This window comes from Trachypithecus francoisi, unplaced genomic scaffold (assembly GCF_009764315.1).
Source record: "Trachypithecus francoisi isolate TF-2019V2 unplaced genomic scaffold, Tfra_2.0 Lachesis_group10, whole genome shotgun sequence".
Taxonomy (NCBI): Eukaryota; Metazoa; Chordata; class Mammalia; order Primates; family Cercopithecidae; genus Trachypithecus; species Trachypithecus francoisi.
The window spans coordinates 88,756,804-88,900,982 of NW_022681455.1; the positions used below are offsets into that span (position 1 = coordinate 88,756,804).

General features: G+C 45.0%; 1 protein-coding gene, 1 long non-coding RNA gene and 2 pseudogenes across 2 annotated transcripts; 3 read left to right on the top strand and 1 right to left on the bottom strand.

Annotated features, from left to right (window-relative positions):
• Positions 1–163: 163 nt before the first annotated feature.
• LOC117088747 lies at positions 164–2,622 on the top strand (annotated as a pseudogene).
• A 12,361-nt stretch (positions 2,623–14,983) lies between these two features.
• LOC117087758 lies at positions 14,984–92,842 on the top strand. Its single transcript, XR_004438903.1, has 3 exons — positions 14,984–15,135; positions 29,099–29,211; positions 92,793–92,842. It is a non-coding gene; the product is annotated as an uncharacterized LOC117087758 (long non-coding RNA).
• N4BP1 (NEDD4 binding protein 1) lies at positions 40,884–116,463 on the bottom strand. The gene is made up of 7 exons (XM_033218338.1): positions 116,017–116,463; positions 62,723–64,410; positions 55,572–55,702; positions 53,413–53,509; positions 50,219–50,326; positions 48,317–48,424; positions 40,884–45,408 (listed from the first exon to the last, which is right to left on the bottom strand). Exons 1-7 carry the CDS (start codon positions 116,212–116,214, stop codon positions 45,051–45,053), a joined length of 2,688 nt encoding a protein of 895 aa, XP_033074229.1. The 5' UTR covers positions 116,215–116,463; the 3' UTR covers positions 40,884–45,050.
• Positions 106,487–106,960, top strand: LOC117087757 (annotated as a pseudogene).
• Positions 116,464–144,179: the final 27,716 nt, after the last annotated feature.

Below are 144,179 nucleotides of genomic sequence, written 5' to 3' on the forward strand. Positions count from 1 at the left end.
GCAGGCAGAGCATTTGAGGTCAGGAGTTCGAGACCAGACTGGCCAACATGGTGAACCACCACCTCTACTCAAAATCCAAAACATTAGCCGGGCGTGGTGGTGTATGCCTGTTATCCCAGCTACTCAGGAGGCTGAGGTAGGAGAATCGCTTTTGCTTGGCCAGTGTGCTCCCGAAGCCGGCTGCGGGCCGCAGCTCTGCCGGGATTAGGCTTCACGGTGGCGCGGCCACTGTCCCGGATACTGAGGTGGCTCCTGAGGTCCAACGCCCGGAGCTGCAGCTCAGGGGTTCCGGTGATGCCGCCCCGCCCCGGCGAGTCCGCCCAAGCTGCCTGAGAGGAGCTGTCCAGGCGGAGGCAGTTCCTGCGGGAGCACAAGGCCCCCTTTTCCGCCTTCCTCACAGACAGCTTCGGCTGGCAGCACAGCTACCTGCAGATCTCCCTCACGGAGAAGAGCAGCCTCATATGTCACTACCACATGCTCGAGGAGGGTTCCCTCTGACCCCCAAGGTCAACCTGCTGACCACAGAGGAGATCCTGACCCTTGCCTGGCTCTTTGTGAAGGAAGGCGTGGAAAAAGTTCCGGCTCATGGGCGGAGAGCCGCTCATCTAGCTGGACGTGATGGACACTGTGGCCCAGCTCCAGCGGCTGGAAGGGCTGAGGACCATCGGTGTCACCACCAATGGCATCAACCTGGCCCGGCTGCTGCCCCAGCTTCACAAGGCTGGTCTCAGCGCCATCAACATCAGCCTGGACACATTGGGGCCTGCCAAGTTTGAGTTCATCGTCTGCAGGAAAGGCTTCCACAAGGTCATGGAGGGCATCCACAAGGCCACCGGCTAATACAACCCTGTGAAGGTGAACTGCATGGTGATGCGAGGCCTTAAGGAGGATGAACTCCTGGACTTTGTGGCCTTGCCCGAGGGCCTCCCCCTGGACGTGCGCTTCATAGAGTACATGCCCTTTGATGGTAACAAGTGGAACTTCAAGAAGATGGTCAGCTATAAGAAGATGCTAGAAACTGTCCGGCAGCAATGGCCAGAGCTGGAGAAGCTGCCAGAGGACGAATCCAGGACAGCCAAGGTCTTTAAAAATCCCTGGATTCCAAGGCCAGATCAGCTTCATCATGTCCATGTCTGAGCATTTCTGTGGGACCTGCAACCGCCTGTGAATCACAGCTGACGGGAACCTCAAGGTCTGCCTCTTTTGGAAACTCTGAGGTATCTCTACCGGATCACTGCAAGCTGGGGCCTCAAAGCAGGAGCTGCTGAGAATCATCTGGGCTGCCGTGGGCAGGAAGAAGCGGCAGCATGCAGGCATGTTCAGTATTTCCCAGATGAATAACCGGCCCATGATCCTCATTGGTGGGTGACCCATCAAGTCATTTTTGATGTTTCATGAATCCCCACCAGCTAATCCAAGCATTTCCTCCTGGGACCCCCTCCATGTTCAGGGTCTAAGATCCAGAATGAGTTTCTCTAGCCAGATGGCCACTTTATGGAAAGGATACAGGGTTCCCCAGACCCCTCTTCTATCCCAGCAGCAGCTAGGGTCTGGCTCCTTTCAGAGACACTACACTTCCCATGCAGACTCAGATGCCAACTCAAAGTGCCTTAGCCCAGGTTCCTGGGCTCCTGCTGCCCCCTCAGGACCCCAGTTAACCTCAGAACAACTAACTCATGTGGACTTGGAAGGACAGGAAGCTATGGTAGATGTGAGCAGGAAGAGCGGGTGGCTGTGGCCTCAGCCATGGTCCTCCTGGGGCCTGTAGCCTTCAAGCTTGTCCAGCAGAACCAGCTCAAGAAAGGAGATGCCCTGGTGGTGGCCCAGCTGGCTGGAGTCCAGGCAGCCAAGCTGACCAGCCAGCTGATCCCTCTGTGCCACCATGTGGTCCTGAGCCACGTTCCAGGTGCAGCTGGAGCTGGACAGCACGTACCATGCCGTGGAGATCTGGGCATCTTGCCGGACTTGGGACCCCTACCAGGGTGGAAATGGAGGCCCTGACCTCTGGTGCAGTGGCCGCCCTCACTCTGTATGACATGTGCAAGGCTATCAGCAGGGACATCATGTTGGAGGAGATCAAGCTCATTAGCAAGACTGGCGGTCAGCGGGGGGACTTCCATGGGGCTTAGTTCCTGCCCTTCTCACCCATGGCCCAGCCAGGTCTGGAGATGGGATGCAATTTAAGCTGAGGGAAAGACATCAATTTCCTTTACTCACAGTCACTGTTTACCTTGAGCACTAAACCTGAAGTCAGCCTGCTCTACTACTAGGCCTGCTGCTAGATGATCTTTAATGACTGATGGGGCTTCCTTTCTATAGGGAGGATACCAGCAGGCCCTTAAGCCTTCCAGGACACTAAGGTCATGGGAGCTGGACTGCAACAAGCAATGCTAGATAACTGAGAAATCATGTTCTTTCTGGACTATTTCAGACAACCAGTCTCAGACAGTCCAGCCCAGAAATTTTCCTTCTCATTTTGGGTTTTCTCTTTTACTTTCCTGGGGAAAGATTAAGGGCTCATTAAGCAGAGGAACCCACTTTGAGGACAGCAAAGCACAAGCTTGCCTGAAGAATGCATCTCCCCAGCAGCTCTGCCTCCCTAAGTCTGTAAAGCCACAGCCCTGCCCTGTCCTGACTTCATCTCTCCCTCTGCCCAAGTTTATGTCCCATCAAACTTGCAGCCTTTCAGCTTAACAGTTGCCTGGTCCTGTTGGCTCCCTTTCCTCAGGCCCCCTCCTCTGAAACAGGATGTGCACACGTGGGCCACAGCCCTAAGGACTCCTGACGGACCACATAGCCCACACCTGGCCCTGCTCATGGCTGTTCCACCCACCCCTCCTTATTCTGGAGCATATCAGGGAAAGAAGAGTTGATGACAGATTGCCTTCACCCTCGGCGCACAAATAAAGCTACGATGCCAACTTTGCAGATGCAATAAATAAATAAATAAAGTAAGTAGATGAGTAGTTGCCTAGGGTTGGGGGAGGGGCAATGGGGGATGATTGCCTAATAGATATGGGGTTTCCTTTTGGCATGATGAAAACATCCTAAAATCAGATAGTGGTGATAGTTGCACAACTTTATGAATATACAAAACCCCACTGAATTGCACTCTTTAAAATGATGAATTTAATGGTATGTGAATTATACCTCATTAAATAAAAATAAAAGTAAAAAACACCTACAGAAACAGCTTTATAAGCTGAGTATTAGAGGTATGGAAGGATCCACCAAAAGGCAAAGTTGAAAGACACTCCTTCTTAGGAACAGGAAGTGGGCTTGGGAGGGCAATTGCTTTTCATTATTAGTCCTTCTGGATCCTTTGATATATATATAATTTTAAATGTGTCTGTATTACTTTGGTAAAAATTTTAAAGAAAATTTAAAGGAAAAAAGTGACATAAGAATCTTTCTTTCTTTGTAGCCTTGGATAAGCTAGCAAGTGGTGTAAGCAATAAATTTTCTCTCTTATTTCCAGGCAAGCTGCCAAATTAAATCCCTTTCTTTTCCTGCTGATGTCTGCCAACGTGGTGTCAGAGACTGAAAACTAGCTTCTAAGTAAATAGGAAAAAAGAAAAATAAAAAGCACAGTCTTAACTAAAATCACACATTTATAATTCTTCAAGCTCATGACTAACACAATGTTTTTCATAACCCTGAAAAAGTGAGGAGCATGTCATAACTCACAAATAACCTCTAAAACCATTTAAGAGCTTTTCAGCAAGAGAAAGGAGAGTGTTAAACAGCAATAACCTGTCACATCAATCCAGATCTAAATTCCAAACCAGTAGGACAAATGTACACAGCCACGTGTACATGAACTCTGCAGATATCAAAATAGAAGTTTATGCTTTCAACTGAGCAATGCATTTTCCTGGAGAGAACACTTTCTTCCTTCAAATGAGTATGAAAGGCCTCAAATCCTAGATTTCTGAGCAACTGCTCCTGAAGAATCCAGTTTCAACTCCTACAAAATGCAACTGCAACTTAGAAACAAAATGCAGACATATTTTCTTTTCCCTCTTTTTTTTTTTTTTTTTTTTTGAGACGGAGTCTCGCTCTGTCGCCCAGGCTGCTGGAGTGCAGTGGTGTGATCTTGGCTCACTGCAACCTCCACCTCCCAGGTTCAAGTGATTCTCCTGCCTCAGCCTCCCAAGTAGCTGGGGTTACAGCCACCGGCCACCACACCCAGATAATTTCTGTATTTTTGGTAGAGATGGGGTTTCACCATATTGGTCAGGCTGGTCTCAAACTCCTGACCTCATGATCCACCTGCCTTAGCCTCCCAAAGTGCTGGGATTACAAGCATGATTACCCCACCGCGCCTGGCCGTTTCTCTATTTTCTTTTCTTTCTCTATTTTCTTTTCTTTCTCTCTTTCTTTCTTTCTCTCCTCTCTGTCTTCTTCTTCCTCTTTTTTTTTTTTTTTGACAGGGTCTCACTCTGTCACCCAGGCTGGAGTGTAGTGGTGCGACCTCGGCTCACTTTAACCTCTGCCTCCCAGGCTCCAGCAATCCTTCCAGGTAGCTGGGACTACAGGTGTGTGCCACAACACCCGGCTAATTTATTTATTTATATATGTGTATTTTTTGTAGAGGCGGGGATTTTCTCATGTTGCTCAGGATAGCCTCGAACTCCTGAGTTCAAGCAATCCACCCACCCCGACCTCCCCAGGTGTTGGGGTTACAGGTGTGAGCCACTGCACCCGGTCTCGCACACATTTTCATTAGGTGCCCTCTGATGTCAGCAGCTGGTTGAAGGTTTAATGGTTTAGAGTGCGCGCAGAGTGGGGTGGGAACTTGTGTGTCTCACCCCTGCCCCACCCCACTTGGGTTTCCCTGCAGTTTCCACCAGAGTCATGAGCAGAACCTAAAACAAATGGGTTTAGAAGTAACTTTAGCCTCTTTGGCTACTTCTGGTGCTCACCGAATCCAGAAAAATGTTCTTTTTTAATGTCCTGTTATTTTGCACAAACGATTTCCTGCTTAGAGTGAGGAGCAAAACCTCTCTCTGGCTTTAACTCTGCCAAAGACCTACTTGAAGTCAATCTGCACTTTTTTAATTTTTTAGGCGCAGCAAGGTCTTATCTCATTCTATCTGCATTTTATAACAATCCCACATTTTGTCTCTACTTTCCTCAAGCATTCTAACCCTTCCGTGCCCTCGCTGCCAGCCACCCACTCAAGGGAACTTCACACACTCAAGAGCGACAGGGGCTGGACAGAAGAACCTGGCAGCTGTCCAAAGCCTTCAGTGCCTAATTTCCCACCACGAGCAAGAAGGACAAGGCTTCTTCCCTGCGGCCTCCTCTTGCCAGTCCTCACCGGATTCTTAGTTCCTGCCTCAGTGTTATTTTCTCCAAGCAACACAGCAAGTGAGGCCCGATGGGTCTGGAAGGCTTACACGGCCCAAAGGGGCAATGACGGTGGGCTTCACAGCTGTGGTTGAGAGTCCAGAGGATTTCAGCCTGGATTTCACATACCATCCTCATCATGAGGAAGGAAGCAGCTCCCATATGGGAGCTGGGAAGTGGGTTGGCTGCCGAAAGCACCAGGTTCACCTCCTGAGGGTTCACATTCGTGAAAAAGTTTCTCCTTCCCACTAACTGGATCCTATTTGACCTGGTTTGAGTCATGTGTTCATCCCTGGGCCAATCACTATTGCCTGATAGAAGGATTCTGATAGGCCACATCCAAGTCACATGATCATGTTGAGTCATGTGCTCATCTCTGGACCAATCACTGTGACCTGGTGGGCAGATTCTAATAAGCCAGGCCCAAGTCACATGATCACCTGCCTGATTGTGGGGGCAGGAAGTCAGGATTGTAGTTACAAAAAGAAGGGGAATGAGTCTCCCAGAAATAAGAATCGGGCTTTCTCTACGTATATCTACTCAAAAACAGCAACAGCAAACAAAAAATTAGAAGGAAGGTTGAAGACAAACACTAGGAGCATAAAAGTCTCTCCTACTGTGTAGACAGACGCGTCCTTAGGATCGACCTCTACATACCATTTTGCAACTTGCTATTTTTACTTATTTGTTGAGGACTTAGTATATACAATGCTCTAATAAAGTTCAGCACAGAGGATGCACAGAAAGACTGGGAAAAAAGGTAAGTGCAGCCAGGTGCAGTAGTTCACACCTATAATCCCAGCACTTTGGGAGGGTGAGACAGGAGGGTCGCTTGAGGCCATGAGTTCAAGGCCGGCCTGGGCAACATAAAAAGATGCCTGTCTCTAAAACACTAAAATAAAATAAATTAGCCAGTGTGGTGGCACACGACTATAGTTCCAGTTACTCAGGAAGGTGAAGCGGGAGGATCACTTGAGCCCAGGAGTTCCGTGCTGCAGTGAGCTATGATCATGACAGAGCACGACTGTGAGTCTTTAAAAAAAAAAAAGTAAACACCTTTTTTAAGCTTTTAATATAAATGACCAAACTGTACCCAGAGGGATTTCATCTTTGTATACCCATTCACGGTGCCTAGACTTCCCTACCCACCGGCCTCAGTTAGCACAGCCATGGAACCATCCTCCCACAGAAGACAACGCTCAGAGATCTCTTTCCAGGAAGGCCTTTTCAGGAGGCCTCAACCTCCAATTCGAGTCTCTGAGGCTTAAAAATGGAAAAGACTGGAAAATGTCCATCTTAGACCCTTTCACCCCCTTATTGGAGGCCCTGTGCCCCCTCTGATGTCCTTCTCTCCTGTTCCCCTTCAGGTGTTGGCCAGAGATAGCTTAAAGCAAGAACTGTTCAGGACCATTTACGGTTTTTAATATCAGAGCTTGGGAAGACTTACTGGTGGAATTTCAGGCATCAGGACCCACAGTGGAGGAAATCCTATAATTTGATGTCAGGCTGACTTGGGTTTCATTCCCAGCCTTACCACTTATTAAGTATGTAGCTTTGGGCAAAATACTGAATGGATCCTCCAGTTATTTTGAGGATAAACTTGAAAGTACTACTACATTTTAAATACCCATCAAGCGATCTGGTTTAAAGTCAGCACCCGGTAAATGTATTGTTGCACTGTGACTTGCTTTGCTGTTTGACCTTTGCCAAATCCCCGTGTCTCTGGACAGTGAGGGTTGAATGAGATGTTCCGCCTGTTCTGAGAGCCTGGGATTTCTGAGTGCAGGATGTGTTGGAAGTCCAGTGCAGAGAGGCATGGTGTGTGTGCATGCATGCACCTGTATGCCTGTGTTTTGTGTGGGAACATGAATATATATGTGTCCCTTGGCACTAGGTGAAGATGTTACCCTTGGAACCCCAAACCCCATGGAGGCAGAGAGCTTTCCAGCTTCCTGCCACCATGTCAGGGTGGCAATCACTTGAAAGTTTTGGAAAACCTGAGAGGCTGGCAGGGAGATGGATCTGTAGGAGACCAAAGTTGGGTTGCCAGGGAGTCACCTCCACTCCTTCCCCAGGATGCTTGAAAGAAATAAGGGGGCTAAGTGGGTTTGGCCTGGCTCCTCCGCAACTCTGTATCTGTGCACTGCGGGCTCAGCTCCTCCTGCAGTGTGCTGGCTGGTGGCCAGGCCTCATTTTCAATGTTCACAGCTAAATTGGATCCAGATGTTGCTGAGGAATCTGATGTTAAACAAATGCATTCCCTGGGCAGCCGTCATTTCTACTGCAGAAGGGCAGGAAGCCTCAGACCCCTGAGCCTGGGCAAAGGTGTTGGAGGGGTCCGAGGCTGATGGGATCTCCAGCTGTTTCTTCTGTGGGGCAGTAGGGTGTTCCCTAGCTGGCCTAACTTATGGCCAGATTATCATGTTCATGAAATATCTGGTCAAATGATGGGCTGGGCCTCTTTCAAAGGTACATGAATCCCACCTCTCCATCTTGGGAGCTGCTTCCAGACCAGCTTGATTTCTTGTATGCTTTCCTTAACTTGAGCTTGTCCTTTCATCAGGCTTGGAAGGGTCCGGCTGCATGGAGCCAGTGGTGAGACATGTCGAGGGAGTCCAGGAGCTGAGCATGGATGCTCTATCGCCCTCCTATGTTTTGAAATCTACTGAATGTCACAGACAGTCTTCTCTCTCTTCCTTCCAGGGGTACTGTGTGCCAGACATTCAAAGACAGCACTTGCGAGATCTTCATAGCAGCCCTCAAAGTAGGTTTTAGCCTCTGCTCAGAGCAACTGTTAAGTAACTCCATGGAGGTTACAACAGCAGAGGCTGGTGGAGCCACAATTGAAGTTGAGGTCTGACTGACATTGAGAGAGTGTTTTCTCCCTCTTCCATGGTGTATTCATCAAGCACTGGACCTGACACCAGGGGACACAGATGAACCAGAAACCCTGCCCTGGGGAAGCTGGTGGGGCAGGGAGGAGTCAATAACAACTGAGACAGAGTCGAGCGAAAGGTGGGCTGAAGCAGGGCTGGAAATGACTTCAGTGGAGTGCAGGGGAGGGAGAGACACAGCTGCAGAGAGGTGCTGACTGAGTCAGGGAGAGGCTGTTACGGAGGAGGACAAACCTCAGGGATGGTGGCTCTCTAAAGGAGCAGGACATGGCGACTAAATGCAATGTGGGATCCCAGGCTGACTCTTGGATTAAAAATAATAATAATTTTTTAAAAAGCTACAGGTTGGGTGCAGTGGCTCACGTCTGTAATCCGAGCACTTTGGGAGGCTGAGACTGGTAGATTGCTTGAGCTCAGGGGTGAGACCAGACTGGGCAACATGGTGAAACCCTGGCTCTACCCACAGTAGAAAAACTTAGCCGGGTGTGGTGGCGCACATCTGTGGTCCCAGCTACTTGGGAGGCTGAGGGGAAGGATCGCTTGAGCTCAGTGGGTGGAGGTTGCAGTGAGCTGAGATCGCACCACAGCACTCCAGTCTGGGCGACAAGAGTGAGACTGTCTCAAAAAAAGAAAAAAAATTACGAAAGGCCTTACTAAGGTGATTGATATAATTTAAATATGTAGTCTATTTTAGATAATAATAGAGTGTCAATATAAAATCTCCTTAATTATATTTAAATTGTGGTTAAAATTACAAAATTAAAATACAAAAATACTAAAAATACAAAAAGTAGCCAAGCACGGTAGTACATGTCTGTAGTCCCAGCTACCTGGGAGGCTGAGGCATGAGAATGCTTGAACCCAGGAGGCGGGGGTTGCAGTGAGCCAAGATTGTACCACTGCACTGCAGCCTGGGGAACAGAGTGAGACTCTGTCTCAAAACAACAACAAAAAGAGCCTATGCATTGACATACAGCCAAGTGGTAACATATCAACAACTGATGAACTTAGATGAAAGATATAAAGGTATCTTATACAGATACAGAAAAGAAAAGAAGAAATAGCAGAAAAAGAAATCAGTAAAGGAGAAGTGGGAGAGGGCAGAAGGGCAGGGTCCTGGCAGCCCAGACAGGGTGGGTGAGTCCAGGAACTCAGCACAGGCTGTGGAAGGCAGGGGTGGAGAGATAGGGTGCAGAACAGTGGGAAGGCCGCTGCCAGCCTTGGAGTGCAGGCAAGCACAGGGAAGGTAGGAGGAGGAGGGAGTCATTGTTTAAAGATTTCTCCAGTAATGTGATGGAGGCTAGGGGGCACAGTAGGGGTGAGCAAAGGCCTCCTTAGGATGGGAGCATCCTGAGCCCTTTTCTAGGAAGAACAGAAAGGGCTGACAGAGAGAGAGAGTTGATAAAGAATTAAGGACACTGGGTGCGGTGGCTCACGCCTGTAATCCCAGCACTTTGGGAGGCCGAGGCGGGTGGATCATGAGGTCAGGAGTTCAAAACCAGCCTGACCAACACGGTGAAACCCTGTCTCTACTAAAAATACAAAAATTAGTCAAGTGTGGTGGCACATGCCTGTAACCCCAGCTACTTGGGAGGCTGAAGCAGGAAAATCGCTTGAACCCGGGAGGTGGAAGTTGCAGTGAGCTGAGATTGCACCACTGCACTCCAGCCTGCAGATGGAGAGCAAGACTCCATCTCAAAAAAAAAAAAAAAAAAAAAATTAAGAGAGCCTGTGTTTTATTTCCCTATTTTCTTAGCTCTTGACCCAGTGTGGCATCATCTGCCTGGCTTTCTCCTTCATGGCAATGTGGGCTCTGTGAAGGCAGTAATTCTTCACTCCTTTTCTTTATCTTCATGGCTTTGTCCCCAGCATATGGCACGGCTCTGTAAGTATTTTTGAATTAATGAGTGACAAGGTGTGTCTTAGTTTTCTGGGGTGGCTGTAGTAGAGGACCATGGACTGGGCGGCTTCAAAACAGGAATGTGTTGTCTACAACTTTGGAGCCTGAGAGGCTGGAGTCAAAGTGTAGGTGCTGGCTCCTTCTGAGGGCTGTGAGGGAAGGATCTGTTCCAGGCCCTCTCTTTGGCTGATAGACAGCCCCCTTCTCCCTGTGCCTTTTTGTTTTTGAGACAGGGTCCCGTTCTGTCCCCAGGATGGAGTGCAGTGTCACAATCATAGATCACTGCAGCCTGGACTTCCTGGACTCAAGTGATCCTCCCACCTCAGCCTCCCAAGTAGCTGGGACTACAGGTGTGCCCCACCTTGCCTAGCTCATTTTTAATTTGTTTTTATTTTTATTTTTTGAGATGGATTCTCATTCTTGTCATCCAGGCTGGAGTGCAGTGGTACAATCTCAGCTCACTGCAACCCCCACCTCCTGGGTTCAAGTGATTCTCTTGCCTCAGCCTCCCAAGTAGCTGGGACTACAGGTGCATACCACCACGCCTGGTTAATTTTTTTGTATTTCTAATAGAGATGGGGTTTCACCATGTTGGCCAAGCTGGTCTCGAACTCCTGACCTCAGGTGATCTGTCCACCTCGGCCTCCCAAAGTGCTGAGACTACAGGCATGAGCCACTGAGCCCGGCCTTAAAATTTTTCCTGAGACAGGGGTTGTGCTGTATTGTCCAGGCTGGTCTTAAACTCTTAAACTCCTGGCCTTAAGCAATTCTCCCATCTCAGCCTCCCAAAGTGCTAGGATTACAGGCGTGAGCCACTGTGCCTGCCTATTCTCCCTGTGTCTTTACATATCTTCCTCTGTGAATGTCTGTCTCTGTGTCCACATTTCTCAGTTTTCTAAGGACACCAGTCATATTGGATTAGCACCCATCCTACTGCACTCGTCTTAATTAATTATATCTGCAATGACACTATTTCCAAATAAGGTCACATTTTTGAAGTGCTCAGGGTTAGGACTTCAACACATGAATTTTTGAGGGACACAATTTAACTGATAATGGGGGAGGCAGGGATAGGGGTGCATCTAGGTTTGGAGGGGAGGGGCGAAGGCTAGAATCGGTCTAGGCTGGATGCCAGGGGCAGGCTGACCATGACCCTAAGACTGGAGACTGGGATGGGGTTGAGGGCACTCAGCTGAGTGTTAAAAAAGAAGTAAAAAAGGTCCTCCTGCTCTGTGTGGCCCTGGAGAGCTGGACTAAAGCCAAAGGGAGGATGTTTTGGTTCCACTGAAGGGAAGCCTGTATGTTAAGAGGAACGCCAATCTAAGCGCAGAAAGAAGGAAGATGCTCTGAGGGTGGGAGGTGAGTGTCCCTGCGGGCTTGGGGCTGAGGACACAGCTGGGGCCTGAAGCTCGCAGGTCGTCCAGTGAACCGTGAGGTGAGATCTGGTGTCTGTCCTCCTGCTGACGCCTGGCTGGGAGCATGGCCACACATGGGCAGTCCAGGAGGAAGCTGAGGGCTGGAGAAGGCTCTGCCCCCACACTCCTCCCTGTGGAATGCCCCCTGGCCAGGCCAGTTACAAAGTGTCCCTCAGGGTCCCCAAAGTTGTTCCCCAGGTTGACTCTGGGCTGATCAGGATACCCGGACTTTGTGGGTCAAGTTCTGTCAGTAATGTTGGGCCACTCTGTTCCTGGTTTTCCAAAGTGGTTGTAACAGTTTACCCTCCTGCCATCAGTGGATGGCAGAGAGTTCCAGGGAGTTCCAGTTGCTCCACATCCTCTTCAACATTTTATATTTTCTGTCTCATTTATTTTAGCCTTTTTGTTGGGGATAGCTGTGGTTTTAAACAGCTAAACCACACTTTTGTTGGTGCTACCATAGGAACCTGCCATGCCCTGACAAGGTTGAGTTCCTATACTGTCTGCCATTACAGCACGTGTGGCATTTACGATTGTTCACTTCTGCATGTGCTCTTCTGACCATCTCTTGTTTCCACTACACTGGAAGCTTTGGAGGGAAAGGACTGCATCTGCTTTTTTTCTCCATTTCATTCCCAGTGTAGAGTCCAGAGCCTGCCACATAAACAGCCCTCCAGGCAACTAGGATTTGGGGTAACGGTGAGTGATCTCTTAAAGTGGTGACAAATATGTATATAGGAACATGTGTTCTCAGTACCTCTTGAGACTGTGCCTCAGGAAAAGACATTTTTAAAAAAAATATGCATTTATTTTGATCTAAGTTAAATAAGTCCAGAAGTAAGGAGTCCAATCGCTGAACTCGTGCTTATGGTGTGGTGACCTGTGATTGTTGGGAATTCAGGCTTGCTCTCTTTGGTGGCTCTGCTGTTCACCACTCTCGGCTTCCACATCGTGGTCTGTGATGACTGCTGAAGCCATCAGTTCCAAATTCCAACGAGCACAGCGGGAGGAGATGAGGATGATGCTTCCATTTTTAAGAATGTTTTATGAAGTTGTATATACACTACTTCTTCTTATATCCGCAAGTCACATCACATCACCACATATGCAAGGGTTCCTAAATAGAAGTTAGGACTCAATTTCCAAGAAGGAGAGAGTCACCAGCAGTGCCTGCCACAGCCTTCAGTAAATATGTATTGACTGGAGGAATGATCTTAGTCTGCACAACAACCTTCTGAGATAGGTGTTGTTATTCCCATTTTATAGGTGAATACACTGAGGATCAGAGAGGTTAAAACAGCCTGCCAAAGATAGTAAATGGGTGGCCCTGCAGCCCTGGGACATCTCACCTCAGGTTTGCCCAGCTGTTGGCTTCCTGCAGCAACCTGAACATTGTCCTCCCCACTCCAGACCCATTTTTTTGCCTGTCCTTTAAGCCTGAGGGTCTTTCCAGCTCTGACCTTCTGGATTTCCATGACAAGCCTGTAGTCCCTCTGCTCAGAAGAGCCAGAACCTTCTACTTCCCCACATGGGGCTATATTGGGGGATGGTGGAAGTCTAAGACTAGCTCTGTGAGGGCTGGCCTCCATTCCTCCCACTGAGGGCTCTGACCACCCAGGGAGGACCTACTCCTGACCCCAGCTGACCAGCAGGCCCCCGTCCTCACTGACTCTCAGGCCCCACGCGCCTCCACCATCCTGCTTTGTTTCCCGCACCCCACCAACCCAGATCCCACCTCCCAGCCAATGCAGGGCCCCTGGCGCTGGGCCGGAGGAGCCATCTCAGGCTGCAACTGCTGGTGGTGGGCACAGGTGGGGCTGCCCTCTGCCCACATGCTGCACACGAGTCAGGAGCTGCTGGGAATGCTCTCTGGTTTCTGGATGTCTGGTCCCAACAAGCTCTCGTCCCATCCCAGACCTGCCCACTGTCTCCTGCCTGCCTTTGACAGGAGCTGCAGACTAGAGTGAAATTGCTTTCCTTTCCTGCCAACCTGATGCTTCCACCAATGAAATCCCAACCTTTGCATAATCCACAAGGAATTTGGCCTCTGGCTGCAAGACTGTCTTGCTGACTGTCTCCTGGACGCCTGTGAGGCTCACCCTCCACAGCCTTCCCATCACATGATGTAGGCTCCCTAATACATTTAATCCCTTCTGCCAGGTTGGGGGACTCACCTCCTCTCCCATCTCTTCATCTGCTCGCTACATATTTATTGAGCCCCTACTCTACCCCACATTGTGCCAAGCATAGGAAATACAGTGCTGAAAAAGTAAGTCCCCATGGCTTAAAGAGAGAGATGGGCATTATATACAATCTCTCCATGAACATTTGATGACAGCATGAGCCATGTGTGCTAAAGGAAGGGAACACATTTCTATGTGCTCATTTATGCCACAAAGATTTAGTGAAGGCCTTCTGTGTCGCAGGCTCTGTTCCATGACAGTGTATCAGAAAATTCCAGCCTACGCTGGAGCTGAGGCTACCTGAGTTATTCTGAAGGATGAGTCAGAGCTACCTGGAAAAGGCGAGAAGGGAGCCTGGGGTGGAGGGGTGGGTACGGAAGTGCTCTTGACCGAGGGAGAGCATGTGTGGACCTGGCTTAGTCTGTCCCCCCAGGAGGAAGGCAGTGTGGCTGAAGGATGGAGAGCAGGGAGTTGGGGAGGGGATGACACTGGGTCCCTGTGTCTCCTTCTAGTCCATCTCACTGGTCAAATCTCACCTCCTCAGTATATATTGATCACTTCCTGCCTTTAGATCCCCAGTATCACCTGCATGGGCCTGTCCCTGCATAGGGAGGGGTCTCTGGAGGGCAGGCATTTGAAGGCAGAGGAAGAGGCCAGGCGCAGTGGCTCTTGCCTGTAATCCCAGCACTTTGGAAGGCTGAGGTGGGCGGATCACTTGAGGTCAGGAGTTCAAAACCAGGCTGGTCAACATGCTGAAACCATCTCTACTAAAAATACAAAAATTAGCCGAGAGTGATAGTGCATGCCTGTAGTCCCAGGTACTCAGGAGGCTGAGGCATGAGAATCTCTTGAACCCGGGAGGCAGAGGCTGCAGTGAGCCAAGATCAAGCCACTGCACTGTAGCCTCGGCAACAGAGCAAGACTCCATCTCAAAAAAAAAAAAAAAAAAAAGGCAGAGGAAGAGACATCTAGGTTCCAGCCTGGCAAGTAAGGAGCTTAGGAGCAGCCATGCTGTCCACACAACAAGTAATCAACAGAGGAAACAGAACAATCAACAACCCTTCCTAGAATCATCCACGAGGTGAGGTCACCGGGCACACCACTGCCCCCTCCATTGGAGAGACAGACAGGCGAACACAGAGAACCACACCTTACTGAAGCAGAAACCTGCCTATGAGCTGAAACCTCAGGAGGAATCAGTGCAGGGCTGTGGAAACCGGAATTGTAATTGACACATTGCTGGAGGCTCAGTGTGGACAAGCCTGAGTAACAAAGCTCCAGTGCCACCCAGTCATGAGGAGCTTCCATGCTGTTGTGAATTTTACCCCTGGGAGCTCTACCAGGACCACGTGGTGATTATAGGAGAAAAATCCCCTTATGCTTCCAGCAAGGTAAGAGAAACATTTTTGAAATTTTGAAAAATGTCAGAGCATTCTGTTCCTCTCAACAAGATCTGCCTTCAGGAGAAACTATTTTACCAGCTCCTAAACTTCTCAAGTTTTATCAGAGCTTTATTAACCCGGGGAAAGGAAAACGCCCAACTCCAGCCCCCTTTGTAGCAATTCTGTCCGATGTATGGGGAAAACACTGAAAAGCACAGGTGTTCAGTCCAGGGATGGACTCACCAAAAGACTGAGAACTGCTGGGTGTGGTGGGTCACACCTGTAATCTCAGCACTTTGGGAGGTTGAGTGGGGGGGGATCATTTGAGGCCAAGAATTCAAGACTAGCCTGGGCAACAGAGTGAGACTTCATCTCTATGAAAAATTTTAAAAATTGGCCAGTTATGGTGGCTCATCCCTGTAATCCTAGCACTTTGGGAAGCCGAGGCGGGCGGATCACTTGAGGTCAGGAGAGATGACCAGAGATCACCAGAGATCAGCCTGGTCATCAACATGGCGAAACCCCGTCTCTACTAAAAATCCAAAAATTAGCTGGGCGTGGTTGCCCACGCCTGTAATCCCAGCTACTTGGGAGGCTGAGGCAGGAGAATTGCTTGAACCTGGGAGGTGGAGGTTGCAGTGAGCCAAGATTGCACCACTGCACTCCAGCCTGGGCAACAGAGTGAATCTGTTTCTTAAATAAATAAATAAATAAAGCCAGATGTTGTGGCATGTGCCTGCAGTCCCAGCTACTCAAGAAACTGAGATGGAAGGATCACTTGAACCCAGGAGCTCAAGGCTGCAGTGAGCTATGATTGTGCCATGGCACTCCGGCCTGGATGACAGAGTGAGACCCTGTCTCAAGAAAAGAAAAAGACTGAGACCTAATCACAGGGCTATAGAAAGCTTCCCTTCCCCCAACTACCACGCCACTAAAGGCCTATTTCCTGCAGTTCCTTTTACCCAGGACATTATGTCCACCTTTCAACAAAATTATAAGATGCCTTAGAAAGAAAAAAATACAATTTGAAGAGGCTGAACAGGCATCAGAACAAGACTCAGTGGAGGCTACAGTGAGCCAAGATCGCGCCACTGCACTCCAGCGTGGGCGACAGAGCAAGACTCCGTCTCAAAAAAATAAAAGAAAAGAAAATAAAGAAATGGAAGGATTAAGATATACAGTGTCCGAAAAAAAAATTTAATGAAAGAAATAGAAGGATCAAAAGTAAAAAATCCTGAAAGAAGCCACAACAAAAACCATCTTAGCTAAAGAGAAACAAAGATAAAAACTGCATCCAATTTATTCTTAGAAACCACTTAGGCAAAACGAGAGTAAACATTTAAAGTCTTAAGAAAAAATCCACCAACCTAGAATTCTGTATCCTACACATTTATCCTCCAGAAATGAAGAAGAAATAAAGACTTTCTCAAACAAACAAAAATTGAGACCAGCCTGGCCAACATGGTGAAACCCTAGCTCTACTAATAATACAGTGGTGGCACGTGTCTGTAATCCCAGCTACTTGGGTTGGGGATTGCTGAGGTCAGAGAATTGCTTTAACCCAGGAGGCGGAGGTTGCAGTGAGCTGAGATCGTGCCACTGCAGTCCAGCCTGAGTAATAGAGTGAGACACCCTGTCTCAAATAAATAAATAAATAGAGGGAATTTGTTGCCAAAAGATTTGGTTTGCAAAAAATGTTTAAATAAGTTCTTCGGAGAGAATGAAAATAGTATAGGTCAGAAACTCAAATCTACATAAAGAAAAAAAGAGCATCAGAGAATGAATAAGTAGAGGCACAATAAAAGCTTTCATTTTTCTTAATCCAGCTATCACATAACAGTTTGCTCAAAATAGGAACAATGTATTCAATTATGTATGCTGGCAGGGTGTGGTGGCTCACACCTGTAATCTCAGCACTTTGGAATGCTGAGGCTGGCAGATCACCTGAGGTGAGGAGGTCAAGACCATCCTGGCCAACATGGTGAAACCCCGTATCTACTAAAAATACAAAAATTAGATAGGTGTGGTGGCGGGCGCCTGTAATGCCAGCTACTTGGGAGGCTGCTTGAATCGATTGAACCAGGAGGTGGAGGTTGCAATGAGCCAAGATGGCACCACTGCACTCCAGCCTGGGTGACAGAGCGAGACTCCATATCAAAAAAAATAATAATTATTATTATTATATATGCTTAAATACACATGCTTATGTATAAGTGAAATGAATGACAACAATGAAACAAGGAACAGGAGAGAGAAATTAGAAATTTTTTTAAATTATAAAGCACTTGCATTACCCTTGAAAAGGTGTAGTGTTATTTGAAATCAGGCTTGATTTAGTTTCAGTTGTATATTGATTTGTGTGTGTTTATAAAGAAAAAATTTTTTAAAGGTATATTGCAAGCTTTAAGGCAACCACTAAAATAATTTTTTAAAGTATAAGTGATATACTAAGAAAGGAGAGAAAATGGAATCCTACAAAATGCCTAATTAAACCCACAAAAGGCAGAGACAGAGTAAAAGACAAAAATAGGAACAAAGAATAAGGGCAGCATATTTTAAAATATGGTAGATAATAATCCAATTATATCAACAATTACATTGAAAGCCAATGGTCTAAATGTACCAATTAAGGACAGAGGTTGTCACAGTATATCAAAAAATAAGATTCAACTGTTAAGTTGTCTACAAAAAATCCATTTTAAATATAAAAACACATATACATTAAAAATAAAGAGATAAAGATATTCCATGCCAATGCACATCATAAGAAAGCAGAAGTAGTTATATTAATTTCAGACAGAGCAGACTTCAGCAAGGAAAGTGATCAGGAATAAAGAAGGCATTACAGAATGAGGGAGGGCTCAGTTCTCCAAGGCAACAATACTTAATATGTGCGCACTTAACAACAGAACATGGGTGTCTGAGAGGCAAAAACTGACAGACCTACAAGAAGAAATAATGAACCCACTTTTAAAGTTGGAGATTTTGGCTGGGTGCGGTGGCTCACACCTTGTAAACCCAGCACTTTGGGAGGCTGAGGAGGGCAGTTCACCTGAGGTCAGGAGTTTGAGATCAGCCTGGCCAGCACGGTGAAACCCTGTCTCTACTAAAAGTACAAAAATTAGCTGGGCGTGGTGGTGTGCGCCTGTAATCCCAGCTACTCAGGAGGCTGAGGCTGGAGAATCACTTGAACCCGGGAGGCAGAGGTTGCAGTGAGCCAAGATCACAGCACTGCACTCCAGCCTGGGTGATAGAGCAAGACTCCATCTAAATTAAATAAATAAATAAATAAGTTGGAGATTTTAACACCCCTTTAACAGAAATGGACAGATCCAGCAGGCGGAACTCAATAGTACCATTAACAGCCGGATATATTGATCTATAAATGGCCTCACCCAACAGCAGCAGATTACACATTCTTCTGAAGCTCACATGGAATATTCACCAAGACAGACCACATTCAGGGCCATTAAAAACACCGTAAGACCGGGTGTGGTGGCTCACACCTGTAATCCCTCACTTTGGGAGGCTGAGGCAGACGGATCACAAGGTCAGGAGTTTGAGACCAGCTTGGCCAACATAATGAAACCCTGTCTCTCCTAAAAATGCAAAAATTAGCCAGGCATGGTAGCACGCATCTATGGTCCCAGCTACTTGGGAGGCTGAGGCAGGAGAATCACTTGAACCCAGGAGGCTGAGGTTGTGGTGAGCCAAGATTGCGCCACTGCACTCCAGCCTGGGCGACAGAGCAAGACTCTGTCTCAAAAAAAAAAAAACCTGAATACATGTAAAAGAATAGAAACCATCCAATGTCTGGCCTCAGACCACAGTGGAATTCAACTAGAAATCAGTAAGAGAAAGATAGCTGGAAAATCCCCAAATACTTGGGGATTAAACAACACACTTCCACATAACATATAGGTCAAAAAGGAACTCTAAAGAAAAATTTAAAAATATTCTGAACTAAGTGAAAATGAGAACACAACTTATCAAAATTGTGTGATGTAGTGAAAGTAGTGTTTAGAGAGAAATTGATAATATTGAATGTATGTATCAAAAAAATAAAGATCTAAAATCAACAATTTAAACTTCCCCTTTAGGAAACTAGAAACAAAAGAACAAATTAAATTTACACAAAGCAGAATAAAAGAAATAATAAAAACCAAAGTAAAACTCAATGAAATTGAAAACAGGAAATCAACAGAGAAAATCAGTGAAACTAAAGGATGGGTCTTTGCAAGACGATGAAATTGATAAGCCTCTAGCCAGACTAGGAAAAAAGAGAGCAGAGACAAATGACTAATACCAGAACTGTAATTCACTACAGATGAATTAAAAGAATAAATTCATGAGTTGAAAGAATAAAAAATAATATTATGAACAATTCTATGCCCACCAATTTTATGATCTAGATAAAATACACCCATTCCTTGAAAGATATAATCTGCCAATCCACAATGGAGCAAAGATAGTCTTTTCAACAAATGGTACTGGAATAACAGAACATCCACATGTCAAATAATGAATCTAGGCTGGGTGCAGTGACTCATACCTGTAATCCCAGCACTTTGGGATGCTGAGGCAAGAGGATCCCTTGAGCCCAGGAGTTCAAGACAAGCTTGGGCAATATAGTGAGATCGTGTCTGTACAAAAAAAAATAGAAAACTTAACGAGTTGTGGTGGTGCACACCTGTGGTCCCAGCTACTCGGGAGGCTGAGGCAGGAGGATCGGTTGAGCCCAGGGGGTCAAGGCTGCAGTGTGCTGTGATTGTGCCACTCTACTACTCCCATCCTGTCTCAAAAAAGAATCTAACACAGAACTTATACTCTTCATAAAAATTAACTCAAAATGGATCATAGACCTAAATGTAGAAATGCAAAACTATAAAACTTCTAGAAGATGACATAGGAGAGAACCTTGATGGCCTTGAGTATGGCAATGAATTTTTAGATGCAACATCAAAGACCTGATCCATGAAATAAATAATTGAAAAGCTGGACTTGATTTAAATTTAAAAACTTCTGCTCCATGAAAGACAATGTCAAGACAATGACAAGACAAGCCAGAGACTGGGAGAAAATACTGGCAAAAGACATATCTGATGAAGGACTATTATCCAAATATGCAAAGAACTCTTGAAACCCAACAATAAGACAATGAATAATGCTATTTAAGAATGGGCCAATGGCCTTATCAGACACTTCACAAAAGGAGACATACAGATGGCAACTAGCATATGAAAAGATGCTGCACATCATATATCATCAGGGAAATGCAAATTAAAACAATGAGATACCACTATGAACCTATTAGAATGGCCAAAATCCAGAGCACAGACAATACTAAATGCTGATGAGGATGTGGAACAACAGAGACTCTCATTCACTCCTGGTGGGAATGTAAAATGGTACAGCCATTTTGGAAGACATTTTGGCAGGTTTTTACAACACTAAACATCATCTAACCATTTGATCTAGCAATTGCACTCCTGGGTATTTACCCAAAGGAGCTGAAAACTTATGCCCACATGAAATGCTGCAATAGGCCAGATTCAGTGGGTCAGGCCTGTAATCCCAGCACTTTGGGAGGCCAAGGTGGGAGGATTGCTTGAGCCCAGGAGTTCGAGACCAGCCTGGGTAAAACAGCTCAACCCCATCTCTACAAAAAAGTTAAAAAATTAGCTGGGTGTGGTGGTGTGGACCTGTGGTTCCAAGTACTCAGGAGGCTGAGGTGGGAAGATTGCCTGAGCGTGAGAGGTCAAGACTGCAGTGAGCCATGATTGATTGCACCACTGCACTCCAGCCTGGGTGACAGAGTGAGACCCTGTCTCAAAAAAGCAAAAAAAAAAAAAAAAAAGCTGCACACAGATGTTTGTCGCAGCTTTAGTTTTAACTGTCAAAATTAGGAACCAACCAAGATGTCCTTCAGTAGTGAATGGATAAATAAACTTTGGAACATTCAAACAGTGGAGTATTACTTAGCATTAAAAAGAAATTAGCTATGAACCCACAAAGAGACATGGAAGAAATTTAAATGAACACTAGTAGGTGAAAGAAGCCACTCTGAAAAGGCTACATACTGTATGATTCCAACTATATGACATTCTGAAAAAGGCAAACCTATGGGAGCAATAAAAAGATCAGTGGTTGCAGCTGGATGTGGTGACTTATGCCTGTAATCCTAGCACTTTGGGAGACTGAGGCTGGCAGATTGCCTGAGCTCAGGAGTTCGAGACCAGCCTGGGCAACATGGTGAAACCCCACCTCTACTAAAATACAAAAATTAGCCAGGTGTAGTGGCATGTGCCTGTAATCCCAGCTACTCGGGAGGCTGAGGCAGGAGAATCGATTGAACCCAGGAGGCGGAGTTAGCAGTGAGCTGAGATCACACCACTGCATTCCAGCCTGTACGACAGATCGACAGATCGACAGATCGAGACTCCGTCTCAAAAAAAAAAAAAAAAAAAAAGATAAAAAAAGATCAGTGGTTGCCAGAAGTTAAGGGGAGGGAAGGATGAACAGGGGGAGCACAGAGGATGTTTGGGGCAGGGCAACTCCTCTAATGTATGGCACTACAGTGGTGGACACATGGCATTATACGTTTGTCAAAATTCGTGGAATGCAGAATACCCAGAATGAATTCTCATGCAAACTATGAACTTTGGGTGATGGTGTGTGGAGGCAGGTTCATCACTTTTAACGAATGTACCACTCTGGTGGGGGATGTTGATGGTGAGGGACACTGCTGGGCATGTGTGGGAACAGGGTGTATATGGGAACTCTCTGTACTTTCCAGTCGATTTTTCTGTGAACCCAAAACTGTTCTAACATTTATTAATTTAAAAAACTTTAAATGCTGGGCATAGTAGTGCATGCCAGTAGTCCCAACTACTGGGGGGCTGAGGAAGGAGGATTGCTTGATCCCAGGACTTTCGGTTCAGCCTGGGCAGCATAGTGAGACCCCTGTCTCTAAAGACAAAACAAAGTTAAAAAAAAAAAAAGGCAGAGGAAGGCCAGGCAGTTTTCCTTCTTGCCTCCCAGCACTCATCAGTCACCCATCCTGGCTCCCTAGACTACCTAGGGTCATGTTGTTCATCCCACCAATGCAGAGGGAGACCTGCTAAGCACAGACCTTGGGAACATCGATAAATAGGCTCAGTCGCTCTTAGGGCACTCACAGTCTAGTGCAGCTGTTCTCAGCCTGGCTATACGTTACAGTCACAGGAGGAGATTTAAAACTGTCCCTGCCCAGGCCATACTCCAGACAGCTGAATCAGAATCTCTGGGGGTGGTGGCTGGGCACAGTGGCTCACGTCTGTAATCCCAGCACTTTGGGAGGCCGAGGCAGCCAGATCACTTGAGCTCAGGAGTTCGAGACCAGCCTGGTCAACATGGTGAAACCCCGTCTCTATTAAAAATACAAAAATTAGCTGGGTGTGGTGGTGTGCACTGGTAGTCCCAGCTCCTCGAGAGGCTGAGGTGGGAGGATTGCTTGAGCCCAGTGGGCAGAGGTTTCAGTGAGCCAAGATTGCACCACTGCACTCCAACCTGAGCGACAGCATGAGACTCCATTTCAAAATAATAATAATAATAATAATCTGATTTAAAGTTCCTCCAGTGAGAAAGACTGACTGCAGGAGCAACAGAGCTATGAACAAGCAGATACAACCCACGGAAAAGTTCCTCAGGTGACATTGCTGAGGGCTGGTACCGTGGCCTGGGAGCTACGGAGAAGCTGTTCTAGATAAAGTGATTTAAAGGAGGAGTTGGCACATGTCAGGCAAAGCAGGTGGAGTGGAGAGATGTCCCTGCAGAGGGGACCACAGGTACCTAGGCCAGGAGGAACAGGAATTTGGACTCTACCCCAGGTAAATGGGGAGCCATTGAAGGGCTTTTATTTATTTATTTATTTTCCTTCGAGATGGAGTTTCACTCTTGTTGCCCAGGCTGTAGCATAATGGCACAATCTGTGCCCGCTGCAACCTCTGCCTCCCGGGTTCAAGCAATTCTCTGCCTCAGCCTTCTGAGTAGCTGGGATTACAGGCATGCACCACCACCACGCCCGGCTAATTTTGTATTTCAAGTAGAGATGGGGTTTCACCATGTTGGTCAGGCTAGTCTCAAACTCCTGACCTCGGGTGATCCACCTGCCTTGGCCCCCCAAAGTGCTGGGATTACAGGCATAAGCCACCGTGCCCGGCCCATTGAGGGGCTTTAAGTAGAGGAGGAATGTGGTCCACTAGGGAGTGTGTTGGAGACTGGCTTGCAGAGGCCAGGCTGGGAGCCTGGAACCTTAGGCTTGGAACCAGCTCCTCAAACTTGGAGCTTGGAACTAGCTCATTCCTCCATTGATTGCTTGTTTCCAAACCTAACTGAAATGTTGCAGGCAGGACCATCGGTGTCCCTTGGCAAAAAGTAAGTGCTCAGTAACCATTTCATCGTTGATGTTATTTGTCAACCAAGTCAATGCAATGCATACAAATGTCCCAGTGGAAACAGGGAAGGGAGTACTAGAGAGGATGGGACTCAGTGCCTGATTCTTCCTGTCTTCACATACCAGTCAGGCCCTGTGGAGCCACCGTGGGTGACTCTGAGACCATCTTCCCGAGATTGGGAGACGGAATTCGGAGAGGACAGAGCGGTGAGGCACGGGGGTCCTACGTGGAAATCTGTACTCCTAGGAGCCAACTCCACCTACTGTGGGGTTGGCTCATTCCCAGGAATGGACAGTTTTCTGGGGGCTCGGGTGGGAGACTCACCTAGAGGGGGCCCCAATTTCCAGACCTGCAGAAGGGAAGTCAGGAGCAGAGGGTTGCTGGGAATTTCTCCATCCACAGCGGGTGAAGTGGGGCCCAGTTTCCCCACCACTGCTTTACCCAGGGGCAGATGGGTGGGGTGCAGCGTTCAGAGGGAACCCGGCTGCTCTATGGAAAAGCCACCTGGAAAGCCCCAGGCCTTGGGGTTGGGGGCCATCTGGCTGAGACAGCTGTTGAGGGAGACCTGTCCTGACCCACAGGGTGTGCTGTTTTCCCGGAAGAAGGTGCCTGGCAACCCAAATAGACCAAGGGGCGGGCTGGGGAGTGAAGCAGTGCAGGCTGGGGTGGGGCATGGTGGGCCAGGAAAAGATGTGTGGAGAGAAGGTGCATGGGCCTGTGTTGAATCCTGGGCCTGGACTGACTCCTTGGTGAGATGGGGACTCAGCAGGACTTACGTGGATGTCACCTTGTTCATCAATAGGCACATGGCAGGTGGTGGAGCCATTGATGAGTGGGGAGCTATTATTTGGCCCCAAGACAGAGTCTGAGTTTGTTGGCATTGCCCTGGAAACCCAGAGCATGCCCAGGATCTCGGTGAGAAGATGCCCTGACTCCAGGCACAGCACTGAGGGGAGATGATGACTTTCGGCTGAGGGTAGAGTGGCAGACAGACAGGAAAAAGTAATCCACTAGAAAGCGGGGAAGGGGACAGTGGAAAGGTCAGGAGGAGAGAGGAGTCTGGGGCTCCGAATGTAGAGGGCACTCAGGGATAGGCCAGAACCTTTCCCACTGGTGAGGCTTGGCTGGAAGTCTAGAGCTGAATTCTAGCTCAGGGCCCAGAGTGCTAAAGACAGGTTCACCAGGAACTGGGCTGCCCGGGCTCCCAGCTCTAGGCTGAGCCTCCCCTATCTTGGGCAAGGGAAGAGCGAGGTGGCCCTGCCACGAAGCTTCACCCAAGATGGAACCACCAAAGGTCTTAAAATCCACTCCCTGGCTGGGTGTGGTGAGCCAGCCTGGTCCAGAAAGTAAGACTCCTATCTCTAGAAAAATTTAAAAAGAAAAAAAAATTATCTAGGCAGAGTGGCCCACGCCTGTAGTCCCTGCTACTCAGGAGGCTGACATGGGAGAATTGCTCACCCTCCTGAGCCCAGGATTTTGAGGCACCAGTGAGCCATGACCTTGCCACTGTACTCTAGCCTGGGCGACAGCATGAGACCCTGTCTCTGAAAAAAAAAAATTATTATTATTATTTTATGTAATAATATTTTTAAAATATTAAAATAATCTGCCCCCTGCCTCCATTCTCCAGAGCAGGCCTTGGCTCCTAGATTCAGGTCTGCCAGGATCCCTAAGGGCTCCCGGGAAGTTGTCCTCATCTGGCATCCAGACAGGCAACTTGCAGGGGCAACCAGGCGGCTGGAAAGAGCGTGTTGGGTTTTGTTTTGGAAACATGTATGGGAAGACAAGAAAAGGCCGCCTTTGTTTGGGAGGCTGGCCCTGGCTGGTGAGGCGCACTCTCACTGGGCGGTGGCTGTCTGCCTTTTTGGGAGCAGCTGATGGACTGTCTGCAGGCCCTGCCCACCAGGCCTGGGGCGAGCTCTGCCCTCCCTGCTAGTGCTGCCCAGGACTCCATTCACTCAGCATTTCAGCACAGTTAGGCCAGCCCTTCTCTCCACTGTTGGGGAAACTGAGGTACCACCACACTGTCACCAAGGGGATGCAGTGGGAAGAGTTGCTTAGACGTGTGACTAGGGCCTGCTTTTCACTACTACCAACACTGTACAGAGGTCAGTGCGTCCCTACGGGATGCGGAGGTCAGGCCTGTGACCTTCCTTAGGAGCATGGGATAAAATGAAGGGCTTCATGTTTTCCAGGCAGAACTCTTCGGAGAGGCTTTGGCTTATGAGGTGGGGAGAGGATGGGCCCCACCCAAGGAGCTGAACTCCAGGAAGGTGGCAATTCTCCCCTTGGCGGAGACCCAGGACCCCCTCACACCCAGCATCCGAGAGTGGCTGGGCCAGGGTGGCAGTGGTGTGACATCCCATGTCAACCTCAACAACACCCCTGTGGCAGTCCTAAGCACAGAGATATTTGTCTTCAAATGAACCCATTAGTCTAACCAGGAATCCCCAGAGGGGGACAGTCCAGAGGGGCCTGGCCCTGGAGAGCCTGCATGGAAAAGTCCTGGAGCCCTTGCAAGGCTCAGCATGGGGAAGGGGGCAAAATGTGACTAGCATTGGTGTCTCTGCAACCTTGGCAAATGGGGGTTCCAAACAGATTTAATTTGATTTAGAAGAGCAAGAAATGTGATTTAGAAATGCCAAGAAAGCACGTTTTCACCTGGGGTGCCTCGGGTGGACTTGTGCCTGCTGTAGGTATTTGATAAGATTTCTTTTCTATGTCAGGTGGTTTCTCTTGGCCAGGCCTTGGCTCACATTGGCTCATGCCTCCCGAATGCCTCTCGCACTGCTCCCAGCCCCACCCTGCCAGTCCCACCTAGCTTCCTCTGGGAGCCTTCCTTGCACCCTAAGATGGGATGGGTCCTCTCTCGTCTCTTCCCAGGCATGCAGGTTCTCAGATGCAGGCAGAACTGATGCATCTGTCTTCATTCCTCTAAAGTACCCTTCACACCTCAGGGCTATCCCACAGGCAATTCCCTCTGCCCTTGTGGAACTTATGAGACATCACTCAAATGCACATGTAAACAGCATGATGTCAATGTGATCACTGCAAAGAGGAAGCCTCCACTCTTGCCCCATCCAAAGTACCCTCCACACCTCAGAGCTGTCCCACTGGCAATTCCTTCTGCCTGGAATGCGCCTTCCCAGAACTGGTTGACGCCAGCTCTGATGGCCCCAGCCAGGCCCCTAGGGAGTGAATGATCTGTCGGGTCATCCCAGCAGCCAGCCTTCAAGTCTCTAGCTGAGTCCTCAGACATCATGAAATAGAGACAGGCCAGACTCAGTGTCCTTTTTACATTTCCGACCCACAGTCACGTGGAAGATAATAAGTAACTATTGTTGAAGCCACTGCTCTTGGACATAATTTGTTACACAGCAGTAGATGTGAGGACCGACTCCCCATTCCTGCCCCTCCCTCTGTGTAGGGTGCTGTGAGGGTGCTGAGTAGGGTGCATTCCTGCCCCTCACAGCACCCTACTGGTTTCTTCTTTACACTGACCACATTGTCACCATCACTGTTTGCATGCGTATTTGAGTGACGTCTCATTAGCTCCATGAGGGCAGAAACCTTGGCTGCTGTGCCCACTGTTTTGTCCCTAGCAGTGAGCACAGCATGGTGCCTGGCTCTGTGTTCAAAACATGAACCTTGAATGAATGAATGATGAATGAATGAAGGTGGTAAGAGGCAGGAGCCTGTCTCAGTGACCTGGAGGTGGAATTTGAATCCTTCCTGGAAGGATTCCTGTCTCCTCCTTCTGGGAACCGGCAGGTGACAGTGAGTGAGGTGGTATGGGGGCTGGAGGAGGAGAGAGTAGGTGGCAGCCAAGGGTAGATCCCCGGCCACCAGCACAGGGAGGATTTCAGACTCTGATCCACTGGCAGCGCTTCCTCCTCTTTGTCTCCTTTGGCCTCTTCTTATTGTTTTGGACACACCAGCTGCTTCCTGTGGCACACCTGGAGGATGGGCAGTGCTGTTCCTCGGCACCCTCCCACAGGCCGTGCTCTTGCATCGTTCATGCCCACTCCCACAGAGCCCACATGTTTCTCCTCCAAGGAGACTCCCAGGTTACCCTGAGGCTCAGGCACCTGTTGGTTCCTGTTACTGCCCCAGGGTCCCTCATCAGCACTAGGGAAGCGGGCAGTGTGACGTCTTCAGGTCACTTGAAGTGAACACAAGTTGACTAAGACTCAAAACAACAAAATACGCAAACAACCCCAACCCCAAACTCCTTCCCTCTACCCATATCATAGCACCATCATCTGACAAGTGACAGAGACACCTTAGGTGACCCAGGAGGAGCCTTTGCTGCCATCTCTCCTTGGAGGCGGCACCCTCCCAGGAGGCTCCCACCCAATCCCCTTGTCTTCTTGTCTCTGAGGCTTTTTCTGAGGTCGGGGGAGGGGGCATCCTCCCCTCTACCCAGCATAACTTGGTTGGATGCTGTGGCATGGATCTTGCTTGGGGTAAGGGAGTGCCCTGTGCCCTCCAGCCGTCCCTAGTTCCAGGTTTCCTTTATTCTAATTTTCTAGCTTGATGAAAATGTTGGCATGTTTATAGGACCACGAACAAAATGCAGTGAGATTTACCTTTTGCATTCCCTGAAACAGTCAGCCTGTTTCCTGAAACAAGCTTCCTTGACCTTTGGACAGTCCAGGAATCACAGTTCCCACCCCGCGCTGCCCCCACCCACTAGCTGATCCTTCCACTGTGCTGGGCTAAGGCTATGCTTACATTGACATCACTGAAACCCTACATGCCAAGCTGTGCAGAGAAAGGCAAAGTGTTCTAGGAAGCAAGGGAGTACAAGTGGTCCCTGGCAGCTCTGTCTGCAGGTGAAAAAATGCAGGTGAAAAATTGCAGGTGGGGGTTGTTTTTGAGGGCCGTGTAGGGACTGATCTGGGAATCAGCCAAGGGAGCATAAAACCTGGCACCACCTCCCACAATCTGGGTGCCTAGCACCCTCCATTTAACTCTGGCTTGGTGGAACCCCCTTGCACTTCCCTCCACAAGTGCCACTTGGGTCACAAGCCACCATTCTGTTCATTCACCTGACAGTGCGCCCTTCTCCTTGTCCCTGCACCTCTGGCACACACAGATGATGGTGACTTGACTCCACCTGGCGGCTCCTTGGCCCAGGTTGTCAGTGATGACTCAAGGCTGAGCTGCCTATTTCCTGGGAGGCGCTTCTTAGAAAGGGATAGGCCCTGCCACTTCCCAGGTAGCTTTCAGCAACCCCCACCACCTCTCCTGCCTGCCTTTGACAGAGTTGCTTGCCAGCCTTCTCAGCTGGGGCTTCCTGGCAATTGCACCTTGCCAGGGCTTGCAGCCCAGCAGCATGGCAGGGGCTGATGGCCACAGGGGTGTCGTGGGAGGCACCAGAGGGCCACAGGATCCCCAGCCTGGGTCTGTCTCTAGGTAACCTCAGAATGCGCGCATGGAAGAGGATCAACCCCTTGTTGGGCAACAGAGGAGACTGAGGCAAAGAGAAGAAACCTTTCTGATGTGCTCCTCCTCACTGGACCTTTCTTGTCCAGCTTCCCTTCCACAGCCCACACCCAGAGGCGGCAACTGGCTGGCTGTGCACAAGGATGAAAATGGATTAGAACCAGGGTATGCACTGACCCAGGGACCATGCGTCCAAATGCTGGTAAGCCACCTATGAAGGATGCCCATGGGGTGGCATCAACTAAGCCAACCAGACTGGGACCAAACTAAAGAATATATAGGGATTGGGGGCTAGAAGTGAGAGGGGACAAGAGGGGACCAGAGAGCCCGGAGCCAAGGCTGTTGCTGCCCCCAAACCACCTCAGGTACTGTGGACCCCAAGTCCTGATGGGCCCCCAAACCACCTCAGGCACTGTGGACCCCAAGTCCTGATGGGCCTCAACGAGGCTCTCCCTGCATCACTCTCACCCTCATCAGGCTCCTGTGTTGGCTACCACCTGTCCAAATATATCCACCCGCATTTGGTGTTTTCATTTTTTTCTGTAAGCTTTATAGTTTTACATTTAGACATGATCCACTTTTTTTGTTTGTTTGAGACAGAGTCTTGCTCTGTCACCTAGGCTGGAGTGGATCTTTGCTCACTGCAACCTCCACCTCCTGGGTTCAAGTGATTCTTGTGCCTCAGCCTCCTGAGTAGCTGGGATTACAGACAGCTGGGTGGCTGTACCACCATGCCCAGCTAATTTTTGTATTTTTAGTAGAGATGGGGTTTTGCCATGTCGTCCAGACTAGTCTTAAACTCCTGGCCTCAGGTAATCCGCCACCTTGGCCTCCCAAAGTGTTGGGATTACAGGCATGAGCCACTGTGCCTGGCCATAATCCATTTCTATTTAATTTTTGTATATGATATGAATATGGCTGGAGGTTCATTTTTGGTTTATTGATTATATTAGTTTTCTGTGCTGCATAAAGACCACAAACTTAGCAGCTTAAAGCAATACACATTTATTTTATCACAGCTTCTGTGGGGCCAGCAGTCTCTGCACAGTTTGGCTGCATCCTCTTCTTAGAATCTCCCCAGGCTGCAATCACGGTGTCAGTGGGCTGTGTTCTCATCTGGAGGCTTGACTGGGGAGAATCTGTTCTAAGTTCATTCAGATTGTTGGTGGAATTTATTTCCTTGTAGCTGGAGTACTGAGGGCTCCAGCTCCCTGCTGGTCACTCACAGCTCCTAGAGGTCTCCTACAAGTCCCTGTCACATGGACTTCCCAAACATGACTGCTTACTTAATCAAGACAGCAAGGAGAGTCTAGAGCAGTCAGCTAGCAAAATGGAATCTTATATAATGTAACATAATCATGATAATGACCTCCTGTAGCTTGTCATGCTCTATTGATTAGAAGCAAATCACAGGTCCCACCCATACTCAAGGGGAGGGGTTCCACTAAGGTGTGAACACCAAAAGGCAAGGGATCCTGGGAGCCATCTAAAAGTGAGTCTGCCCACCATGTGGACACATTATTTGCGAAAAAAATATCCATTCTCCATTGAATTGTCATCACAGTGGGGTTTCTTTGATTTTGTTTTTTGAGACAGAGTCTTGCTCTGTCTCGCCCAGGTTGGAGTGCAGTGGCACTACCTCAGGTCACTGCAACCTCCACCTCCCAGGCTCAAGCAATTCTTGTGCCTCAACCTCCCGAGTAGCTGGGATTACAGGTGTAAGCCACCATGCCCAGCTAATTATTTTATATTTTTTAGCAGAGACAGGGTTTCACCATATTGGCCGGGCTGGTCTGCAACTCTGGCCTGAAGTGATCTGCCTGCCTCAGCCTTCCAAAGTGCTGGGATTACAGGCGGGAGCCACTGTGCCTGGCCCACAGTGTTTTAAAAGAACCAATCAATCATATTTGTATGAGCCTATTTCTGGACACTGCCATCTATTCCATTGATCTTTGTGTCCATCCTTTTGCCAATAGCATAATGTCCTAGGTGGGGTGCAGTGGCTCTCGCCTATAATCCCAGCACTTTGGGAGGCCAAAGCTAGAGGACTGCTTGAGGCCAGGAGCTCAAGACCAGCCTGGGCAACATAATGAGACTCCATCTCTACAAAAACAAACAAGCCCATAACATACTGTAGCTTTATAGTGAATCTAGAAATCAGGTAGTGTGAGTTCTCCAACTTGGTTGTTCTTTTTCAAAATTATTTTTGGATATTTTAGGTCCTTTGCCCTTCTGTATACACTTTACAATCAGTTTGCAAATTTTCACCCAAAGAAGCCTGCTGGAATTTTTATTGGGATTCCTTTGAATCTATAGAAGTAATCAAAAAATTTGAGTCAAGATTTAAAAATTGATATGAGTGGACATGTTAACAACTTCAGATTTCTCAGTTTTCTTGGAAAATGGGAAGAGGGGGCACCACCAGGCCTGCAATCCTACAGGGCGACAAACAACTTCCCTCCTTCCTAGATGGCCACACGCTCAGTGTACCTGCGTTTCCCCTTCCCCCCACCACGGGGACTCACACTCTTCTCTTCACACTTTGTTGCTGGCCTGGCCCTCTTAGACACTGGAGTTGGTGGCTCCTGTGTTAGCGTCTCTTGGCTCTGACTTTTGGGGGGCAGAATGCTCTCCCTCTCACTCTTGGCCTTGCTAACGTGTTCTCATCCTTCAGAACGCAGGGCTCCAGGAGATCTTCCCATACCCAAGTGAGGTGAGGACTCCAGGCTTGTGATCTCGGAGCTCCCTGTGCTTATCCTCAGTCCTTGCCCCAGGAGTGAGGTGCTTGTTGGGGTGATCAGTTACTCAATGTCTGTCTCTCCCAGAGAGCTCCCTGAGGCCAGGAACCATGTCTTTCGGTCACTGCTGTATCTCCAGTGCCCACCATAATGTCTGGCTCATAGTACATGCTCAATAAATGTTCACAGAATAAATGAGCCCTTCTCCCAGGCTGCAGCTGATACCCTAGAAGAGCTCCTTCTGTCCTCCTACCTCCCCACCTCATTCCCTTAGTCCTCTTGTTTGGTAATGGTCCTGTGAAAAATGAGCAAGTAGGACTCTCATGTTCCTGGCCTGGAAACTGCTAACTTCTACCAAGATAGATAAGCTCTTCAGAGCCTAGAGCAGGCCCTGGCTGGACACGCAGGACACAGTCCCGTGCATTGCTCTGAGGGCTCTGGCTTATTTTCTGGTCGCAATCATTTTAAGAAATTAAAGCATTATTTGCATACATTAAAATGCACAGACCCTAATTGTTCGATGTTTTGATAGTTGTATACACCCATATAACCACCATGCAAAACAAGATAAAGGACACTTCCACCATCCCAGAAAGTCCCTTTATGTGCTTCCCCTCCCCACCACTCTCTGGCTGCTGTTCCCATGTAGTTTTGCCTGTTCTTGAAATTTATATAAATGGAGTGTGTGTACTCTGTGCCTGGCTTCTTAAACTCAACATAACGCCTGGGAGATTCATTCACCTTGCTGCATCTGCTCATGCAGTCTGCATATACTGTATGTACTAGTCTGCATATCTGTTGCATAGTATTCCATCATAAGGGTGTTCCACAGTTACATGATGCATTCACTTACCTATTGCACACTTGGGTTGTTTCCAGCTTTGGCTTTTAGGAACAAGAAGGCTGCTATTCACATTCTTGGGCAAGTCGTGTGTGTGTGTGTGTGTGTGTGGACATATGGTTCATGCTCTTAGGTAAATACCTAGGAATGGCACTCCTGGGTCATAGGGTAGATACGTATGCCATTTTGTTTTCGAAGGCAGCTTTGGCTTGTTCTTCCTGTTGTTGACCTCCTCTGCTCTGGATGGGAAGAGGAGATTCCAAGAATCAGGGCAGGCTGGAGCTGTAAGAGCCTTCAGAGGTCAGCCCCCAGCTCTCATCCTGATATGGGGATCTAAGCTTATGAGGGCATGGCTCATCCACGATGCACAGAGCCAGACCTGACAGGGCCAGAATGGCAACTGGGCCTAGACTCTGGCCCAGCAGAGATGGAGATGGGGCTGGATAGCAGTGATGGCAGTGGTGCCAGGCCTGGCTTCTGCTGATGTTGTCGGTGTTCCTGATACATTTGCTTCTGGCGTCAGCCAGGTTGGGAGGGTGTCTGTTCTTGCAGTGGAAACATGTAGAAGTGCAAGGTGCAGAACCTGCTCACTGCCCTGAACCCCAGCCTAGTGGGAGTAATGGGAGATGCCGGCCAGCTGAGTGATTGAGGCCACAGCTGCACAAGGGCAGAAGCCATGCTGAGTCGCTAACAGCCATGTGCTTCCTGTGCCTGACTGAACACAGAAGCTGCCCCAAAAATGACAGCTGCATGGAGGGACAGTACAAGCTGCCAGAGGCTGATGTACTCAGGTGGGGCTCCACGGGAGACTTCCTGGAAGAGGGGGCCTGGAGCTGATGCTGAAGCACCACCTCTCCCAAATCTCACAGTGCTCTCCTAGTCCTCCATGGGTTCACAGCCGCCCCACCCAGCAGCCGGGTGGGGACTCTCACATATGTTCACGTGCTTGGACACTGATACCCGGAGAAGGGAAGAGGCAAGCCCAAGGGAGTCCACAGAAGAGCTGGAACCAGAACTGGGCTGTGTTTGACTGAGAGGAGATGGCTGTGGGTGACACGGGGAGGGACTTCCGCCCTCGCTGCCCTACAACGACCCTTCAGAGAGCAGCCGTGCCTGGGCCTGGAAGTGTGCGTTTCCACTCTGAACAGATGGTTGCAATTACCAAGTGCAGGACGGGCAGGCGAGGAGCACACTCCCATAGAGGGAGGGAGCAGAGTGCTGCAGAGACATCCCAAGCACAGGCCAGCTGGACCGTGATTCCTCCAGCACTCCAACTTCAAACATGAAACTGCCTTCTTTTTGCTACTTCTCTCCACCACCTGGACATATGATTCTGACAATTTCATACCATTTTTAAAGACAAGAAAAAAGTTCTCTTTTTCTTGGAAAGCTGTGCCCAGTTGGTTTTCTATAGATTTGCTCTGTGGAAGTTCCCCTTGGCAGGAAGTCAAAGCCTTAGGGGAGGCGGGGGACCCCCAGCTCTCGGGCTTGGCCAATTCTGAACACGACAAAGGCTGTGGGCGATGATTTCTCCTCGGCCATGGAAATCAGGTGTTCCAATGCACAGGAGCCCTGGCCCTGCCTTTCCACACTCTCTCTCCACTCCATGCCCCCCACCCCTGTCTCTGTCTCTATCTCTCTCCCCACTCTTTAAAAAGGGTCCTTGACTGGCCCAGTTGCTCATGCCTGTAATCCCAGTGCTTTAGGAAGCTGAAGCAGGAGGATCGCTTGAGGCCAGGAGTTGGAGACCAGTGTAGGTAGCTCAATCCCGTTTCTAAAGATAAATAAATAACTAAAAATAACAAAATACAATGAAAAGGGTCCTGTTCTGTCCTGTACAGGAGGAAGATGAGTGATGCTGTGTTTTTTTCGCTTTGAGATGGAGTCTCACTCTGTTGCCCAGGCTGGAGTGCAGTGGCGCGATCGCAGCTCACTTCAACCTCTGCCTCCCAGGTTCAAGTAATTCTCCTGCCTCAGCTCCTGAGTAGCTGGGATTACAGGCATGCGCCACCATGCCTAGCTAATTTTTTTCTATTTCTAGTAGAGATGGGTTTTCACCACGTTGGTCATGCTAGTCTCGAACTCCTGACCTCAGATGATCCGCCCGCCTCGGCCTCCTAAGTGCTGAGATTACAGGCATGAGCCACCATGCCTGGCCAGCCTGTTTTTTTTCCCCCCAAATTTAACTTTTAAGTTCAGGGGTACCTGTACAGGTTTGTTATATAAGTGAACTTGTGTCATGGGGGTTTGTTGTGTATTATTTTTCCTAATCTCCTTTCTTCCATCCTTCACCCTCCAGTAGGCTCCAGTGTCTGTTGTTCCCTTCTTTGTGTCCATCAGTTCTCATCATTTATTAATAGCTCCCACCTGTAAATGAGAACATGTGGTATTTGGTATTCTATTCCTGTGTTAGTTTGCTAAGGATAATGGCCTCCAGCTACATCTATGTTTCTACAAAATACATGATCTCATTCTTTTTTGTGGCTGCATAGTATTCCAGAGTGAAGCCTTTTAAAAATTTATACAAAGTTGAGGTTGTGGCTGGGTGTGGTGGCTCACAGGTGGGTGGGTCACCTGAGGTTGGGAGTTCAAGACCAGCCTGGCCAACATGGCGAAACCCTGTCTCTACTATAAAGTACAAAAATTAGCCAGGTGTGGTGGCAGTCACCTGTAATCTCAGCTACTTGGGAAGCTGACGTGGGAGAATTGCTTGAACCCAGGAGGCGGAGGTTGCAGTGAGCTGAGATTGTGCCATTGCACTCCAGCCTGGATGACACAGCAAAACTCCACCTCAAAAAAAAGGATGACTAAAGGAAAAAGAACTAGCCCAACCCTGGTTATGTAGGGCTTGCTGGATGTAAATGGACAATGGTATTCGTTTGCAAACCAGGGTGACCAAGTGTACAGACAGGGGACACTGAGACTCCAGGCAGTTAAGGGATCCTCCTGAGTAGAAGTTACACACATTAAGTCATGATTAGGAATGACTGTGCTCCATTAAATGCCCCCCCCCCCAAAAAAAACTTGATTTTTTTTTCCCCAAAGAGGAACCAGATGCATTTTCCTGCTCCCAGAGAAGGCTGTGAACTATGTAGTCTTAGGTAGCAGGGCTAACTTTCTCCTGGGTCCTGGCCCTTCAAGGAGGGTGCACATGGAGGCCAGAGGTGCAGACAGACGGTGGGTTCTGCAGAGGAGCTGGCTCATCTCGGCCGTCTTGGGAAGACTGAGCCCCATCATCTGGTACCAGGACCTTTGGGCCACCTCATGCTACTGACAGGCTGAGCCCCCCAGAACAGACATTGGGAGCAGCTGAACAGTGAGTCGTCCATGCATCGAAAGCCCCCATCTCGACCCTACCACGCCCTTAATATGCCCCAGGAATAGAGCTAGGTTAACTGGAAACTCAGGTTGCCATCTTGTTCCAAGAGTCAGTGAGGGTTGGAGGCAGAGTCATCTCCAAGGTCCAGAAACATAGGCTTGGGAAGGGTTTTCCAGAGGAGAGTGTGCACCCAGGTGGCCTTCCACACTGGGGAGAGGAGGCAGAACACATCCCTTAGGATATAGCCAGACCCTCTTCCCTGACTTCTCCAGCCCCAAGATACCTATGAGTTCTTCTAAAGCTCCCCCATGGAAACTTCCTTTCCATTTGCTGTTTCCTTGTGCGAGCGCTCTCCTATCCACAGCACCCCTCCCCAGCCCAGTTAGCTCCCTTCCACCCCATCTGCACTTCCAGGCTCTGATTTCCCTGCCCTATGAGGCCTCCACAGTGGCCCATCCCAGCAGACATTTAGTATGCAGAAGCTATAAACAGAGGGTGGTAGACGTCAAGGCATGAATGAATGGCCACCTAGCTGTGGATTCCTGAGCCATTCTGTGGAGGGACAGAGTGCTGCTTTCAGAGCGTGGAGACCTGGGTTCAAGTCTTGTCTCTGCTAATCACAGATCGGCTGTGCCTCAGTTTCTTCGTCTGGGAGGTGGGATAACCATGTTTGCCTACCCTGCTGGGCTGCTGTAGAGATAGATTCAACTGAGAAGATGCTGAGCAGCTCTGGCTGGGCCGGGGGGTCCCTGCGAGAGATGCCTGAGAACAAAGCGGTGTGGCCTGAGTCTTCAGTCTGGCAAGGGCTGTGGAGAAGGATGGGGTCCAGGCCCGTATGTGTCATTTCACATTAGGGTGGGTTCTCAGGTCCCAGACCCAGCCCCTGACACAGATTTTCCTGGTCGTCCCTGTGATACCGGGATTCCAAGCCCCAAAGGGGTGGTTTGGGCTGGGGATAGTAATTCTGATAAGCTGGAGTGCTCAAAGGTCTGGGATGGACGCCACCTCCGCAGAGGCCAAATGGTGGACGAGGGCCTCTTCCGGCCATGCCTTGTGCCTTCTTAGAGCCAGAGTTCTCGGAGGGAGGGACCGGGTGACCGGCAGTCCCGCTTCACTGTCCCCACCTCCACAGATGTGAGATGCTCTGGGTGGTCCTCAAAGCCAGAGTTCCTAGACTGGGGAGGTGGCGGGGGTAAAGCTGGGAGTGTCAGACAACTGGAAAAGGCTTACAGGGAAAAGAAACTCTTATCTTCAGGGGAGGCAGTGGAAAGAACAAATGTGGGAATAAGACCAGGACTCAGTCCTGCCTTACCGAACAGCTGACGGCCATGGGCAACCGAAGCCAGCCGGGCCTCTGTCCACACTGCAACTGAAACGAGGGCTCTCCACTGGGTGGCCTCCTCCTTCCCTTCTCAGCAGTGTGGCTGGCCCTGCTGGGCTCTCAGGCCCCTGGTGCCTGTGGGATGGTGACCAGGGTTTGCAGGGAGTGTGCGGTGGGGAGGATGAAGGTGCTGCTTTGTGGAAAGAAGCTTGCAAGCTCAGTGGGTACTAGCTGCTCTCCTCCCTTTCGTGCAGAAATTGTCCCCACATGTAATTAAGCCAGCTTCTGTCAGGAGGTGAGGACACACAGCGGGGCCAGGTCGGGAGAAACACCCGATGCCAAGGCCAGCCCCACTGGCACTCAGGAATGAGGAGGGAGCCGGAGGGGTCCCGGCCTCCCCTGCTCTGTGCCCCACTCTGCATCCTGCCTCTGCAGGGCCTTGGATTTGAAAACCATCAAAGGTCAGATGAGGCCCTGAGGGATCCTGGCTAGAGCCACGTGTATTCTAGGGAACACTCACCGGCCTGGATGCCTTCCTCACCATGGGACTCAGGATGGAAGGACTCTCCCAGGAGCCAGGCCCATTTCTTAGGATTCAGTACTGGTTGCAACCATTGCAACTACTCTTTAGTAGGGAGGTGGTTCTCAATCGTGAGGGCACGCCGGGTCACCTGGGATTACCAGAAAACATGGATGTCAGATTCTGATCTCCCAGGTCTGGGGTGTGGCCTGGGCAGCGCTGCCCCTGGGGATCCCAATGCTCAGACCGGGTCACAGACCACCAGCTCTGAGGGCAGCAGCTCTAGCCCATGACAGATGAGGGCCTGAGGCCTTGAGAGGCTGCCTAACTTTCTCAAGGTCACAGACAGTAAGTGCAGGAGCAGGTGATGCCCTCACCCCACAGGCTGACTGGGCATGAGGACTTCAGAAAAAGGGCCATTCTGGTTGTTCTCTCCCTTCCCGGGCACTGTCCCCTGCATGCAGTGGCTGCTCAAGATCAGGGATGGAGGAAACCCGGAGGGGCTGGGAAGGTGCAGCATCCTGAGGGGATGAGGGGTTTGGGCCCCACCCCTCACCAGCTGGGCCTCATGTCCCTTTGCCACACAGCAGGAAGAAGTAAGGGTTCCCAGCCCTTCTCAGAGTGGAGGTGTGACATGCCAGGGATCCTGAGGGGCTGGCAAGGGGAGAAGGTCCTACTGGCATCGAGAGACACCCTGGTTTGGGGGAAGTCCCCTGAGCAAGTCTGTGTGCGCAGCTGCTGGGGACAGGCTGCGGGAGGCCCTCTCCTTCCTGCTGCCTGTTTTGGTGGCTGAAACTTTAGACGGATCCAGGAGCCAGACAGGCGGGCAGACAAGCGCATTCTTTTTTGGGGAGGCCGCCTCCTCCTCTTCTCACTAGAAGCAGGGAGGAGGGGAGGACAGGGCCTGCCCAGGCCTGACCCCAGACTGGGTTTCGGGCTGTGGGGCCAAGCAGGGCTCCCTGGGGACTCGGGGCTGGGGAAGGAAAGCCCCAAAGGCTGGAGTCTGCGGTTTGGAGTCCTGGGACTCTGGGACCTGAAGCCACTAGGCAGGAAGGGGTGGAAGGGGGCTGGTTCAAGAAGCCCTAAGCCTCTGGGCTTTTGGCTCCAGCACTGGCTGTGGGTACTTCTGCTCTGTTTCTGGGCAAATCCCTGCCTGCCCAGCCCATTTCCCCAGTAATGTCCCCAGCCTTGGCACCCTCGGTGTGGAGGGGATTGGAACCTGAGCTGGGAAAAGGGCCACAGTTTCCAATCAACATCAACTCATCTGTGTTTCCCGAAATGAAGCACAAGGCGGCTCTGATGGATGCATGCATGGCCTCACTCCTGACAGAGCTTCTGCAGAACTGGTCAACTTCTTTAAAAAAATATACTCTTGGCATCCTCCCGCAGGAACAGGGCTGGATACAGGCCCACGACGCAGGAAGTGGACAGGCAGCTTCCTTCCGTAGCCTCCCTGTGCCCTGAAGACTGACAGCCTTGACCCAGGTCTGTCGTGGGCCCTCAATTCTTTTCCTTGAAGGGTGGAGGGATCTTAGGCGCCATACCGGCTGCCGAGTCACCTCTGGGGCAGCTTTGCCTTTCAGGGAGGTGGGATGGCCCATTGGAATTCAAATCCTAAATCCTGGACATCTTAGCTGAAGAAATGGAAGTTCCTAAGCATCTCTGTATCTCAGTTTCCTCCTCTGCAAAATGGAGATAATAGCAGCACTTCAGGAGTGAGGTGAGGATTAAAGGAGACAGAAGCTTGCTGGACACATGGGTGGTGAGGACACAGCACTGGTTGCCGGCCTCAGCTTTCTCAGCACCCTGCGGGCAGGCAGTGGCTGTGCCCACTTCCTCCGGGTACTCTCTCTGGTGATGGCACCCGAGGGACTCTCCTGAGTGCCTGCCTTGTTCAAGGAACAATGTCCTCTCTAGACCACAGCTGGACTTCCCACGGCCCTGCTGAGACACTGAAAGAAACGCAGGCCCTAACCTAAGCACCCTCACTGTTGGCCCACAGGGATAAAGGAGTGTGTTCAGAACCTGGAGGATGATGGCTCAGCACTTGGAGATAAGACCTGGCTGGTGGGGGTGTGGGATGACCTGGAAGGGTGGGGAATAGTTAGGTAGGTGTCCGCAGGGCTGCTGATCAGAGCCCCAGTAGCAGCCACCAAGCAGGGCTCTGGGTTGGGCACAGTTCTAAGAACCATGTTTATTCCTCAAGTCACCCTTGAAGTAGAAAGCATGATTACTGAGTTTCCTCATCTGTAAAATAGGCATAATAAAATAATGCTTACACTTCTGAAGTGTACAGAAAGTTCAAACTCCAAATGAACAGTGCTGGCATCTGCCCAACTAGGGAACTGGGGACAAGAACTGCCGTCAGGGGACTGAAGAGGCAGTGGGATGGGCACAGAGCCACGGCAGCAGGGAACAGCTCAAGGCCAGGCCGAGTTCTCTGCTGAGGGGCCTCAGGCCTGAGTTTCAAGTTACCCAACTCCAAAATGGTCGGCCTCTTCTAGCATTTTCTGACTGGGGTGGGCACTCCTGAAGCCCTGTTTGTGCACGTCTTTGGACCTTTCTAAACAATCTGCAAATCCTTGCTAAAGACAGTAACACATGTTACTCAAGACTCGATTTCAAGGGATGTAAATCCAACTGGAATGACCAGCTTAAGCAAAAAGGGAAGTGTGTGAGAATACTGGGGTGTGGCGACATCTGAGGAAGCGCTTTCCTGACAATGGGAACCCGAGGCTCATGCTGCCCCGAACCTCTCTCACATTGTCGCTTCTTTCCTGCCACAGGTCGGCTTCCCCCAGGGTGGAAAATGGCTTCTGACAGATCTGGGCCTGGCATCCCACGATTCCCACTACCACAGAACTCTCCAGCCAGGAGTGACTCGGACTGGCGTAGCTTGGGCCAGGTGTCGACCCTGGCCAGGAAGCCTGAGTGCATCTGGTACGCAGCCTGCGCCAGGTACCCCTCACCGGATCCATGTGCCCAGGATGCTGTGTGCTGGAGCCTGGCAGGGGAGGGAGAAGGGAGTGGAGTGACCCCAGTCCCACCCCAATGTCCCACCAGAGGGCGGTGGATTCCCGGCCTCTTACTGGTCCTGCTGCCAGATGCCGCAGTCAAGAAGGCACTGTTCTCCAGTTCAGTTTAGCAGACATTTATTGAGCACCTATCAAGTGCAAGGCACTGTGCTAGGCGCTGTGGGAAATACAGAGAAAACAGGCGGTCCCTGCCCGCGAGGAGCTCACAGTCTAGAAAGGGCAGCAAGACACAGTACACAATCAGCAGCGGCAGCACCAGCCAGAGCGGCAAGTGCCCAAAGCAAGACACAAAGTGCTGTGCAGTCACAGAACATCATGGGGCTGCTTCTGGCAGAAGCACTGGAAAGGGGACGAGACTCAGGCTGGTCCTTCCAGGAGGGGAGCCATTTGAGAGAAGGGCATCTCTAGCAGAGAGAGGTCCACCTGCGGAGCCCACAGGTCATGGGAAACGTGTGGCCACAGGGAGCATTTGGGGACAGTCAAGTATGGCTGGGAGGTGGACAGCCACAGACACCAAGCTCAGGAGGTGTGAACTTGGTGCTCTGGTCAAACAGCCATTGCAGATCACTTCGCAGGAGGAGGGGTGACTAGAAGTATGTTACTGGAAGGTAAATCTGGCTGCGCTGCGGTGTCTTGATGGCAGAGGACAGCGCTGGGAGGGGCTGGCCAGTTAGGGCCCACCACCCCTGGGTGTCTTGAGAGTAGGAGTAGCGGGCAGGGGCCAGTGAAGCCTGAGGGCAGAGCAGGGGATCATATGGAGGGTGGTGTGGAAGGAGGGAGGGACCCAGAGCAGGCTGCGGGTCTTCGGAGCCTGAGGATGCCATAGGGCTTCCTGGTAGAGTGGGAAGTGCACTCCTGAAGGGCAGGGCCGGAGGTCACTACAGAGAGGGGACAGTGGGGACAGGGACAGTGTGGCCCTAAGGCTGACTGCAGTTTCTCAACATGTGGTCCGTGGATCACCTGCATGGGAACTGCCTGGGGAATGTGCTCATTTGCAGATTCCGGGCCTTCTCTAGAACTACTGGGCAAGCATCTGCTGGGTCATGCCCGGTAACCTGCATTCTTAATACCAGCTGCACTTTCCAGCTAGTCTGCAAACCACTTGCTGAGGAAGAATAGGGTGTTAAGGGCTGGCTTTAGGCAAAAAGAAGAGACAAAAAGAATGAGGGAGGTCTGGGAGTGAGGGAAGTGGTGGGAAGCAGGGAAAGTCCAGTCAAGCCATGTGTGCCACCAAGACAGCCCCAGCGCGGCCTTGCAGCCAGGCACCGGGCTGTCCCCAAGGGCTGCTCTCAGTCCACTTTCACTTGGTGGGTGAAAGCCACATTTGCAAACTGGGAAGTGGAGAGTGGGAGGTGAGGGGAAGCACTAGCAATGAATGAAGAGGATTCTTCTGGGAATCAGGCTGTTTCAATCTGAAACATCTGAGATAAATGGCAACACTGGGGAGGAAGGTGATGAACAGATGGAGGTGAGCCAGAGCCACTGCCTGGGCAAGTCGGCCAGGAGGCGGGGGGTGTGGGTCAGAGACACTGCAGGAACTGGGTGAAGACGAGGAGGTGCGAGGAAAGGGGTTGAGGGACGGTCCCACGGGCAGCCACAACTGAGATGTGGGAGGCAGGTGGGAGCTGGGGGAGGGCAGGGAAAAGAGGCATTTCTGTGTGTAGATCTGAGTCCTCCCTCATATCCCAGCCGTGCCACAAGCCTGCATGGGCAGGAGGCCGGCTCTCCCTTCACTGGTCTCAAAAGCCACCCAGGCCTGAGTCCCAGCCACATAGCCGAGCCTGCCTAGCAATGCTGACCGGCCATCCAGGATGGCCCAGACACCTTCTGTCTCCTGAATGCAGCCTACAGGGGTTCAAACAGACTGCTTGCATTAAGGTCAGACAAGGCTCTTTTACTCCCGAAGACAGTGGCCTGCAGCCTCGGGAAGAATGTAGGCCAGGGAATCACCCAGCCCCTCAGGACAACCTCTCTGAGCAACAGACATCCCGCCTGTTGAATGAGGGTGACCTCTCTCTCCTGCCAGCTCCTTTACATGGATGCCACGCAGTGGGAGAGCCTGAGCAGTAGACAGGGAAGCGGCGGGCGGCCCCGCTGCAGGAGGTAGACAGGCTACAGATACGCAGCAGCCACACTGAGGCTAGTACTGGAGGAGGCTGAGAACCAGTAATGAGTTTTTAATGGTTTGATAATTTGGGTTTTTAAATATTAAATTTAACTAAACCTGAGGGGTTTCGGAAGGAATGATGAATTCCGTCTCATGCTGTCACTGATGAAGGGAACCAATGAGCACTTTGCTCTTCCTTCCTTCCCACAGCCAAGAAAGGGAAAGGGGCCAGGCCTATCTCTCCGAAGCAATAGTCAGAACAGAAAGACTTACAGAATTCAAATGTCAAGGGTCAAATAGCTTCTGGAGCCGGGAGAAGTGGTGACCCCTTCAGCCTAGCCAGCACCAGCCAGCATGGGTGAAAACTGAGTCTGGCGGTCAGGGCGTCTCCTGGGTTTCCTCTCTGAAGCAGAGGAGAAATAGTGGGTCAGCCAGACTGCTGGACCGAACCGTGAGCCAGAAGGCCAGAGTCACTGCAAGACAGCCCCAGTCCACATACCTCAGTTGTGCTTTTGAAAACAGGTGCAAAGCTGAGGCATGGGAGCTGTGACTGAAGTCGCCCTCCTGGCTGGCCTTGTCTTCTACCTCTGCTTCCACAGCTGGGTGACTTGGCCACCGGTCCAAACAATGAACAACCAGTTCCACATCAGGAGGCATCACGGACGCATCTGAGAGGAAACATGATTGAAGGACAAGCCTGGCCTCATGGAGAGCTCTGGATTCATCCCTTGAAGGATGCAGCAATCAAACAAAACCAATAAGCAGGCCTGGAGGTAGCACTCTGGGATGCCCCCCAGTCCCCTCACCATGAACAAACCAGCACTGACTCCTCAGCCTCCACTCCTTAGGCCCAGGAGAGACATGATCTACGGACAGGCAGGAAGCCGACTATGAGCAGCCTGGGGGCGCAGGTGTAAAATACAAAGCCCTTTGAAGGTCCAGACAGTAAGAGTCAAGATGTGAAGATTGCCAAGGAAAAGAACTTCACTGACACTGAATTTGGGCAACACCTAGAACAGACAATATTAAGATATCAATTCTGAAAAAGACTCACAGGAAAGGCTGTTTAGGAGGACACCAGAGAGACGAACACAGGGAAAATAAATACAGGGGCTCTGGCCCCCCACTCCCTCCCCACAACAGAAGCTACTAATGCTATTTATTGGCTTGGGTCATTTTTGAGAGTAGAAAACCATTTTTTGGCAAAGCAGTACAAATTCCACATCAGGGCGTCTTCTGCAGTTGCGGACACAAGATGGCCAGTGACCAGGCTCTTTATTAAACTTCCTCACAACCCGCTATGGTGTTCAGAAGCTAAGAAGTGACTTCCAGAGCCAGGCCAGGTGTGTGGAGGCCTTAGCCTGTAAGCGTGTCAAGCCCTGGCTGGGGAGCCTGCTGCCTGCCTGGCCACTCCTCAACTGTGGCTGTGGTTATGGGTATGGCCAGACGGCGTGCACACTGGGCTGTCCCCTTTTGCGCAGGATGGAAGGGGAAGAAGGGTGGGACTCCATGGCCTCCACAGTATCTTCTAGCCCCGGTATCCTGTGAGTCTAACTTCGCCCTGGTCATTCACCACGGCTAGGCACCAAGTGCCATCTAGTGGCACCGCGGGTCCACTTTCACAATGCTCCAACCAAAGACTGCAGAACAAACCAACTCTTATCCACTCTTAACTCCGGGGGTGAGGGCAGAGGAGGCTGGAAGGGTGAGCACACTTCATGGTAGTGACGGGACATATTCATCTCAAGAAAATATACTTTAAGAGGTCTTGCTTAAGTTGCTTAAGAAAGCAACTCTTTTTTTTATTTATTTATTTATAAAGGCTAACCATATCCATTTGGCAATATTTTCGGCTTTAAGGAAAATAGTTTAAAAAACATAAAAAGGTAAATACACTCAAGAGTAACTGCTATTAAACAGTTCTGAACAGGCAGAAAATGTAGACTTTCCTTTAACAGAAAATGTTAAATCTGTAATAGCAGCATAATTTATATATAGAAAAAGGCTGGTTTTGAAAACCCAGATTTATACACAAAACATTTTTTTTTCTATACAACTGCGTTTACACCGGGAAATAAGTTTCTTCACATTCCCATCAGGTACAGGTGTGAGCTTGAGTTTGATCAGCCAGCCCTGAGCGCAAGCTTTTCAGCACAATCTTCAATCCAACACCATGGCAGACAGCGCGTTTAGATCTTTCATGTATGGGTGGGCCACCAAGATCTGGTCTATTTTCAGTCTTTGCTCTGAGTCAGGAAAGATCTTCAGAAGGGCTTCCCTCAGCTCGTTGGTTTCTGCAGAAGATCGCTGAGCTGGCATGGGCAGGTTCTGCTGGAGATTGGGGAGGGTTGGCAGCAGTGGGAAGTGGGGCTGCTGAGGGAGCCAGTGACTTGAAGGGGCTCCCTGAATCCGGGTCGGAGGCTGGTGGCTGGTGCTGGCTGCCTGGGTGCCAGGGACTCTGAAGCTGGGGTCAAACATGCCCACATTTGGCAGGGCACTGAGTAGGGGCTGCATATCTCTGTGAATGGAAGCAAGTCCTGGTGAGTTGGGTTATAAGTAAATAAAAAATCATGGAGATATTTTAGAAGGTAGCTGTGGCAGGCCTTGAGGCTCAGGATGCCACTCCCTGGCTTCCAAAGGCAGGATGCAAGACTGAGGTGGAGGTGGTGACATCAGCTGCCCACAGAGGAGCCTGCGGGGATTCCACTGATGCCATCTCAAGGTGTGACAGGGAATGAGTGTGCTCTGTGAGGGAGCACCGCCCTCCCAGGTCTTCTGCTGTGAGGACTGACCCCATCCAGCTGTTTGGCTCTAACCAGGGTGCCCTTGGGAACTTTCAAAAGGTTTAACAGGGTCTTACTCTTCTCAAGATTTTGATTTTGTGCAGGACCCTGGTTAACAGAAATCAGAAGAGACTCCTTTTGGGGAGAGTGGCAGTCCCCACCAACTCAGTCTAGATGAGGTGTGGGTGGGTGCCCACACTTGTATGTACATGGGTGTGTACGAGTATGTGTGTACAGGGAGGGCATCTGTATCACTCAAAAGCCTCCCACTGGACTCGACCTGCAGGCGAGAAATGAGGCTAACTGAAGTTTCCCCAACTTCAAAAGCTCAACTTCAACAGCCCCTCTGTGATGGAAGTGATTCCCAACTTCTTAACCAATTTGTGAGCAGCTCTACAAAAAGCCACCAGGTGAGAGTGAAAAGGCAGGCAGGGCAGACCCCGTGCCAGGTTGCTCAAGGAGTGGGAGGAAGCAGAGGACTCTCCTTCTGCTAACTGTGACCCACAGACGTGACTGATACTCACACACAGGCCTTGGGCCTGAAGCCCAGCAGGGGATTTCCAAGTTCAGATGTGGGGAAGGAAAACGAGATGGACTGATGAGTGTACCAGGTGTGGAAAATGGCTGCCATTCTCTTCATGTGGGTAGAGAAGCATGGCGTTTGGGATTTAAGTCCTCATCTGTGTCATGAAACCCAAAGGCTCAAAAGAGAAATGATTCACAAGACCAGGGAGCTGAAATTGTAGTGGTCTCCTAGGTAGAACAGACCACCATGTAAAAAAAAAAAAACCCATCACCACCGACCACTGAATCCAAACCTACAACTCCCAATGGTTCCCGCTACAAATGGAAAAGATCGGCTGGAAAGTGTTACTGCCTAAAAATGCTGAGAGAGCTGTGTGTCTTCCTCTCAGCTTAGACCCCCACATCACACCCCCATGCAAATACCAGTTGGGAATGCACAGAAGTGCAGTCTGGTTTAGTTTTTAAAGAGTAAACATCAGTCATGGGGTCATATGATCTGCCTGTTAGGTTCACAGGCATCGTTGGTTAATGTCTGTTACCTAAGAATTCTGAAAACAGAAACAACCACTAACAAGGTGTCCTAAAAACAAAACAAATCCAAACTACAACAAAGAAAACCTAAACTACCAAATCATTTTCAGATAAATATGGAATACTGGCTTTTCCATTCAGTGAAGGTAGAAAGTAATGGTCAGTTCCCCCAGGCAGTGATTCCTGAGCAGTAAGTAATTAATATAAGCATAACATGTTCAAAGCAAATGACTTTAGAAAATGAATGTAAAAAGACACTCACACATACAAAATGAGCCCATTAGGCACTCATGGTTCAGAGGGAGAGCTCTCACACATACATGATGAACCTAAGTAGTATTCGCCAGTAAGTGACCACCAGCTTGGAAAAACAGCTTTGTTTTTTTGTTTGTTTGTTTGCTTGTTTTTGAGATAGAGTCTTGCTCTGTAATCCAGGCTGTAGTATAGTGGCGTGATCTTGGCTCACTGCAACCTCTGCCTCCTGGGTTCAAGTGATTCTTCTGCCTCAGCCTCCCGAGTAGCTGGGATTATAAGCATGCACCACCACACCCAGCTAATTTTTGCATTTTTAGTAGAGCCATGGTGTCACCATATTGGCCAGGATGGTCTTGAACTCCTGACCTGAAGTGATCTACCTGCCTTGGCCTCACAAAGTGATGGGATTATAGGCATGAGCCACAACACCTGACCCTGGCTTTGTCTTTTTAAACCCACAAAAAGGTTGGATGACGTGGCTCACGCCTGTAATCCCATCACTTTAGGAGGCTGAGGTGGGTGGATCACCTGAGGTCAGGAGTTTGAGACCAGCCTGGCTAACATGGCAAAACCCCGTTTCTGCTAAAAATACAAAAAATTAGCCAGGCGTGGTGGCGTGCACCTGTAATCCCAGCTACTCGGGAGGCTGAGGCAGGAGAATTACTTGAACCTGGGAGGCAGAGGTTGCAGTGAGCCAAGATCGCGCCATTGCACTCCAACCTGGGCCACAAGAGTGAAATTCCATCTCAAAAAAAAAAAAAAATCAATAAAAATAAACCCACAAAAAAAGTTTGGCTTCTGTCTTTTCCTAGGATGAAAACTGAAAGGACTACAGTTGAAAATCTGGGATGCTTGCTACATTAGCTTCCAAATATATGAAACCAGCACTAAATTTAAGGCTTAAAAAAATTTTTTTGGCCAGGTATGGTGGCTCATGCCTACAATCCCAACACTTTGGGAGGCTGAGGAAGGCGGATTCCTTGAGCTCAGGAGTTTCAGATCAGCCTGGGCAACATGGTAAGACCCTGTCTCTACCAAAAATACAAAAAAAGAGCTGGGCGTGGTGATATGTGCCTGTGGTCCCAGCTACTCGTGAGGCTAAGGTGGGAGGATCGCTGAAGCCCGGCGGGGCAAAGGTTGCAGTGAGCTGAAATTATGCCACTGTGTTCCAGCCTGGGTGAGAGAGCAAGGCCTTGTGTCAAAATAATAATAATAATAATAATAATAATAATTTTTAAATGCCATTTCTAGTCGATAAAGACAGCACTTGCACTAAAGCACAAAGAGTTGAAACAGACGTTTTAATATAAGACAATCTGAAAAAGGAAATACCTAAGACAGACTTCCTTCTGAAGAAACTCCTCTAATCGAGGTCCACTTCTTCCCAGAGGATCATCAGGAACCATAAATATGTCCCCTACGAACGTGTACTGCAGCAGCCTACAACACAGAACACCATGAGGCTGAGAAACAGGGTCCTCACTGCCCAGGGCCTAAAGGATCCCAAAGCAGCCACCCAATGCCAAAGCAACGGTCAGGTCAGCCTACAAACCCTAAGACTGCTCAACTGCCTAAAAGTGGGGAAAACAACCAAGTGAAACCCTTTTAATGTCTGTTTTGGACATAAATACAATAGAGTCAGAACATTTTATCAGCCAGCCAGCCATTTTATCAGCCAGCCCTCAAATTTCTCATCAAGACTTGCAGATTTGTACTGGGCTTAGGAAGCCGCTTCTTCTTCTAATATAACTGTCAATATAACTTTGAAAAATAAGATTTAAAGACTGTCAGCTTAGGACACAAATGCTGAATGAAGGTTTAATTTTTTGAATAAAACTGGTAATAAATGTGTCTATAAGCAAACCCACTGAAAATAATATTTTTAAAAAGGAAAACGATACATGAATAAAGGAAATCTGAGGTCTTTAGACCACTATTTATCATATCAGGGAAAACAGAAAATGAAATAATTTTAAAAGTCCAAGTGCTTGTGCTTGTTGTCTGGGTCTCCTTTCTGCCTTGTTTTTGTGAATGCTGAAAGCAACAGCTTGGCTGGAGAACACCAGTCTTGACTGCATTTAAACCCTCCATGCATACACGGATGAGTGTCAGTAAATACTGACAATGAGCCCAGGCAGAGGTCCAACAGAAACATGCCCTACAAGATTAGTGGCTCATTAACTGTGCCCAGAAGGTCAAAGACCAATTCTCATTCTCGGTTCAGCTATCAACAACAGCTTTTTAACAGCACAGGTGTCAAAACGCATACAGTAATTAACTCTCACCTGGGCTTTCGTAACAGAATCTTTTTCTAAAATCTTCTAATAATTTAGGAAAATACAAATACCAGGCAAAGTACAACTGTGAAACCCCAACAGGGATAAATATCTAGTTATCCTAGCTATACTGCGAGTTTTACTATATATTAGTTATACTTAGCATGAGGTATGTTCACTTTATGTTTTAAGATGTCTGGCCTATGTGCCTTATCCCTGGCACTATCACAGCCTCTTGCTTTCTATTTTAAATAACTGGTCAGGTGATAGTTGTTAACAAAAAGTCCTAGCAGCCAGTGCCCACTCATCTTAGGGCATTTTTCAGCAGTGGACACCTTCATAGTTTTATTACAAATGAAAAACAGCAGTGAATGCTAAACTCTTGATGTAACTGTTTTATTTTGGATATTTAAAGATGTTTTCAATATAGATGATTAAACTATGACTGTAAAAACCTCCAGAAAAGTATCAGATATTAAAAAGTGGAAATATTCTCTCCAGACCATGAAGAAGTGAAAGCCCAGTCAGCACACATTGCTTTTGGTCCTTTCCTCTTGCTGGAATCACAGCACTTCAGAGCTGGAATCCCAGCTGCCATGAAGTTCACCCTTTTACTTCACAGCTGAGTAAACTAGGAAGCCATTTGTGCTCCATCACACTTAACTGTGCCTCCTGCTTCATGCAGGAAAACTCTGATGCCCTAGAAGGCTGTAGTGAGAGCAGAGCATGTCCACACTCATTACAACCAGCTCTGCTGCTCTGCGCCGGGCCCCTGATTACCTGGAGGGGGCCAGTCACCTATGAAAGGGAGTACAGCACAGTCTTATGATACTTTGGTTCCTTATATTGCCTTCTGTGGGGCCAAGGAATATAGAAAACAAAACAAAATGCACACAGAAACAAACAATTAAAAACAAAACAAAACTTTTCTGACCAAAGACAAAGAAGAAAATATTACCTTTTTGTAATAATTTCTCTCCAAGAGACTGACTCATTCACAAATTCTCTGAAATTATCATTTGTCACAATTATACCACCAGTTTTGTCCGCTAAGTGTAGTAGAAACCTATGGTAATATAAGAGAGTTTAAAATGAGCAACAGGCATCCTTGGCTCAGAGAAGCCATGTTATAAGAAAATAAGAGAAAAGTTCCTCTTCATAGGAAAACCATCAAAGAATTTAACCAAGGCTAGGCCACAGAAAAGTTTAGCCCCTATCAACTGAAGATCAATCAGAATGGTGAATATCTCTAAAATTATTAGTGTGATTATAAAATAGATTGTCTTTCATACAATTTAAGTGATCTAAACTATAATTTATTCAAAAGTTGTATTATCAGTAAACAGTGTTAATAAGAATACATGAAGACCAGAGCAGAGAATGAGAGCTGACAAGCCTGTGCAATCATTATTCAGATTTAAGTTACTGAGCAACAGTATTCTGGTTCTAAGATTAGCTGCTTAGTACAATCAGCCTTACAATTCTCTTTTCTTTTTAAAAATTTATAGGTTCAAGCCGAGTGTGGTGGCGCACGCCTATAATCCCAACACTTTGGGAGGTTGAGGTGGGCGGATCATTCAAGCCCAGGAGTTTGAGACCAGTCTGGGCAACATGGTGAAACCCCATCTCTACAAAAAAATACAAAAAATTAGCCAGTAAAAAGAGGTATCTAGAAATGCCATTTTGTTTAGACTAAGTTATAGATTCACTCAAATGGAAGGTATGACAGGATACCTGGTGATAAAAAAGGGAAAGGATGAAGCAGTAAAGAAGACTTCCATTTCACTGCTGATTATTCATGCTCAGACCCTCTTAATAAGAGATCTGTGAGGATAATGTGAATTTTATCTCATAAGTTAGGGTGACCACATTTGTCTAAGGATATGTAGACCAAGATAATAAAAAATAAATTAAGCGACTCACTGGAACTAAAGGTACAGACAACTGCTTTTACTAGCAGTGATGAGTACTTAACGGGGATTTAAAAAACCTCATTAGTTTCAGAGATCTTAGAAAACCTTGGAAATTAAATATGATTTAGTTCTTTGGCTTTATTAAATAATATTTTACAAATGACTTCTAACTGGCATGAGTTGTAAGTGGTAATGTTTGCCACTAACAAAAATAGGCAGTAAGGCTTCTGAGTTCATGTACTATGAATGAGAACATATATGCATGTCCTCTAAAAACCCAAAGAGCCGTATCAGCCAAACAAGAGCTTAGTCTGCATACTTGTGTGTGTGTTCCAACCCTGCTGGTGTGAGAATGAAGCTGCTGTGTTAGAGGACCTGAACCCTGCAGGGCCCCTGTCTGTGTCACAGGGCTGGGCAGGAAGTGTCCTTCCATTCCGCCTTCTAGTACTTCTCACCTATCCCCCAGGCACCCACATATGGTATCCTCTTTTGGCTCTTCCATGCCACCTGATTCTCACCCATCAGATCTGGTCTTGCATACTAGCCTGGTGCAGGGCAAGGGACTGTCAATGAGAAGGCCCTTCTGGTGAATGAATATATGTCTGCTGTGGTCCCAAGCCCCCCATCTCTCTCCCCAGGCCCTCTTTTCATCTCTTACCCATTTGACTATCATTCACTAGCTTGGGTCACAAGCTAAACACTATCTTCAATGGAGTGGTGTTTTGGTGGAACACAGGCAAAAACAGCAGGGGTGCTGTCAGTGCTATAAGCCAGATGAAAATAAACAGGGCAAATGCAGGAGAGAAAAGAATAAACAGCTACCACTAGGTTCCCAAATGTTAGTAGACCTGCTACTAATTTCATACCATGAGAAGGATTTTAAAAACGAGTCCTATTTCCATTGGTTAAGTTTGGAACCTTCTCTTACTCAACCACAGCAAAACTCCCTTCTATTACTTATGTACGTTTTCTCAAAATTCTTGAGGGCAGGAGGTGCATCTGAATCATGCGTGTCCCCAGAACCTACCTCGGTGTATCAGATTTGGTTAGTGCTCAATAAAGTTTTTAGAAAAAATTTAAAAAGGGCCAGGCGCAGTGGTTCATGCCTGTAATCCCAGCACTTTGGGAGGCCGAGATGGGTGGATCACCTGAGGTCAGGAGTTTGAGACCAGCCTTACCAACATAGTGAAACCTTATCTCTACTAAAAATACAAAAATTAGCCAGGCGTGGTGGTGCATGCCTGTAATCCCAGCTACTTGGGAAGCTAAGGCAGGAGAATGGCCTGAACCTGGGAGGTGGAGGTTGCAATGAGCTGAGATTGTGCCATTGCACACTAGCCTGGGTGACACAGTGAAACTCCATCTCAAAAACAAAACAAAATATTTAAAAGGCACAGACGAAATCTTGGTGACTCAGATGCACTAGTACCTGCTTCCTGAGTTATATGCCAAGCTAAGAAATGGAGGCTTATAGGCTGGGTGTGGTGGCTCACAACTGTAATCCCAGCACTTTGGGAGGCCAAGGTGGGCAGATCACCTAAGGTTCAGGAGTTCAAGACCACCCTGGCCAACATGGAAAAACCCCGTTTCACTGCAACCTGCTAAACCAAAAATACAAAAATTAGCTGGGCATGGTGGTGCGTGCCTGTAATCCCAGCTACTTGGGAGGTTGAGGCAAGAGAATCGCTTGAACCCAGGAGGCAGAGGTTGCAGTGAGCTGAGATTGTGCCATTGCACTCCAGCCTGCGCGACAGAGTGAGACTCCATCTCAAGAAAAAAAAAAAAAAGAAAAGAAATGCAGCTTACTCCTATCACAGTAGGGTCACTTGAGACATGTCTATGACGTAGAAGAAACCCTGAGGACCCAGGCATTATGATAATAGGCTAAGTCACTGATCAAAAGTAGAGTGAGAGGAGTTAATATTTGAAACCATTTTCAAGCCTGCCACACTAAGACAAGACAAACATTACTTTAAGCACCTACCAACCAGAGACTACAATATCTGCTTTTACTTACAGATTTTCAGTCATGTTTTACTAAAACACAAAAACAGTTTCTTTTGTGATGTTTCTAAAAACTATGTAGCAAATATCACTGAGCATATCACCTTAATGACCACAAATATTAAACCTCCCGCATCAAGCAGGTCCTCTAAAAGTGTGGACCTGTTCAGCAGAGCAGGTGGCTGGCTCCTCACCACCCCACTCCAACCTTAGGAAGGAGAATGGCCTTTCATACCTGTCATCATGAGAAGCAATTCTTTCTCCAAAGACCATCCGGGCAGGAGTTAAAGATAGTATTCCGAGCTCCTGGAGCTGGGTTAAGAAGTGCTGTTCTGTTCGTGGAATAAGTTGAATATACATTCAGAAAAGGGCTATCTTCCCAAATGTATCAAGAAATGTAAGTACACTCAAATGTTTCACTTGGAGAGCTGTAGAAAACCTTTTTTCTATTGACTCAGTTTTACTAACTCACTAGGAGGAAAAAACAAAAAACAAAAAACAAGCAAGACCTATACTAAGGCAAAAACAACATATGAACTAACTTCAGTTATTTTTTAAACATAAAAAGATTAAACTCATTTGCTTCTTAAGAATAGTAGGCCAGGCACGGTGGCTCACGCCTGTAATTCCAGCACTTTGGGAGGCTGAGGCAGGTGGATTACTTGAGCTCAGGAGTTCGAGACCAGACTGGCCAACACGATGAAACCCCATCTCTACTAAAAATATAAAATTAGCCAGGCATGGTGGCTCGTGCCTGTAATCCCAGTTACTCAGGAGGCTGAGGCAGGAGAATCGCTTGAATCCGGGAGGCAGATGTTGCAGTGAGCTGAGATTGCACTGCTGCACTCCAGCCTGGGTATTTAATGAAGCCTATCATCAAAAACTCTTTCAGAGCTATACTACAAAAAATAGAGGACAAAGAGAGGGATGATAGGACAGCCTGAGAGAGGGTAGGGGTGGGACTAGGACAGATCTAGGGATAGGAGGGACAAATGGTTCTACCCCAATCCCAAGAAAGATCCTTATGCCAAGAGTCTGTTGAAGCCTCCTCCTACTGGCCTCCTGTCCAACTTCTCAAAGGTGTCCATACAAATATTTGCCGGTTTTCATGGGGGGTGGGTGGTGACAGTGGAGAACGGAGGGTCAAAGCTACACTTCAGAAAACCAGGAATGGGCAAAAGCAGCTAAAAACTCAGGGTCTGAGTTTCCCACACCTGCATTCCCTACAATGGTACTCACCACTGACTTAAGCAATGCAGAGCATGTAAGCATTAAGAGACTCCTTTGGCAGGGTGTGGTGGCTCATGCCTGTAATCCCAGCACTTTGGGAGGCCAAGGTGGGTGGATCACAAGGTCATGAGCTCAAGACCAGCCTGGCCAATATGATGAAACCCCATCTCTACTAAAAATACAAAAATTAGCCGGGCGTGGTGGTGCGTGTAGGTAGTCCCAGCTACTTGGGAGACTGAAGCAGAAGAATCGCCTGAACCCAAGAGGTGAAGGTTGCAGTGAGCCGAGATCGTGCCATTGCACTCCAGCCTGGGTGACAGAGCGAGACTCCATCTCAGGGAAAAAAAAAAAAAAGAGAGACTCCTTCAGGGATCCAATTGCAAAAATAACAAAATGAGTGGATCTGCTTCATTCCTTATGTACCCTCTGTTAAGATGAATATGCTCTTCAAAATGGGGGAAGTTGGGAATACTTGGGAACTATGTGGTTTGACCATTTCTGCCCCACTAAGTGACTAAATTTCACTTCCTGTTTAATGTGCTGGGCAAGTCCTGTACTCACTCACCCTCCCTCCCCACAATCTAGTTTATTTTTCCAGGTACTCTGATGAGTTAAGTTGCCTGACACACCCCTTTCACCTATCCTCCTATCATGACCTATGACACAAACAACCTGAAGTTTCTCTGGAACATTTCATGATTCACAGTAAGTTCAAATCTTTCATGTGTGGCCTGCAGGTCAGCCAGAGTACTTCATGTTTAACAGAAATGATTTATATTAAGCCATTAAATAGACTATTAAAAAGACATAACTTGAAGGGGCCAAATTTATGAAGTGACTTCAAAAATACTATCTAAACAGTCAGAAACCCAGCTTAATAAAGACATTTTTTAGAAAGTAAAAAGAAAACATGTGATATATAATGAACTCTTAACATAATTTCCTGTATAAATAACTATGTTAACTTTCCATCCTACCCCCTAGTATTTCTGATGCCGTGGCACTCTCTTCAATTGATGTTTTGCTAGGTGTGATAGATTTACAATTTTATTTTTAAAGCTGCTGCCCATGGCACACAGCTCTATTCTAAACAGCATGTGTTGTAATTATAAGCTGACTCATTAAACATTTCACTAGCAATCTGAAAAAATCAGTTTGCCTCACCTGTGACATTAGGATCACGCCTTGTTCTCCACTGAGGGACAAATACAGTGATGTTTCTGTTGCCAAGCTTCCAAAAATATTCAACCGCAATTGCAATTCCACGACAAGAAAAGAACTTTTTCAGACCGTGGCTAGAAATAACAGAGTAAAGAAAATACATAAAATTTATTTCTGTTTAAAGCACAGTTTCACCATGAAAAGTTAACATACACATACAACAAACAATAACAAAGTTTCCTTTAATACTCTTACATTTTTGGCATTTAGTTCATAAAGTTAGGATGGAACCCACTGTAGGGGACAGAACTCTTAATAGTGTCTTAGGATTTTTCTCGCATTTTGTTAATCTAACTGGGTGTGCTGTTGTGACAGAAGGCAGTGAGCTCCATGGTAATACTTGTTCCCTGTGACAGAAGAAAGGGACAAAGATGTGACACGGTCATAACCCCTGCAACCTCCAAAGATGCTGCTGTGTCCTGTCCCAGGAGGGCCCCACTCTTTCCAGGGAATGGCTATATTTACTCAGTTTACAGCTTACGAGAAACATGTTGAGGGCAAGACTCAAATGAAACTTATGGAGGGGCTGTGAAAGGCTATTTTAAGAAAGCAGAAAGCAGGGAAAAAAGGTAAAAAGAAAGAAAGAAAGAAAGAAAAAAAACAACAACAATGAACAGTAGAGAACACAGGTCAGAACACTTTTTCTGTTAAGAGTCACACAGTCTCTGTCATACTACCCAACTCTGCGTGTGAAAACAGTCACAGACAGCTGTAAGTGAATGTGTGTGGCTGTGTTCCACATTTACAAAAACAGGTGGCGGGCCTGATTTGGCCCATAGTTTACAATCCTTAGTATAGAGGATTAAAAAATGCCAACCCCTCCATCCATAACACATTTCAATGGAAAGGAAGAAAGTACTTAAAATTTACGCTCCAGCAGTTAATTAAAAGTGGAGATAAAAAAGTTAAAAGTTTAAAATTCTGCAGGTGGTAATTTGTCTACTCATGGGTATTACAAAGAAAAAAAGACTAAAATCTTAAACAGTGATGCTGTAATTGATGAAATTAGCATAATCTATGTTCACTGCTTCAATGGTCACTTAGATTGCAGCGACAATACTCCTTGCATCTTCAGTCCTGTCTTCTCTCCACGTCTAATGCTGCATGCCAAAATTGCTTTGTAGAAATACTTCACTTGCAAGTCCTGCCATGATGGGCATATGTGTCCTGAGTTAAACCCCGGCTCTCCTAATTCCAGCCTACCCTGAAAATTCCAGTGAAAACTAACTTTTAAATGCAGCCCGAGGCCTTTGATTCTGCTCAGGGCCTTCAAAGGCACTGTCCTACACTAATGCTGCCTGGCTTCCAGGACCCCTCCTCGTCTGACTCGTCAGAAAGGATCTGGCTAAGTGACCCTCCCACTACCATGCAACAACCCTCTTGGTTTTGACCAGGTCTTGCCATCTCACCCCTCCTGGTCTCTGAGCCTTTCCTTGTGTTGCTTTCTATATGTGCGATGCTCTTGCACCTTTCCTTGCTCCTTCTTCAAATGCCCTCAGGACTGAATGCGCTGAATTCTGGCCCCTCTTCTTCTATGAAGCTATTTCTAGACACAGGGCCTCTCTCAGCCTCCTTCCTCTTCTGAATTCCAACCCTGTATGGTGCACCAGAATCACAGAGATAGAATGGCATTTAGATGCCTGTTAGAAAAAGGAGTCACTAGGGAAGGAGCAGCCTGCCTGGGTTGCACAGCCAGGGGAATGAGCTGGATTAGACTCCGACTTCCTCACAGCTGCCTTTTCCACGACCCCACCTGCATGTGCGTTCCTTGAGAGCAGGAAGAGGCTGGACACTTCACGAACATCTAATGCTCTGTGAGATTCAGAAGAGCTACTCACAGACTCCTCTTTTTAAAGGCTATTTCTTTTTCAGCGAACCATAAATATTTCAGAGGCTCTCACCCCAGAAAATATATGTAAATAAACAAACCCAATCTTGATAATTCAGGAGTGCTTTGTTTATCTAAAGGCATTCAAATATGACAAGAAGGTAGCATAGTGACATTTTTAACTAGAAAAAAGACTGGGGGTGGTTCTTTAGGGGGGTCTTTTTTAATCTTTCAAAAATTATAAATCATCCATCACTCTAATTGCTTAACAGCAGGGACATGCCTAGAGTTAACGTCAACCACAGCCCTAATTTGAAAATCCACAACAGAACAACCTGCTGGTTCTTAGAAAAACCAAGAAATATGTATATTTAGTCTGCAAAAGGATAATCCTTGAGAGAACTGCACTGAAAAGGTTTTTAAGGTGGCTTCCTGATTATTTGACAGATACAAATGTGTGCTACCTACTCTCCCTCTTTTCCTTAATAGCTTCTGGTGATGGCAAGAGGAGGAACTGGATAGAGGAGGAGTACCCAGTTCAATTCCACTGGGTCACTACGTAACAAGGGTGGAAATGCAGACCGATGAATTCTGCTGCCCTGGACTCCTTACAAGTCTAGAGGGGGAACAAATGGAGTTTCTAGAAACATCAGCTCTCAACTAAATTCCAAAATGTTATTCTCAGTGATAAGATCATATCACTTTTGATACTCTAAAAAAATCTCAGGAATGGAATTAAAACAGGTTCAAAATTCTGGTGGAGAACATACAGATTTACCCAAAAAATAAAACTACAACAACAAAAAATTAAGTGGAGCCAAATTATTGTCCTCAAAATAATACAGAGGGTCCATTAAGGACCGCTCATCCTACTTCAAGTCCTATACCCTGAGCAGGCATGTGCTTACTCATCACTGTCTCCTGGCCTCTCTGCAATCAAACCAGAGTAGCAAGTTGACAGGTAAACCCAGACCAAAGGTCTATTTTGACCCAGAGGCAAAGTATATATATATAATAACACCTTGCTGCTTACGGGAAGGCCAAAGCTCTGGGGCTCCCAGCTCCAAATATAGAACGAACAGTTATTAAGTCTGGGAGGCCAGGTGTGCAGGCCATCAAGAGATTCAAACGTCTGTTTCCATATAATTGGTTAAAGATTATATCATCTGGTTGCTTGCTTTATTATAGAATGCTGGCGACTAAAAGAAAGTGTCCAAAGCAGAGGAGATGGGTGACACACAGCTGATAAAAACTCATGGCAGCCATAGCACCGGACACGGCAGTGTGGAGACAGCGGAAAGTCCTTTCTGAGTTACCCAGGAAAAATTTCTTTTTATGGAACCCTAATATGGCAAAGACTAGTATGAAAACAAAAAGGTTAAAATACATAATTCTGGCAAGGGAAGGGGCAAACCTCATCTACATGGAAAACTATCACCCCATACGTCAGGGGTTCTCATGCTGAAGTTTCAGGCGGACAGAGCCCAAATGTTTCTTGGCCACTACCGTGCTGTCTAGTCATACATCACAAAACAATTTCCACTTACTCATCATTTGACTCATTCATGGTGACGAGGGGGCAAGAACAAGATATACAAAATTGGCAGCATTAAACAGGGTACTGTGGAGGTTTTCACAGGTGGTATGGGCTGCAGACCTCATTCTGGATAGGAAAATGAACAAAGGCTTTACAAAAATACATTGAAGGGTGGGCCTAGGCTGCTTTAGGGTGGGGCCCACACCAACAGATCCTATTGCTTAAGGAATCAAATAAGTACTTCCCCAACTACTTGGGTCAAATCAGTAAGCTTCAGTTAGGAGTGCTGTGAAACCCAAGACTTAAGTATCCAATGATGCCTTGGCCTGAAAATTCCAACCTTAACTTCTGCTGGAGGAGAGAGGGTATACAGCAGCTCTGGGGAAAGACATTATGGGTCCAAATCTCTATCTACATAACCCTGGAAAACATTTTTAAGCCACTTCATGTTGTATAAATTACAACTTTTGCCTCACAATTGGTGTGAAGGCTGCATTTTTAAAAATACAGTGCCTGACACATAATAATGGGTGTTTCGACTTTAAAATCCCAAATATTTGTTGCATTAAATATATGGTCTCAGTGAAAAATCTAAACTGGCCACTGGAATAGTAACCATGAAGTTACAAATGGGTAGTAGAAAGCCACTAAAAAAAATCCTAAACTGGGCATGGTAAGGCATGCCTATAGCTTCAGCTACTAGGAAAGATTGGCCGAATCCAGGAGTTCGAGTCCAGCCTGGGCAAAATAGTGAGACTTCACCTCTTAAAAAAAGAAAAATTCTAATTTGCCTTTAATTCATCAACAAGCTTTTAATGAGTTCCTACTGTGTGTCAGGGACTATGGGTATCAGAGGTAATTCATTGAACAGAAGAAACACAAATCAGTTTCTTCATGGAATCTAGTCAAAGTTAATTCACACTTAACATTGAAGCAACTGATTTAAAATACAGGCTGATTTTTTTCCAACTTACAAAAAAAATTGAGGTAAAATTCACATGACTAAAATTCAATGGCATTTACTACATTCACAATGCCGTGCAACCACCACTTACACCTAGTTCCAAAATGTTTGTCACTCCAAAATAAAACTCTATACCCATTATGCAGTTTCTTCCTAGAATATGGGTAAATCTTAATTACTGACATTTTCAGAACAATACATCAAATTAAGTACAAGTCTGTCTCCTTAAAATAACACATTCACTTGTTAAAGTATTGCCTTTAAACACAGACATCTGTGAATCCAAAGAAAATGTAAATCCTCCCAAAACAATCAGTTTTCCAAAAAAAAAAAAAAAAAAAAAAAAAAAAAGAAAGCTTGCAGCTTTCTCTTAGTGTAATAATTGGTAGTTTTCAAAAGAGATGACACTGTACTCAGGGCATTAGGAAACATGTGGGAGGGTGTTTGGGGTGTCACAATGACTGGGGAAGGATATTATAAGCAAAGTGGGAGGGACTAGATTTGCAAAACATCCTGTCACAGATAGGTAACACCACTCTAAATTCCAAAAGTGACCCTGCTGAGAAATATGCCTGTTAACTACCCCAAAAGGTTTTTAAAAAGCATCAGGATCACTGCTCATTCTATGTTAACTTGCATTTCCTATTTGGAAAATCCTTCCACATACAAAAAAGTGAAAGAGGATGAGAATTGCTCACAATTGTGACCTAAATTTTGTGTCACCAGTTGGCTCAAGAAATCATAACAATGAAGAACTTGTTCCGGGCTTGGGGTGTGGGTGACTGAAGTTGACATTTCTGCTTAGATATCGCTATGCAGCTGCGGGTCATTTGCTGGGTTTCCCCTAATAGGGCTGCCAAAAAAAACCAAAGTGAAATGACAATAACCATGATTTGGAAATGAAGGTAAACATACTGCATATTTTTGCTGCCTGTCTTCAAATTTTAACATCTGAAATGATGGCATTTTCTTTTTGACAGCAAAACACAGCATCGATAATTCATTCAAATAATAAAAAGCAGAATAATCCTTATATTTTAAAAAATACATATTAAAATATTTATGAACATATAGCTGAGATTTCCTTCAAAATAATAGGGGTGGAAGGAAGAGGTAAGGGCTAGGATGAAACAAGACTGATCATGAGCTGGTAATTATTGAAGGTGGGTGAGGAACCCATGGGAATTCATTATCTTGTGTATCTGAAAATCCTAATAAAAAAATTTACAAACCAAACAATTACAAATATACTATAAACATGTATTTCAAAAATAACATTTATTTTTCAATCCTAATAGGTATTCTTAAAAACTCAGGGCATTAACTGATCTCTCAGAACTCCCAAAAAAGAAGTTACACAATCATTCGGTAATTCAGAAAAGTATTTTTAAGATTTGGCAACTTCTTCCTCATTCCATGTCCAGGTGCCCTGTTTATTGAATTGTAGCTACTTAAAATGCCAGACCTTGAATATTTCTTCAAAAATCAATGGTGTTAAATTAAATTTGGCCTAAGGTTGCCTCCATACATAGTGACCTGCAACCTTAGTATGTGAACAAATTGCAACCTAAGAGTATTCTTGTAAAAAAAAAAAAAAAAAAAAAAAGGCTGAGTCTCAGCCAATCACAGGAGCTAAACTTCACAGGAGCTAAGCTTCAGCCAATCACAGGCTGGCAACTGACATAAGGCAAATGCCTCATCACAGGATGCCTGGATAAGGCAAATGCCAGCCTGTAGGCAATCAAGTTGTTTCTGCAGGGCACTTCCCTCTTCTGCTGATAAACACCACGGGCCCTCATTGCTGAGTGAAGCTCTATGAACCTCTCCTGGTTTAGGGTGCTGCCAGATTCATTAATCATTGTTTGTGCAGATCAATTCTGCTAAATTTAATTTGCCCGAAGTTTTTCTTTTAACAATGGGGTGACTGGTTTTGGAGGGCAGACTTTATTTTGAAATGATATGGTAAAGATGTCCTTAAGGACAGGTCAGAAAGCAACAGACTGCAGCAACTGAAACTCTGAACAGTTAAGTGACCTGCGCAAATCAAACAGCTGGTCCACAGTGTGGGGAGGCTCTTGACTCTCACACTCTTCTTAGCCATGATCTTAAACTGCCCCTTAGAAAAGAAACTCAAGCGTACAGGTTTCAAATCAGAGGATTTTCAACTAAGAGGAGTTCCAAGACAGGCTAACTAGAAACAACGGGTTCATTAAATGATGTCTTTTACTAAAAACAAATATTATAAACTTTTAGTAAGAGCAGAGGCCCACAATGAAGCTCAAACTAACTTCCTTTGAAAGGAAATTGCCATTGCTCTATCCAGGGAAGTACATCACACCTATTACCACTGTACACTCTACGCTAGAGATCAGGCATACTCTAACATAAGATTAAAAAATCCTTGTGCTTTAAGCTTTGTTTTCTTATTTAGATTAGAACATAATGGTACTTACAGTATTAAGAATGTAATGACTTAAAAGTTACTATACTACCTATCACTGAGCAATGCAATGTGAAAAGATAATCTTCTATCCTCTCTTGCCCTTAGAAATTAAGTTCAGCAGGGTGAAGTAAAGTTCATGAATTCAGAAGATAGACTGACAAAACCTTTCCAACCAGTTGGTTCCCATTCCCCTCCACATCCAACCCTAACGCTACAGATCAACTATATACAACATGTATGTATAGTTCCTATATACATGTGATTCTCAGACACCATTTAGAGCCCTATTTAAAATAAAACAATCTGCAGAGAATGGACTTACGTAATTGCAACATTGCTCCCATCTATAACAATGTGCTTCAAATCCGTTCTCCCTGGTTCATTTTTTAATTCCAGCTTGTAGGGTACTTTTAGAGTATCTCGAAACCTTTGAACCCCAGTAACTGAGGAATCAATATGATCAGAAGGTCCTGCCGACCTTGCATCAGTAACTGAAGGTAACAGCTGGGGCAGTGGCATTGGTGGAGAAAGGGTTGAACAATTTGGCTTAGAATGAGGAGAACTACAACATCCTAAACGTTTTTCACAGGCAGATTTCATATTATTTGGAAGCAAGGGTTCTGGCTGCTGGTGTAGACCATTTTCAGGAAAAACTGGAACTCTGGGCTGGTGACTTGAAGCTCCCCTTGAAACAAAATTGACTTCTTTGGGACTTGAAGAGGCAACAGAAGGTGAAAGGCCATCAGTTTCAGGGTCTATGTTACAAATGTAGTTCTGGTTTGAACCCCAGAATTCATGTTTCTGTTCTATTGGCACTGTTCTGAAAGTATTAATTCTGCAATTTGAGGTACATGGTTTAGCTTCCACTTTGAATGGTAACTGAGAAAATTTTTCTGCCATATTTTGCTGTGCGTGAGTCTGTGTTTTCTTTGGAGTGGAATCAGTTGTAAGCTCATTTGTGCTGCTATAAACACCTTTATTTTTGGTTTTGTTGGTCTCCGGATACATTGTACCAGCTGCAAATTCTCTGTCTTCTTGGAATCTTTTATTTTCTTTTTCAATTTCCTCTAAGAGCAATAATGGTTCAGTAGATGGTCCATACACCTTAATGACTTTTTCAACAATTTCTTGGGAATAGCCCATGGTTTTAAAAAAGTTTACGAGGATGTTGTATTCCATTTCCTCAGTAGTTTCTTTTATATCTGGACTTAAATTTTCAGAATCAGTAGAAGAATCAGATAGGTCAACTATTACATTTCCAGCCAATGTCTTAGCATCATGTAAAATCTCCCCCTCCTGAACATTTTCCAAAGAAAACTGCTTCTTGGTATGCCTTTCTTCAGAATCAGAAAATCTCCTTTTCTGACAAATTCTCTCATTGGAAAGTGCCTCTTCATCTGGGGTTAGACCATTTATTGGATCAAAAAGCACATCTGCTGAGCTAGAAAGGACTGTGTCCATTTGTTTTGTAAGCTCAGAAACAGGAGTCCCAGCTTTATTTCTTGCCTCTTCCTGCAAAACACTTTCATCTCTGGAAATATTCAGCCCTGTGGCAGCATTCTGTGTAAACTCTGTTTGTTGAGAATCTCTAATTTCAGTAATATCATCATCTGTTTCAAAGAGATTCTCCTCACCTTGTGTGAGTGTCAAAAGTTCTTTTTTCAAGGAAGTGGGCAAAATCAGCAAATCCATTGTGTAATTGTCTGCATGGGCTTCAACAAATTGTTTGAATTCCCTTTTTACCTCTGATTCTTTCTGACTACTGGGTAGGTTCTCTTTATTTTCAAAGAGCTTTACAAACTGCTGAATGTGACTCCTAGCCATGACCACGGCCTCAGCACTTCCTCTGATGCCAAGAAGGCCAATGTCCAGAATGCAGAGGTCAGCACAAGTATCCTGAATCAAGCTTTTCAGAAACAGGCTCTCTGCCCCAACAAAAATGCAGTGCATGTCTTTGGGGTAACATTCTCTTTCTTCTAGTTCAGGTTCACAGATTCCTTTAATATATTCCTGTAAAGAGAAAATAAGAAATTAGGTCAATTTACAAAAGTTCCTTATAGCACACAATAAATTACACATGTAACTACAAATGTCAGGCCAATTTTATAAAAATCACAAGCATGTTTGTAATTTTGAACAAAACGTCCTGTTTTAAATAAAACATTGAAAGTAACAGATATAACTTGCTTAAATCATCTTTAGAGGAACTGAAAAATTTTCATCCAAATCTAAAAGGTGGGTATTTTGTAACATTTTATGCAATGTGATCTTAGGGATTTGCTGAGCTACACAGTGAATAATCCCAAGGATGGATTTATTTATATCTCTAATGAAAAGACATCTTTGCTTGTTACCAGTAATGTATTACTACCATGACATAATAATCAAGAGATAAATAATCAAATCAAGTGATTGACTAGAGAACAAATCTTGACTTTTGCTACTATATACCCTTGGTTTCCAGATTTCTTGAAGGTATAAAGAATAACACTATTTTTTTTTGTTTTGTTTTCAGAGCAAAAGCAAGCTTATTAAGAAGCAAGAATAACATTAACAAAAATTTTTTTTCCAGTTGGTTGAAACAATCTATATACTGTATGATTTTTTGTCTGTTTTCTAAAGAAAATCAGACTGTTAAATTAAATGCAGATCTAATAGAACAAGTGAATGCTGGACAGTATTGCTGTTCTCAGATGCTGGTATTAACCCGGGAGGCGGAGCTTGCAGTGAGCTGAGATCCGGCCACTGCACTCCAGCCTGGGTGGCAGAGCAAGACTCCGTCTCAAAAAAAAAAAAAAAAAAAAAGAGGTTGACATGAGGCAAGAAAGGAAACTGAATTCTCTTAACAATTAGTTGGCCGGGCGCGGTGGCTCAAGCCTGTAATCCCAGCACTTTGGGAGGCCGAGGCGGGCGGATCACGAGGTCAGGAGATCGAGACCATCCTGGCTAACATGGTGAAACCCCGTCTCTACTAAAAAATATAAAAAATTAGCCGGGCGAGGTGGCGGGCGCCTGTAGTCCCAGCTACTCGGGAGGCTGAGGCAGGAGAATGGCGTGAACCCGGGAGGCGGAGCTTGCAGTGAGCTGAGATCCGGCCACAGCACTCTAGCCTGGGCGACAGAGCGAGACTCCGTCTCAAAAAAAAAAAAAAAAAAACAATTAGTTGCTACTGGAGTCAGAAGTATGAATCAAGCAGACAAGCAAACACACACACAGGAACATACCTGTTAATAACTTTGGCTCTGGGGTCAGTGTCTTGGTCTAAAATTCCAGCCATATGACAGGTACTATCTTGCTCAAGTTACCTAATCCCTCTAAGCCCAGTTTCCTCAACTATAAAAGGAGTGTAACTGCAGGGGTTTTGAGGGAATTCAAAAAGATAATGGAAGTTAAAGTCTCGACAACAGCGCCTCGCACATAGTAAGTGCTTACTAAATAGTAACAACGCTGTTACTTAAATGATCAGTCAAAATTCTGGACAGACATTTGTAGGAAACGAGTCTGGAGATATCTGATCTATACTTTAAAATAAAATTAGAATGGTGTTACCAAAAAGTTAAACCTGTGCAGCACCAGTCAAGAAGAGGCATGGTAGGCCTGTACTTACTATATACTTGCTGTGATAGTTACACAACTTCAGTGAGAATTAATATTCAAACATGTGTGTAAATATTCCTTGTGCATCTGAAATTTAGAAATACAACATCTTTATAAGTAGATGAAACAGCAGATATATGAGCTCTCTTACCTCCTTCTAAAAGCATCTGAAGTATTTGTGGTCTTGGTGGTAAAGCATGGAGGTAACTGGTGCTGGATAGAGGAGCTCTGTTATTTTTTTAGAGACAGGGTCTGCTGCCCAGGCTCGAGTGCAGTGGTGTGATCTCGGCTCACTGCAACCTCTACCTCCCAGGCTCAAGCGATCCTCCCATCTCAGCCTCCTGAGTAGCTGGGACTACGGGCATGCACCGCCACACCTGGCTAATTTTTGTATATTTTGTAGAAACGAGGTTTCATCATGTGGCCCAGGCTGATCTCAAATCCCCTGATGAGCTCAAACAATCTGCCTGCCTTGGTCTCTGAAATGCTGGGGTTACAGGTGTGAACCACTGCATCTGGCTAAGCTCTGTCTTTTTAATGGGGCAGCTTGCTATTTCTGTGAACATGTCAACTGAGTTAAACATAAAGTAATATAACTTATCCACTTTTCCTGAATGTGCAGCAGTGTTAAAGACTAAAGTCAGCATCCCTGAAGATCTCCAAAGAGGCAACATTTAGCTATCACTTGTTTGAAATTATGCTGTATTTAGGTTGTGGCTTTAACGTTTTAAAATTTATTTTGAAATAATTATAGGTTCTCAAGAAGTTCCAAAGGTACTACATAAAGTCCTGTGTACTCTTCAGTTTCCCCTAATCACTGCATCTTATGTAATTACAGTACAATTTCACAGTCAGGAGATTTACACTGACACATTTCTGTCTATATAGTTCTATTATATGTATAGTCATTTTATCATATGTGCAGCTTCCTGAAACCACCACCTCAGTCAAGATATGGAACTATTCCATCACCACAAAGATTTCCCTCATTACCCCTTTCCAGTCATGTCCACCTACTCCTACCTTCCATCCCTAACCCTGGGAATTTTTCATGTCTATAATTTTGTGACTTCAAGAATGCTATATAAATAGAATTATATACGACTTTTGGGGTTCGCTTTTTTTTTTTTTTTTTTGAGACGGAGTCTCGCTCTGTCACCCAGGCTGGAGTGCAGTGGCCAGATCTCAGATCACTGCAAGCTCCGCCTCCCGGTTCACGCCATTCTCCTGCCTCAGCCTCCCGAGTAGCTGGGACTACAGGCGCCGCCACCTCGCCCGGCTAGTTTTTTGTAGTTTTTAGTAGAGACGGGGTTTCACCGTGTTAGCCAGGATGGTCTCGATCTCCTGACCTTGTGATCCACCCGTCTCGGCCTCCCAAAGTGCTGGGATTACAGGCTTGAGCCACCGCGCCCGGCCCGGGGTTCGCTTTTTTCACTCAACATACTGCTGTTGAAATCCATTCAAGCTGCTGCATATATCGAGTTCATTCCTTGTTACTGCTCAGTTGTATTCCATGGGATGGATGAACCAGTTTTTTTAATCCATCTCCCTACATTTTAGTTGTTCCTATTTGGAACTACTACAAATAAAGCTGCTATGAACACTCATGTGCTAGTTTTTATGTGAACTCAAGTTTCATTTCTCTGGGCTATGCTCAGGAGGGCAACTGCTGTTGGGTCGTATGGTATGTGTGTGTTTAGTTTTACAAGGGACCGCCAAACTACTTTCCAGAATGGTTATACTATTTTACATTTCCCCACCCATGTTTGAGAGATCCAGTTTCTCCATAACTTTGCCAGAATTTGCCAGTCACTATTTTTTATTTTACTTCTTCTAATAGGAGTGTGGTATTTGGTCTTAGTTTACATCTCCCTAATACAGTGGTGTTAAGTATCTTTCCATGTGCTAATAACCAGCTACATATTCTCTTTGGTAAAATACTTAATCCTTTTGTCCACTTTCTTCCTTGAAAAAGTTTTCTTTTAGGCCAGGTGCGATGGTTCATGCCTGTAATCCCAGCACTTTGGGAGACCCAGGCAGGCAATCACGAGGTCAAGAGATTGAGACCATCATGGCAAACATAGTGAAACCCCGTCTCTACTAAAAATACAAAAATTAGCTGGGCATGGTGGCGCACGCCTACAGTCCCAGCTACTCGGGAGGCTGAGGTAAGAGCACTTGAACCTGGGATATGGAGGTTGCAGTGATCCAAGATCATACCACCGCACTCCAGCCTGGCAACAGAGCGAGACTCCACCTCAAAACAAAAAATTAAAAAAAAAAAAGTTTTCTTTCAATTTAGCCTGGGCAACATGGTGAAACCCCGTTTCTACAAAAAATAAGCCAGGAATGTTGGTGTGTACCTGTAGTTCCAGCTACTTGGGAGGCTGAGATGGGAGGATTGCTTCAGTCCAGGAGACTGAGGCTGCAGTAAGCTGAGATCATGTCACTGCATTCCAGCCTGGGCAAAAGAGCGAGACCCTATCTCTAGAAATTTTTTTTTTTAATTTTTAATTGACAAATGATTGTATATCTATATATAATTTTTTTTTTTTTTTTTGAGATGGAGTTTTGTTCTAGTCACCCAGGCTGGAGTGGAATGGCACAATCTCCCAGGTTCAAGCGATTCTCCTGCCTCAGCCTCCCAAGTGGTTGGGATTACAGGCACGTGCCACCACACCTGGCTAATTTTGTATTTTTAGTAGAGATGGGGTTTCACCATATTGGCCAAACTGGTCTTGAACTCCTGACCTCAGGTGATTCCCCTGCCTCAGCCTCCCAAATTCTGGTATTACAATTAGTTGCTACTGATTGAAGCAGTTTATATCCCATGATTTTTGTCTGTTTTCTAAAGAAAACCAGACTGTTAAATTAAATGCAGATCTAACAGAACAAGGGGATGCTGGCCTGAGCCACTGTGCCCAGCTGATTGTATATATTCATGGGTCACACAGGGAAGTCTTAATACATACAATGTATAGTGAGCAGAACAGGTTAATCAGCATATCCATCTCAAACATTTAGCATTTCTCTGTGTTGTGAGCACTCTATATCCTCCTTCTAGCTATTTGAAACTATGTATTATTGTTAACTATAGTCATTCTACAGTGATATGAACACTAGAATTTATTCTCCCCAGGGAGCTGTAATTTTGTATCTATTAACAAATCTCTCCCTTTCCTTTCTAGTCTCTAGTATCCTTCTGTCCATTTTCTAACTGGGTTGTTTTATTACTGTTGGGTTTTGAGAGCTCTTTATATATTCTAAGAGTCTTTTGTCAAATATGTGGCTTGTAGATATTTTCTCCTGGTCTGTAGTTTGTCTTCCCATCCTCTTAACAGGGTGTTTTGTGACAGCAAGTTTTTAATTTTAAGGAAGTTCAATTTATCGATTTTATTCTTCACCAAGCCTGAGGTACTGAAGACCTCTCCAATGTTATCTTTTAAGTTTTACATTTAAAAACTATGATCCATTTTTAGTACATTTTAAAATAAGGTGTGAGGGTTACCTTGATCTTCACGTTTTTGCCTATAGGTACAATATTGCTGTAGCATCATTTCTTGAAAACGCTATTCTTTCACCACTGAATTGCACTTTTGTCAAAAAATCACGTGGCCATACTTGTGTGGAGCTACTTGTGAATTCCCTATTCTGTTCCAATCTATGTGCCTATCCCTTCATCAAGACCACACCGTTTTGATTACTGTAACTGTATAATTTCTTTAAATTGGGTAATGATTTGCTCCCTCTTTATAATTTTTAATTGCTTTAATTATTCCAGTTCCTTTGTCTTCCCATACATACTTTTAGAATAATTTTGTCTGTGTCTACAAAATATCTTGCTGGAATTTTATCAGCAATTGTGCTGACAATTACAAGAGACATGAATCTGAGCATAACTGACATCTGCTGAGTCTCCTGATCCATGAACCTGGTATTGCTATCCATTTATTTGGATCTCATTTGCTTTCTTTCATTAGCCTTTTGAGTTTGAGAATACAAATCCTGTACGTTTTCCAAGATTTCATGTTTTAAGAATTTTATTTTTCTGAGTGATTGTGCATGGTGTTGTATTTAAAATTTTGGTTTCTATGTGTCCATTGTTAGTATATAAAAATGTAATTGATTTCTGTATGTTAATCATGTATCTTGAAACCTTCCTGAACTCACTTATTCCTATTAAAAGTTCAAGGACCTGTGTGTATGTGTAGTTTCCTGGGGAATTCCTACACAGACAATTATGTCATCTACAAATATTTCTTCTTTTCTGACTTATATGCCATTTATTTTCTTGCCTTACTGCAGTGGCTAGAAAGTACAGCACTATGTTGGGGAGCAGTGGTGTGAGCAAATATGCTTGCCTTGTTAATGATCTACAGAGAAAAGCACTCAGTCTTTCCCACCATTAAGAATGATGAAACCTGGAAAGTTTTTACCGACGTTCTTTATCACATTGAGGAAGTTACCTATTCTCTAGGATCATGAATATGGATGGGTGTTGAAATCTGTCAAATGCTTTACTGCATCAACTGATAAAATCCTGTGATTATTTTTCTTCCTCAGCCTGTTAATATGGTTGGTTACATTGACTTCTGAATACTGAACCAGCCTTATATCCCTGGAATAACCCCCACATGATTATGGTATATAATTCTTTTACATATTGCTGAATTATATTTGTAAATATTTTGTTAAGAATCTATAAGGACTTTTTCCTTTTTGGTACTGTTTTTGTCTGGGTTTACCATCAGGGTAATACAGGCTATACATGAGTTAGAAAGTGTTCTCTCCTCTTGCAGTTCTTGGAAGAGATTCTATAGAACTGATGTTCATTCTTTTTTAGACATTTTGTAGAATTCTCCAGTGAAACAAACTGGGCCTGGAGATTTCTTTTATAGGAGTTCAAAAATTATCAATTCAATTTCCTTAATAGATAATTTTGAATAGCCTTGTAGCTATTTCATATGAAGTGAGTCATGGTAGTTCGTGCCTTTTGAGGAACTGGTCCATTTCAACTAAGTCACCAAATTTATGTATGTAGAGTTGTTTGTAGTTTTCTTATCTTTCTGATGTCTGCAAAGACACCCTGGTTTCATTCCTGATATTAGTAGTTTGCAGCTTCTCTCATCTTTGTTAGTGTTGCTAAGAGACTTGTCGATTTTACTAATCTTTTCAAAGAACAAGCTTTCATTTCACTGATTTTCTCTATTGTGTTTTCAGCTTCATTAATTTCTGCTCTTTATTATATTTTCCTTCTGCTTGCTTTGGGTTTATTTTGCTCTTCTTTTTCTAGTTCCTTGAACCTTAAATTATCAAGACTTTTCTTTTTTTTCATTATTATTATACAGGCGAGGTCTTGCTATGTTGTCAAGGTTAGTCTCAAACTCTTGGGCTCCAGCAATCCTCCCACCTTGGCCTTCCAGAGTGTTGGGATTTCAGGCGTGAGTCACTGGGCCCGGCCTGTTCTTTTCTACTGTAAGCGTTTAAGTGGCAGAAATTTCCCTTTCAGCATGGCTTTAGTGGCATCCTGAAACTGATATGCTGCATTTTCATTTAGTGCATATATTTTTCAAAATTTCCCTTTGACTCATAAATTTAGAAGTGTTATTTAGTTTTCAAGTTTTTGAGGATTTCCTGCTATCCTTCTGTTGGTGATTTTTAGTTGGATCTCTTTGTGGTCACAACACTGTATGATTTCAATTATTTTAAATTTATTGAGAATTGTTTTGTAGCCCAGGATAAGGTCTATCTTGACACTTCTATGGGTGCTCATAAAGAATGTATATTCTGCTGTTGCTGACTGGGATGTTTTATAGATGTGTATTAGAACCTGGCTGGTTGATGGTGGTGCTGAGTTCTTCTAGATCCTCATTTATTTTCTGTTTAATGATTCCATCAACTGTTGAGAGAAGGGTGTTGAGGCCTCCAACTATAACTGTGGATTTTCAAGTTCTCCTTTCAGTTCTGCCAGTTTTTGGTTCACATATTTTGCAACTCTATTGTTAGGAATATAAACATTTAGCACTGTTGCATAATGTCTTCTTGAATTACCCCTCTTACTATTATGTAGTGTCTCTCTTAATCTCTGGTAACTTTCTTTGCTCTGAAGGCTACTGATAGTAATATTGACACTCCAGCTTTCTTTTAAATAATGTTTGCACGGCACATGTCTTTCCTTCTTTCACTTTTTACTTACCTGTAATACTTGAATTCAGCTTCTTGAAGACACCAGATAATTTCATTATATGTTCTTAATCCACTATGACAGTGCCTGTCTTTTAATTGGAGTGTTGATTTACATTTAATGTAATTATTGCCAAATCTGCCTACCATTTCACTTGTTTTCTGCTTGCTTCCTATATTTGATTCCTGTTCTATCTTGCCTTCTTTTGCATTATACAAACACTTAGTATAATAATTTACCTATCACACTTTTTTTCCTTCGTGAGACACAGTCTTGCTCTGTTGCCCAGGCTTCAGTTGCAGTGGCATGGATCTCGGCTCACTGCAACCTCCATCTCTCAGGTTCAAGTGATTCTTGTACCTCAGCTTCCCAAGTAGCTGGGATTACAGGTGCACACCACCATGCCTGGCTAATTTTTTGTATTTTTAGTAGAGACGGGATTTTGCTATGTTTGCTAGGCTGGTCTTGAACTTCTGGGCTCAACTGATCCACCTACCTCGGCCTCCCAAAGTGCTGGGATTACAGGTGAGAGCCACCACGCCTGGCCCCTACTGCATTTTTATCTGTATCTCTTCATATAGTTTTTAAGTGGTGATGCTGATTACAACATTCTTTTCACAGCCTACTTATCATCACTATTCTATCATTTCATAAAACTGTATCACTTATATACATGTTTCTTATTTTCTATATCATATGATGTTCTGACATCTTGGGGAACCTTTCAGACCATGAGAGGGGCTGGCTGCCCCTTTCAGAACCAGCTAATTCCTAGGGGTGGTCCCCAGCTTGTCTGGGGAATGCCTTTTAGGTGCAGACTGCCTGACCCAATGCTATGCTCCCTCCCATCTCTTTAAGTCTCACATACGAAGCCAATATTTCCCCTGCACTAAATCAACCTAAGGCCAGGTACCAGACAACCAGAGACAGTCCCTATAAAGCCTGTGAGAATTATTCAAACTATCTAATCCGAAACTGTTTACCTCGCCCCGCCTTCCCTTTCTCACAGAAGCCCCAGTAAAGTTTCTGGCTTAGGCTTTCCTCTGGCCTGCTTCTGCCTCCTGACCAAACCCTGATGCTTCCCCGTGGTCCTGCATGGCATGGCATGTCCCCTTCTCTCAGCAAATGTAAATAGTAAATTTTTTCACTGGCACTGACCTGTGTTGTCACCTCCATAAATTCAAATCCCATTGGTAAAAATTTTAGGACACCAGCATACCAGTTTCTTTATTCCTGGTTCCTTTCCTCTCTCCCAATGTTAGGTTACAGTGATCTCACACATTGCATTTACATGCATTTGAAACCCCGTCAGACAATATTTTAATTTTTGCTTTCAATGTATGAAATTCATTTTAAAGAAATCAAGAGGAGAAAGTAACCTATTACATTTATCCAGATATTTACCATTTATATTTGAAGAACTTTCCTTAGGAGAATTCCTAAGGAATAGACTCTTTGGTGTAGACTGTGGGCAATAATTTCTCTTTAGTTTTTCTTCAACTGAGAATGCTTTATTTCACTTTCATTCTTGAAGGATTTCACTGGATAGAGAATTCTGGGTTAACATTTTTTTTTTCTCCCCGGCAAACAGAATACAAGAAAATAGGTTAACATTTCTTGTCTTTCATCACTTAATATTGTGCCACTTTCTTCTGTCCTTTGCAGTTACTGATAAGTCACAGTCATTTGAATTGTTGTTCCCCCACATGTGGTATGATTTTCCCTGGATGCTTTCATGATTTTTACGTTCTCAATTTTCAGCAGTGTGTTTTCGATGTGTCTGGGTATGGAAATCTTTGGGTTTATTCTGGTTGTGTTCCGTGAGCTTCTTGAATCATCATGTTTATATCTTTTGCCAAACTTGAAATGTCTTCAGCAATTATTTCTTCAAATACTTTTTCAGCATCACATACTTTTGCCATTTGGTTCCTCTATCTTCTATTTCTTTGCTGAAACTTACTTTTTCTAATGGTTTTAAGAGTATTTAAGATTGCCTGTGGAGTGTTTTCAGTTGCTGGTTGAATATTTTAGTCTTTCATCAAATAACTGCAACATCTGTGTCATCTCAGCACTGCTGTCTTTTCCTGTATGAGTTGAGATTTTCCTACCCCTTTATATGCCAATTTTGAATTATATCCATTTTGAACAATGCAAAATTATGTTATAAAGCCTTCAATCTTGTTTAAATCTTATAAATACTGAAACTTTTGTTTTAGCAGATAGTTGATATAATTAGATTCAGGCTGCAAGCTGCAACCTGTCTTCTGAGCTGTGGTTCCAATATCAGTTCAGTTTTCAAAGCCCTGCAATGCTATGTTTTAATTTTTATTTTTGAGACAGGGTCTTGCTCTGTCACCTAGGCTGGAGTGCAGTGGTGCCATCATAGCTCACTGCAGCCTCAATCTCCTGGGTTCAAGTGATCCACCCACCTCAGCCTCCCAAGTAGCTGAGAACACAGGTGCACGCCACCATGCCTGGCTAATTTTTCTATTTTTTGTAGAGACAGGGTTTCTCCATATAGCCCAGGCTGGCCTTGAACTCACTCCTGGGCTCAAGCGATCCACCTGCCTTGGCCTCCCAAAGTGCTGGGAATATAGGCATGAGCCACCATGCCTGGCCTGCAACGCTATGTATCTATCCCACATGTGTGCCACTGTGTAGCCATTCTGGGACTTGGATGGTGGTCTTTTTGTTAATTCAGTTCTCAAAAGCCTTTCTTATGCTGATTAGGAACAGATCCATGCACGTGTACCTTGGGGATCAGCCAAGGGGATCATGAACAACTTCATGGCTCACTTTTCTGAACTCTTCCCTCTCTGCCATCTACCTGGTGCTTTCTGGTTTCCTGGGGCTCTTTCCCCTTGGTCCTCCACCCAGAAAGATGGGGCTTTTGATTAACCCACTGCCTTGTACCTCTGCAACTGTGCTTGGATTCAGCCAGGACACACAGAGAGAAAAATCAATGGAGCCCACAACTACAATTAGAGAGAAAGGTTCTCCTATGTTGGAATTTTGGCTTCTACAAGCTTTGATTGCCACTACATGATTATTTGGGGCTGGGTTGCATGAGAATAAAGAAGAAAAAAAAGGGGGGGCTCACTCTAAGTTTTGGATGTTTCCTTTTCTGTCACTTGGGCTGAAACCAGAAGGCTTTTCCTGGTGCGTCCTGGTGCCCATTTCCACTTCCAGGTGGAACTATGTTATGTTCATGCTGGAGGATTAACGAGGGGAACAAATGGTAAACTCACTGCTGGTTTGATGATACTTTTTCTTTTCTTTTTTGAGATGGAGTCTCACTCTGCAGCCCAAGCTGGAGTGCAGTGGCATGATCTTGGCTCACTGCAAACTCTGCCTCCGGGACTCAAGTCAATTCTCATGCCACAGCCTCCCGAGTAGTTGGGACTACAGGCACGTGCCACCATGCCCAGCTAATTTTTTATATTTTAGTAGAGATGGGGTTTAGTAGAGATGTTGCCCAGGGTGGTCTGGAACCCCTGAGCTCAGGTGATGAACCCATTTTGGCCTCCCAAAGTGCTGGCATTACAGGCATAAGCCACTGTGCCCAGCTAGTGGTACTTTAAATTCTGGTCTTTGTTCTAAATCTGCCTATTATTTATTTTTCAGGGTCCTTAAATAGTTGCTGTATGCATTCTGCCTGGGTTTTATCGCTGTATTCAGTAGGACTGACAGGGTGGAGTGTGCTTACTCTTTTTAAAAAAATTTTTTTTTTTTAATTTTTGAGACAGAGTCTCGCTCTGTTGCCCAGCCTGGAGTACAGTGTGGCACTGGGTTCAAGCTCTTCTCCTGTCTTGGCCTTCCAAGTAGCTGGGATTACAGGAGTGTGCCACCTCACCTGGATAGTTTTTGTATTTTTAGTAGAGACAAGGTTTCACCACACTGGCCAGGCTGGTCTAGAACTCCTGGTTTCAAGGGACCCTTCTGCCTCAGCCTCTCAAAGTGCCAGGATTAGAGATGTGAGCCACTGTGCCTGGCCAGCTTACTCTATCTTACCCAGAACTGGAAACTTCTTGCCTGTTAATGTAAGTGATGCTGCCCATCCAACATGAGTAAATGAATAGATGAATTCACATTGGTCAAATACTATTGAGATTACTGTGCAGCCACTTGGATAAGGAAAGTTTGATCATATCTCCTCAGTGGGCCACCAGCAACAACTAGCCAAGCTGAAGAGGAGAGATTTATTCTCCAGATGAAAGACCCTCAAAACAAATACTCCCACAAAAGGGGCTATTGCTGTATCCGACCCAAGGTAAAGCCCACCTATTGACAGATTCTGCCCAGATACAGAGCTTCCATTTCAGATTTAGTGTCAAACATCAAAAGCACCCACACTGGAACAAAGGCCTAAATACAAAAGATGGAAACTAATTAAGCAGATCACACAGAGAACTGCAGGAAACTAGGTAATGCAGGGCACAAAAGAAAACCTTCACGAAATTTTAATCAGTGGTTTCAAACAGATATAAGATGATACTGAACCCACAGAACAGGAATCAAGATGCTAAAAGAAGGGAAAGGAAGGAAGAAAAAGAAGAGGAAAAGGAAAGAAATCAGAATAGAAATGTGGGCAAATTAAGAATATGATGGCCAAAATAAGAATCAATAGAAAAACTGAAAGACAAAGGTGAAGAAACCTTTCTAAAAGTACCATGAAAACAAAGAAATGGGAAAAATAAGAAAAGAGGCCTTAAAGGTCCACCTAGGATATCCCAAATCCAAATAACTAGCATGTCAAAAAGAGAGAATGGCAATTAATACAAAAGTAACACAAAATCATTTCCCAGAACTAGAATACACAAGAAGGCTGGGTGAGGTCATGAGTCTCTAATCCCAACACTTTTGGATGCTGAGGTGGGCGGATCATTTGAGGCCAGGAGTTTGAGACCAGCCTGGGCAACATGGAGAAACCCCATCTCTATAAAAAAACACAAAAATTAGCCAGGCATGGTGGCATGTGCCTGTAGTCCCAGCCACCTGGGAGACTGAGGTGAGTGGATCACTTGAGCCCAGGAAGTCGAGGCTGCAGTGAGCATGTTTGCACCACTGCACTCCAGCCAAGGTGACAGGGTGAGACCCTGTCTCTAAACAAAAAAATAAATAAAATACATAAGAACCCAAGCATAATTAGTGAAACGATTACAACTTTCTTGGAACTAAAGGCCAGAAACATCTTGAAAGGAAAAACAAAATACCTAGGCATGATTACTTTCAAAAGTCCCACAAGAAAAATCCTGGGAGCAGGGTGGGAACAGGACATACAAAAGATTGACAATAAGAATGTCACAAATTCTCAAAAGCAATTCTGGATGACGGGGGAGGGGGGAGGGGGGACGGGCAGGCAGTAATGTATCCAAAGTTCTAAGGGAAGATGATTTTCAATTTATAATTCTATACCTATCTACATTACATATCAAATACAATATAGAATAGAGACCCAGAAAATTACTCCTATGGATTCTTTTCTTAGCAAACAGATATCTGACATGAAATTCACCAAAATAAGGGAGATGAAATAATTAGTTATACAATCCAAGAGTGGCAACTAGAAGTCCAAATGTCATAGCTATGCAGCAGACAAACTGAGGAACCAGTGGATTAGAGGAGGGAAGAGGATTTTAGAGGTGTTCTCCCAAAAAGGATGCTAAATAGAGATATAAATAAATACTTATAAAGTATTAAGGGTATATATAAAACACATTTCACAAGTGGATAAAAACAGGGCAGATACAAATTCCAGGAAAGGCTTGGGCCTTGAGCTCAGGAGTTTGAGGCCAGCCTGGGCAATACAAAAAGTTAAAAAATTAGCTGAACATTGTGGTGCATGTCTGTAGTAGCAGCTATTTAGGAAGCTGAGGTGGGAGGACTGCCTGAGCCCTTGTGGATGCTGCAGTGAGCTGCACTCTAGCCTGGGCAACAGAGCAAGATCCTGTCTCAAAAAAAAAAAAAATTTAGGAAAAAATTAAATAAGTTGTACCAAAAAAACCCCATAAATGTAGTACAGTACTTGGCTCTGCACTGGGTAACTAAAAAACATAACTATATTGGAAAAACTGGGATAGTTTTTGTCTCATTTATCTTAAAGAAAGTGAATAATGCCTGTAACTGGTAAGAAATGGCAGTATAGGCTGGGTGCAGTGGCTCACACCTATAATCCTAGCACTTTGGGAGGCCAAGGCAGGCTGTTTGTTTGAGGTCAGGAGTTCAAGACCAGCCTGGCCAACATGGTGAAACCCTATCTCTACTAAAAATACAAAAATTACTCAGGCATGGTGGCACACACTGTAGTCCCAGCTACTCTGGAGGCTGAGGAAGGAGAATCATTTGGACCTGGGAGGTGGAAGTTGCAGTGAGCTGAGATCATGCCACTGAACTCCAGTCTGGGGTGACAGAGTGAGACTTTGTCTCAAAACAAAAAACAAACAAACAAAACCAGTAGTATAGCTGACCCCTGAACAATACAGATAAGGGGTATCGACATTCCAATACAATTGAAAATTCACGTTTTGACTCCCTCAAAATTAACTACAAATAGCCTACTGTTGATTAGAGGCCTTATCAATAACAGAAACAATTAATATAATTTTGTATGTTAAATGTATTATATACTGTATTCATGATAAAGTAAGCTAGAGAAAAGAAAATGTCATTAAGAAAATGTAAATGTGTTTACTATTCATTAAGTGGAAGTGGATCTACATGAAGGCCTTCATCCTTACCTTCACTTTGAATAGGTTGAGGAGGAGGGGGGATTGGTCTCGCTATTTCAGAGGTGGAAAAAAATCTGCATATAAGCAGACCAGTGCAGTTCAAATCCATGTTGTTTGTTCAAGGGTCAACTGCTTATTATTTATAATTCTTTAGGTAACCATCAGAACAAACAGCTAAAAACAGTAAAAAAAAAAAAAAAAAAATTGCCTCTAGGAAGTTAGGGAGAGTTGGAAACAAGGAACTGCTGCTGTACACATAAATCTTTTAGTACTATTTGATTTTCTGTTTTAAACCATGTGTATGTATTATTTTGGTACACTACCCACCTTCTACTTTTAATAAAAAAATTTTGAAGTGGATGCATAACATGCTATTGAAGTGGATGCATAACATGCTATGATGTGTCACTGACAGTTTTGGCCCTAATTTTAAGTTTTGCTTGTTTCGTATCTGACATTTGAGATAAGGAATGTCAGCAGTTATGAAATATTGAGTAATTCATCCACGAAACAAACATTTTCTATTACTTCTCTGTTACTTTTCTGGATTAGTTTAATTGAATGTTGTTATGCAAGAATAGCTGCTTGAAAACGTTAAATCTATAACTAACTGAATGACTTCAAATGTTCTCCATACTATACAACCAAAATAAAACATAAAATTAAATTGGATGTTGAGACAGATAAGTAACTGCAAAAAGACCAATGAACTACCTTAATTTTTTGTCATTTTTTAAATGACAATCACATAACTCCCAACATTTTAATCCACTTAAGTCAATATTATATATTTGAACTTATAGAAATTTTGTACTATAAAATTCTCAATCTGAGGTATTATTTACCAACAAATTCATTGACTTTTCATAGCATATACAACAATCCTTTCACAGAAAGTGATATGTTCAAAGGGGAATATGTTCAGACATTGTTTGGGTTACAAAATTAAGTAAGAGTCAGATATCTGAAAGCATCACAGAGGGCCAGAGGAGAGCTCCTGGGTCTCTTGTGCTGGAAGTGTGGAAGCACTGGCAAGACTGGCAGAGAAATGCTCAGCACAGACAGAGCTGTCTGACAGTATTCCTCATGTAACTAAAACCAGTATCACAAGATGAACTGCATAGTTTTGGGAAAGAGCTGTGCAAAATGCTTATGACTGCTTCACATGCACAACCCCATTTTTTTTTGGTGCCCCCAAAACAATTATCCCCTAAGATTCAGATTTCATTAACAACTTATTCTTCTGAAGTACTGATTATTCTTCTGAACAACTGATCATTACATTCGAGTTCAGAAGTGAACAATAAAGTATACAGCATTATTAAATTTGAGATGTTTGGCCACTACTTACACTCATAAGGAAGATAATGCAATCCAAATATCCATCATTTGAATTGGCTGTACTTGGTATCTGCACATTTTTAGTGTTAGTTAAAAATATCTCCCCCATCCTACAATGTTCCTATTCTGTTTTACTTTACTCAGGCTTTCAAAAAAAGGGGAGGAGGGGCATGATATGTAAGTAACTTTCTTTTATGTGGTACATAGAATTTGTATTATTCTACCTTTTATAAATTCAGTTTTTCTCAACTCTATCATAACATTTCACAAATCCAGAGAGGAGTTCCCGGCAACTTCTACCATTCAAAACACAGCTAAAACCAGAAACGACCAAAGCAGGGGCTCAAGAGTGTGCAGGTTTGACCTGGGGAAATGTTTCTTCACACCACTACCACTACTCAGTATCTTCTACTTTTTAGTATGGGCATACACTAAAGAGGCTCTGCCAGCTTCACCCAGGCTGCATATTCTCAGAAGCAGCTGACTGTAAGTGTAGAAGGAGCAGCACTGGGTGCTACCTGAAGAGCATACAAAAGCAAATGACAATAAACAGAGCAAAAAACAAATTCAAGGCAGACACAATGGTTACAAACCACAGCAGCCCAAGACCAGCTACCATGGGGGTAGATACGACATACTTACTGAGGAGCATCACCCCACCATGGCACAATATAAGATGGTCAAGTCAACCACAAGTCACTGGGGAAAAAGAAACTACACAGGCAAGTAAGCTGTTAAAATATTGAGGGATTTCTAAAATGGTTCAGACCAGTAGTTGTCAACACAGGATGCACACTTTAGTATGCTTTTTTTTTTTTTTCCGGAGACTCTTTCATAAGAGGTGTTCTATATTATCTCTAAGAGAAAAGGAGAATATGACTTTCAGACAATAACATGAGTCCTACAGCATAAACATGAATTAGAAGTACCACATAAGCCTCAGAAAAAAAGACTTTTAATCATTCATCTGTAAGTCTGTAACAGGTTCATTTTAGGTCTCTATCTAGTCATCTATATTAGTATGATTGCTATCAAATTAATAATGCCTTTATTAGCCATTTTTCCCCAATATAATTTCAACATTTGCTGTCCCATCTTTTTCTTTAACCTCATCTCTAAAATGTCTATGAAGTTCATTCCTGGAAGGGTGCTTATCTGCCCCATAGGAAAGGACTTCCCTGCATGGTCACTCTGAGTGTACTCTTAGAGACAAGACCAGCTGTGTCTACTGTAGACTCTATCCCCACTACATCACCATAATTTGACAGCTTCAAAAACTTTCAGCTCTCCTGATTTTTTCTTCACTCTTACCCACAGAACCTCTTCAAGTTCCCAAATCTCATGTCTGTTGTCATTCTTCTCATTCTTAGTAAAAAGTGTATTTGATCAGAGCCCAGAAGTCAATGTGTGAATCCCTTTGACTTCTCCTCCATTTCATCTAAAAATTCTACCTTTCATGACTTCCTTCTCCCTCCTGCTTTTTCAAAGTCATGTCTTTGCATTCTGCCTTATCTCAGGTTTCATCACTTCTCTGTTTACTGCTTCATCACTTCTCTGTTTACTTCACTGCTGCCCCTCTGCCTATAAACAGCTTGGGTTTCCCACATCCTACGGAAAGCTTCCTTCAAATCCACTGCTGATATGTGGAACTACTCCATTTCTGTCCTTTCATTTTCACATTTTTATTTTAGAGACAGGGTTTTGCTCTGCTGCCCGGGTTAGAGTGCAGAGGTGTGATCATAGCTCACTGCAGCCTCAAACTCCTGGCCTCAAGCAATCCTCCTGCCTCAGCCTCCCAAAGTGCTATGATTACAGGTGTAAGCCACTAGGCCTGGTTTCACACTTTTTGAAAAAAGTAGCCCAAGCCCCATTTCACTGGCAATCCCTTGCCTTCTGGATCTACCCCCATTCAAACCAAAACCACTTTCTTGAATGCCAACAATGATGACTAATGCCAAGTCCAAAGTCTCCTCCTTTGTATTCATTCTGCTTGGGCTGTATGTAGCACGACCAACTTCCCCATGACAAGTTCTTTCCTCTCCACTCTTCTGAGATACTTCCTACCTTTGACTAATCTCCCCTGTTTTTTTACTTTCTTTGTCATTGCTGCTTAAATTTCCCAAAATTCTCTCCTGGTCCTCTCCCTCAACTATACTTTCATAGACTCTTCAAGCTGTAATCCTAAATTTGACTGTTCTGGTGATGACTCCAAATCTCCACCTCTAACCTCTAACATTTCTTAACAGGCATAATTAACTTTATTTTTCTTGTATGAAACCCCTGTGTTGCAGCCACAGCTGCAGCCTGGGTCCTTTACATGGAGACTCTGGTGTGGGTCTTGACGAGGTGGTCAAGATAGGGAGACTTGGTGAACACAGTCTTCTTCCAGAGGTCGGGGGTCAGGCAGCTGTAGCTCTTGGAGATGGCATCAAAGGTGGTCTTGGCAAAGTTACCCAAGGTAGCCATGTAGCTCCTGGCTGAGGTGTAGCAATCATCAATACCGGCCATCAGCAGCAGCTTCTTGGGCACCGGGGCTGAGGTGACACCAGTGCCCCTGGACACAGGGATGAGGTGCACCAGCACAGAACTGCTGTGGCCTGTCACCTTGCAAGGGATGGTGTGGGGCTTGCCAATCTTGTTCCCCCAGTAACCTCTGTGCATGGGGACAATGGAAAGCTTGGCCACGATTACGGCCCCTCGGATGGCATCTCCTTGGAACACTTAATACCCACACTAGACGTGGCCGTTCTAGTCCCTGAAGGCTACAAATGCCTTGAACCTGGTGCCCTGGCCAGTGCAGGTCTGCTTCTGCACTGGCATAATCTTCAAAACCTCATCCTTGAGAGAAGCCCCCAGGAAAAAGTCAATGATCTCAGACTCTTTGATGGGCAGGGAGAAGAGACAGATTTCCTCCAGGGACTTGATCTTCATGTTCTTGACCAGGTGGCCCAGCTTGGTAATGGGCATACACTTCTTGCCCTTGGCTGGGGCCCTGGCCCTGGATGTCCCTGCTGAAGCCTCTGCAGTTCCTCATCCCAGGACCCCCAGGGGCTCTGGGTCACACTACTGCACCCCCCACCCCCTCACCAGCCCTAGCTACACTGGCGTCATCTGCCATTTGATGTTTTCTCAAAGAAGAAGCAACTATTAACATTTTTTTAGGCTGCAAGACTACCCCCTGAGTACTTCCTCCTGGTTATCCCACATATGCCTCAAACTTAACAGTTCTGAATCAGAGTTCACAGTTCTCTTCCACTCAATCCTTGGCCCAAGTTCCCTTTCAGTGACATAGGTGCTGAGTCTTGTGAACACGGCAACTAATTCTAAACTCTTCTTCCTATCACTCAGTCTTATCACACTCTACTCCTTTGTTACAGTACCAAAGTTCTGAAAACATACCAATTTCACTTCCTTGCTCAAAAACTTTCTAAAGCTCTTCATTGTGTAGGAGTAACGTTCAAGACTCTGAGAACAATATTCAAAGTCCCTGTAGTCTAGACTTTAACGTGCTTATTTCTGTAACCCAGTTTAAACTTTTCTTCCTTTCACTCTAACCCAAAAGTACCTTCTAAGAAATCCAAAGTGTATTAATCTCTGCTTTCTATACATAACAGTATCTTATTATTTAAATTATAGCATTTATCACAGCTCTATTAGATTGTAAATGTATTATATTAAGAGTGGGGACTGGCTTTGGTCATTTAACTACGGTTCTCAACTAGTTAAGATTTTGCCCTTCCTGGAGGTATTTGACAATGCCAAGAGACATTACTAGTTGTCACAACCAAGGGGATGCTCCTGGCAACTAGAGGGTAGAGGCCAGAAAAGCTACTAAATATCCTACAACCCCCACAACAACTATCTGCCCAAAATGTCAACAGAGCCACTGCTGAGAAACCCTGAACTAATCAATAAATGTCTAATAAGAACATGTCTGAACAGGAATTAGGAGGTTTAGGAACACAGGCTGACATCCAGCCTAGTTATTAATGATGTGGTTAACATTGTTTAAGAGGGAAAGAATGGCCAAAAAGGAGGGAAGGGAGCTTCATTTTAGTAGTTTGAATAAAGTTAAATAAAATTATCAAATACTTCTAAATAAGTGGAAAGAATGGCCTTTCAAACATGAGAGTACTCTCTTAGGCATACTCAAAGATTATTTAATTCTCTAGGAAATATACCTTTGCCTAACACATTATTCATTATTGGTTAGGGTCTAGACTGTGAAGCTATGCATTAAAATGTAGATTTTTGTCCAGTAGAGATGCCAACTGTCTCAGTCTGCTAGAAAAATAACCCAAAAGGTTACAATGTCATTGCTCTGTAAGATATTAGCCAATCTGTATCTAACCAAGCAACTGTATTCCAATAATAACCTTGAATGTAAACAGATCAGAAAAGTGACTGAAAAAAAAAAAAGATCCAAGTATATGCTGCCTGCAAGAGACTCACTTCACCAGTAGGGTCACACACAGACTGAAGGTGAAGGGATGGAAAAAGGTATTTCATGTGAATGGAAAACCAAAAGAAAGCAGGCACAAGCTACACTTATATCAGATAAAATAAACTCTAAGTCAAAAACTATTAGAAGAAACAAAGTCATTATGAAATAATGAAGGGGTCAATTCAGCATGACAGTATAACAGCCATATATACATACATATATATATACACACACACACTCAAGTACATAAGGCAAATATTAACAGATTTGAAGGGACAGACTATAATACAGTAATTGTAGGGAACATCAACACCCCACTTTCAGTTCAAGAGCAGCCTGGGCAACATGGTGAAACTCAGATGGAAATTAGGATTAGATTAGAAATAAATGAAAGAAGCTGGGTGTGGTGGCTCAAGCCTGTAATCCCAGCACTTTGGGAGGTCGAGACAGGCAGATCACGAGGTCAGGAGATCGAGACCATCCTGGCGAACACGGTGAAACCCCATCTCTATTAAAAAATACAAAAAACTAGCCGGGCGAGGTGGCAGGCGCCTGTAGTCTCAGCTACTCGGGAGGCTGAGGCGGGAGAATGGCATAAACCTGGGAGGCGGAGCTTGTAGTGAGCTGAGATCTAGCCACTACACTCCAGCCTGGGCGACAGAGCAAGACTCCGTCTTAAAAAAAAAAAAAAAAAAAAAAGAAAAGAAATAAATGAAAGATTAGAGCAGAAATAAATGAAAGAGACTATAAAAATAGAAAATATTAATAAAATGAAGAGTTGTTTTTTAAAAGGTTTTAAGAATTCATAACCCTTTAGCTAGACTAAGAGACAAAATTAGAAATGAAAAAGTAGATGACAACTGATAATGCAGATATATAGAAGATCATAAAAAACTATTATGAACAATTATACTTGAACAAATTGGATAACTCAGAAGAAATGGATAAATTCCTTGATACATACAACCTACCAAGATTGAATTATGACTAGAAAACCTGAAGAAACTAATAATAAGTGACACTAAATCAATAATAAGAAGTCTCCTATTAAAGAAAAGCCCAGGGAGGCGGAGCTTGCAGTGAGCTGAGATCCGGCCACTGCACTCCAGCCTGGGCGACAGAGCGAGACTCCGTCTCAAAAAAAAAAAAAAAAAAAAAAAAAAAAAAAAAAAAAAAAAAAGAAAAGCCCAGGAACTGATGGCTTGCTTCACTGCTGAATTCTACCAACATTTAAAGAAGAACTAATATGAATTCCTCTCAAACTCTTCCAAAAAACTGAAGAGGGGAAATACTTCCAAATTCATTTTTGAGGCCAGCATTACCCTGGTACCAAAACCAGATGAGGATAAAACAAAAAAGAAAACACAGGCCAATATCCCTGATGAACACAGATACAAAAACCCTCAACAAAATATAGTCGGCCTTCTCTATCTGTGGTTTCTGCATCCATGGATTCAATCAACCACAGATTGAAAATACTCAGAAAAAAATTACATTTGTCCTGGACACATACATTTCTCCTGTCATTATCTCCTAAAGAATATAACTATTCACATCACATTTACATTGTATAAGGCATTATAAGTAGGTCAAGAAGATGATTTAAGTATATAGGAAAATATACATAGATTATATGCAAACACCACACCATTTTATATCAGGGACTTGAGCAGCTGCAGATTTTCATATCTGTGAGAGATCCTGGAACGAATCACCCACAAATGACAAGAGACTACTGTTATAGCAAAAAGGATTCAATAACACATTAAAAAGATCATTCACTAAAATCAAGTAGGATTCATCCAAGGAATGCAAGGATGGCTGAACAAATACAAATGCAAATGAAAAACACAAGTCATATGATCACTTCACTGGATGCCAAAAAAGCATGTGATAAAATCTCATGCCTTTTCATGATAAAAAAAAAAAAATCTCAACACTTCAACACAAATAAATGCCACATATGACAAATCTGCAGCTCATAACATACTCAATGAGGAAAAATTTAAGGCTCTTGCTGTAAGATCTGGAACAAGACAAAGAAGCTCACTCTTTCAACACAGTATTCAAAGTTTTAGAGCAATTAGGCAAGAGAAATATATGACATCCATACTAGAAAGAGAAAAGTTAAACTGTTCCCAGATGAAATGATCTTATAAGAGTCCACCAAAAAAACAGAATTAGTAAATTCAATAAAGTGGCAGAATACAAAATCAACACAAAAATCAGTAGTGTTTCTATACTAACAGTGAACTACTTAGGAATAAATTTAACCAAAGAGTTCAAAAATCTTTACACGGAAAACAAAAACACTGACAAAAGAAATTGAAGACACAAATAAATGGAATGATATCTCAGGACAATCTCTTCAATAAATATACTGGGAAAAGTACACAACCACATGCAAAAGAATATTAGATCCTTATCTCACATCACGTACAATAATCAACTAAAGATGGGTTAAAGACTTAAAGGTTAGAACCCAAACTATGAAACTACTAGATGAAAATATAGAGGAAAAGCTTCATGACATTGGTCTGGACAATGATTTTAAAAAATATAACCTCGGCCGGGCGCGGTGGCTCAAGCCTGTAATCCCAGCACTTTGGGAGGCCGAGACGGGCGGATCACGAGGTCAGGAGATCGAGACCATCCTGGCTAACACGGTGAAACCCGTCTCTACTAAAAAATACAAAAAAAAAACTAGCCGGGCGAGGTGGCGGGCGCCTGTAGTCCAGCTACTCGGGAGGCTGAGGCAGGAGAATGGCGTAAACCCGGGAGGCGGAGCTTGCAGTGAGCTGAGATCCGGCCACTGCACTCCAGCCTGGGCGACAGAGCGAGACTCCGTCTCAAAAAAAAAAAAAAAAAAAATATAACCTCAAAAGCAGAGGCTACAAAAACAAAATAGACTAAAAGAATTACATCAAATAAAAGCTTCTGGACAAGCAAGAAACCAATGAACAGAGATTACCTACAGAATGAGAGACAGTATTTGCAAACTATACACATAAGAGGTTAATATCCAAAAATATAAAAGGAACTCAAAACAACAATAGCAAGAAAACAAGTAAAAAATGAGCAAAGATTTGAATAGACACATTTATCAAAAGAAGATATACAAATGGCCAACAGGTACAGTAGTCAGTTCCCCGTTATGTGTGGTTTCAGTTACCCTTGGTCAAGCATGTTATGAAAATATTAAACAGAAAACTCCAGAAATAAGCAATTCATAAATTCTAAATTGTGCCCTCTTCTAAGCAGTGCAGTGAAATCTTCCACCATCCAGTATTGGAATCATTCCTCTGTCTGGTGTATCCATGCAGTATATACTACTTGCCCAATAGATAGTAGCTGCCGTGGTTATCAGATCGACTGTAGCAGGATCTAGGTGGTTGTCTTCAGGTAGCCCTTATTTTACTTAATAATGATCCCAAAATACAAGAGTAGTAATGTTGGCAATTTGGACATGCCAAAGAGAGGCAATACACTGCTTGCTTCCTTTAAATGCAGACATGAAGGCTCTCCACTTAATAATAAAATAACTTTTATTAGAGCATATTGCTATATTTTTCTATTATTAGTAATTGTTGTTAATCCTTTATTGTGCCTAGTGTATAATTTAATCTTTAAAATGGTATCTAATGGTATCATGGGTATCTATGTATAGAAAAAAAAACATTGTATACATAGGACTCAGTACCATCCAAGGTTTTAGGTATCTACTGGGGGCCTTGGAACATATCCCCTGTGGATAAGGGGGAACCACTGTACATGAAAAAAATTACTGGCTGGGTGCAGTGGCTCATGCCTGTAATCCTAGCACTTTGGGAAGCCAAGGTGGGAGGATCACTTGAGCTCAGGAGTTTGAGAACAGCCTGAGCAACATAGGGAAACCCCATCTCTACAACAAATTTAAAAAGTAGGTGGGCATGATGGTGAACTCGCCTGTGGTCCCATCTACTCAGGAAGCTGAGGTGGGGGAAATGCTTCAGCCCAGGAATTTGAGGCTGCAGTTAACTATGACCACATCACTGCACTCCAGCCTGGGCGACAAAGTGAGGCCCTGTCTCAACAAATAGATAAATAAAATAATAAAAGAGAAAATGTTATACACAGTCATCCTTTGGTGTCCACGGGGGATTGATTCCAGGACCCTTTTGCAAATACCAAAATATGGTAAATATAAACAATGGAATACTTATCAGCCATTAAAAAAAAAAAAAAAAAAAGAAGGAAATCCTGGTATTTGCAATATCATGGATAAACCTGAAAACGAGGTTAAGTGAAATAAGCCAGGCATGGAAAGACAAATGATGTAAGTGGAATCTAAAAAAGCTGGTCTCCTAGAAAAAAAGAGAAGAATGGTGGTTATCCAAGGCTGGCACAGTTTAGGGAAGGGATTCTGGAGATGTTGGTCAAAGGACACAAGATTACAGTTAGATAGTAGGAATAAATTCAAGAGAACTATTGTACAGCATGGTGACTATAGTTAATGACAATATATTGTAGTCATGGAAAATGCTAACAGAATAGATATGTGTCCTCACCACAAAAATGACATCTATGTGAGGCATGTTAATTAGCTAGCTTTAACCATTCCACATTGCTTATGTACTTCAAAACATCATGGATACATAATAAATACAATTTCATCTGTCAATTTAAAAAATAAATTTAAAAACTTCAAGTGCTCTCTGAACCACTTCTACATTCCTGCTAGTCCCTCATTCATGAGTTACCTGTCTGAAAGTCATGCCTACATAACTTCAAAAAAATGTTTACACTTTGGCAGTAGAGTAGCACCCACTCAAGATGCCCAAAGGGACTCCCATCTGCTGGAGCTACTAAACTGAGTCGTCCCAGAAGGGCACTTCATCAGCTTCTTAAACCTAAGCATGTCTCATTTTGGCTCCCAGAGTACCAAGAGAATAAGCAGCAGCCAGAGAATTTTACTTCTGCTATTTCTCTGTTGTATCCTTTTCTTCTGATAATGTGTTTTCGTTTGATGATTCTTAGCCAAATGTCCCTGTCCACACTGGCCCAGAGACCAGTGGATACGAATCCCTAGGCCAGTTTCAACTGCACCCTCTGTATACATGAATCTGTTCTATGCATGGCTGATAACTGATCTTGGCTAGGAATCTGATTTTATGGTCTGTCCATATTGTGATCTGTCAGGTAGACAATAGGGATCTATTTTCTGTCAGACAAGACACCTCAAGAAAATCTGGTTTTAGTCTTATCTGTGTTTTTGTTAGTGCAAGATCACATGTCAGGACCAATGAAAGAACTGTCTTTTTGAAATGTGGACCAGTTATGTGCTTCTCAATTTTTACCTGTGATTAAGACTGTTGAAGCTGAAAGTTCTCTGTGCATTTGTGAATACAAGAAAAGCCTTATTTTTCGTGGTATGAATGAGAACTATCTCCAGGGCTATTAATATATTAGATTATAAAAAGCTTCTCAATCTCTATTCTAGTTGGTTGACAAAGAATTACAAGAAATTCCTTAACTCTATATTTCTAGAATTCCTAAAACATAATGAAACTAAACATCTAATACTTTAAACATGTTAGCCTTTTAAGGACAAAAAACCAAACACAGGCTGGGTGTAGTGATACATGCCTGTATTCCCAGCTACTTGGGAGGGTGAGGCAGGAGGATCATTTGAGCCCAGGAGTTCTGAGTCCAGCTAATAACACACTGAGAGATCACCATCTCTTAAAAAAAAACAACAAATAGAAAAACTCCAAAACTCACAAAAACTAACAGATCAAAATCATTGTTATTTAAGAATCCAAATTTGTGTAATCAAAATAATTCTTAGGCAAATCAGTATTATTTGATTATTTTAATACTAATTTAAAAATAGATGTCCTTTCCCTGATTTTACCAGTGTAGAATATAATAAATCTATACTTTTTTTTTTTTTTTTGAGATAGAGTCACGCTTTGTCACTTAGGCTAGAGTGAAGTGGCGTGATCTCAGCTCACTGCAACCTCTGCCTCCTGGGTTCAAGTGATTCTCCTGCCTCAGCCTCCCAAGTTGCTGAGATTACAGGCACCTGCCACCATGCCTAATTTTTTTGTACTTTTAGTAGAGATGGGGTTTCCCCATGTTGGTCAGGCTGGTCTTGAACTCCCGACCTCAAATGATCCACCCACTTGGCCTCCCAAAGTGCTAGGATTACAGGCGTGAGTCACGTCACTCGGCCTACACATTTTTTTTAAATGTTTTTCTCACAGAGATTAAACTTCCTACGCTTTACTGATGAGGTAAGCTAATATTACTCATATATATTTATGATTATGAAAAATATAAAATTTGGCCCAGTGTGGTGGCTCACATCTGTAATTCCAGCACTTTGGGAGGCTAAGGCAGAAGGACTGCTTGAGCCCAGGAGTTCAAGACCAGCCTGGGCAACATGGTGAGACCCTGTCTCTATTAAAAAATATATATATATATAAAATTATATGTTCAACTAAATAAAATTATAATATTGACAAACTTTTTTTTTTTTTTGAAATGGAGTCTCACTCTGTCGCCCGGGCTGGAGTGCCCTGGCGCGATCTCGACTCACTGCAACCTCCACCTCCTGGGTTCAAGTGATTCTCTAATCCCAAGTAGCTGGGATTACAGGCATGTGCCACCATGCCTGGCTTTTTTTTTTTTTTTTTGAGACAAAGTCTCACTCTGTTGCCCAAGCTGGAGTGCAGTGGCACGATCTCGGCTCACTGCAACCTCCAACTCCTGGGTTCAAGCAATTATCCTGCCTCAGCCTCCCGAGTAGCTGGGACTACAGGTAGACGCCACCATGCCCGGCTAATTTTTGTATTTTTAGTAGAAATGAGGTTTCACCATGTTGGCCAGGCTGGTGTCGAACTCCTGATCTCAAGTGATCCACCCGCCTCGGCCTCCCAAAGTGCTGGGATTACAGGTGTGAGCCACTGCGCCCAGCCAAACTTTTTGATACCAGAAGTTGGAAGTTGCTCAGTTGTCAGTACAAGCATAACTTCCAAGATCATTAATTAACTTCAAGACTTTAGTTAAACTGATATTAATTAATGGTTACTCTTTGGAATATGTGATTAATTTCCAAGTGAGACAAAGAATTTTTCACTTTTGTTTAGAGATGGGTCTCACTATGTTGTCCAGATGGTGTGCATTCATAGGTGTGAACACAGTGCACTGCAGCCTCAAAATGCTGGCCTCAAACCATGTTCCCACCTCAGCCTTCTCAGTAGCTGGCACCACAGGTGCACACCACCATGCTTAACCACCAAGTATATAATTTTACCACATACATACACATGCTCTTTTTAATATAATCACAATGTCATTACTGCACCCGGCAAAACAGTTTCTTAATCTAATACCCAGTCTGGGTTTAATGTCTTTTTCCAGTTGTTTTGTTCTAATTATTCTGATTTTTTTTTTCACCATAACTACACAATTAGTTTACCCTTGTCTATAATGTGACAAGAGCAGGATTACAACAGTATATATACTCTTTTGGTAAGGCTCTTCCATGCAGCGTAACAGTTTTGAGAGTAATCCACCTTGTTGGATGTATCAGTCAGCAATTTATCCTTTTCTATTGCTGAGTAGTATGCAACTCTTTTACACCTAAACTATCTCTGGAGGTTCCTAAAGGTCTCTGGGAAATCACAAAGATTTATTTTTTTCACCTTATAACAAGAAGGATGTTAAAACTAATTTCTTTGGAGTATTCTGAGTTTCTTAAATAGCTCAACATGATTAGTTTCTGTCAAATCAAAGAGGAAGCATGGTCTTCTCTGGATACTTTTGTACAGATAAAAACTTTCAACTTTTTTTTTTTAGAGGCTACACACTTTACAAGATAGATTGGAAGGCCTTAGGGCCTTGTCAATGCCCACAATATGTTCTTAGCTTTCAGATAAACACTGCTCCAATCTTAAGAAACAGTTATGTACTATACCTCAATAGATTTTAACTCTCCTCCATCCTGATTTTGTTGGTTATTGTATAAACTGACCATGGTTATCCAGTCTCATCATTAACAACTGGTTTCTTCTTTCCTCTCTTCCTTGTGATATACCTCTGCTACTGACTACAGCATAGAAAGTGGGTCTACGACAAAGGATGACAGTCCCGGAGTCTTGCAGAAGAGACTATGCCAGACACTCTTGACCACCGATACTTCAAGAAACTGACTCATGGATACAAAGTTTGGAGTATAAGCGACATCCCTTAAGCAACGGGCTGGACTACACCAACGGACTCAGCTGAGATTTCTGGGACCCTCTGTGAAGCAGACAACCCAAGATCTAGTGGAACACAATGTAATGACTGAATGAATTAATGAAAGAAATCTAACTCTAGTTATATGAAATATAGTTGATTTTTTTATAATGTTCTATTTTCTCTCAGGTATATGAAGAAGCCCCTTTTCATTAATTTCTAACCCTCCACTTAGCAAGCTACGCTTTTACAAATGGAAAGAAAACACTTTCAAAATGTTATCTTGTTTTCCCTGACTCTCAAAATTCAGGAATTAAAAATACTTTCACTGGCTCTCTTCACTTTTCATGATATGCAGCTGCTTGCGTAAGATCATTAAGAATCTGGCCCCCTTTTTACCAGAAGAGAATCAGACAAACTGATTGTGCAACCCAGGCCATATCTGGAATTACATAAGAATTTTATTTAATAAGGTATAGAATAGTCACTATTAAAGAACAAGAACTGTAGTTCATGTGTTGAACTCACGCTCAGGAAACTGGCCTGGTGCCTATCCTATGGTGCAGGATCTCAGCCTTCTGTTCTGTATTAAGGTCAACTCCTGGAAAGCCTGAAATTTTGGCAGATTTTGGGAATTCTGAAGAGAGAAGAATTCATCTAAATGTACAGATACTACAGGTGAAGTATGTAGAGATAATTTTCTTGATTTTTTTTCTTTAGGTTGGTTTCCTAGTTTTAGAAGAGTCAATAAGAACAGATTAAAAACAAAAAATAAACAAAAATCTCATCTGGCTATTTAAAACGCAATGTAAGATTTCCTATGAAATTTCCTGAGGATTATTCTCTACCTTCACTAGCTACTAATACATCTTACCATCACCCAAATACAAAGAGATTGCTGTGTGTGTGTGATATCAAGAATAATCTCCAGATATTATATAGAAGGGGAAGAAATAAACAAAAATTACAAAAACCCTGAAACCCTGAAAATAAGGTAAAAAAACGGCAGCATGTTCTTTCAATGTCATACTATGTTTTCTTTTTCTTTTTCTTTTTTTTGGAGATGAAGTTTCGTTCTTGTCACCCAGGCTGGAGTGCAATGGCAGGATCTTGGCTCACAGCAACCTCCACCTCTTGGGTTCAAGTGATTCTCCTGCCTCAGCCTCCCAAGTGGCTGGGATTACAGGCACCCGCCACCATGCCTGGCTAATTTTGTATTTTTAGTAGAGATGTGCTTTCACCATATTGGCCAGGCTGGTCTCGAACTCCTGACCTCAAGTGATCCAACTGCCTCGACCTCCCAAAGTGGTGGGATTACAGGTGTTAGCCACCATGCCCAGCCTCAATATCACACTATTCTCTAGCAGGCCCAATCACGGATTACTTCATACTTTAGGGCAGCACTGTCCAAAACAACTTCTGCAATGATGGAAATGTCCTACAGCTGTACAATCCAAATTGGTGGCCACTAGTTACATGTGACCACTAGCACTTGAAATGCAACCAAGGAACTGAGTATTTAATTTCACTGAAGTAATTTAGACAGCCACATGGGGTAGTGGCTACCATACTGGTTTGTGCAAATCCAGCCCTTGGACTATTTTGTATATACAACCCCTGAGGTCAAAATAGTTTTTACATTTTTAAAGGGCTGTAAAAAACAAAACAAAAAAGAATATAAAACAAAGACTTTGTGGTCCACAAAGTCTATATTTATCATTTGGCTCTTTACAGAAAAAGTTTGCCAATGTACATCCTAGGAGAATGTATTTTTTTGCTTGACATATTTATATTAAATAATATCCAGAATCTGTGAAATTACATTATAACTTGTAGATTTTTGTCCAGTATAGATACAGATGATTTCTGTCTGGCATAAAAGACAATCCCAAATTGTAAGACTTGTAAGACTGTGATACTGTGAAATATGTATTTCCTGGCATACAACTTTTAAAATTCTTAGAATTTCAAAGTGATAGTTTTTTTATATGCTAATGAGTTCAACTATGACTGGCATCCACAGGTAGCTTCAGGATGGGGTTGGTCAGCAGAGAGACCAAAGTAGGATGACAGGGTTGAGATTTCTGCCCTACTTCCAACCTCCCGGGAGGGGAGAGGGGCTGAAGGTTAGTTTAATCATCAGTGCCAACTATTTAATCAATCATGCCTATGTAATGAGGCTTCCATAAAAACCCAAATGGACTGGCTTTGGAGAGTTTCAGGATAGCTAATACCTATCCTGGAGGGTGCCGTTCCTGGAGAGGGTATGGAAGCTCTAAGCCTTTTCCCTCATACCTTGCCCTATGCATTGCTTCATCTGTAACCTTTGTAATAGTCTTTACAATTAACCAGTAAATGTCTTCCCTGGGGTTCTTTGAGCTGCTTAGCTAATTAATAAAACCCATGGAGTGAGTTGTGAGAAAACCGATTTACAGCCCATCAGTCATAATCACAAAACAACCTGGGGAACTCTTCCCTAGATCCCTACAAGGGTATAGAACCTGCCAAAGGAATTTGCTTTGTAGATTGGTGAAACCACCTTTGCAAAAATTATAACTGAGGAAATTATGACACTGAAAGAGATCAGACCTAATTGACTCCATCTTGATTCTAACCTTTGGGCTGTCCTTGTTCATTCCTGGGTGTAGGTCAAAATAACCTTGGGAAGGAATTCAGTTTACGGTTTGACTGTGAAACAAAACTGATAGCAGTCCTTTCCCGGAAAGATCCCCTTCTTGCCTGGGGACCTGTCCGCCTTTGCAGGACTAACAAATTAGCTACAAGATTAGATATGATGGTTTAGGAGTCATACAGCTTCCGGCTCCAAGAGTCTGAACCCCTCCAAATTGCTCCTGGGGATAACATCACTATTGTAAAACCTAAGATCAGTGATTGAGATATTTCGCAGACTCTGCACTCAATGGATCAGCTGACACCACCCAGACCCATAATCTGGCTTAACCAATTCTGCCATCCCACCCAGGAACAGAAGACAGCAAGAAAACCTCACTTTGACCCCCATGATTCCATCTCCAACCTGACCAATCAGCACTCCCCACTTCCGAAGCCCTTACCTGGCAAATTATCTTTAAAAACCAATCCCCGAATGCTGGGGGAGAGGGATTTGAGTAATAATAAAACTCCAGTCTTCCACACAGCCAGCTGTGTGTAAATTACTCTTTCTCCACTGCAATTCCTGTCTTGATACATTGGCTCTGTCTAGGCAGAGGGCAAGGTGAACCTGTTAGGCGGTTACGAATTTGGAGGCTTGTCCGGGATTGCTCTTGTGGCTACCTGCCTGTGGTTTGGTAGCACCCCTCTGGCAATGGATCCAGAGGCCAGCCCAAGTGGCTGCCTAGTTCTTTCGGACTGGCAGCTGACTCTGACACCATCTCTACCGATGGAGCATTGCCAACCCAATGTGCATGAATTTAATCGCAATGGATAAACAATCCTGGGGAGATGTCCAATAACTGTAGCCCTATCACAGACTGCCTGTCTGTAGCCCCATTATTGGGGTGTCTGGTTCAGTGAGTATCCTAGGCACTGCCACAGTTCCTTCCTTCTCCCAAATGGTTCTGTAGCCCCATGGTGTGGTATGTGTCTGCAGCTCCACCACGGAGTGTCTGTCTTGGTTCGGCTCCTTCGGGGTCTCAGTTGGCTCTCCCTAATTAGTAGGAAGAGTCTTAGTTAGGGAGACTTCTCCTCAATCCAGAAGATTTAGGGGAGATTTCTCAGACAGAGAATAGGAGGATAGTTTGGAAGGGGTACTCTGGAATTCTGGGTTAGGGATCTTGATTTGGAAGCCCTTCTGTCTGTTTTGTCTTTGTGTATGTTTCTGTATATGGTGGCGATCTCTGAAGGAACTGCTGACAGAAGTCAAAAATCATCTTGAGCAGTTAAAAGCTGTTGCAAGCTTGAAATTGGCTCCTCTAGGCACCTTCTGGGAAGAGCAATAGAACCTACTGAATGTTGTAACTCAGTAGACAAGGCTTTTGTCTTTTGACAGGGGCAGCCCCGGTTGAATTCTTGGCTTTGGAAATGATTCCTTTCTGGTTATTTGTGTAACTTTGCCACTTTTTGAGGGTCTTACCCCCACTCCAATGGCTAGCTTCTGATTTCGTGTCTTGAATTTTTCTTTCTCCAAGCTACCTGTTTGGACGAACGGAGGCAAGATGGCGCACTTCCGGGTTCTTCATCCCCCAACTTTTCCCGCGCGCTCGAAAATGCAGCCGACGCCCGGGAAGGTGCAGACCAACTGGGCATGCGCCAGGTGACGTCAACCTGAAGAGACCAAGATTTACCTGGTCGCACCTGCGGAACGCCCCCGGACACGCCTGTGCCCCGCCTATAGCCCTCCCACTCCCAGAAAAGCCGCTCCGGACGAGTGCCACGCGCGGACTTCCCAGCTTCCCGACTGCGGTCGGGACTGTCGGAACTCCGTCCGAGAGCAGCACGGGGAACTCTGTGGGCCTCATTTGCCGGAGGCCAACAGACCTCTCCTTACCCACCTTCTTCCCCTGAAGCTAGGTGACCAAAATAAACTTGCAGTTTTGCTCCTACCCTTGCCTAGTGGCTGGTTCCTTTACGCCCGATCTGGTGGTCTTAGAAAAAACAAAACACTACCCTTGGGAAGATTCTAAATCTTGTAAAAGGAAGCTGCTTACCATCTCTTTGAAACACCTTATGGGTCCATGGTTAAGTTATAACCTTAGCTAAAATGTATTAATTTCACATGGGAAGTTAGCTGTGGCAAATTTGCGTTCAAAAGCTAGAAATATTGACTGTCCTGGCTAGAGTCTGACAATAAGAGATTTTTAAAAAAAAATTTTAAAAAGAGCTCTATGGTTAAAATCAACTTAAAAATGGATATCTAAGCTATATATATTTTAAAAGGCCTTGTTTTTTTTTTCTTCTTGGATATTGGTTGTTTTTGAGAAAAAGTTTTTTTCTTCTCAGTCAACTGAATTATTTCTCTACTTTGCCCTCCTGATACCCACATGAGAGAACTTAAGATAATTTCTATAATTTCTAACAGCTTCCATTTTGGAAAAAAAAAAAGCACAAAACCTGTTTTCCTCATGGAACCCCACGAGTTGAAAATGGATAGATTACTCTCAAAATCTAAGGCTCTGTTCAGCTTTACATTATGTTACCTGACATACTTTTTTTTTTTTTTTCAAGTTTTGGGGGTATCAGAAATTACTCTGCATTATGAGAGAGGTTTTAGTCTTGGTGTGTAATAACTAGGTACAAAATATACTTTAAGGGATGGCTAATAAGAGTTATGGAGGGATACTTGGCTCACTGCATGCTTTAATCAAAAAAGCATGCTCCTGGCCACCTGGAAGGCAAGGAGGAAAAATCCCCACCCTCTAATGAGAGATGAGACTCCCATGGGGCATGGTCTAATTACAAAATGGGCTGATTGCCGGGAGGTGGAGGTTGCAATGAGCCAAGGTCACACCACTGTATTCTAGCCTGGGTGACAGGGCAAGATTCCATCACGATAAAACAAAAACAAAATAAAATGGGCTGACTGGGTTTGGGTTGCCAGGCAGTTAAATGCATGGTAAAAACATTGCACCATCTTCTCCAACAGCATTTCCCTTTTGAAAATCCAGGATGCAATATAAAAATGGGACCCTTAATTTTGAGAATGTTTTGCTTTCCAGCTCTGCCTGCTTTTTAGGCCCTAGGAACTGCATGCTTTCCTTGCCTTGTTTCTTGAAGGGTTCTGCCCTGAAGCCAGTAATCCAACTTAAGAAACTGGCAAATGAAAAATGTTATAACTACTGGATATTCTGTCTGTGTATGTGTTGTATGTGATGTTTATATAAAAGAGCTCTGATTAACTAGCTTAAAGAAAAATAAGCACTTAAATCAGACATTTTGTCAGAAAAACTAAAACTAATGCCCTTTAGTTCATATAACTTTAGTAATCTTTTGGTAATAAACACTTTTAAAGATTACTGGTAAAAGTATCTTCCAAATTTGGACGTTTCGTCTAAATTAGGTCAAATATTAGGTTTGCTAAATGCTCTAAGGTCATAAACTGCTTCTTTTAACTTTTGAAAATTGTTCAATATACCTACCTCGGAGCCATTACATTCTAGGTAAGGCCTGGGGACATGTGAAATTAGCCCCCATAAAGAAAGTATTTTATATAAAAGAATCCTGTATGGTAAATTCTTGTCCTAAAGTTAAAAGACTGGTTGTTTAAAGAGAGGGATGGTTAGGACAAGTCAGAAAGTCCAAGTATGTCATAGATGGTCTAAGTCATGAAAGGATTCATGAAAGGGAATTTATGCAAGAAATGTTGTACAATTTAAAGGTTATTAGGTCTCCTAAATACTTCATAAACTGCCACTATGACTTTACAACCTGCCTACTTTACTGCTAGGTAAAGTCTGGGGACATGTGGAGTTAGCCAAATCCCCTGGCTATGCTGGAAAGTCAGATCTTATCTGCACTTCTGACTGGTGTCTGTTCTAGGCTCCACACCTGGTACGTAATTACAATTGCTTACTAACCAGGTTTTTCACTGAAAGTAAAAGTTGCTAAGAGTTAACAGCGTAACATGTATTTGAGACTACTGAAGAAACAGTTCTACATACAAGGTGTGTAAAGAAAGTAGAATGTACTTCTGGTAAAAGATTTTAAGAAGGCATGGGAATATGAATTTCTCGCCTAAGTTTAGAGGGTTAAAGGATTGTGTTAAGTGAGGAAGGAAAAATCTAAAGGTTTAAACGAGTTGTGAAAGGTTTATAAAAAATTAATGTGTGTAAACATATTGGCTAAAGGGGTGTTATTCTGTTTTTCCATAAATTGAACACTGGAATAAAAGTGCAATGGAGTTTTCCTAAAACACTGTTCTGCTCTTTAACAAAAAAAATATTGTAAAGGGTTATAAAAGGTTTATAAGAATCTTACCTTATGGTCAAACTAATTAAAACCGAATAGATTTGTAAAATGCTATTAAACTAAATTTAGGCTAGGCATGGTGGCTCATGCCTGTAATCTCAGCACTTTGGGAGGCTGAGGCAGGCAGATCACCTGAGGTCAGGAGTTTGAGACTAGCCTGACCAATATGGTGAAACACCATCTCTACTAAAAATTAGCCAGGTGTGGTGGCAGCACCTGTAGTGCCAGCTATTCAGGAGGCTGAGACAAAAGAGTTGCTTGAACCCGGTAGGCGGAGGTTGCAGTGAGCTGAGATTGTGCCACTGCCCTCCAGCCTGGGCAACAGAGCAATACTCTGTCTCAAAAAAAAAAAAGAAAAAAAAAAAAAAATCACCTAGCGTTAGCATTTTAAAGATGCACTAATGCAAACATTAAATCTGGTTTTCTCTTTTGAAAAGAATTTTTATGTAACATTAAAAGATAACAAAAGGTTTTTGTTTGCCTTTTAAGTAAACTACAAAAAAGGCAGGGGGCAGTGTGGAGAGAAAAGACAAATTCAGTTGGCATCATGCCATCTTCACTGGATCTTATTGTTTGGAAAGCTGAGTCTCCTCTCTACCAGAGTAAAGGTTTTTCCTGTTTTAAAATTTGTGAGTTATCATTTTGGTTAAACAAATGACTTATGGTGACCTGGGATTCTACTTTGTGAATATCCAGTGCTATTTTTTTGAGACAAGGTCTTGCTCTGTTGCCCAGGCTGGAGTGCAGTGGCACAACCTTGGCTCACTGCAACCTCTGCCTCCTGGGTTCAAGTAATTCTCATGCCTCAGCTTCCCAAGTAGTTGGGATTATAGGCGTACACCACCACACCCAGCTAATTTTTGTATTTTTTGGTACAGACAGGGTTTCACCATGTTGGCCAGCCTGGACTCCAACTCCTGGCCTCAAGTGAACTGCCCACCTCAACCTCCCAAAGTGCTGGGATTGTAGGTATGAGCCACTGTGCCCTTCTGATATCCAGTGTTTTCAACAAAGGAAACACTGTCAAATATAAAATGGTATTTAATTATCTTTGGGTTATATTCATATAAATATGTTATTAGTATGTGTTATAAAACTGTATGAGATTCCTATAATTCTGATATGCCTCACTGTATGTTATCAGTAATATTACAATTGTTATGTTAATTATTGTGTGCCACAGAGGTAACAAATTTCCTTGTCAATTGTGTCTTTGATTGTGGCTGCCCTAAAATGTTTTTTCATCCACAGACAATTGTCTTGTTTTGATCCTCTTTAGAAAACGGTTTTATAATTAGCTATAAAACTTCGACAGGTGCTCTTGAATGCAAGTTTCTAATAATGCTGGAGATTGTGACATCAGAATAAAAAAAAACTTTCAGGACTCTCAGGGATAGCTAAAATATTCATGAATATCAAGCAAAACAGGAGTTAACTGAATGGACCGAACAGAAAACTGAAGTAATCTTTTTCTTCACTTTTTTTGCTTAAAAAGTTGATCCTTTTTGTTTTTTCAGAGCCAAGCATGGTGGCTCACGCCTGTAATCCCGCACTTTGGGAGGCTGAGGCGGGCAGATCACTTGAGGCCAGGAGTTTGAGACCAGCCTGGTCAACATGGCAAAAACCCCATCTCTACTAAAGGTACAAAAATTAGCCAGGCATTGTAGTGCAGGACTGTAATTCCAGCTATTAGGGAGGCAGGAGAATTTCTTGAACCCAGGGGGCTGAGGTTGTAGTGAGCCGAGATTGTGGCACTGCACTCCAGCCTGGGCAACACAGTGAGACTCTGTCTTAAAAGTTTCTCCAGAATTTGTAAACTATTTGTATTTTTAACTTATGGCGATATAGTTACTTACAGTGCAATAAGAAAGTTTTCTTTTCTAACAGGACACAATTGGAGAAACTGGTTATTTTACCAAGGCTTTGACTGGAATGGCGTGCTTTCCTTTAAGGAATCAAACTTGACTTGTAGAGCCAATGAAAGCCCCTTGGGAAAACTGACCTTACACCTTGTTGACACAGTACCTGTACAGGGTTTCTGACCTGTGGTAAGTAAAGAATGTCACTTTCGGCCGGGCGCGGTGGCTCAAGCCTGTAATCCCAGCACTTTGGGAGGCCGAGACGGGCGGATCACGAGGTCAGGAGATCGAGACCATCCTGGCTAACACGGTGAAACCCCGTCTCTACTAAAAAAATACAAAAAACTAGCCGGGCGAGGTGGCGGGCGCCTGTAGTCCCAGCTACTCGGGAGGCTGAGGCGAGAGAATGGCGTAAACCCGGGAGGTAGAGCTTGCAGTGAGCTGAGATCCGGCCACTGCACTCCAGCCTGGGAGACAGAGCGAGACTCCGTCTCAAAAAAAAAAAAAAAAAAAAAAAAAGAATGTCACTTTCTGATAGGCCCAGGAGCCCCAAGTTATCTTGGGACCTCAAGAGGAGAGGAATTTACCCAACTCATAGCTATCTGAGGGTATAAATCCATGGATGGGCTTGGCTTTAAAAAACTCTTAACTGAGGTTCCTTATGGAACTGACTTCCATCAAAGCCAATTAAAAGGCCTATGTGAGAAATAATTATTCTTGCTGTGTTCTATGGAAGAAATCAGGCCAAGTATAATAACTAAAGTTTATTTTGCAAACAAATCAGTCCTATCATGATTTGTTGCTAATAAAAATAAGGACTGGGAGAGAAAAATTGTGTTTCAAAAACTATAGTATGCCTGTTATTGTTTTTGAGTTTTTATTTTATTTTATTTCCTTTGCAATTTAGATTTTGGTGAGCCACAATGCCCCAAGCTAATGTTTTCAAATCTTTACTTTTAAAACTGGAATTTGCACTCCTTACCCTAGAACTCAGTATTTATAGTACACTGTCCGCTTAAATGCTGTACTAAAACCATAGATAAGAATACTAACACTTTTGTCATGAAGCCTTGGAATCTCAGCCTGGCCTGTGTGAGTACATCCAAGACAGATGCAAAGCAGTTCCACTTCTCTCACTTTGGGGTCAACACCTTCCCCCACCACTCCCGGTTAGGAGAAAGAAGCCAGAGTGACTGACGGCCCTTTCCCAACTTCATAGCCCACACCTTAAGAATAAGGTGCTGTTAAACCCAAAGGGAAGGATTGAAACCACCTTTGTAAAAACTGTAACTGAGGAAATTATGACAGTGAAAGAGATCACACTTGACCGACTCCATCTTGCTTCTAACATTTAAGCTGTCCTTGCTCACTCCTGGACGTAGGCTGGAACTAACCTTGGCAAGGAATTCAGTTTCTGGTTTGACTCTGAAACAAAATTGGTAATAGCCCTTTCCCCAAAAGACCCCCTTCTTGTTTGGGGACCAGTCTGCCTTTGCAGGACTAACAAATTAGCTACAAGATTAGAAATGATGGTTTAGGGGTCATACAGCTTCTGGATCCAAGAGTCTGAACCTCACCAAATTGCTCCTGGCGATAACATTACTAAGATCAGTGGTTGAGATATTTTGCAGACTCTGCTATCAATGGATCAGCTGACACCACCCAGTCCCATAATCTGACTCAATCACATCTTCAGCCTGACCAATCAGCACTCCCCACTTCCCAAGCCCCTACTCGCCAAATTATCTTTAAAAACTCTGATCCCCAAATGTGGAGAAACTGATTTGAGTAGTAACAGAACTCCAGTCTCCAGCTCTGCGTGAATTACTCTTTTTCCACTGCAATTCCCATCTTGATAAATCAGCTCTGTCTAGGCAGAGGGCAAGGTGAACCCGCTGGGCAGATACATTGGTATCAACCTCCTGAAAAGCCATTACTAAGACAGATTCTGAAGTTAGGGTATATGAAGCTGTCCTCACAGGATTAACAAGAATTCTGGGCAGAAAGATAGTTATAATTAAGTGTTAATGAAGCTGAACTTAGACCTACTTCCTTGTAACCGAAAGTCATGTAGCAGTAGACACTGAAAATTTGCATCCCTATTTTCCTATAGATAAAATCTCTGACCTTAGAATCATAAAGCTTTTAAGAATTGCTTAGGATGTTTTTCAGATGTCAAATTCCAGCAAGACAGCTAATGCTAACTGGTTTGAAGCTCCCCAGAGAGGAATAGAATCAGCATGAGAATACAGCTTCTTCTTCAACCTGTCTCATGACTTCACCCTGCACTCTAACCAATAAATGATCTCTACACTTTGGCCTACTTCAAAACCTTTAAACACCCTAACGCCCCAAATCCCTTAGGGAGTCAGAGTTGAGGTTTCCTCATGTCTTGTCATTTAGTGGCCCTACAAATAAACCTCTTTTTCTACTGCAACCCAGTGTCTGTGCATATTGACTTGCTGTGGATGTGAGGCAATAAATCTATGCATGCATAAGCTTCTGTATAACGCTGCAAAGTGGAGAAAAGTTTTGGTGGATGCAGAATGCATGGCTCACAATGGAACAATTACATGGCTATACATGATCCAGACAAACGTGGTTATTCCTGAGCAAACAGCCAGGCTGGTGGACTAGATAAAAGGCTTCCCTGAGAATGAGGACTACCCAACTCCCTCTATAAATGCCAAGTGGAATATCCCAGACAAAGCAACTGATGTGCATGCCTTACGGGACTGGCTTTAAAATGACTGGGACAGTTGTTCAGCAAATATGCCTGCCTCCCAGGTCTTTTAAGAATTGCTTAAGAAGTTTTTCTCAGGAAATTGGTAAGTGCTGTGCTTAAGGGTGTCCTTTAGGGTGGAACCCCTCACATAACCTTACTGCTGCAAAACCACAAAATTGAGGAAGCCATATCAGGTTGCTTCCTTAGCTTCATTAGGTCTTACAGACACAAATAAAAACATTAATTAACAAAAGAATGGCAAAAGGCAGGGAGGAGAGTCAAAGGACTCCTTCCAGGAAAATTTTTAAGGGATCATTAACAAGGTAAGTAAAAAATCATTGATAGGGGTGATACAAAAAAGGAAAAGAAGGTGGGGAGTCACAGGACTCCTCTCAGCAGGGTGGTTATTAAGAAATGGCATGAATAAAATGAAATTAATGAGACTAAAACAAAGATTTTAATACAACATTACTGAAAAATAAGGTAGGTCTAAGGGAGCCCCTCTTGGTCCCTCAATTTGTCCCACGTTGGAGAAATTTAAAGTCAGAAGGCAAAGATTACAATGAGAAATCTGATCTGAAATTGCCTAGGGAGATTAATCAAGGCAAAATTGATAAAGCACAAGGGTCCCTTTGCTTACCCTCTGGCTAGGGACTCAGAGCCTCTGCACACAAGTGGGTAAAACCTTTGGGGGTGGTGAAGATAAATCCCTGAAACTCCTTGATATAAGGAGTCCTATGATCCACTGGCGAAGAAAGGCCCGACTAGGGCTACCAGATTGGGAGAATATGAAAAGGTAAGCATTGACAGGATTATATAAACTGGAATGGCAATAAACAGGCTTTAAGTTAAAAAGTTGTATCTCCTTTACTTGAATGTTTTATGGAAACGGATGTTATGTCTGGTGGGGAAACACTTCCCCTACCTAGTATTATAAAACCAAAACCTGTTCATGAAGTCCTAATAGAGGCTAAAGTTAGGAAAGTAAAGTTGATGGAATTAGGGTACAAGCTTGGAGAACTGGTATATTTGAGTGGCATACTAGATTAACAACTATAATTTTTTCTTTCTTTCCAGTATCACTTCAATTCCCACTGCCCCCACCCCTCATCCCCATCTGATACAGGGGTCACAGGACCAGGGCTGCAACTACAGTTGCACTAAGCAGGGATGACTCCTAAGCAAGTAACTGCAACTGTTTTTAAAACCTATGTCAGAATTCCTAAGGAGCTAATGGGGGTATGGTTGTTTTTTCACAAATTTTGGCAAAATAGAGGCTAAGAGGAAAACTCCCACACATCTTCTGTCAGAAGCATGTTAGAGTCTGCATAAGCAGGAGAAACTGAGTCAGTTATTCCTACATTCTCACAAGGACATTCACCAGTTTTGTACCCAAATCTAGCAATCTTATTCTAACACCGTTTTTTCAGCACCTATACTCATTTCCTCCAATGCTCCTTGAACCAGTTTTCCAGTCCAGCTGGTTTCCTCACAAATGAGCTGAATGCTTGCTATATGCTCACTTTTTAGGAATTAAAATTTTTAAAACACATGGAAAATAATGTAATCATATTTTGTTCAGGGTAGCGATGTGCCTAGGTAAAACTGAACATTTCATAGTTTGCTTTACTACTAGTGGTCACATGATATAGTTCCAGCCAACTAGAGGTAAGCAGAAACCTGCTAGGGTTTTCTGGAAAACTGTTACCTCCTCTTCCATCCTTCCTTCTTGAAAGACCTGATGGCTGGAGCTGCAGCGGTCATTTTGTGACCATAAGGGTAAAGTTTGTAATCATTACTCACCCTTGGACTGCTGCTTATCTTTAGACTTTTTAAATAAAAGAAAACCCTTATTTTGTATAGGTTTCTATTATTGCAGGCAAATTCATTACCTAATAGAGACGTATCAATTTTCATTAACCTACCTATTATAACAAAGTAACAATTTCATTTTCTTAATTAAAAAAATATCAGGGTCAAGAATGAAACATACTGTGAATTAAATATGCTGATTCTTCTCAAGCTTGGCATTTGGTTGGTGGGGACCCATGCAGGTCCAACATGTGTATCAAGAAGTGTTATTTTTGTTTGGGCCCATCTACCCTGGCCATGGCATGATGTTCATTTGCAACAATTGCAAGGTGTTCGGATTTTGTAAATCTAAATCTCATAAAAACTTTAAAAAGCACAATCCTTGCAAAGTTAGATGGACCAAAGCATTCCGGCAAAGAGCTTACAGTGGATAATTCATTTGAATATGAAAAACATAGAAATGAAACCATCAAATACCAGTGAAAGCTACGGAATAAAACTATTGAAGCAATGAAGAGAGTTGAAGAGATCAAACAGAAACGCCAAGCTAAATTTATAATGAACAGACTGAAGAAAAACAAAGAGCTACAGAAAGTTCAGGATATCAAAGTCAAGCAAAACATACATCTTATCCGAGCCCCTCTTGCAGGCAAAGGGAAGCAGTTGGAAGAGAAAACAGTACAGCAGTTACAAGAGGATGTGGACATCGAAGATGCTTCTTAAAAATCTCTGTAACCATTTCTTTTATGTACATTTGAAAATGCCCTTTGGATATTTGGAACTGCTAAATTATTTATTTTTTACATAAGGTCACTTAAATGAGAAGTGATTAAAATATATCTTTCCTACACTGCCATCTACAAAACATCAGATATTACAGATGTTAGCTTGCATCTCAGTGTTAAATCTTCACTGATAGATATGTAAATCATGAAAATTCTACTTATAACTATAGAAGTAAATTGTGGACATAAATGGTTATGCCAATTGGATAATGGCACTAGGCAGCATTTGTATAATAACTAATGAAAAAAATCATGGCTAGCGATATATAAAATAAAATATTATTTGCAGCCAAATATTCCCTTTATTCATCCTATGGAAAGGCTGATACAACAAGGAACTAACAGTTTGTATGACAGTGTCAAATATTATTTTGATTTTAGTATTTCCTGTTTTGGTTTATTTGCATCTTAGAAGAGCATAATGGCATTGTTTGATGAAGCTTAATTATGCTGGACTGTTTTGACCTGGTTTAACCATTCTGATAGGTAGTTGTGGATGTTGGGAATTAGAACTGAATAATCTTTGGCTGGAATGGCACGACATGCTGCAATTTCCACTTTGGAGAATACTCAGTTCTAACTTGTTATTCCTGGTAGAACAAACTTTATTTTTCTAGCCTAGCAATGATCTAGAAGCAGAGGAGTCCCAGTGCCTTTTAAAAGTTATTATGTAGTTTCCCTTTTAAAAGCCCCTGTTTTTGGAAAGTAGAATTTACGGGTACAACATCTGTTCATTATTTGCACATAAAATAATACCATTTAAAAAGTTAAAAAAAAAAAAAGTGCTGATTCAAGAATGGATAAAGATCCCAGAAGACTGGTAGGTAGGTAATTTCAATCAAAACATGCCATAATCACAAATTACTTTCATACTTTCAGACGCGAATTTATTCCTACAGCTCTTATTCATCAAGTAATGTAAATTACTAATTCTGTCGAAACTAGGACCGAACAAAACCGGAATCTTTCTAAAAAAGGTGTTTTTTTGTAGTTGTTGTTTCGTGTTTTTTTTTTTTTTTGTCTTTAAGAGACAAGATCTTGCTCTGTTACCCAGGCTGAAGTACAGTGGTACAATCATGGCTCACTATAGACTTGGAACTACTGGACTCAAGCAATCCTACTGCCTCAGCCTCCTAAGTAGCTAGGACTACAAGTACCATCCACCAGCCTGGCTAAATTCAGTTTATTTAAGCCAAAAAAACTTTTTTATGTTGTTTCCATATGAAAAACTGATTTTTGGCCAGGTGCAGTGGCTCATGCCTGTAATCCTACCACTCTGGGAGGCCAAGGCAGGCAGATCCCTTGAGGTCAGAGGTTCAAGATCAGCCTGGCCAACATGGTGAAACCCTGTCTCTACCAAAAAATACAAAAATTAGCTGGGCATGGTGGTGCACACCTGAACTCCCAGCTAACCAAGAGGCTGAGGTGGGAGAATCACTTGAACCCAAAAGGCAGAGGTTGCAGTGAGCCGAGATCATGCCACTGCACTCCAGCCTGGGCGACAGAGTGAGATCCTGTCTCAAAAAACAAAAAACAAACAACAACAACAACAAAAATAACACAACAACAAAAAACTGATTTTAAAAAAAGTTTTTAAATTAATTACTGTAAGGATATCCCCCCTACAATTTTGTTCTTGAAACTCAAGACTGCTAACCTATGATTACATCAATTTCATAAAAAGCCAACACAGAACAAGATGTGGTCCTTGATTTAATTACAATCCTACAATACTGGCTGGGAAATGGACAAGAAAAAGGAAGCTACAGACAATCACTTCTGACCCCAGCATAAGCAATACCAGTATCCCTTATTTCGACATTCTGGTATAACCCCAAAATGTTAGCCCTAAGAAGAGACTGAACAAACCACTCTTTCTTAAGAAGATGATCTTCACAACCACGGCGAGTAAAAAATATTCTGGGAAGTGCAAAAAGGCCACCAACCTTCTTCCTAGTAAAATCAAAACAGAAACTCCGTGTCACTACCCAGTATTACATCTATGAATTCTTTCCTTCATGAACAAATCAATTGTTCAAGAATTCATGAAACCTACCTGGGCAACATAAGGAAACCCTATATCTTAAGAAAAAAAAAAAAGCCCAGCATGGTGGCACATGCCTACAGTCCCAGCTACTCAGGAGGCTGATGTGGGAGGATCACTTGAGCCTGGAAGGGCAAGGCTGCAGAGAGCTGAGATTACACCACTGCACTCCAGCCGGGTGACAGAACCAAATCCTATCTCACACACGCACAGATGAAACCGGGTACCAGGCTCTTCTAACTGAAAGGGTAGTAAAACAGTACCTGGTCAACTTGAACCCTCTGAAGTCAGTACCGCAATAGGCCACTTCTACTTTAATTACTTTTTTTTTTTTTCATTCTTACCTTACTCCATAAATACATAAGTAAAACTGGGAAAAGGTCAATTACTAGCTGTTCTTAAACACCCTCTCTTTTTCTCACAAATTAAAAATGGACTGGGTGGTAGCTTGCCTGAGTTTCATGGGTGTACTGTAACTTCAACGTTTTAAGACTGAGTAGTCCTTCCCAGGACTCTGCTTGAAGTCCTCCAGGCTGGTACTGTTTAGGGCACTGCCTAGGCCTCTGGGTGGCTACTCACTGCCATCAAGTAATGCCTGAAGCTAAGCATCAACTGATGGGCAGCTGTGGTCAGCAAACTCCACACCTTAAAAGTTCATGGAGACCCCAAACAAGTAGCTGTGTCATTTACTTCCAATTACTTCTTTTATCTGTTAACCAACCAGGCTCCACTGACTGTTAGCACCCAGTTTCTTGCTATGGACTTCAGTGACCCCAGCATAGCACTAGCTCCAGATACTTCACATTGCCATATCCTCTATTTTCTCACTTCTCTAAGATGTATGGAACACTTGCAATTCACCCACAACTACTGAGGCACCCTTTGGCCCTCAGAGTCATCCTCAGGATTCCTTTACATCCACGATTCCAAGCTCTGAAATTACTCAGATTACAACCTCCAGAATTCTCCAATACTTAACTTCCCTGTGTGCACGACCCTCTGGGTTTCAGAGAGCACAGGGTCGAAGGTCTTGTCCCTCCCTTAATCCTCGCGGCTCATTCCGCCCTTTCTGCTTTCATCTGTTTCCCTGTCCTAGCTTGAACAAGGCTGACCTCTTCAAAAATATTTCCTGGGCCCGTGTGCCTTGCTCTATTGTACTTCAGACCCCCTTACCTCCAATCCTTGTGTACTGGCATCACAAACCTCTTGAGTCGGGGAAAACATTACCTACTTGAGAGTTTCTGGCTCAAGTGACACTGTAAATTCATACTATCTAATCTTCCTTGGCCTTTACTTCATCCCAGTCCTTTTTATGTTTTCAGTCTGCAGCAGTTCCACTGCACCTAACACATCCTACTGTTTCGGAGCTCTTGCACTCCCTCTCTGGGGATGAACTAGCACTGAGACTGTACCGTACGCCACTGGAGCCTTCAACTGCCCTCTTCAAGTATTAGAAACATATGGGCTAGGCATGGTGGCTCATGCCTGTAATCCTAGCACTTTGGGATCCTGAGGTGGGAGGATCATTTGAGCCCGGGAATTCAAGATTAGCCAGGGCAGCATAGTGAGATGCCATCTCTACCAAAAACAGAAAAATACACCATGGGCATGGTGGCACATGCCTGTAGTCCCAGCTGCTCAGGAGGCTAAGAGGATTGCTTGAGCCTGGGAGGCAGAGGTTTCAGTGAGCTGAGATCACACCACTGCACTCCAGCCTGGAGACCCTGTCTCAAAAAGGCAGTCTAAAGCTCAGGTCAAAAAAATAAACAAACAAACAAATAAATAAAAACAAAGCTCAGGTCCCCTGACGTGTTTTGTTCAGCATATATAACTGTTTTCTCGAATATGTAGTTTAAAAATATTTTACTCATATAATTCGATGTGTATGATTTTAAAAATGTAAATTAGTGGCCACTTAAAGAAATACAATGTTTTACATAATTAAATCCGGACTCCTTGCTTCTCTTAGATAATAAGAACACTGGACATCACTGAGCCCCACTGTGTAACTGACTAATGCGACACACATGGGAATCTGCCCTCTCCAACAGGGCCATGTGCCTTCGTTCACCACAGTCCCTCCTCCCGACCATCTCACTTCCCTACACAGGTTCCCTGCCTGGTTCCCAGGAAGCACTCTGAGTTTGTGGCTCTTTGATCTAAAAGAAGGGTTCTTTTTTTTCTCTTGAGACGGAGTTTCGCTCTTGTTGCCCAGGCTGGTGTACAATGGCGCGATCTTGGCTCACCACAACCTCCACCTCCCTGGTTCAAGCAATTCTCCTGCCTCAGCCTCCTAAGTAGCTGGGATTACAGGCATGCGTCACCCCACCCGGCTAATTTTGTAATTTTAGTAGAGACGGGGTTTCTCCATGTTGGTCGGGCTGGTCTTGAACTCCCGACCTCAGGTGAGATCAGACCACCTCAGCCTCCCAGAGTGCTGGGATTACAGGCGTGAGCCACTGCACCCGGCCTAAAAGAAGAATTCTAACTCGTCTCACTCCTCAACCTCATCCCTTTCCACCACTGCTTCACAGGGAGGGTCCCACCTCTGTTTCTTCACTTTAATCTCCATTTGCGAATGAGGCAACAGCTAGCTAGTACCTCCCTTTCGTCTCTGAAATTCAATCCTCACACTCCTTTGCTTCCAAGATGTCTTCCAGCACTGACTTCAGTCCCCTCTCTGGGCCCCCTATGGAAACTGCCCTCTTATAAGGAGTTCTTCTCACTCTTAGACATTGCCTCTCTAGCCCCTGTATTAATGCCAAATTGCACAAAAGTTGCTCAACCCTTATTCTCAATTTCTGTACTCATACTATTGAAAACCAGCAAGAGACCACACTGAGCAGCCCCAGCCCAGAGTTTGTGTAAACACTGAGACATTTGTGGAAATGTAAATCTCTCATGTCCTCCTAACTCTTCCATGACTCTTCACTGACTACCTGCAGGGTAAAATCCATGTTCTGCAGCAGGCCCCAAGCACTTTGATGTGTGACGCAACTGCCCTCTTTCATGCCCCTGTGATTGCATACAGCTTCTTCCCTCTGCCAGGAGCTCCCTGCTCCCTAGGAAACCAGCTGGCAGAGCAACCCTTCCATTCCTGTGTTACAGAAACACCTTGCACACACTGCAGTTGTTATATGTATCACACTGTACTGTATCTTCCCCATGTCTGTCTCCCCTAAGAGGCAACGGGATCCTTGAGGTCAAAGGGTAACCGTCAGTACACTTCCTGGCACCAGAGTTTTCCTTAAATGTTGACGAGCTGGTAGCCCCAACCAGTCAACAGGTCAAACAACTTAACCATCCCTCCTGCCACCTGGCTTAAAACCGACCCCTAAATCCCTACATTCACACAGCTGCGCTGTCCCTGTGAAAACCTTGCCACCCCTGCCCTACTTATGCCCAAGGCTAACTTGCAACAGTGTTCCTTCCACTCTTGGTCTTCTGTTTCAGGAAGATTCCATGCTTCTCAAAATCCTCACTGATTTTCTATTAAATAAGGTCCAATGACCTTAGCCTGACATTTTGGTACCTCAGGCTTCATCTTTCACAGGAGCACCTGGACACCTTTTACCATGACACTCCATGTTTTCTGGGCCTTTGCTCCACAACCACCTCTGGAAGGTCAGGTGCCTGGGAATATTTGGCTCTTCAAAGGCCAGCTGAAGTACTGCTTCCTACAACAAATCTTCCCTTTAACAAAAGTGGCCACTGGTACAGAGTCAGTGCCTATTTTTCAACCTGCATGGGCACTATCACTATCAACTAGCAGTTTCCATTTCACCCCTCTGCAGTCAATGGAGGCCCACCTAACTAAGTTCTACATTCTCCTCTACTCTATCATTTGCAAAAGGCAGTGAATTAACATTTTAAAGGCAAAACACAAGTAAACCACGTGGTGGGACACAAGACACTTCACCACATCTTATTTTGAGCAGAGACACTATAACTGAAAAACTCTTCTTTACTCTAAATCTTCCTTCCTCTAAATCTGCTGCTCTTCCACAGCCTAACTTAAAATATTACAGACATTGAATCAAATTTGCTTTCCTGTTCTTAGTTTTTAAAATCAAGATAATGGTTTTCTCTTCCTTCAAGAAAGTAAAACAAACTCCAAAACAAATTCAGAACAAAAAAGCCCTGATTGTGGCATTCAACCCTTACCCATGAGTCTCAAGGGGAGAAAAAAAAAATTTCTTACAAGTGGGAGGGTTGACTTATGAGTAATACATATCACAAAGATCAACAAGCAGGAGCACATACTAGCAAGAAACTGTAAGACACACCTTTCCCAAACAGCTTGGCTGAACTGTGTGGCAAGGACAGCCAAGAAAACTGGCATGGGAAGGTCTGGCAGGACCAGCAGGGCTCTTCTGTAGAGCAAAGGAGTCATTCTCCATGCTTGCGATGAGTCTTGAGCAAAAGCAGAACCCAGAGCAGGCAGAACGCACAGCAAAGGCAGAGACTACTACAGTGGAGGTTTAAGCTGAAAGGTGCCAAACCAGAACACTGGAAAAATAAAGTGGGGTTGGATTAATCGTTCTGTAAGTCAGAGGAGGAGTTTAGGCTGAATGAGACAGGTGACAGGAGGCTCTAGTAGGTTCCAGGGCAGGAGAATGACTTTTTGCAGGAGGATTACTCTAATATAAGTTGAACCAGGGAGGGAGGGAGCAATGAATCAATAAAGGCAATGGAGCAAGGGAGGGGACATACAGTAATGAAAGTCTTAACTGCAGCAAACGCAATAGAAAGGAAAGGAACGAATGCACGTAAGAGATTTTCAGAAGAAAAAGCAGGACTTCATCATGTCAAGCGTTGAAGCCCTGAGAAGTGCAGAAGACTGGATAGCTGGGGAGAATGGACAAAGGGGATGCGCCTTAGTCTGCAATCCAACTGACTAAAAAAGTGAAGCCCAGGAAAGCAAACTTGGTTCTACATCTACAATGTTGGCTTTTCGTTTTGTTTTGTTTTTTTGAGACGGAGTCTCGCGCTCTCGCCCAGACTGGATTGCAGTGGCACAATCTCGGCTCACCACAACCTCTGCCTTCCGGGTTCAAGCGATTCTCCTGCCTCAGCCTCCTGAGTAGCTGGGATTACAGGCGCGTGCCACCATGCCAGGCTAATTTTTTGTATTTTTAGTAGAGACGCCACTGCACTCCAGTGTTGATGACAGAGTGAGACCCTGTCTCAAATAGAAAAAAATAGGTAAACATACATCCTTTCTTTCTGACATTCTCCAAACATTTTATTACTATTAATGGTTTTTTTCCGAATCTCAAGAGAACACGGTTTTTACCGTGTTACCCAGGACGGTCTCGATCTCCTGATCCGCCCGCCTCGGCCTCCCAAAGTGCTAGGATTACAGGTGTAAACTACCGCGCCCGGCCTAAAATCTTTTAAGTTAAGCTGTGAAGAACTATACAGCTGAATGCCCTGTCTCCTCTAAGCATGTTTAAAGCAAACACTCACGATTTTTTGTTAAATCTAAGAACATCAGGAGATATGACTACTCAGATTCAAGGACACTGACATTTGTCAAGTAGGATGCAAAAAGAGGGCCCCTCCTGCCCACCCCGCAGACAGGGCTCATCGTATGAAAGGCAAGTATCGAGAACGAAGGCTCTGGAAACAAACTCCCTAGGTCTGAATCCTGCTGCCCTACTTAGGAGACGGAAAAACCTAGAAAAACTTGGTTACCTAGGAGGAGGAACATACTGTGTTGCTTTTTGGTTTGCAAAGGGAGGGAAGTAGATAGAGGTGCTGAAGAGGTCTGAAATGCTGATTTAGGCAGAAGGTGAGTCACCACTTTGAGTTTCAGTTTCCCCAGCTGTTAATTAAAAAAAAAAAAAAAAAAAAAGACAGCGGGGTGGTGGTGAGGAGGATAAAATCTACCTTATTAGAAGCCATTAAGGGCTGCAAATTCCTTCTGAAGTAACCTCTGATGTTCTATAAGCGTTATGTAAATGTTAGCTGTACGTAATATCGATACAAGGAATAACGCTATTTTTTAACATATTAAATATCAGGCGGGGCGCGGTGGCTCCCGCGTGTAGTCCCAGCACTTTGGGCGACCGAGGTGGGAGGATGATTTGAGTCCAGAAGGTCGAGACCTGCCCGGGCAACCTAGTGAAATCTCGTCACTACAAAACAAACAAACAAACAACAACAACAACAAAAATGAGTTGGGCGTGGTGGTGCGCTCCTGCGGCCCTAGCTCAACAACAACAACAAAAAAATGAGTTGGGCGTGGTGGTGCGCTCCTGCGGCCCTAGCTCCTCGGGAGGCTGCGGTGGGAGGATCACTTGAGCCCGGAAAGTCGAGGCTGCAGTGAACTGAGATCGCGCCACACTGCACTCCAGTGTGGGTGACAGAGTGAGACCCTGTCTCAAATAGAAAAAAATAGGTAAATAAACATACATCCTTTCTTTCTGACATTCTCCGAGCGTTTTATTACTATTAATTTTTTTTGCCGATTCTCAAGAGGAACTGAGATCCTAAAAAGGCTCAGAACTGCAGTAGTGGAGGCCCGGGGATGGGGGATAAAGGCTTAGGTGGTGGATAACGAGGCTGCGGGCCCAGCACCAGGCCTTGCGTACCATCCTGGTGGCCGGGGAACAGATAACAACAGGCGACATGCGCAGCGCGCCCGGTCCGTGCCACAAGCTATGCCCGCGCTTCAAGCACATCCCCACTTTCATCCTTGCGACAGCCCTCTGAGGTAGGTACTTTCGTCAGCGCCACTTTACAAATGGGGAAACTGAGGCTCCGGGGATCAAGCGGCTATCCAAGGTCACGTGGCTCGCGAGCCAAGAAGGCAGGTTCGCGGACTCCCGAGACTGCGTCCCCAACCCCGGCGCATCACGGCGGACGACAGGGGCGGGGAGGAGCGGGCGCCCGGAGACCCAGACCGATCCAGGCCGCGGGCGCGCGGGGGCGGCGGCCAGACTCACCTTGGCGCTGTGCACCGCCTCCTGCGCCCCGCAGAGCTGCAGCCAGATGCGCGCGGGCAGCGGCTCCTCAGCCCCTAGCGCGCCGAGCACGGCCAGGTTTACGCCGAACAGGCCCTCGATACGGCTGCGGCTCTGCTCCAGCAGCTCCGCCTTCTCGGCTGGCGCCGTGAACTCGTCCAGTACCGCCCGGGCCGCCATGGCGGGCGCGGCCTCCCGCGGCGGCGCCGGGGGCCGGCGGCGGCGACGCCCCCTCAGCTTGCTGCTGCTGCTCCCAAGCCAGTCAGGCGGCGTCGGCCCTTCCCGGCCGCCTCGCCCCCGCCCGCACCCCGCCGCCCGCCCTCAGGCCCGGCTATACCATCCCGCCACGACCGCAGCAGCTTGGCAACTGCTGGCAGAGTACCCCTCCGCCCCTTTGCCGCCGCCGCCGCCGCCGCCGCGGGCCGGGCCCCGCCGCCGCGCATGCGCCCCAGTCGAAGCCGTCATTGAGGTTCGCCGCCCCCTAGGGGAAGGGAGGTGGGTGTGGGCGACGGAAGTTGACGTCACCCACAGTCGCCATGTTGGTTGAGAGTCAAGAGATGGTTCTGGAGGCCTGGGCGGACTTCTTTGATGAGGGCAAAGTGCTTTCGGGGGATATGGTGGATGTAAATGTATGGGTTTATAGCTGGGGAAACTTAATTGCCAGGAGGCGAGACTGAGAGTGTCACACAGGGATTGGACTTGACCTTCGACATCTTGACGCTCAAACCAGGATTCTAGCAGTTGAGTTATTCAGTTTCACATTAATCCACAGGCAGATGGGACCTTTCTCTCTCTGTTTCTTCCCTTCCTCCCTACCCTGTTACCTTCTTAGCTGTCCTTCTCACTCTTTTCTCTTTCCCTCTTTCAGTAAAAATGGTAGCAAGAAGAGAAGAAAATGGGCATACTTAGAATTGAAAAGCAAAAAAATGATTAAGATAAATTCAAGAAGGCCTGGAGTGGTGGCTCACGCCTGTAATCCCAGCACTTTGGGGTGCAGAGGCGGGCGGATCACCCGAGGTCGGGAGTTCAAGACCAGCCTGACCAAGATGGAGAAACCCTGTCTCTGCTAAAAAAAAAAAAAAAAATCAAGGCATTATATCCCAGCTACTAGGGAGGCTGAGGCAGGAGAATCACTTGAACCCTGGAGGCAGAGGTTGCGTGTGGTGAGCAAAGATCGCGCCATTGCACTCCAGCCTGGGCGACAAGAGCGAAATTCTGTCTCAAAAAATAAAAATAAAAATAAATTCAGGAGAGTGATTTCTGTGAGGGAAGAGAGGGGATATGTTATGGGAGTAGCCCCAAAAATGGGAGTTTGGGGGCTCACTCATGATCTTACCTGGGATTGGGGCAAATAAACCCTAACCCCTCTCCAGGTCTGTTTTCTGATCTGTAAAATAAAAGGCTACGCTCAATTATTTCTAAGGCCTTTTCCAGGTTTTATATTCTCTTGAGTTCATGAAAACATTGTGGAAGAGAAAGTGTTGAATTACTTTCCTTCAGCTAAATATTGTGGCTATAGTAGATAGGGGCTCTGGGAATATTACCTCTCTACGTTTTAATTCTTCATCTATAAAATGTAGATAGCAATAGTACTTCCTATGGTGAATATTAATATAGTACCCAACACTGTAAGTGCTCACTGAACATTATTATTATTGCTAACTTAGCAATATATTTAAGGCTCAATTTTCAGGAAAAATCTTTTTGTGGATTATGCAACCACAGTGAACTTGTGGGCCCAGGAGCCTGTGCCATCTGTGTACATCCCCGCTAGAGGAAAAGGAGGAGGAGCTAAAGATGCCTTAGTTGGAAATACCAAGGGGGAATGGTCTCTGTAGGAGGATTTACCCAAGGTAAAACCTGTGAGAGATCCAGCCTGATGGGGGTTTCCATACGTCTCAGACACTCAGGTGTGGTCTCCCAGTGCCCCACCAAGAGGTGATTCAGCACAGGGAAGAGAACCACTAGGCTCACAGATCAACAGCTTCCTGCTCCCCTGGGCTTTTCCCTTGATATCCACACAACCGACAGCCTTGCTCCATCAGGTAGATGAACTGGGATTGGCTGAGGCAGGTCAGGTGGCAAGTGTGGCATTGCTGATGTATTGCTTGCAGAACCGCAATCTGTCAGTAAGGCATGTTGTCAACACAGCATGTTATTTCCTGCCTTATTGCACTCACCTTAAACGGAATTGCTATTGTTCAGTGATTGGACAGGGCTTTCCCCAGGGCTGGTTCCTGTTTGCTCCCAGTGACTTCCCTGCTTGTGATTTTTAATTGCTTAATTGTAAGAGGTGAGGAGGGAGGCTGCCTTGAAAAACACACCACAGTGCCTTCCTCTCCCCACTTCCCTCCAAAAAAATCCTACTCCAAACCAACAGAAGCAGTGCATACACACACCCTTAAAAAATGCTGGGCCATGAAGCTGTGCTCATAAGTCACTGGGTTAGTGTATAATTGAAGATACATAGTTTTGGGAGGATTTCCCCCAGTTTTAATTTAAGACTTGCCAGGCTAGGTGCGATGGCTCACACCCATAATCCCAGCACTTTGGGAGGCCAAGGAGGGGTGTATCACTTGAGCCCAGGAGTTCGAGACCAGCCTGGCCAACATGGTGAAACCCTGTCTCTATTCAAAATATAAAAAGTTAACCGGGTGTGGTGGCACATGCCTGTAATCCTAGCTACTCGGGAGGCTGAGGCAGGAGAATTGCTTGGACCCAGGAGGCAGAGGTTGCAGTGAGCCGAGATAACACCACTGTACTCCAGCCTGGGTGACAGAGCAAGACTCCATCTCAGAAAAAAAAAAAAAAAAAAAAAAGACTTGCCAGTGCATATTTGGTCAGCATTTCCCTTTAGGGAACTCTCAAGGTTTCCTGAGTGTAAGGAACAAGGAGAAAGAGAGAGAGAGAAATCCCCTTTCAAGAACTCCCTTGCTTCATGCTGTTTCTCACTCAACCACAACTTCCCTCGGTTAACCAGCCTTGCCTATCTGGCTGGCCTGACCAGCCAGGATAGTTGATGCCAGAGATGAAACCTTATGGATTCTGTATTCTAGATACTTTAGCTTTGTTTTTCCTTAATAATCTCATAACAACCTCATGAGCCCATAAAATGGTGTGGAGAGAATCACTTATTCTTGCTTCTCATATTTTCAAGGACAGGAGGAGATTCCTATTCTATTTCCCAGCGGGGCCAAGTGTGGAGGAACATGCCTATTTAGCTTTCATCCCCCTTTTCATCCCCCTGCTTTCATCTCCCAAAGCAGGAGGGGAATTTCTCTCACTGGTAACTTTCTGAGAAGGTGCGGTGCTGGGTTGGACCATCCTATGCCCTGGTAATGGGCTGTCTGCAGTTGCTGTGTTAGTGACTGGGGGTAAAGTATTTTCACCTCAACCACATCCTCCAGTCTAGCTGTTGTCAGCAATGAAGATGACATTTTGATCTCTACCTGGCTGACATCTGCTTTTCTTCCTTAGTTCTGAACTCAGAAGGGGCAGAAAGAGTGTTTATTGGTCTCCTAAAACTCCAACAGTGGTTGCTATTGTTTTTCTTCCTGTTTCAAAGATGAGGAAACCAGCTGGGGGTGGTGGCAGGTGCCTGTATTCTCAGTTACTTGGAAGGCTGGGGTGGGAGGATTGTTTAAGCCTGGGAGTTCAGGGTGTGCCTGGGCAACATAGCGATATCCTGTCTCTTACCTGGCCCCCCAACACAAAATGTAAATTAAGGGGGAAAAAAGAGGAAACAGAAGAATAGAGAAGTTCTGGAATGTTCCACAGAGCTAGTCAGTGAAGTGGTAGAAATAGCCATTTGAATCCAGGCAATCTGACTGTATCCAAGCAGCTTGGCTTCAAAATGCATTTTAAAACTTTGTTTTCTTTCCTTCTTTCTCCCTAGTCTCAAGACACAACTTTGAGACAAGCTGTATATGTGTTTCCTGTCATGTTGACATACAGCCTCAGAATGGACCATGAACCTCCACTCCCTATCCTTCCCCATTCCATGCTCCCATGCTGTATGCACATTTATTTACCCAAACGCTTGTCAAGCACACACCATGCTCACTTATCTGGTCATGTATTTCCTTAGAAGCTTCAGGGGCTGGATCTTTTGTGTGTGTGTGTGTGATGGAGTCTTGCTCTGTCTCCCAGGCTGGAGTGCAGTGGTGCGATCTTGGCTCATTGCAACCTCTGCCTCCTGTGTTCAAGCAATTCTCCTATCTCAGCCTCCCGAGTAGCTGGGATTACAGGCGCGCACCACCACACCCAGCTAATTTTTGTATTTTTAGTATAGACAGGGTTTCGCCATGTTGGCCAGGCTGGTCTCGAACTCCTGACCTTAAGCGATCTGCCCACCTCGGCCTCTCAAAGTGCTGGGATTACAGGCGTGAGCCATTGCACCCATCCAGGGGCTGGATCTTGACATGGACCTTATACCTCCAGAATTTTCTCCCCAGTCAAGGCTGAAATTTACTCCTGGCTACACTCACTCACGTTTACTCACGCTCACGCACTAGAAATTAACTGCAAGACTGGCTGCAGTTCGTTTGCAACCTGGTCAGGCCCAGGATGGCACTGGCCCCTTCACCAAAGGGAACAATAATTCAAGATAAGCTGTTGGAGTGGATCGCACCACTGACCCCTCCTAGCCCCCTTCCTCTCCATTCCAAACCCCTCTCTCTTTAAAAACCCCTGCATTCCCTCCATAAATTGAAGGGTGGAAATTTTTGGAAAGACTTTCGCCCACTCCTCTTATTAGCATGGATGATAAAATCTCCTTATCACACTTTGCTCTTGTTATTCTGGCATTTTTGTACCAGTGGCGAGCAGACCCTTTGCTGGTTATATGAGTCTGCTGAGTGGCCTTATGTGCAATGCCATAATGACAGCAGCGGAAAGCTTGGATATGCAGCCAGCCCCTTCTTCTGCCCTCATGCAAAGGTAAGCAAGAGGAGATCACATGGTCTCATGACCAATCCCTTAGTCTTGGACCCTCCTTGCTGTGGGATGCTGTCAAAACCAGACAGACCTGCACATGGAATGTTGCTCGGCATGCCCAACCAATCAGATCAGCAGACGAAGATGCTTCCTGGCCAGCAGTGTCTATGTTGGTGTGTCTTCCTGCGTTCTGTGTTTTTGGTACAGTCACATGTAGGGCCTTTGAGCAAGAAACAGTAATATGATCATTCTTCAACTACACACACAAGGTTTTAATAAATTTGCAAACTGTTCAACCTCTCTCATCCCCTGTCAACAGTCCAAGCCACCATCATCTCTCTGACAACCATGAGGTCTCCCCATAGTCTTTTTGGCCTCTCTGTAAATGTCAAGAGCTACAACCAGTATGAGATTCAGATAAATTATTTACAAATATTGATGCTGCAGCCAGAGTGATCTTCTCAAATTGCAAATCTCATCTGTCAGACCCTTACTTAGGGTAAGGATCCAAGAGCTTTCCCTCAGGGTCAGAATAAAATCCAAAGCCCTTGCCTTGAGTGGCAGCCCTTGCCAGACCTGCCTCCTGCCTGCCCTACCTCTGTTCCTTTCTGCACTGGGCCCAGCTCACACCAAGGCAGGGCATTTGCACTCACTGTTCCTTCCTCCTGTTTTCTTTCTTTCCTTTCCTTTCCTTTCCTTCCCCCCCCCCCCCTCTTTCTTTCTTTCTTTCGTCTCATTCTGTCCCCCAAGGCTGAAGTGCAGTGGTGTGATCTCGGCTCTCTCTAACCTCTGCCTCCTGGCTTCAAGCAGTTCTTGGGTCTCAACCTCCTGAGTACCTGGGATCACAGGCGTGCGCTACCACTCCCAGCTAATTTTTAGTAGAAATGGGGTTTCACCATGTTGGCCAGGCTGGTCTCAACCTCCTGACCGCAGGTGATCCACCTGCCTCGGCCTCCCAAAGTGCTGGGATTACAGGTGTGAGCCACTGCACCCGACCACTTCCTCCTATTTTCTTTTCTTTTTTCTTCTGAGACAGAGTCTCACTCTGTTGCCCAGGCTGGAGTGCAGTGGTGCGATCTTGGCTCACTACCTCTGCCTCCTGGATTCAACAATTCTCCTGCCTCAGCCTCCCCAGTAGCTGGGATTACAGGCATGAGCCACCATGCCTGACCGAGCCCTATTTTCATTTAGTTAACTCCTCACCCTCCAAAGCTCCATTGAAGAGTTATCTTGTCAAGAATTCATTCACTGGTCTCTCTGATGAGCCAAGTCTCCTGCTGTAGGCTCTTGGCACTATGGCCCTGTCACTCGTGGCACCAGGGCCAGTTTTATGTGTGCTTGAGTGATGGGATTGACTCAGGTCCACCTCCAACATCAGACTGTCAACTCTATGGGGGCAGTGATCTGAGGCTGAACTGAGCTTGACGTATTCCAGGAACAGAGGACAGGGCAGGATGCACCCCTCCAGAAACACCCAGAGACAGGATGAGACCAGACCCTCCAGAATGTATGCGGTGGGCCTGTTACAGATTTTGTATTTTATCTTAAGTATAATGAGGAAAAGAAAGCCTTCCCAGGTTTTGTTTTGTTTTGAGACAGGGACTTGCTCTGTTGCCCAGGCTGGAGTATGGTGGTGCCATCATAGCTCATTGCAGCCTCAAACTCCTGGGCTCAAGTGATCCTCCTGCCTCAGCCTCTCAGTCTCAGTACCTGGGACTACAGATGAACATGACCGCACTTGACTAATTTTTAAATTTTTTATAGAGACGGGGTCCCACTATGTTGCCCAGGCTGGTCTGGACTCCTAGCCTCAAGCAACCCTTCTGCCTTGGCCTCCCAAAGTTCTGGAATTGTAGGAGTGAGCTGCTGCCCGTGGTATTCCCAGGTTAAGCAGTGAATGCATCATCTAATTTATGCTGTAAGATCTGTCTCCCTTCTCTGGGGAAAAAGCGTGGTGGAGGCCAGAGTAGACTGGGAAGATCATAGGTGCATATATATATATATTATATATATATATGTGTGTTTATGTAGAATATCTTCCGTACCACAACAATTCCATCCAATCCCCTTTCTCAAACATAGAGGGGCTGGGTTTCCTCTCGGCAGAGTAGCCAGTTCCAAACAAGACTATTTCACCAGCAAGCGTTCCATGAAAAAGGAAGTGGAAACTTCCTTCCACTTCCAGCAAGAACACTTGCTGGGGAAATAGTCTTACTTGGAACCTGGCTACCATGCCGAGAGGAAGCCTAGCCCCTTCATGTTTTTTGTTTTGTTTTTGTTTTTGTTTTTGAGATGGAGTCTCGCTCTGTCACCTAGGCTGGAGTGCAGTGGCGCGATCTCTGCTCACTGCAAGCTTCGTCTCCCGGGTTCACACCATTCTCCTGCCTCAGCCTCCTGAGTAGCTGGGACTACAAGCACCCGCCACCACACCCGGCTAATTTTGTTTTTGTACTTTTAGTAGAGATGGGGTTTCACTGTGTTAGCCAGAATGGTCTTGATCTCTTGAACCTCGTGATCTGCCCCCTTCATGTTTGAGAAGGGGGATTGGATGGAATTGCTGTGGTATGGAAGATTTTATATACATATATATATATATATTTTTTTTTTTTTTTCTTTGAGGTGGCAGTATGGTCTAGGTGCCAGAGGATGGGGGCTTGGACCAGGGAAGTTGCAGTGGGGAGGGAGTGGAGGAATCTGAGAGCTATTTTGGAGGAAGAATCTTTCCATTCAAGTGTGGAGGGCGTGCTTCTCCTTAGCTGCAGGAAAACCTCAATGCGTCTGCTGCTTCTAGTCTTTCATTCTCTCCCTTTATATATTTCCTTTGCATTTTTATTATCCATGTATTGAAACTCCTCTGACATTGATTCAAACTGCTACAACTGCCACAATACCGAGAGGAGCTATTTATAACCCGCAGTCATCTTAGGTGGGAGCACAGCTCTCTGCCAAGTGCTACTACAGAGATTGCTGGCTGTCTGCCAGCTCCCAAATGTTTCTAATTCAAAGCATTTTCCCATCACCCTCTACAGCTAGGATTTCTCAACAGGGGCACAACTGACATTTTGGGTGAGATAATTCTTTGTTGTAGGGGCCCATCTTGTGAATTGTAGAATGTTTAGCAGAATCCCTATCCTCTACTCACTAGATGCCAATAACAACCACTCCCCTACACCCGGTGTGACAAGAAAAACGTCACCAGACGCTGTCTAATGTCAAAACTGTCCCCAGTTGAAAATGATTGGTCTACGGAGATAATTCAGAGAAAGCCCTGCCCCTAGGGCTGAGCTAATAATTCAGCATTTAGCCAGGTGCAGTGGCTCATGCCTGTAATCCTAGCACTTGGGGAGGCTGAGGTGGGTGGATTGCTTGAGCCCAGAGGTTCAAGACCAGCATGGGGCACACAGCAAGACCCCCTATCTCTGCAAAAGATCTTAAAAAATTAGGCTGAGCACGGTGGCTCATGGCTGTAATCCCAGCACTTTGGGAGGCCAAGGCGGGCGGATCACCTGAGGTCAGGAGTTCGAGACCTGCCCGGCTAACATTGTGAAACCCTGTCTTTACTAAAAATACAAAAATTAGCCGAGCATGGTGGTGTGCACCTGTAATCCCAGCTTCTTGGGAGGCTGAGGCAGGAGTAATACTTGAACCTGGGAGGTGGAGGCAGCAGTGAGCCAAGATCATACCACTGCACTCCAGCCTGGGTGAGAGAGCAAGACTCTTCTCAACAAACAAGAAAAAAGAAAAAAAAGCCAGGCATAGTGGTCTTAGCTACTTGGGAGGCTATGGTGGGAGGACGGATTGAACCTGGAAGGTTGAGATTGCAGTGAGCCATGATTGCACCACTGTACTCTAGCCTGGGTAACAGAGTAAGACCCTATCTCAAGGAAAAAAAAAGAGAGAGAATTCAGCATCCTCTTTCTACATACTCCATGGGGGACACACACATCAAATCTAATGAAGGCTTAATTAGTTAAGGGTTTGTGGTTGGTTGTGTGTCCACTAGAGTGACTGGGGCATCGGCCCACTGCTTCTCATTGGCTCATCAATAGAATACGTTCTTGCCAGCCTACCTGTCTTTAAAGCCCAGCCCACTTCTCACTTCTTCCATGAAACCTCCTTGTCCTACTCAACTTCCTGTGGCTGGTTAGGACAATTGAATAATTGATTACTTAATTGATTGATTCATTCATTCAACAAATATTTACTGAGCACCTACTAAGTGCCAAGCACTATTCTAAGTGCTGGGAATGTAACACTAAACAAAGCAATGTCTGCTCTCATCAGCTTACATATGACGGGGGAAGGCAGGCAATGAATGAATGAACAAGTGAATGAATGTTACAGTGTCAGTGAGCAACTGCTGGCAATTCTTCCCTCTAACAGCCCCAAGCCTCAGGCTGCAGAGGCGCTTGGAGGTGACTCTTCACTATAAGGCCCTGTCTGACCCACTCTCTTTAATTTACAGAAGAGGAACCCAAGAGCAAGAGGGGAAGTGCCTTGCCCACAGTTCCATGGTTATCTTTCCCTACAGTGTAACCCAATGCAGACACCTCTTCAGTCACAGGCTCACTGAAACTGTGTCTAGGGAAGGGCCACTCCACCTCCTCCATATTCCCTGTACTCACTTGTCCGGCCAGCTGTCCTGGGTCCTGCCTCCCTGTAGCTGCCTCCACAGCAGCAATGCACTGGGGCAGAGGCAGGAAGACCCCTCAGGAAGGTTGTGGGACAGATGATCGGTCACCACATATGGGAGGCCAGCCGGGTGACCTCTTGGGACCACCTGACCCTGTGATGCCATCAGCTTGGCATCGGACCTCAGGGGTGGGGCGGGCTTACAGGAAACTGGGCCTGTTCTACTCCTCATCTGTGTTAGGTAGTTTCCAAAGATGGTCCTCAGCAATTCCTTCCTTTCTGCATGTGTATGCTTCTCTTTAAGAATCTGGGCTGGCCTTGTGACCTCATTGACTAATAGAATTCAGTGGAAGTGATGTTTCAGGACTTCCAAGATCAATGCTTAGGAAGATGAAAGCTTCTACTTCCTTTTTCTTGGAACACTTGGTGGTGAAATAGTCTTACTTGGAACCTGGCTATCATGCCAAGAGGAAGCGCAGTACCTTCATGTTTGAAAGAGGGGACTGAATGGAATTGCTGTGGTGTGGAAGATATTCTATATAAACATATATATATACACACACATATACACCTATATTCATTGCTTTTCCAAAACTCCCTGCATGCCTAATCCTGTACAAGGAACTAGGCTATGCACCAAACACTTAGAACAGTAGGTGTTCAGTAAATACTGATTGACTGATTCTACATGAATGATCTCATTTAGCCCCAACAAACAATTCTATGAAGTAGGCATTATGCCCGTTTTACAGATTAAGCAACTGAGGCTTAGAGAGATTAATTAACTTGACTGCAGTCCCCACCACTGGAAAGGGACTGAGCCAGGACTGTCACAGCAGGTGTGCAATATTGAAGACTTCCCTGCACAATTAGAGGGGCAGAGGCATGCCTTGGCTCCCCTTGAACTCTCCCACTCCCAAACTCATACCAGGCTAGTTTAGAGACTTGCCCAGGATCAATTATTGGGCCTTCTTGACTTAAAGAGCTCCAAGACAAGATGGCACAAATGGCCTTTCCGTATTACAGGATTGCGGGACACACACAGTGAGGAGGGTGCTCCTTCTACTTGACCATGGGCTCTTGGTTCTCTGAAATAATAGGAGAGACCATTTGCACACTTTGTTACAAAACTCTTGCATACCAGACTGGGCAACATAGCAAGGCCCTATCTCTGTAAACCATAAAATACCTGGGCATGGTGGTGGGTGCCTGTAGTCCCAGCTACTTGGGAGGCTGAGGTGGGAGGATCACTTGAGCCCAGGATTTCGAGGCTGCAGTGAGCCATGATCAGGCCACTGCACTTCAGCCTGGGTGACAGAGCAAGACCCTGTCTTTAAAAAGAAAAAAAAAGAAAAACAACTGCATGCACTGAAAGACACGATTGGCCAGGCAATTCCTCCCTCTAATAGCCCCAGGTCTCAGGCTGCAGAGGTGCTTGGAGATGACTCTTCACTATAAAGTCCTGTCTGACCCACTCTCTTTAATTTACAGAAGAGGAACCAAGAGCAAGAGGGGAAGTGCCTTGCCCACAGTTCCATGGTTATCTTTCCCTACAGTGTAACCCAGTGCAGACACCTCTTCAGTCACAGGCTCACTGAAAGTGTGTCTAGGGAAGGGCCACTCCACCTCCTCCATATTCCCTGTACTCACTTGTCGGGCCAGCTGTCCTGGGTCCTGCCTCCCTGTAGCTGCCTCCATAGCAGCAATGCACTGGGGCAGAGGCAGGAAGACCCCTCAGGAAGGTTGTGGGACAGGTGATCGGTCACCAGATACGGGAGGCCAGCCGGGTGACTTCTTGGGACCACCTGACCCTGTGATGCCATCAGCTTGGCATCGGACCTCAGGGGTGGGGTGGGCTTACAGGAAACCAGACCGCTACCCTTCCCCTCTAGCTTACCAGTCGAAAATAGCTCGCAGTTTCCGGAAGAATGTGCATCTTGCAAGAAGCCCTGGAATCCACTGCCAGGCACAGAATGTTGGTCAGGGTTCCCTTTGTTTGGCAGTGTGGTGCCAAACAAACTTGACCCCTCTCTCTCGGACTTTGCTTGGCTTTCCTTTCACCACCTGTTACCTCATTTCATTCCGAATTCCTGTTGGTTTCTGCGCTGGAATCCCTGGTTTTCCTCAAGTGTGGAAAACACAGCACTGATGAGATACCAGTTGCTTTTCAGTGGTAAACTGCCAGACTGGTAAGACATCGTGACGGTTGTGTATTTATTTCTATAGTTCTCTTCTGTTTTGGTGAGAAATACTGGGCTCCTAGTTAGTATAGCAATAAACTGTTTCTCTTATATTTAGCTCTACTTATTTACGTATTTATTTATTTATTTAATACAGATAACTCTTGTTTGTTTATTTTAGAGACAGAGTCTTGCTCTGTCGCCCAGGCTGGAGTGCAGTGGTGTGATCTCGGCTCACTGCAACCTTCAACTAACTCCTGGGCTCAAGCGATTCTCCTACCTCAGCCTCCTGAGTAGCTGGGACTACAGGTGTGCACCACTACACCCGGCTAATTAAAAAAAAGTATGGGCCCTTGACGTCAGTGCCCTGCTTGGGTCTCTTCCAAGCGTATTTTCCTTTCTTTCCTGTTCTAAAACCTTTTAAATGAACTTCCACTCCTGCTCTGAATTTTTTTTTTTTTTTTTTTTTAGAGATGAGGTCTTGCTATGTTTCCCAGGTTGCTCTCAAATTTCCGACCTCAAGAGATCCTCCAGCCTGGGCTTCCCAAAGTGTTGGGATTACAGGCATGAGCCACTGTACCTGGCCTACATTTAACTTTAAAAAGTGAGTTGAAGAAAAAAATAACTGAGTCATATTTCAGGTGACGTGTAGGTACGTCCAAAATACGTCGAATAAATGACTCAGCGTGGGAAATTCTCAGTTGGTGCCTCAGGACCTAGGACTCTGTCTCTGGGGCTGGGGTTGCTAGCAGCCGCAGGTCTTTGGGGAAGCCCGTGTAGGGTCTAAGACCACCCAGCTTGCGACCGAGTCCTGGCCCCTCCGCTCCTGGTGCTCCGCGGCCTTCACTGCTTCCGGGGCAGGCTTCCCCATTTCTGCAAGGCGGAGGGTCCGCCCGCCCTTCCTGCGAAAACACTCGCTTTTTTTTTTTTTTAATTTTTATATTAATTTTTAACTTTTAAGTTCTGGGATACACGTACAGAACGTGCAGGCTCGTTACATAGGTATACATGTGCCATAGTGGTTTGCTGCACCTATCAACCCGTCATCTAGGTTTTAAACTCCTCAGGCATTAGGTATTTGTCCTAATGCTCCCCCTCCCCTAGCCCCCTCCTACCGACAGGACCCGGTGTGTGATGTTCCCCTCCCTGTGTCCATGTGTTCCCATTGTTCAACTCCCACCCCTGGACACTCGCTTTTTCACCCTCCTGCCAGCTTTGCTGCTTAGACCTGGACACAGAGTGCAGCGGGAAACAGTTTCAGCTCTCACACATACCTATCAAGCATTTATTGAGCTCCTGCGAACACAGAGACTCTTGCTCTCTCTAGGAACTGCTCCCGGTTCAGGGCGCCTTGAGTCCGTGGCGCCACCTGCTGTTCCCGCGGTGCCAGCGCAGCCTGCGAGGCCGTCCCAGCTCTTTCCACTCGAGCGCGAGGGAGACTCCGGGGCCACCCGCGGCACGCAGAGCTTCTGGGAGCTGGTGGCAAGGCTGAATTGGGATGCAAACCGAATGCACGTGGGTAACTGGTAGAAAAAGCCTCCCACAGATGGGGGGGATTTCGGAGGGAACCGAAAGAAAGTTGGTAAGCACCCACAGCCCCGAGCTTGGCTTTTTTTTTCTCTCTGACAAAAAAGCTTGGAAGGACACTTCCAGGCAACCAGGGGCGACTGGGTCTGCTGCTACCCGCGCTGCTTCCTCGAATATGGAAAGAGCAGCTGGGGAGGTGGGGGAGTGCATCAGAAGCTCAGTAAAACGCAACGGGGACTTTGCACCTTCTTTTTGCTGCTTCAGGTGGAAGGAAGGTGATCAGATGTCAGAGTGGGGAGGGCGACTTCCTCCATCCCTACCCCCGCCCTCAGGTCACATGAGGGAAATTGCTCCCCAAAGCTCTCTTTCTTAACACTGTCTGGTGATGACTTCAGAACTTCTCAGCATCTAGAACGACAACCTTAGCATGTCAGTCTGCCTGGGCCTGCCACCTCCGGAGGCCCAGAAGTGACACCCAAGGGCACAGAGCATCTCCACTTAGCTATTCTCAGCTTTGATGTGCCCGAATTAAAGGGTCAGGGTGGGCCGGGCGCGGTGTCTCACGCCTGTAATCCCAGCACTTTGGGAGATCGGGGGGCGGGGGTTGGGGGCGGGCGCGGATCACGAGGTCAGGAGTTAGAGACCAGCCTGGCCAACACAGTGAAACCCCGTCTCTACTAAAAATACAAAAATTAGTCAGACATGATGGCGCGTGCCGGTAGTCCCAGCTACCCAGGACGCTGAGGAAAGAGAATCACTTGAACCCGGGAGGCGGAGGTTGTGGTGAGCGGAGATCCCACACTGTACTCTAGCCTGGGTGATAGAAGGAGACTCGACCTCAAAAAAAAGAAAAAAAAAAAAAAGGTGGGGGCAGAGTGTTAAAAATACAGTGGCTCAGGTTCCATCCACTGTATTAGATTGTGGCTCAGTGGGTTTGGGGTAGAACTCCTGGCATGGATATTTTTAACAGGAACCCCAGGTGTTGCTGGTGCTCCATAGGTTGAGAACTCTTGCCCTGGCTTCCAAGGCACGCGCTTTGTCCAACATTCTTCCAAGTGCAGTGCAAAATAAGAGTCACTGTGAACTCACAGCACTCTTGGGCTAGATTCTGTGCTCCTTGCTTTACAAGAATTCTCATTTAATGCTCCCAGGAATGCTTTGATGGGCATCATTTTCATGTGCATTTTGAAGAACGGGGAAGCCTGGGCAACATGGCGAAACCCTGTCTCTACTAAAAATACAAAAACCAGCCAGACATGGTGGTGCATGCCTGTAGTCCCAGCTACTTGGGAGGCTGAGGGGGGAAGATCACTGGAGCCCAGGAGGTCAAGGCTGCAGTGACCCAAGATTGAGTCACTGCACTCTCCAGCCTGGGCAACAGAGCAAGACCCTGTCTTGAAAAAAAAAAATGGGGAGACAAAGGCTTAGAGAACTCACGTGACTTTTCCAATGCCCGTAAATGGCAGGGACAGGATTTGAATTCAGTTCAGTCTGATTTCAAGCACATCTTCCCCTTTTTTTCTAACTCTTTCACAGTATAACAAGTCTCTTTACTCAACTGAAATAGACATCAATGATGTATTTGGGCATAATGATTTTTTTTTTTTCTAATTTGACTTTAAGTTCTGGGATATATGTGCAGGACGTGAAGGTTTGTTACACAGGTATTCATGTGCCATGGTGGTTTGCTGCACCTATCAACCTGTCATCTAGGTTTTAAGCCCCACATGCATTAAGTATTTGTCCTAATACTCTCCCTCCCCTTACTCCCCACCACCTGACAGGCCCCGGTGTGTGATGTTCCCCTCCCTGTGTCCATGTGTTCTCATTGCTCAACTCCCACTTATGAGTGAGCACATGCAGTGTTTGGTTTTCTGTTCCTGTGTTAGTTTGCTGAGAATGATGATTTCCAACTTTATCCATGTCTCTGCAAAGGACATGGTCTGACTTTTTTTTATGGCTGCATAGTATTCCATGGTGTATATGTGCCACATTTTCTTTATCCAGTCTATCATTGATGGGTATTTGGGTTGGTTCCAAGTTTTTGCTATTGTAAATAGTGCTGCAATAAACATACGTGTGCATGTGTCTTTATGGCAGAATGATTTATAATCCTTTGGGTATATACCCGGTAATGGGATTGCTGGGTCAAATGGTATTTCTGGTTCTAGATCCTTGAGGAATCACCACACTGTCTTCCACAATGGTTGAACTAATTTCACTCTCACCAACAGTGTAAAAGTGTTCTTATTTCTCCACATCCTCTCCAGCATCTGCTGTTTTCCAACTTTTTAATGATCACCATTCTAACTGGTGTGAGATGGTATCTCATTGTGGTTTTGATTTGCATTTTTCTAATGACCAGTGATGATGAGCTTTTTTTCATATGTTTGTTGGCCACATAAATGTCTTCTTTTGAGAAGTGTCGGTTCATATCCTTTGTCCAATTTTTAATAGGGTTGTTTGTTTTTTCTTGTAAATTTGTTTAAGTTCCTTATAGATTATGGATATTAGACCTTTGCCAGATGGATAGATTGCAAACATTTTCCCCCATGCTGTTGGTTGCCTGTTCATTCTGATGATAGTTTCTTTTGCTGTGCAGAAGTTTTTTAGTTTAATTAGCTCCCATTTGTCAATTTTGGCTTTTGTTGCAATTGCTTTTGGTATTTTAGTCATGAAGTCTTTGCCCATGCTTATGTCCTGAATGGTATTGCCTAGGTTTTCTTCCAGGGTTTTTATGGTTTTAGGTTTTACATTTAAGTCTTTAATCCATCTTGAGTTAATTTTTGTATAAGTCGTAAGGAAGGGATCCAGTTTCAGTTTTCTGCATATGGCTAGCCAGTTTTCCCAGCACCATTTATTGAATAGGGAATCCTTTCCCCATTGCTTGCAGGTTTGTTGAAGATTAGATGGTTGTAGATGTGTGGTATTATTTCTGAGGCCTCTGTTCTGTTCCATTGGTCTATATATCTGTTTTGGTATCAATAGCCTTGTAATATAGTTTGAAGTCAGGTAGCATGAGGGCATAATGATTTTTAAATTAATTTCTAAAATAGGCAACACAGGGCTGGGTGTGGTGGCTCACCCCTGTAATCTTAGCACTTTGGGAGGCCGAGGCGGGTGGATCACAAGGTCGGGAGATCGAGACCATCCTGGCCAACATGGTGAAACCCTGTCTTGACTTAAAATACAAAAGAAATTAGCTGGGTGTGGTGGCCAGGTGCCTATAATCCCAGTTACTCAGGAGGTTGAGGCACAAGAATCGCTTGAACCTGGGAGGTGGAGGTTGCAGTGAGCTGAGATTGTGCCACTGCACTCCGGCCTGGTGACAGAGTGAGAATTCATCTCAAAAAAAAAAAAAAAAAAAAATTACATAAGTATTAAAATGCATTCGTAACAATGTGAACATACTTAACGTTACCAAACTGTACAGTTGAAAGTGGTAAAGATTATATGTTTTTTTTAATACCACAATTTTTAAAAAGGCATTCAGTGGAAGGGCGCCCACAGATGGTAGGGATTTTGGAAGGAACCGAAAGAAAGTTGATAAGCACCCACAGCCCCAAGCCTGACCTTTCTTTCTCTGTAACATAAAAGCTTGCAAGGGCACTCACCCTGTGCCCTGCTTATTCAATTAATCACTTAATTGATCATGCTGTCATCTTTTTCTGCATAACTCCCCGAAGTAGGTGCCATTATTACTCCCTATTTTGAGATGAAGAAAGTAAGGCACAGAGAGGCTGAGCAACTCGTCAGGGTCACACAGCTCGTGACTGGTAGATTGTGAGTCTGGGAGGTTTGGCTCCAGGAGCTGCCCTCCTTTCCACTCTTTGCTGCCTCCGGGACCTTTTCTCTTTGTCTTGGGAAGTCAGAGAAGGAAAGCTGGGCCATGTTTACTTTAATTCAACATAAAACAATAACATTTGATCTAGTAGAAGTGTATTGTGTTTGAGTTCCGGCTCTGCTAATAATTAGCTGTTACAACCTTGGGACAGTTACTTAATGTTTTTGTTTGTCATCCATAAAACGGGAACAATGACACTGGTTTCACAGGGCTGTTGTGCGGCTGGGTGAACCGGCATGCGTAAGGAACTTGGCTCACTGCAGCCTTGACTTCCAAGAGGTCGCCAATTCCATTTGCCACAAATGGGCCAGGTCCTCAGAGTATGGGGCCCGGAACCGCAGCACAGACCCCACCGAAGAGCTTGTCAGAAATGCACAGTGCTGGCTGGGCGCCGTGGCTCACCCCTGTAATGGGAGGCCGAGGCGGGCGGATCTCCTGAGCTCAGGTGTTCGAGACCACCCTGGGCAACATGGTGAAACCCCGTCTCTACTGAAATACAAAAAATTAGTTGGGCGTGGTGATACTCGCTTGTAGTCCCAGCTACTCGGAAGGCTGAGGCACGAGAATCCCTTGAGCCGCCGGAGATGGAGGTTGCGGTAAGGCGAGATCGCACCACTGCACTCCAGCTTGGGCTACAGAGTGAAGACTCCGTCTCAAAGAACAAAAACAAAAACAAACAAACAAAAAAGAAATACACAGTGCCAGACCCCATCCTAAACCAGCGGAATCAGAATCCGCATTTTCACAAGGTGCCCAGGTGAGGCGTAAGCGTGCTACAGCCCGAGAAGCCCTTCTCTACAGCAGTGGATTCAATCACCTTCCACTAGTACCCCCTGCCCAGTTATGCCCGTGGTGTGGGTTGGGGCTGGGCAGCCTAATTTTACCAGCTGCTTCAACGTATTCCGAGGTGTGGGGATCCAGCTACAAGAAAGAGCAGAGATAAAAGAAGGAAGCAGTTTCATCACTTTTGATGTGACAAAGAGGACACGTTTTTGGCTGGAGTTCTCGGACTCTGTCATCTTTTTCTGGGTTCTCCTTCCGTCCTGACTCAACTTGGCATTTTGAGAAATGAAGCTTTAGCTACTCAGGAAGGGTGGCCGGAGACAACAATGCCACCTTGTGGCAGCAGCCTGGCATTACCGTCCTGGAAGGCGGCTGTTTAAATGGAAAGAACTGTGATAATAGGGCAGTCACACAGAAATCTCAGTGAGTCTTTATTATATGCCAAACGCCATGCCAAGTCTTCTTCATGGATTTGTTTATTTAAAACTCACAAGAGTAAGAAGTAGGTACTATTATTATTCCCAGTGTTACAGGCCTGGAGGAATGGAACTTGAGAGAGAGGGAGCTATGCTCATGAGCTCTGGGTAGTGAGGGCTGGAGCTGGGGCCAACTTGGGCAGTCTGGCTTTAAAGTCCATGATTCCAACACTTTTTCTTTCTTTCTTTTTTTTTTTTTTTTGAGACGGGGGCCTCACTCTGTCACCCAGGTTGGAGTACAGTGGTGCAGTCTTGGCTCACTGCTACCTCTGCCTCCCAGGTTCAAGCAACTCTCCTGCCTACTGAGTAACTAGGATTTACAGGCAAGTGCCACCATTCCTGGCTAATTTTTGTATTTTTAACAGAGATGGGGATTTCACCATGTTGGCCAGGCTGATCTCGAACTCCTGACCTCAAGTGATCAACCTGCCTCGGCCTCCCAAAGTGTTGAGATTACAGGTGTGAGCCACCGAGCCTGGCCTGATTCTAACCTTTGGATGTATTTTCTTTGTAATAAAAGAAGGTCCCCTTTCTGGTGGGGATCCCCAGATTTTAGACTCTTTAGACCTGTGCTGTTTTACTGACTGGAAGCAGGAAGCCCTGGATGGGGAGCCAGGGACCTGGGCTCTGGTGTTAGCTCCCTTCTCTCCTACCTGGGCGAGTCCCTGGCAGTCATTCAGTTTCTTTTTCTGAGTTTGTAGGTGGGAGATAATAATATTTGACCTGTTCGCCTTATAGCATCTCTGCAAGAATCCATGGAAAACACGCACTTGGAATTAAAACTGTGTAGCAGTGGGAAAGACAAGGTAGTGTATGATATTCTTAGCAAATAAAAGGGTAAAAAGATGTGATTTTCTCCGATACCTCAAACCAACTACACTTGAATTAACGTAGAAACAGAAAACCAAATACCCCATGTTCTCACTTACAAGTGGGAACAAAATATTGGGTACATAGGACATAAGAATGGAAACAATAGACACTGGGGACTCTAGAGGGTAGAGGGAAGGAGTGGCAAGGGTTGGAAAACTACTTTTTGGGTCCTATGCTTATTTCCTGGGTGACAGAATCAATTGTACCTTAAACTTCAGCATCGCGCAATATACCCATGTAACAAACCTGCACGTATATCCTCTGCATCTAAAATAAAAGGTGAAATTAAAAAGGAAAAGAAGAGATGTGGCCGGGCATGGTGGTTCATGCCCAAAATCCCAGTATTTTGGGAGGCCAGGGCGAGTGGATCACCTGAGGTCAGGAGTTTGAGACCAGCCTGGCCAACATGGTGAAACCCCATCTCTACTAAAGATGCAGAAAATTAGCCGGGCATGGTGGTGGGTGCCTGTAATCCCAGCTACTCAGGAGGCTGAGGCAGGAGAATCCCTGGAACCTGGGAGGTGGAGGTTATAGTGATCTGAGATCATGCCACTGTACTCCAGCCTGAGGAACAAGAGGAACTCCTCAAAAAAAAAAAAAAAAAAAAAGAAAAGAGATGTGATTGTGCTAGGTTAACAATAAACCCTAAACTCTCAGCACTTCAAAAGAACAGAGTGTCTTTCTCACCCCATGCTGTGTGTCCACTGCAGGTCCACCAGGGGCTCTGCTTGTCTTAGTCACTCAGAGGCCTCGGGTGACAGAGACTCCATCTCAGCACATGCTTCTGTGACCCAGCAGACAGTAAAAAGAGGATGGAGACCACGGACTGACCTATCTGCTTCTGCCTAAAAGTGACACATGTCATTTTCACTCATATTTCACGGGCCAAAGCAGATCACATGGCTGAGCACGTGCTCAAGTGGGTGGAGAGGTGCAGCCCCACCATGTGCCCAGAAAGAGAACTGAGCATCTGAGACCTTTCTTTCTTCTTTTCCACTTTCCCTCTTCCCTTCTTCCTGCTTTCCTTCCCTTCTTATTTACTAAGTGCCTACTATTTAGATGATGTATCCTCACCAGGATTATCATTTGTTATTTAAAACATTTAAATAATAAATTTAATTTGTTTTATTATTTATTATTTACTTTTTTTTTTTTTTTTGAGATGGAGTCTTGCTGTGTCACCCAAGCCTGAGTGCAGTGGCACGATCTCAGCTCACAGCAACCTCTGCCTCCCAGGTCCAAGCGATTCTCCAGCCTCAGCCTCCTGAGTAGCTAGGGTTACAGGCATGCACCACTGTGCCAAGCTAATTTTTATATTTTCAGTAGAGATGGGGTTTTGGCATGCTGGCCAAGCTGGTCTCAAACTCCTGAGCTCAGGTGATCCATCCACCTCAGCCTCCCAAAGTCCTGGGATTATGGATGTGAACTACTGTGCCTGGCCTGTTTTTATTCTCTAAAGATGGGGTCTTGCTCTGTTGCCCAACCTAGAGTGTAGTGGCTATTCACAGATACTATCATAGCTCACTGCAGAACCTGGATTTACTAATGCACACCACTGCACCCAGCCTCACTGGGATTATAAAATAAGACAAAACTCCAGTCCTCAAGGCTCACATGATCTCATGGCAAAGTCAGAAAAGCTGACCGAGGTCAACACAAGCTGATATGTGAACACAGATATGAGGCAGCTCACCCAGCTTGGGGTGAAGCTAAGGAAGGCTTCCTGGAGAAAGTCCCCAAGGAAGATAGGAACAAGCCTGGTGAGAGGCAGGGGAACCTGAATAGTGCGGCTCATGTCTGTAATCTGAGCTACTAAGAAGGCGGAGGTGGGAGGATATCTGGAAGCCAGGTGTTCAAGACCAGTCCAGGCAGCATAGCAAGACTCTTAAAAAAAAAAAGATGCAGGGAGATCATTTTCAGCAGAAAGAGCAGAAGATGTAAATGTCTGCAGGAGAGCTCTGTGGCCAGCAGTAAGATGTTCTGCAGGCCTGAGGAATGTTGGGGAGGGTGGTGTGAGGATGAGCACGCACAGCAGGAAGTGGGACAAGACCACTTAAGGCTTGGGGGCCATTGGAGAGTGGATTTTGTGAGAAGGCCATGGGGGCCATAGAGAGGCTGGTTAAGGTTTTTTGTTGTTTTTTTTTTTTCCGATTTAGCCTTGACTTGAAACTCATAAATTTGTTTTTTCTGAGACAGGGTCTCACTATATTGCCCAGGCTGAACTCAAACTCCTGGGCTCAAGCCATCCTCCTGCCTCAGTCTCCCGGGGTACTACAGGTGTGAGCCACCATGCCCGCCTGCCAAAGAAAGGTTTTAAGCAGGACATTAACACAGTGAGGTCCTCTCTCTGTAGGGTGGGTTGGAGGGGAAAGGGTCGAGAACAGAGAGACAGTTAGCACTTTGAGAGGCTGAGGCAGGTGGATCACTTGAGGTTAGGAGTTTGAGAACAGCCTGGCCAACATAGTGAGATCCCATCTCTACTAAAAATACAAAAATTAGCTGGGCATGGTGGTGTGTGCCTGTAATCCCAGCTACTCAGGAGGCTGAGGCAGGAGAATCACTTGAACCCGGGAGGCAGAGGTTGCAGTGAGCTGAGATGGCACCACTGCATTCCAGCCTGGGCAACAAGAGTGAAACTCCATCTCAAAAAAAAAAAAAAAAAAAAGATAGATAGAATACTGATGCCATAGCTAGAGGGAGATGACAGAGCCTCAAATGCAGGTAATGTTTGGGAACATAGAGAGGATAAAATTGATCAGAGAGGCAGCCTATAGGACTTGGTTTTTATGGAAAGTGAGAGTAACACTGAACCTTAAAAATGTCTGGGTTTCAAATGGTGTGGAATGGCTGAGGTCTGTTATTCATTCAGGATACTTGTTAATGTCTATCATGGGTTCTTTCTGGGTGCTTGGAATACACAGGTGATAAAAAAGACAAAAAAAAAAAAGAAGACGACAATTCCCTGCCCTCGTGAGGCTGATATTCCAGTGGGGAGCAGGCAGTAAATACCAAATCTAAATACATACATTATAGAGTATATTAAAAAGTAGACCACATTGGGGGAAAGACAGGGAAAGAATGGTTGGGAGAGTTGGGAAGGGAGGGGTGTCGATATTTTAAGTAGGGCAGTTAGAAAAGATCTCATTGAGGACAGGCTGAGTGGCTCACACCTGTAATTCCAGCACTTTGGGAGGTCAAGGCAGGAGGATTGCTTGAGCTCAGGAGTTCGAAACCAGCCTGGGCAACATAGTGAGATATCGTTCCCACAAATAAAAAAATTAGCCAGGGTGGTGGTGCACACCTGTGGTCCCAGATACTTAGAAGTCTGAGAAGGGAGGATCATTTGAGCTCAGGAGTTTGAGGCTGCAGTGAGCTATGATTGCGCCACTGCACTCCAGCCTGGGCAACAGAGTTCAGAGAAAAAGAACAAAAAGAAAAGAAAAGAAAAGATCTAATTGAGAGGTGACATTTGAGAAGAGTTTTGAAGGAGGCAGGAGTAATGGAGAGGGTGTGTTCTCTGCTCCAGAGGCTAGACTGAGGGAGGAGGCAGGCGGCGTGTACACCAGTTCCCAGGAGAGATATTTCCCTTAGGTGGCCTTCCATGACATCCACCACACACTTACGCTTCCATCTCATCTTCCAGGACTCACGTACACGACCATCTCTGTCTCCAGGGAAGACTGGGCCATGCAGGGAGGGGAGATGGATGCCAAGCCAGGCGTCTGCTGCCTCAGAAGGTGACAGTTGAGCTGGGTATTGGTGAATGAATGCACAGGTTTATTTCAGTGAGTAGAGATGATGAGGGGCATTCCAGGCGGAGGAAATGGAACGTAAAGGCAGAAAGGAGTGGAAAAGAATGTCTGGGAAAATACACGCTGGATGGAGTGACTGGAAGAGTGTGTGTGTGTGTGTGTGTGTGTGTGTATGTGTATGTGTATGTGGGGGTAAGGGTGAAGCAGACACAGAGGTCACAGACTCGGATGCTCTCAGAGTTGAGGCAGGAAGTGAATGAAGCCAACAGAGGTTAAGCAACAGGGAACTGTGGAGACTGTGGCATCTTGGTGTGTTCAGCTCCCATCTGAAGTGGGTAGCTGTGATTTTGCTTCAAGTCGTGTAAGAATATAGGACCAAGGGGGCTGGATAGTCTAATTTCTTCTGAGCAGCCAGGAATCTAGATTTTTATATGAAATCCTCCAATTTTAACTAATTAAACATTTTAAGCATGCTAAGTGAACATGTCGGTAGCTTGGACATGGCCCATAGACAGCTGGTTTGTGTGGGGTAATATAGAACATAAGGGGTTGGACCCGCAGTTCGTTGCTGGAATCAAGCTCAGTAAAATATCTCAAAGGGCAACAGGGGCAAGTTGAAAAGAAGGAGGCTAGTTAGCCAGTTAACACTGATCACTTTGTCTCAGGGTTTCGTTCTAAGCTTTGTTGGTTTAGAAATTCTGCCAGGCGCAGTGGCTCAGGCCAGGGGTGGTGGCTCATGCCTGTAATCCTAGCACTTTGGAAGGCTGAGGCGGGCCTATCACTTGAGGTTAGGAATTCAAGACCTGCCTGGCCAACATGGTGAAATCCCATCTTTACTATAAATGCAAAAATTAGCCAAGTGTGGTGGCACGTGCCTGTAGTCCCACTACTTGGGAGGCAGAGGTTAGAGAATTGCTTGAACCCAGGAGGTAGAGGTTACAGTAAGCTGAGATCGCACCATTGCACTCCAGCCTGGGCAACAGAATGAGACTGTCTCAAAACAAACAAACAAACAAACAAACAAACAAACGAAACAGAAATTCTGCTTTTCTTTTCTCAGTACTGACATAAGCAGACTCAGTAGGACTGGCTTACACTAACTATCAGTCAGGATGGGCTAGGCTCTGCTTCAGTAACAAATAATCTCCAAACCTCAGCGGCTTCACACAACAAAACTGTATTTCTTGCTTATTCTATACGTTTAGCACAGGTCAGCAGAGGGACTCCTTTCATCGTTGTGCCCTGGGATCCAGGCTGATAGAGTCTCCATTTCAACCATTACACAGGAAGGAAAAGAACTGTAGCAAATCCCTCACTGTCTCTTCAAGCTTCTCCCTAGAAGAGACCCATGTTGTTCTACTCCCTTTTCATTGACAAAAGCAAGTCACATGGAAAGCAAGTCACATGGACTCAACTAATTTCAAAGGAGTGGAAATGCAATCCTAGCAGGTTCTTGGGAGGAGAGAAGAGCTAGAATATTTGGGGTCAGCCCTAATTACTACGTTGCCAGCCATGCTTACAGGAGGTGGGTGGAGAAACCATGAGACATGTAACAGATCGAGCTCGGACTCCTGTGCTCCTTAACGGGCAGATTTCCTCCTCGTCAGCAGCCCTTTCTGGGAGGCACAGCCAGGTGGACCACACCATCCTCACGGTCGGTGGCATCCCCTGAGCCTCCAGCTCTACTCTAAGATAAGTGCCTAGGTCAGTTCCCTACACCCTCTGCTCCCTGATCCTGGACAGTGTCTGAGACCACACAGACTCCTGTGTTTCTGCTCCATCTTCCTAAGTTGCCCTACACACATTCCCTTTGGACAAAGATTGTTCTGTCAGTTGTTTATGTCTTTCTTTTAAAAAAAAGAAAGAGTCTTGCTCTGTCATCCAGGCTGGAGTGCAGTGGCGCAAACATGGCTCACTGCAGCCTGGACCCTCCTGGGATTAAGTGGTCCTCCTGCCTCAACCTCCCAAGAAGCTGGGACTACAGGTGCACACCACCATGCCCAGCTAATTTTTTGATTTTTTTTTTTTTTTTTTTTGGGTAAAGACAGGGTCTCACCTTGTTGCCCAGACTGGTCTGGAACTCCTGGGCTCAAGCAGTCCTCCCAAAGTGCTGGGATTATAGGCGTGAGCTACTGTGTCCAACCTGTTTATATCTTTCTAGATCCATTTGCAACCAGACAACACTGTGGTTGTTTTGATTGGATTTGGGATATTCTAGAGACTTATCAATTTTTTATATATAAGCACTTTTTTTTTTTTTTTTTGAGACAGAGTCTCGCTCTGTCACCCAGGATGGAGTACAGTGGTGCGATTTCAGCTCACTGCAAGCTCCGCCTGCTGGGTTCATGCCATTCTCCTGCCTCGGCTTTGCCAGTACCTGGGACTACAGGCACCCACCACCATGCCCAGCTAATTTTTTCTATTTTTAGTAGAGACGGGGTTTCACCCTGTTAGCCAGGATGGTCTCAGTATGCTGACCTCACGATCCGCCTGCCTTAGCCTCCCAAAGTGCTAGGATTACAGGGGTGAGCCCCGGCACCCTGCCATAAGCACTTCTTGGTCATGAGTGATATCCTCTTTTTTATTTTGTTTTTTCATCCAGTGACTTGTAAATCAGAATGAGCAATGTCTTCAGGTGTTTAAACCTGATTCTTGTTTTTTGCCTTTCCCCCCACTCATTTTACTTTCAAACTTTGACTTTTCGTTTGTAATCCCCTGCAGCCTGATTCTTCCAACCATGGCCCTCATATTGAATTCATCATCCTCTCTCATCCTGCACTTAAGCCCTGTGATAGGCTAGCTCGTGTCTTTCCAAAATCTGTTTGTGGAAGTCCTAACCCCCAGTACCTCAAAATGGGACTGTGTTTGGACACAGGGCCTTTAAGGAGGTGATTAAGGCAAATGAGGTCCTGTGGGTGAGCCCTAATGCGATATGACTGCTGTTCCCGTAAGAAGAGATTAGGACGCTGAGAAGCACAGAGGAAAGGCCACATGAGGACACAGGGAGAACATGGCGTCCACGAGCCACGGAGAGAGGCCTCAGAAGAAACCGGTCTGGCTGATCTTGGCCTTCCAGCCCCCAGAACTGGGGGAAAATAAATTTCTGTTGCTTAAGTCACCCAGTCTGTAGTAATTTGTTGTGGCTGTCCCAGCAAACCAATATAAGCCTCCCTCCCTCCCAAAAAACGACCTTCATCCAGATTAAGTATATACAGTGAAGGCTCCTATTGAAAAAATGGGATCTAGGTGGACAAGTGTTACTGCAATGTTAAGGCCTAGGAGGAGCACATGCCTTCCCAATGATTACCTTGGAGTACAGTGGTGAGTTCTAACGGCATTTTGCATGTGTGGTATATACACCGGTGGTACAGAAAATGAAGTTAATGGATAAGCATGATATATACAGTTGGCCCTCTCTATATTTGTGAGTTCCGCATCTGTGGCTTCAACCAACCAGGAATTGCATTGTACTAATTTTATTTAGATTAATTCATTAATTAATTTTTGAGACAGGATCTTGCTCTGTCACCCAGGCTAGAGTGCAGTAGCACGATCTTGGCTCACTGCAACCTCCGCCTGTTGGACTCAGGTGATCCTCTCACCTCAGCTTCCCGAGTAGCTGGAACTATAGGCGGGAGTCAATACGCCTGGCTAATTTTTTGTAACTTCTTCTGGTAGAGATGGGGTTTCACCATGTTGCCCAGGCTGGTCTGTCTCGAACTCCTGGACGCAAGCAATCTGCCTGCCTTGGCCTCCCAAAGTGCTAGGATTACAGATGTGAGCCACCATGCCCAGCCTGTACAGATTTTATATCTTGTCATTACTGTAAAAAATCCAGTATAATATTTATATAGCATTTATATTATATTAGGTATTATAAGTAATCTAGAGATGATTTAAAATACATAGGAGGATGTGCATAAGTTATATGCAAATACTACACCATTTTATACAGGGACTTGTGCATCTGCAGATTTTAGTTTCTGCAGGTGGTCAGGAGTGCCCTGGAACCAATACCCTCTGAGGAATGACTATGTATATTTTAAATTAGAAAAAATATACTATTAACATATCAACCCATTCTTTTCATGGTTATTATTTTTTAATGAAGAGCTAAGTTAAAAAACAGGTAACTGATTTAAAAATTAGTTGAATGGGCCAGGCGTGGTGGCTCACGCCTATAATCCTAGCACTTTGGGAGGCCAAGGCGGGCAGATCACCTGAGGTCAGGAGTTTGAGCCCAGCCTGGCCAACATGGTGAAACCCCGTCTCTGCTAAAAATACAAAAAAATTAGTCAGGCATGGTGGCATGTACCTGTAATCTCAGCTACCTGGGAGGCTGAGGCAGGATAATTGTTGGAACCTGGGAGGCAGAGGCTGCAGTGAGCTGAGATTGCACCACTGCACTCCAGCCTGGGTGACAGAGAGAGACTCCATCTCAAAAAAAAAAAAAAAAAAAAAAAAAAAAAAATTAATTGGGTGATAAGTGAATACAGCAAAATATTCTTACAAATAATGAAGGTATATTCAAATGACTGACATATGGGAAATGCTGAGCTAGGGCTTGATTGTGTTTCTGGGATGATGAGTGTGTGTTGGCATGGGCCCTTACACGTGTGCCCTCTCAACCTGCCACATGCCTCGTTACGGATCTGAATGAACATTAATTTCAAAATGATTTGATACAGTGTGATTGTATCAAACTGCTCCAAACTTCTAATTCCAAAATAGATTGAATTGCACAGTCCTTCACATTACAGAGGGAAAGAGGAAACAGGACCAGGGGAAAGGACATGGACTCTAAGAACGAGAGTTACTATTTAATAAGGCAGCTCTTTGGGCAGGCACACACGTAGAGAGAGAAAGCTGTCCTGGTAAGATCACTGAAAAATGAGAGAAGAGAAAATGCAGGAGAATGGGGCCGGATGCCAAGCCCTTAGTCTCCAACTCCCAGCGCGAGCGACACAGAAGACTGGTGATTTCTGCATTTTCAACTGAGGTACTGGGGGTCATCTCACTGGGGAGTGCTGGACAATTGGTGCTGGTCAGCTGCTGCAGCCCGACCAGCGAGAGCTGAAGCAGGGTGAGGCATTGCCTCACCTGGAAAGTGCAAGGGGGAAGGGAATCCCTTTTCCTAGCCAGG

Excerpts from the sequence above, each read along its gene's own strand:
- N4BP1 (XM_033218338.1), bottom strand. The coding sequence starts at position 116,214 with ATGGCGGCCCGGGCGGTACTGGACGAGTTCACGGCGCCAGCCGAGAAG. Across the intron at positions 53,510-55,571 it reads GCGTGATCCTAATGTCACAG|AACAGCACTTCTTAACCCAG; the intron begins GTGAGGCAAACT and ends TTCCACGAACAG. Across the intron at positions 45,409-48,316 it reads CAGAAGGAAGTCTGTCTTAG|AGATATGCAGCCCCTACTCA; the intron begins GTATTTCCTTTT and ends TTCCATTCACAG.